The sequence below is a fragment of the Onychomys torridus genome, chromosome 19 (genome assembly GCF_903995425.1).
Source record: "Onychomys torridus chromosome 19, mOncTor1.1, whole genome shotgun sequence".
NCBI classification, from domain to species: Eukaryota; Metazoa; Chordata; class Mammalia; order Rodentia; family Cricetidae; genus Onychomys; species Onychomys torridus.
The window spans coordinates 53,736,841-53,881,019 of NC_050461.1; the positions used below are offsets into that span (position 1 = coordinate 53,736,841).

At 45.0% G+C, this 144,179-nt stretch overlaps 1 protein-coding gene across 1 annotated transcript; it reads left to right on the forward strand.

Moving 5' to 3' along the window:
• The first annotated feature begins 19,680 nt into the window (after positions 1-19,680).
• Positions 19,681-84,031, forward strand: Fndc1 (fibronectin type III domain containing 1). The gene is made up of 22 exons (XM_036168700.1): positions 19,681-19,828; positions 23,134-23,220; positions 23,881-23,949; positions 35,243-35,449; positions 39,129-39,227; positions 40,456-40,573; positions 43,390-43,577; positions 44,505-44,612; positions 47,660-47,848; positions 49,420-51,897; positions 53,759-53,859; positions 56,082-56,193; positions 57,119-57,595; positions 64,521-64,589; positions 66,868-67,011; positions 69,292-69,522; positions 72,572-72,680; positions 76,719-76,798; positions 78,662-78,691; positions 79,883-80,044; positions 80,968-81,090; positions 83,281-84,031. The coding sequence occupies exons 1-22, from the start codon at positions 19,681-19,683 to the stop codon at positions 83,394-83,396; spliced, it is 5,445 nt and encodes a 1,814-aa protein (XP_036024593.1). The 3' UTR covers positions 83,397-84,031.
• The last annotated feature ends 60,148 nt before the right edge of the window (positions 84,032-144,179 follow it).

Consider the following 144,179-nt stretch of genomic DNA (forward strand, 5'->3'; position numbering starts at 1 on the left):
AACTGGAAGGCTTGTTGGCACTTCTCTCTACTGCGTTGACGTGGGATTTGCAGTAAAATGATGACCCAGACTAGAAACGGACAAAGAAGACAAGCACATTTCAAAGTGCCTATTTACCATACTTAAGTTCAATTAGTGAAGGGAAGAAGTGGGCATAGCAGCCTGCGGATGGCTCCTGTGCTGAGGAAGACATCACGAAGCAGCATGTAATTTATTCCATGGGCTCCTTGAGGAGCCTTCCTGTCTGTCTTGCTGTTCCCAGTGGCAGCGGCTGCTTGGATTGGTGTCTGATGCGGAAGGCCATGGGCAGACTTAATTCATGCTTCCTGCAGGCCAGCGGCTGCCGTCAGCCTCAACCCTCCTCTTTTGGGTCCAGCATTTGTGTAAGGCAAATTACCCAGAGCTATGCTGACAGTAGCAGACCATTACAGTGCTACAGAAGTTTCCTTTGCAGCACACCCCAAGATCCCAAAAGAGCCCTGAGACTCAGGATTGATTAAAACAAAACAAAGTAAGGAAGCAATGCCTGACACACTCCCCCCCCACCCCCACCCCGCATTCGATTCTGCAATAGGCTACCATACTGCTCCCTAGTCTGTAGGACCTATTTTCCCCAAAACTATGTATTTATTTACAGTGGACATGCAGGGATGGCTTGGGCTGATTTTTATTTAAAGCTAAAGATCTTTTCAATAAATCCTCAAGTCATTATTCTCAAAGCTCTTTGCCTCTTTTCTGCGATCATGTTCACACGGATGGGGCAAAAGCTTCCCGAGCATACTAAATGGTGGCTAATAATAAGGCAAGGCAGGGATACTGAAAACACTAACAGTGTTGAATTTTTCAAGCCTTTGTGGAGAGAGAGAGAGAGAGAGAGAGAGAGAGAATGAATATGTGGCAGTTTAAATGATGAATATCTTTAATATCATTTTTAGTAGAAGTATTAACTCTAACCCCAAGGAGAAACACCTGTGTGACTCCATGTCAACAGTTGAGTAACTTGCTTTCTAAGTGGAATGCTGTATTTACTTAAAAAAAAAAAAAAAAAAAGCTACAGAAAAACTGTAGTTACTGACTTGGGTAGCTCTGGCACATTTTTTTTCCTTCAAAAATGAACAAAGTGAGCTTGCTGTCTCTGGTAAAGTAGTTGCAAATATTTCTTGTCAGTGATACAACTTGAGTTTTTTTTTTTAATTTTTTTTTTTTTTTTTTTTAGTTAAAACTTAATGTTTTTAACTTAATGTTGCTAAGCTGTCTCTCTGGTAGGCAGGTGCTTCTCAGTATTAGAAACCTTACTCATGACAGTGGTGGTGTGAATGAATGTGGTTTTTCACAGCAATAGGAGATGAATGTGATTTGAAAACGTCACATGAGGAACCGTGCTAAGTCCGAATGGTTACCATCCCCAGTGTTACCCAGGGCCCGATGTGGCTGCATGCATGGGTAACGCCAGGGCTCCTGTGGTGAGATGGGGGGGTGGGGATGAGAGGAGAGTCACTGGAAATCACTCACAGTTGTGAGTCAGCTGACCTGGAGTGCACAGCACAGCAAGAGAACTGAGAGAGACTCTGCCCCAGTGAGGTACAAGGTGAGAACAGACTTTCCAAAAGTCTTGTTCTGGCCTCCATGTGCAAATGTGTGCACATGCCAGAGCACATGTGAATACACCACACACACACACACACACACACACACACACACACACACACACATACACACACACACACACACACACACACACACACACACACACACACACCATCTATTGTCTATCTTGAACTTTGAATCTTTTACCCAGGTAACATTTTACTGTGTTGAGAATTGAACACAGGGCCTTGTGCTCGCCAGGTAAATGCTGTACCACTGAGCTATACCCCTGCTCTAGAGGGATGCATTTTTAGTGTACAAAAAAAAATGTAAAAATTCTTTCCATAGTTTCGGATTCTACAGCGTAACCAACCTTTAGAGAAGGTCCATGGAGAGTTTGATGTAGTTGAGATAGTTTCCAAAGTTATTCACAAAGGCTTTGGAAACACTTCTCTGCTATACATCTGGAGGAGGCCAGATTTTCCTCAGCCCCAAAACAACGCATCCCAGTGGATGGAATTAGTCAGCAAATAGAGGGCCTTCTATGAAGGTACTTTGCCAAAACACAGCCAGTGCCACTGCCCCCTTTCCATTGCCTTCTCAGTTTGGGAAACATAGTTCTTTTTCAAAACTTTACTTTGTGTCAACATGTAGGGGCCTCATATAGTTATTTAAACATCTTTAAATTAAAATGTTCTCTGTGTATGAGTGTCTGCATGTATGCATGTATGGGACTGCTTGGTGCCTGTGGAAACCAGGAAAAAAAGCATTGGGTTCCCCTAGAACTAGAGTTACAGATGGTGTGAGCCACCATGTGGGTGCTGGGAATCAGACCAGGGTCCTCTGCAAGAGAAGTAATCTCTCTTAATAGGTGAGCCATCCCTCCAGCTCCATGGTCATTTATTTTTAATGACTCGGTAAGTGCATATCTTATTATTTTTGACTGTCACTGTGGATCAAGCACACTGTGGGCCTTATACATTCTAGGCAAACACTGCCACTGAACTACACCCCTCCTATAAACTAATTTTTAAATTAGTATCATTCCTAGTACAGTAGAGAAGAATAGAGGCAATCCCAATCACGTGCAAGTTTTATGGGAATTTTGTAAGATTAAGGATAGAGAGGAATCCAGAGGCCACTGAGCTTCAGAGCTCCTGGGATACACAGCTGTGCGGAAGTTGGGAGACAGGGCACTGGGGTCAGAGCCAGCTCCATCATGACTTCTCTGCAGTCCGTCTTCATTTGCAGGTAGACCTGGCCAGTGACCTTTCACCTTTAGAAGTCTTGGAAACTTTCCTATGACCCAGGCTGCTCCAGCTCCAGCTCTCTGTTCTACACCATCTTTGCCAGCAGGGAGACCCCCTTGTGTCTCAGCTGTGCTTTCGAGGCTAGCAGATTAGCAGATGAAGGGCCCTTACCACTGAGTTTTGGGAGCACAGAATGCATTTTTGTGAAGTTAGAGAGTGTTGTGGGGATTGCAGAATGACAATTCATGTCCTTAGAAAGCCATCACTAGGGGTTGGGGATTTAGCTCAGTGGTAGAGCACTTGCCTAGCAAGCGCAAGGCCCTGGGTTCAAAAAAAAAAAGAAAAAAGAAAAAAAAAGAAAAGAAAAAAGAAAGCCATCACTTTTCCCAAGATACCAGCATGTCCTCTCTGCACGTAAGTCATGGTGGCCCATCCCTTGACTCCAGGAGAGAAGGGTTGCTGTGAGGATTGACCACCCCCCTTCTGGCTTAAAGCAGCAATAATTTGTTATCATATAGTATTGGAGGCCAGGAGGCCAGAAGGGGTCCTGTGGGCCTAAAATCCAGGCCTGTGTTCCCTTGGGAGACCTATGGCATGGTCGGTTTACTTCCCTTTCAAGCCACAGAGTGCCCACCTTCCCTGGCTCTGGGGACTTAGGGGGAGATCTTTGGGAACCACTACTCGCCCAAGGGATGTGAGTAAAGAACCTGGACACAGACAGCCCCAGAGATGCTGTCGGAGGCTGACTGGGGATCCGACCTCTGCTTTGTTCCCTATGGAATTCCAGGGCTGTCTTAATTAAACTTCTGCTATCAGGAGTTTTTGTTTTGTTTAGAAAATACGGGGTGGGTATTTAAAGCTATAAAGCGAACAGGCCTGCTGTGTACTTGTGAATGTGCGGGATTCATCTGTCCAGATACAGAGCACACGGGAAACCCGTCGGTGCTTTGGGGAGATCAGGTAGTTGGGGGAGGCGGGAAACTGGCTGTTGTTGCCCGTACTTCTTTGCCAGCGTAAATAAGTGCCCACTCAAGTACCCTGGAGCAACTGGTTAGTCACATAAACCAGAACCCTATTTGCCTTCCTGCTAGAAGCCCGTCCCCCCTTAAGACTGGGTTTCATTCCTGGACCACGAGCTCGGCCGCGCTTCCAATCGATGGCCCATAGAGGGCGCTCCCGGCCTTTCCGAAGCGGTCCCATCTTCCTTGGGCTTCTTTAAAAGGGATTTATTTATTGGTGGCTGGGCCTCAGAGAGAGAAAATGAGCACAAACGTCCAGTTACCTGCTTTGTTCCCTTAATGCACTGTTTTCTTTCTGTTTGCCACTCGTTGGAGCTTCCTGCAAATATTAAGTTGGGAAGGACGAATTACTCATTAATGGTCGACATGGCTGTGCATTAACAACTGCTAATTAAATACTGATAAAGGAATTTGAAGCCTAAGTCTAAAAATGGGGTTTACAACCTTTTAGCTGTTGGGGTACCCTTGGTACCTTTGTAGGCCTAGGCCAAAGTTGAAGCAGCTAGACCACAGGGGAGAATATGAAACATGGGTGGGGGGAGGGGGGAAGCAGAGTTCATGGTCTTGGTAACCATGTTCTAGCTCCCTCTCCCTTTCCCCCTCCCCCTCCCCAGCCTAAAGCTTCACTTTTGTACCTATGGAGAATACTGCACACTACTATAATTATAATAATCAGACTATGTCATATATCATGCTACACTAAAAAGTGTAGCAACCCGTGGTGGTTTGAAAGAAAATGGCCCCCAAAGGGGGCAGCACTTTTAGGAGGTTTGGCCTTTTTGGAGTAGTTGTGGTCTTGTTGGAGGAAGTGAGTCCCTGTGGAGGTGGGCTTTGAGGTCTCATATATGCTCAAGCCACACCCAGTGTGCAAGATGTAGAACTCTCAGCCACCTCTCTAGCACCATGTCTGCCTGCCTGCGTACTACCATGTCCCAACATGATGATGATGGATTAAACCTCTGAAACTGTAAGCCAGCCCAATTAAATGTTTTCCTTTATAAGAGTTACTATGGTCATTGTAAGCATAGTGGCCCAGATTGACAAGTATTCTAGCAATCAGGAGCCAAGGAATACCACAGGTCACAGTAAGCATAGCAGTTTACAGCCCTGCTCCAGGGAAAGGTTTCCCCAATGTTAACAGCTCTGCTCTGTCAGGGGAGGGTTTCCCCAGCGAAAGTGTTACAGCCTTGCTCAGCTCTGCTCAGGCTCTGTCTCTGCTCCAACAAAGAAGATCATCACCCAAACTTCATTCAAGAGGTTTATTAGGAGGGAAGGATCCAGGAGAGCAGCACCTCTGGCAGGGTGGGAAAAGGGCAGCAGCAAATTGAACAGGCTCAGGACTTATACAGGGCTTCTTAGAGGCGGAGGTTTTCCAGGGAGAAGATTTTTCAGGGTGGGAATTGGTCAGATTTCAGTCCTTGAGCCCAGATTGGATAGAGCTCATGATCAGGGATTGGTTGATTTTCCTGCTCAGGGATTGGTTGGTTTTCCTGCTCAGGAATTGGTTGGTTTTCCGCTTAGTTGGTCAAGGGCAAATTTGGCTCTGGTTTCAGGACCAACATGTGTTTCTTTCACTGGCCCATTTTAGCCTTTTGGCTCTAATTTCAGGGTCAGGGGATATTTCTTTTACTGGCTCTGATTCTAGGGCCAAAGTGTGTTTCTTTGGTTTCAGGATCCAGGGTGTGTTTCTTAGTGTCTGGGTTCAGAACTAAAGTGTTTCTTTCACTGGCTCTGGTTTCAGGGTCAAGGCAGGTTTCTTTGGCTGGCCCGTTTACCCTGTAGTCATGGTGTGTCTTCACAGCAACAGAAACCCTAAGACACAATCTAACTGGAGATCTGTAAATTTTGATTAAAAAGGATAGCATTGTAGTTTTCTACTGTGGCTTCAAAACACCCAATAAAACACAAGCTGCAGACATGAGTCTCCCCCTTGTGGTGTAGGTAGACTTTTTTTTATTTCCTGTTCATAACTGACTCTTCCCAGTTTGTTCTTACACTTAGTTTCCATGGTCACCATGTGAACTTGGTGAAACTCATCTTCTTCCTGTGGGAGCCAGGTTCCAAGCTGTTAACGTGAGCTGTTCTCCCAAAGGCACAATCTAGTGCATACTTGTCCTAGGATTTGGACTCAAATCTTAGAAATCCTACAATCCTCCCTGCAGGCTACCTGAGGTTGCATGTCTTGGAATTCACTGTGTTACTCTGATTTTCTCCCTAGGCTACAAGTAAGTGCTGGCGCCAGCATTTCTGACCTGCTCTCTCGGCTGGTTAGTTTTAACTGTCAACTAAATACAACACAGAATCATCACCTGGGAAGAGAGTCTGTTGTGGAATTATTTAGATTGGGTTGGCCTGTGGATGGGTCTGTGGGGATTGTCTTGGTTGATTGATGTAGGAAGACCCAGTCCATTGTGAGTGGCACTATTCCCTAGGCAGTGTGCCCTAAACAGTGTAAGAAAGGAGAATGCTACCTGGGAGCAAGCCAACAAGCCAGCACTCATACATCCATTTCTCTCCACTCTTGGCTGTGGATGTGATGTCTCCCCTAAATTCCGGCTGCCTCAACTTCCCTATGTGACAGACTGTAAACTGGAACTGTAAGCCAAAGAGATGAAACTAGAACAGGAGGACCCTTCCTGGGCCTCTTCTACTGTGACTGGCTGCTAAGTAATGATTCCATCACACTGTGGTGTGCTGAGCTCAAGGAGGGCTTCCTTGAAGAAGCAGTTGTTGTAAACCTGGTCCCTATTACAAAAGAGACCAGGGGTGTGGCTGTAAACAAGGTCCTTCCTGTAATAGGGCTTGATAAACTTGCCCCATCAGTGTCCCTGACTAGCTGTGCAGTGGGATTGGAGAGAAATGGCTACCACAGGTGACTTCTGTATCTTAGTGCCTGCCTTAGGATACTGATAGCTAGTACTGTTGGATGAATGATTGATATGGCTGATGAAAGGTATCTGTTCAACCAATGCTCATTTCCTCTCTTTAAGATTTTACACACGTGCATGCACACACACACACACACACACACACACACACACACACACTTTTGTTCATTATATGGTTTGTATTGCCCCTCTATTAATAGATCATTTGTCTATCCCCATTAATAACCACTCAGTGATTTAAAACTATTCATTAGAAATCAGGACTGTCACTGGGTCTTGGTAGCTTCTGGTCACATCTATCCCACTTGCCATTTTTTTTTTAAACTTACCTCCCCATACTTGTCTGTCTGGTTTCTCTTATTAGTGTTCTGTTTTGAGTCCCAGGATGGCCATAAACTCATCATCTCACCAAAGATGATTTTGAATTTCTGATCCTTTTGCCAACACATGCTGGGATTGCAAGCATATACCACCATGCTTGGTTTCTGTGGTGCTGGGTAAAGGACTCAAGGCTTCATGCACACCAGACAAGTACTCACCATCCAAGACCCATGCCAAGCCACTGCCTGGCACATTTTCTAAGGGAATTTTCCAGTGAGCTTTCAGGGCTATCTGAGTGGTAAGAGGAATGCCTGAGTGTTTAACATAGTTAGACAATGACTTTCACATTTTGGGGAAAGCAATGCATTTTTAGAGGGTTGTGTGTGTGTGTGTGTGTGTGTGTGTGTGTGTGTGTGTGTGTGTGTCTTGGCTGGCATGTCAAGCAGTTGGTAGTGGGCTGAGTCTGAGTTGGACCAGTGAACAAAGGCAATTCTTTAAGAAGTCATTTCTTGGTTGCAAATTGAATTTGAAGAATGTGCAAAAGATCCCATAAAAACCTGGAAAGTGCTGATGTCCTGTGAGTCCATGGCACTGTCATGGGCAGGCATGGCACTGTGCTGCCTCCACAGCTCTCAGTATTTGCTCTTTGGCATATCTTCTTATGGTGTTTACAAGGACAATATCCACCAAATCCCTCTGATTTATCTTTCTAATCCATCCCAGACAGCTAATGGTGTAGATGGGAGGGGGGTCTTATTTCCCCCAAACAGTAGCTTTTGTTTATGTTAGTTGCTAAACAGAGTGTCCGAGAGCTTTCTGATTTTAAATCCCAATGACCTCATTTTGCCAGTGGGCTTGGTTAAATCCTCCCTCATTTCTGGTTTCGTTCTTCTGGGGACAGATGTACCCAAGTCAATGAATGGCATTCTGACAAAAGGACTGACATCATCCAAGTGGTATTTCCAGAGTGAACCCCTCAGGTCGACAGCAACAAGTTAAAGTGAAAGCAGTTCTCACTTAAAGTCAGAAGTGATTTGACATCATGAATCCACAGGCAACGATGTGGCCAACCCCAAATCGTTTGTGATATCAGCGGATAAACAACGAGGGGACTGTTTATCTCTTCTGTTGTTGAGTCCTGGACTGGTTCTGGGGTTCAGTGAGGCCATCCTTACTTAAGCAGGGTCATCCCATGTTTCCACCCTACCATTGCTGACTATGTCATCATCTCCCATTTGTCACTTCCTGTTGCTAGATGGTGGTGGCTGCTGCTTGTCTGGGGATGATGTGTGAAGAAGAAGCTAAAAGAGGACCTCAGCACATTAGGGCCCCTTTAGGTTGCTTTTCCACAAGCGACAGCACATTCTCTCACCTGTGTCATGGGCCAGACTCACTTGTAAATGTATCCTAGCTGCAAGGGAAGCTGAGAGCAATGGCTTTCATGTGTTTAGCATTCTAGCTTTCTGGCAGGTGAAAGCAAGGGACAGAGAAGTGGGGAATGGCCTTGGGCTGGGCCATAGGCAGTGTTTATCATGGTGGTTTCAGATTCTGTTAAACTGTTAAAATTACTTAGGAAACTTGAATAGGATTGATCAAAATCCAACAGAAAGCATCTTGGGAGATAAGACAGGATTATTTTAAGTGTATCCTTGGGCACCTAATCAGTCTCTATTGAATTATGTATTTCATTTTAATTTTGTCATTTTCTGCTTTAAAAAATTCCTTAGTGATTTCATCATCATCATCATCATTATTATTATTATTTTAAATTTTGAAACAGGACATCCCAGGCTGGCCTTGAACTATGTAGTTCAGGATAACCTGAACTATTTTAAACCAGAGATTTATTTTATTTGGGTGTTTCTGCAAGCTGGTATGGGCAGGAGTGTGTGCAAGTGTGTATGCAGAGGCCAGAAGAAGGCACTGGCTTCCCTTGGATACAGATCAACGATAGTCTGTGCTATCGCTGTCTTTAAGAAGTTGCTCACCCCAGGCAGTGGGAGCGTGTTTGATGTGAAGACATCGTGAGCCAGCATCTTCCTCCGGGCTCTTGCTCTGGACCACTCTCAACAGTAGTATGTGGGGGCCAGTTTGAGTGCTGCACCCCTGCAGATCTCCAGACAATGTGGTGTTGGGTGCAGTTTCTACAGCCAAGTGTGAACCCCCTGAGATGGCCCAGCTTCCACAGAGATGAGTGCAGACTGGTGGTGCTCGCAGGACAAGGGATGCAGAGTGGGCTGTGGCAAACACTATGTAAAGGTTAGCAAGCGAGATTTGGATAGTGTCACCATTTGGTTTCTTGGGGCCAATGAAGAAACAAATGTGATTCACAATTGTCTTCAGAGTCTTCCCGGAGCTGTCATGAGCACTCTGGCATGCATGCAGGGGCATGAAGCCTTCTGTTCTGAATAAAGTGATGCTTTGTTATCAAAAGACTGGCTGGGGGAAGAATCACGGGGAACCCAAGGTTAGCTGAAGTGGTAGATGTGATCCTGTGGGTCCAATTGGCTCCTGTGGGCATCATGGAGTGCTGTTGGCCGCCGGGGATGCTGCAGCCACTTGCCAGGAGCAGCCCAGGTCATTCCGGGTCTCTCTAGCTGGCACTGCACAAATGCAGCCAAGCATAGTGATGCCTGGAAGCAGAATCCAGCTAGTGACCACTCTGTGGAAAATGATTGGCTTATGAGGACCATGAACCTGGATGAAATCTGAGCACCCAGGCTGTTGCCTTGGCTGTCCTTGTCCTGGTGGGGGACCCGGGATATCTGCTTGTCTTGATGCTTCTCTTTGCAAAAATACACTATGGCTTCCCTGTGGCGGGGTCAGACTCTGGGCAAAGCTCTTTCAACTCCTTGAGATGTTTTATTATTTATTGTTTTTTTGGGGGGGGGTTTCAAGGCAAGGTCTCACTTATGTTGCCTTGGCTGTCCTGGAATTCACTCTGTAGACCTGGCTGGCCTTGAACGCACAGAGATCCACCTGCCTCTGTCTCCTGAGTGCTGGGCTTAAAGGAGCACACCACCATGACAGGCTCCCTATGGTGTTTTGGAAGAGCATACTTCACAGACACAGAGTCAGAGCCCCAGAGAACCAATGTCAACTGTGGAAAACCCTCTTACGGACCCTTGAGGTTGAGAAACTTCTGAAGAGGAACCAGGCTGTTGTTTTAATGTGCAGATTGTTTCTACCTGATGGCCGCCTCTTAGGGAAGATCCAGTCGGCCATTTGAGGGCTGTAGTGGTGCCTGTTCTATGTCACATAGTCTTTAATCAGCCTGCACCTTCAGTTTCCCCCCTTTGGGGAGACATGGAGGGTCATAATTATTTGACAAATATCTTTCCATTTGGAGACTGATTTAAACGTTAGCCAGTTAACTCAGAGATTTGGCCATGCGCTACCAGTCTTCTGGATGTTCCTGGATATTCCTCTGCTGTCTGATGTTTGGGGGCGATGGCTGAGTGCTTCCGCTTTCCTCTCAAATAAATCTCAAGCTCATCTGTCACCTGATTCCTGCTAGCAAGCTGGACAATGACCTAACTGCATCTTACCCTTTTCCAGCTTATCTGCTGGGTTTTTGGTTAAATACCTGCGGTTCAAGCTGAGGAGATGACTCAGTTGGTAAAGTACTTGCCTCAAAAGCACAAGACCCCAAGCCTGACTTCTAGAACCCAGCTGAACGCCAGTTGTCACACTACATGCTTGTAATCCCAGTGCTGGGGAGACAAAGCCAGGTGCACCCCTGGGGTCTCACTGGGCAGCCAGACTAATCGGTGAGAGACCTTATTTCAGAGAGGGTGGACACTGTTCCAGAGGAAGACTCCTAAGGTTGTCCCTTCTCTCTCTCTCTCTCTCTCTCTCTCTCTCTCTCTCTCTCTCTCACACACACACACACACACACACACACACACACACACACACGCACACGCACACGCACACGCACGCACACACACACACACACACACACACACACACACACACACACACACACACGGAAAGATAGTCCAGTGGTTGCACTCAACTTGATGCTTTCTTCACTGGAGAATCTCAAAAACATTTAGATCAGTGATTCTCAACCTATGGGCTTCAACCTCCCAAACCAGGGGAAAACACAGATATTTACATCACAATCCATAACAACAAAATTACAGTTATGAAGTAGTTACAAAAATAATTTTATGGTTGAGGGTCATCACAATGTGAGGAACTGTCTCAAAGGGGCACAGGATTAGGAAGGTTGAGGGCCACTGGTTCAGATGTTTCCAAATGTGGTAAACCTGATTTTCAAAGATGAAGGGTGGAGACTTCTGTCAACGCCAGACTTCACACTGTTGGAGAAGGGTAGTATCAGTGTGTTTGGGGTTAAGTGGTTCACCTATCTCAAAAGCCTGAACATTCCTCTGGGGGCTTTCTTTGTAAGCAAGCTTGTCCTCGCCTGCACCGTAGACCCACCTGCCTCTCCTGTCTATGGTGGGCGCTCACTGGGCACTGCAGCCTCTGTCTGCTGGTGTTGGCTCTCCTTGCTTTGGGTGGTTCATCACTGGCGGCTTTTGTGACTGCATGTATGGCTGCTGGGTTAGCGTCAGAGGTTGCTTTGGATTTTCCCAGGAGATCTTTATTAACGGTGTCCTAGCCCACCCTGTTTGAATGCTAGGGGCAGAATCTCAGTTTGGACTTTTTTAAATTTCAAAATTCATTGTTTCTTGGAGCCAGATCATGGGAAGTCCAGGAATTGGCTTTAGGGACCCTTAGAACCCAGGACTCCTTATTAAGTCTGTTTTAGTTGTTACGACTAAATATCCAAGGCTAGCTGCTGTATAAAGAAAAGATGTGTGCCCAGATCATAACTTTAGGTCTCTAGTCCCTTTTGTTTGTGACAGCTAGATCAGGCTTCCCGGAATCCAGGAACTCCCTCCTTAGCTTCTTGGTGGTATCCTCAGTTAGAATAAGTGCAGAGAAGACTCCTTGGCTTTTTGGGGGGGGGGTGTCACAGGATCACAGGTCGGTTAGAGAACTGAGGGGAGCCTTACTGGGCAGGTAGAAGAAGATGCAACCACTGAGTCCACTACAGTCCTCAGGGTCACCACCGTGTAAGTCACTGGCCGACTCTGGACTCAGTTGCTCTTGCTTTAGGGTGTCATCTGAGGGAGCCCTGTCCCCACCTGAGCGTTGAATGAATCATCTCTAATGGAGGCCAGATGGAGTAAGAAGCTGGGGAGGAAAGAGGTCTAGATGTTCATTTCTCTTGGTAATAAGCTAGAAGACAATGAAGGCTTCACCTCTGCACTTTCACTGTTCCTGGGGACTTTAGTGATGGGGTGAATGTACCTGAACACTGGAGCATGTTTGTGCTGGTGTCATCTAACCAGGACATTTTCAGGACGTCACAGCTTATCCTTACACTCCGCTGAGCTCTTTTGGATGTCACACATTGGGCACAATTTGAGATCAGGATAGGACAGGCTAGAAGGGGACTTTCAGCCTAGAAGTCAACTTGGGTTTGGAGTTGGGTGGTTTTTGCTCATGTAAGAGCCTTCCAGGGCTTAGGAAACACTATCTCCATTTTTGATCCTGGGAAGACGTGTGCTGGACATCAGTGGGTATGGCAAGTGTCTCCTGAACATAGGATGAGGTCATCTTGAACCTTACCTGGAGGAGTTAATACGGCCTGACCACAGAGTAATTGTCATGCCCAGTGTGGACAAGAACAGCCCACCAGCTGGGGCTGTTTGTAAGGGCACTTCCTTTATCCTCTTCTATTTGGTTAGGGAGCGCATCACTAAAATGACTCTGGCTTCTATCCCATACTCCTGTACAGTGCTCAGAGGACTATACTGGGGGACATTTTCTACTAGGCAGGATTACTGGCTCAGAATCTCCAGGACCTGCCTCTTTATGGGAGCTTGCATTCCGCTTTCCCCTGGTGTCCATGAATAGCTCCGCAGGCCAGGCCTGGTGCCCTGATCCCCTGGGATCTGGCGGCCTCACAGCTCACCTGGGTTTGTCTGATGGTCCGGAGCTTGAGAAGATGGACAGAGAAGCAGGAAGGAGGTGGTGGCAGCACACGAAAGCCACATTCTCTGAATCAGTGTCATCAGCAGTAAACTTGATGTTTTCATTTTTGACCAATTCTTTTTTCCTCCATTTGGTGTTGAATTTAGGTGTTTAAAATAAATACATAGAGAAGTTACCTTATACACCTGTCAGACAAAATAAAGTTGATGCCTGGTTTGTTATTTATCGATGTGGAGGAAACACGTGGCTCTTTTCCCTCGCTCGCTCGCTTGCTCGCTCACAGATAGTGTTTGCTATTGAAGATTTGCAGATGGTTCTAAGAACCCATGACTGTCATAGCATGGTATGACCAGGTCTCTGGAGAACCAGTGAATCACTTAAATCTACTTTTCAGATTGTTTTTCAGCCCAATCAAACTAACTTTTAGTTACATAAATTTCTTCAGTAAGTACTTTGAGTGAGTGTCAAGGAATTAGTATTTCTTTTCAAATCACCAGTGTGGGGTTGGTTGCTTCAGCAAATACCTGCTCCTCTATCTCTCGTCAATATTTTCCTAGTGGTTTTCTCTACAGCGGTGGGTTTTAACTTTGGGATCTAGAATGATTCTGTGTGCAGTAGCTCTCTGGGGCAGACCCCGAGATGGAGCATGGCTGTGTGGTTATCGGCTTTCCTTTCTTTCTAGATGGTAAGCTGCCTGTAAGTCAAACTTCAGTATTGACCTAATTCATCTAATGCTCCTTGAGTGCCAGCTTGAGCCAGCGCTTTCTGTGATGTAACAATTTGGGTTAAAATCATTCAGCTGCAAAATTACAATGGCAAAATTCAAAGTGAGTGGACCAAACAGGAGGACCTTCCTGACTTGTTTCTTCTTGGGTTGGTATTCCCTGGAAACCTTTCTCTGGCCTTTTTTCTTCTCTTCTCCTTCCCATTCCTCCAGCTGTGTCTCCACACACACCTTCCTTTTTCTCTTTACCTGATGAAGCAACTATACTTTCAAAAAGAAAACAAAACCTGGAAGGAATCCAGTGTATTGGTGAAATTATTATTAACACTCCATGTAGTTAAAAGGGTGGTTTATTTTGTGGGGTAACTTACAATGAAGGGATAGGTTGCAGGGTCTGGGAAAGGTATGGCACAGTCCAGCGCTGTTCTCTGGAGAACTCTGCTTGGTCTACCTCCAGCGTCCAGGGTCCTGGAACCAAGAGAAGCCTCTCCTCTCGATCCTGGGTCTTCATCGTCCTCCCTCAGCCCTGCCTTGTAGGCATGACCATTAACGAAGCCTCATTGGGGGTTGGAACTTCCAGGCCAAGGCTGGAATGGCTACCCACTACACCATTGTAACTTTGAATCCGTTTTTCTGAGCATGGCTTCTCCGTAGATCCTGCCTGTATTGGGTCGTTTTACTGACCGTGATTTGGATCCGTTTTCTGTCTTCTGAGACATAGTTCTCCGCATGGTTCTCCTTAGTGAAAACCTGTATTTCCACCCAACATGCACTGGCTTGGGATGCAAGGATGGTTCTGAGCATCCAGTGCTCAAGCCAGGCTTATCTGGACCAAGACACTGAACAGTGAGACGGTGAGGTCAGTCTGCAGCTCACACAGAGCTGAGGTGTACCTGGAGCCCTTAGGTCACACATAGATATGCAAGTCATTAGTTTTGCTAGTCACTAAGCCTAGGTAGCACTCCACACCCTCTCTACCCCCCTGCCCTGGTCTCTGTTAACTCTTTATAGCCAATGTCAAGCCATCTCCAGAGTCCTTATGTTTCTTGGGAAGGGAGGGATGTCTGGAGGTAGAAGGTGGACTGGACTGATCTATCACGCATAGGTAGGGAGTTCTGCCTCCTTCTCCATTTTAATCCTCATCCCTTTAGTCTTTCCTCATGGACGCATACTCACAGAAGCATCTCTGTACTGCAAAGGACCAAAGGATGCTGGAAGGTTGTCTGGGTCAGCAACTAGATGATCTTGGTCAAGGTAGAGGTTGCTAACGGGCCATCAGTAGACTTAGTTTGGCCTATTGATTGTGTATGTGTTCCCACACTGTTTTTAAAAGTGGAATTAATTGCTAATTAGCATAAGAATTGAGATATTTAACCCCAAACTAAGATTTCTGTCTTGGAGCTGGTAAGATGGTTTAGTGGGTAAAGGTGTCTGACCACCTGAATTCAATCCAATGTGGTGGAAGGAGAGAATGGTCTCCTGTCACCTGCTCTCTGACCTTGACACATGCCCTATGGGGTATATGTGCCTCTCTTCCCCTGCAAAGTAAACAAAGTGCAGGAAGAATTGAAATGACTTCTGTCTTCTTAGGAGAAGGATCTCTGCACACCTGCAAGTCTGGAGCCTGAGGGCTGTGTTGTCAATAGGTGCCTGAAACTAGACTGTGACCCCAAATTCACAGGCATCCTTTGCTACACCTTCCTGGCCCTTGTGGGCAGTTGGTAGGAGAACCCTGGATTGATGTGGTTATCACACACTATTTCCTTCACCTATTGCCAGTGCATGGTTAGTGATGGATGCCAAGACATATTGGAGCAGGAAGGCAGAGCGGGGGCCAGCCAGCATCTGGGACCTACCCACTCTGGAATGGTCACTGTAGACATTGGGTAGGCTGGCCCTAAGGTCTTAGCTATGGCGTGGGTTTAAGGTTGTGCATTAATGCTGGAGGTCCTCTGAGGTCTGTTCTTGGAAGCTGAAGACTTCCCAAGGACAGTCATTGTAGAAGTGCTGGAATCTAGAATCTGTCTTGACTACTGACAGCTTGATCCTTTGACCTTGAACCATACCAGCTCCCAGGAGCTGCACTTTGACTTTTGAAGCAAATAGCCCTCTTGGAGTCCTCTTGGGTGAATCTTGAGGTTTAGAACTAGACTCATTCCTAAATAGCAAGTAGACATCTTGTGGCAGCTGAGATACAGAAGTGTGGCAATGGGTGGCTACCTGAAATTTCACCAGAACAGCATTTTGCTATTTAGAAACTGGCAGAATATTCTCAAGTCTAGACAAAGTCTCCTGGCATGAACTACTGGCATGATTTTGCCACAGTATGGAATGGCTGGAGCCCTAGCTGACTAGTGTTGGCTGCCGCCTCAGGAGGAAGCACCTTCCTGTCTTTGTTCAAAGCCTTCCTGGGGTGCGGGGGAGGGGCAGTTTGCAGACAGAAAATTCTTCTAATCTAACCCTAAATCTCTCCCTTCAGCCGTGGCTTAAGCACACTTCCTCACTTAGCAGGACTTCAGAGATGAAAAGCAGCTTGCCAGGGTCCTATCTGCCCTCCCCCGCCCCTCCCCCACTACACTTCATAATACTGCAGCATTGACATTTGAGTTTGTCTGGTTCCTGACAGACAGAGCTCCTGGGACAGACAGCCGACAAGCCGCACCACTGTCCTCTCTGAGAAGTGTATAGAAAACTATTTTTAAAAGGCTGTGTGCTCCAGCTGTCTATTGGGCACTTAAGAGCCTGGGCCTAGCAATTCAGGCCTGTAGCCCCAGCTACGTGGCAGGCTGAGGCAGGAGAGTGGGATCAAAGCATAGCTGAACTATAAAATGAGCTCAAAGGAATTTTAGGAAGAACCTGTCTAGAAATAACATGTTTGTGTGTGTGTGTGTGTGTGTGTGTGTGTGTGTGCGCGTGCGCGCGCGCTGCAAATATAACTCAATGGTAGAACACTTGCCTAGAAGTGCAAGGCCCTAGATTTGATCTCTGGTGCTATAAATAAATGTATATTAAAATAAATAAATAAACAAATAAGTAAGGGCCTCTGGTGGTAGTTCAGCTTCATGCTATCAGAATGCTCATTTCCCACCCAGAGCCTGGAACCCAGCCTGGAATTCCAGCAACCTCTATCCCTTTGTGGCTTTATTTCATATTTAGAGATTAGAATCGCTAGCCCTTCAAAATGATCATCAGAAGTAAGACATGTTGTCATGTTTCTAGTCCAGGTACCAGCCTACTGTGACCCGAATCTGCATAGTGGTGTGCACTTTCTGGAAAGACTGACCTCGCTCTGTACTGGGTTTGGTACCCAGGCACTGATGGAGGAGGCGGTTGTTGTGGGGCCGGTGTGGCCCAGGAGGCTGTTCTTGTTTACCATCTCGTCCTCTTGTCTTAGTTATCCATGTTTACTAGGGGATGCTGGAAATGCTGTCAGTTTGAAATATCAAAGCCGATGGAAATCTAGGAAATGAGAACATGGAATCAGGTCAAAGGCTCCATTTCACTGGCCCCGTGGGTATTTTGGGAGGAAGGGGAGGTGGTATGTTGACCTAATGAGTTTTGAAAAACCTTAATTCCAGACTGATTCTAGGGCTGCCTCTGAGACATGACTTCAGGGTGCCCCCAAAGCCTTTATGCTCAAAAGTGACTTCTTCCAGTGGTGCTCGAAGGCTAGAAAGCTATTTCTCTGATTCCATTTTTTGTCATGAGAATGCAAATATCCCCAAGAAAGCACATGAAGGTTCAGTTCCTGCTTTCTTCCAAGAAAACAGGGAGGAGGCCTTGGCCAACTTTGGTTTGGAAAAGGATTATTGTATAAAATCTAAACGACAAGGCTGCTGTGGCTTAGATGAGTCTCCAGAGGTTGTCTGTTAAAGGCTTGCTCTCTAGCTCATGGAGGTGTTGGGAGGCTGTGGAATCTGTAAGAAGTGGGACCTAATGGGAGATCTTAGGCCATTAGAGTTTTGCCCTTGAGGGGGACGGTGGGACCCATCTCTTTTGCTTCCTGGCCACTAAGAGGTTGGCTGCTTTATTATACCATACAATCCCACCTCTATGGCTGCCTTACCACAGATCCAAGGGCCACAGGAACAATCAATCATGGACAGACACTTCCCACACCATGACCAAGAGAAGGCCCCCCTGTTTTTAAGTCAACTCTCTCCGATATTTTATAAGAGTGACAAGGAGTTGGTTAGTACAGAGGTACAGCAGGGAAGTAAAGGGAATGTTTGTAGATGGCCCTTCTTCCTGGATGGCAACGATGACGTGTTTTCTGACTTGGGAAAAGCAAGTATGGCTCGTTTCTCATGCCCAGGAAACACTGGCATTCTGTCTCTATCGATTGAAGATGGTTTACCTGTGAATTCTCCTTCATGGCATTTCAGAGCTTCATATCCGGAGTTGGGAGGGGTCCTCTGTGGATTGTGGGCAATGAACATCATCTAACATCTTGTTTTTTGTCCCCAGACTGAGCATCCTGCCTCTAACGCTTCCAAAGGCATCAAATCCATCCTCTTTACACATGTTGTGAATATGAGGCAGTGGGGCAATGTTCAGAGAGGGAATGTGTGGTGAATGTCACCTGTGTTCTTCTGTTCAGCGGGTTCATTGGTATCAAAATCACATGCTAACCCATGTATGTGTGTGTCCTCAGGAAAACATCTTCCACTTCCTCTATGAGAGTCCAAGTGAATTTTTCTTAATGCTATTAAAATTAAGGGTTTCTCCCTGCCCCCACCTCCTGCCACTTTGGTTACATTTTTTGGAATTTTTTTCCTTGTCTTACTGAATAGTCAGTCATCTTATTACCCAAATGAGCTGAAAATCTGTTTAGCTGTTGCAATTGCTATGTGAATATCTGACACACGTTGCCACCATCTTGCACTACAGTTCCAGTTACGCAGTCAACTGAGAGATGCTGTTAGGTAAAACGTTAAGTGTTACCTTGGCAATTCTGAAAACGAAGAAAACTTTAAGACCTCATAATTGAAGATACAATGGTACTTTTAAAAATTATTTTATGCGTGGATCTGTTTTGTTTGCATTTCTGCAAGTGCATCATGCTCTTGCGGCACAGCATCTACAGAGGCCATTGGTGGGTGTTGGATCCTTTGGAACTGGGGCTACAGATGATCCTGTACCAGTGGGTGCTGGGGACTTGCATGTGTCCTCTATAAGAGCAGCCTGTGTTCAGAAGCACTGAGCCATCATTCCATCTTCACAATGGTCCTACTTAACGTTTTCTTTTTTTTCTTCTGGGAAAATATAGAACAATTTAAAAATAAAGTATATATACAGATAAAATCAGAGATTTACGTCCCCTTTAACCTTGTGATGGCCTTGGTTTGTTTTCTTTGTGGAAACCAGCACTTTTGTCTCCTCACTTTGAGTATGGTGGATATTCTTCCTAACCCTGGTCACACTGCCACCTTCAAGGTATTCCAAAGCTGTCCAACTTAACATACATGACATCGGGAACAGATGTGGTGAACAACTGCTTCTGGAGAATCTGTGAAATTACCCCTTTGTTTCTCTTGCCCTGGCATGCCCGCATAATCAAGGCAAGGAACACCCAGGGTTTATTTTGACTTTCTTCCTGTTTGGTTTAAATTTACCACCCACAGTTATCCAAAATACAGAACCCCATGTGGGATTGGCATGTTTGTTTCACTGTCATGCTGTGATGATGTGCAAACATGATTGCACTCAAGTCTTTAGGATCAGACAGATCAAATGTCATTTACATTCTTACTAACAATGTCAGGGGACATCAAAAACTGATTCTCCCAGTCTTCCCTCGCTGTGAAGTTGATAGTTGCACTGTTTGTATAGTTGACCACCCACTGAAGCCAAGGCATGTGAAACTGCTGTCCACTAAAATGGGCCTGAAGGTCACATGGGACCCACCCAAAGATGCTACCAGTAGACCCGTGGAGTATTACAACATTGCCTATGGGAAGGCACTGAAAAGTCTTAAGTACATCAAGGTGAATGCAGAGACAAACTCCTTCCTTATTGAGGATGTGGGTAAGTGACTTGCTCTTCTTCCTGCTCGCAGCTAACTGTGCATCAGCATTTACAGCCATGTTCTTAGGATAACTGTCTGCAAGACCAAGTGTGGCTGGCCCAGGCTGCCCAGGATTCTCTGGAAACAGGAAGCCGAGTACTGACACACAGCAGGTTATTCTTTGAGGCTTCACCGTGAGGCCGTTTGGTTTTACCTCAGGTTCCTTGCCCACACATTTAACCCAAGCATTCCTAACCTCAAAACGAAATAGAAAGTTTTAGTTTTTGAATGTGCTTTGGAAAACGTACTGCTCCTTTAATTTTTGCTCTTATAGAAACTTGACTATTGGATAGTTTAATAGCCTAATATGAACATTTTCCCATTCATCTGCCATTTAATAATTAAGTACAGCTGACCCTTGAACAACTTTGGTTTAAACTATGTGGGTCTGCTCATATGTGGAATTTTTTTTGGAGGGTGGAGACTTGTGACAATTGAAAAAAAAAAGCTTGCTGAAGAACTGCAAAGCCTTGTGATATCATGAAAAGGTTGGTTGTGTCAAAATGCAGAAAATATATAAGTAACTCTGCATTATCATCTACCATAATGTAATATACAAATCTGTTTAAAGTTAGCATTTATCAATTATACACACAAGCATTTAGAACCACACACAGCACCTGTCTCAATTAGTCTTAATGGTGAACATGGCACAGGCTAGAGGCATCTGAGAGCAGAGCCTAAGCCGAGAAGTTACCAAGATCATGTTGGCCTGTGGGCATGCCTATGCGAGACTGTCTTGAGTCTTAATTGATACAGGAGGATCCAGCCCACTGTGGGCAGCAACATCCCTAGGCAGGTGGTCCTGAGCCATGTAAAAAAGCTAAATAAGTACAAAGGTGAGCCAGAGAGCGAACCAGCAAGCAGCCTTTCCCCAGGGTTTCTGCGTTGAGCCCTTGCTTGAGTTCCTGTCCCAATTTCCCTCAGTGATGGAGTGTGACCTGGAAATGTAAGAGAGGTTGCTTTGGGTCAGAGTGTATTATCACAGCCACAGAGAAGATGTTAGAGCAGCACCCCTTGTCTTCAAGAGACGTATAAACAAAGGCTGCATATTAAATCATGACTGCAGAAAACTGACCCTAGAGCAATGTCGGCCACCTCTCTCTGTGTGCAGTCCACCTCCCCAGTAAATCACATCTCAGTAAAAAAAAAAAAAAAAGTTATATCTTGTTGCTCTAATTTACCTGTCATTCAGTGTGATACATATGAAATGGGAATAGGTATCAAGGTATCACTTGACTCCTGTGGTCCACGAGGCTTCCAATCAACAGCAAGCTCTTTGTAGCTAAGAGTTTTGGGAAGGTCAAAGTTATTATATGCAGGCTTTCACCTGCATGGGGGCTGGGGCCCCGAACTCCTGAAGTGCCCAAGGTGTAATGTATCATGTCACTATGAAGGCATGTACATGATCAGGCATGTGGACAGGATAACCTTTTCTGAAACTGGAACTTTATTTTCAGTTAATTATGAAATTGGGAACATTTTAAGCCTTGCCTCAGTGTGCCTTATCTTAAAGGTAGAGCTTTGGTGGTCTGGACTCTGGCTTTGAGATGCTGCCTTTATACCTTCTTTTTGTCTGCTGAAATTCCTACCATCATATTAGGTTACAACTCTGAGATTGGGCATGCGGATGCACAGAGCCAGCTACAGAAACCCAGGCATTCCTTGTGCCATGTCAGCATTCTGATCCGATCCTGGCATGAGTTCTAGTCGGCCCCTTGGCATCAATGCCCTGGCTGAGTCTCTGGACTTACTCCTTCTCCACCTTCTGCTGGGTACCACTGCATTCTTTGGGGGACTGAGCAGAAAGTGTATAAAACAGACATAGAGGTGTCCAGCTTCCCTTCTTCCTGCCTCCAGCTAAACACACAGTCCTCTGAAGCACTGTGGCTCCCACCCCCAGTCCAGCTGTGAGGTTAAGTGTGGATGCCACCAGGCCAAAGGCATGAGCAAGGCCATATTTGCTTACATGCTGGGCTGTTGTGTTTGCTGTCAAGAAAAACAAAACAAAACAAAACAAAACATGTGACAAAGAGTTGTATCACCCACTAAACAACATCTCCCAAGTAAAGGATGAGTTAACTGGATGGGAGGCAGAGACATGTGGACTCCATTGCTGGGGAATTCAAAAGAGTCCAGAGTGAATAAAGCCTGGCCAAGCACAATTCTGTATTCTGGTAGGACCTGGAACATTTCCCCGTTAGCTCGGCAGCTTGTGCCAGACCCTAAATGCCACCAGCTCCTGCCATTGAGAGACACAAGTCAGGCTTGAACACAGCAGGTGTCCCAGATGGTCTTGAACTTCTGGCTCAAAGATGAATGAGGTTTTGTTTTTTAAAAATGCCCTGACTTTGAGAAATGCCATTATCACTTGGGTTTTCAACAGGGCAAACACCTACCTGTCCAACCCTTCATCTCTCCCCATGCTCACAGACTTTAATCTCTTTAAGGAACGAATCCCCGCCCACCTGTCAAAAGACAGTCGTTCATTTTGAGGAAAACTGGTGTTGTTTAGTTTTAGTTTTGAAAACTCTAAGTCCGGGGTGTGTCCTCTTTGGGCTGTGGTCCTATTGGTTTCCTTTTGAATCCCAGCAGCTTCAGGGGTTCAGCCAAGGAGACCTCTGTGGCTTGCCTTGACCCTGAGACCAAAGTGAAAAAGCAAAGCCTAATTATTTCAAGATTAGCATTTTCAGAATTCCAGGAAATATTTTTCTAGCTTTTTTTTTTTTTCTTTTTTAGTTGAAGTAGTCAAAAAACCACATGCAGACATAGCCTGGGGAACTTTTTTACTGTGAAAAAGAAAAATTCTGTGGAGCTTTATGTAGAGCAATAAAGATTTTATGAGTTTCATTGATATTTATTTATTTATTTATTTTAGATCTTTCCATTTGGAGCTTCTAGGTTCAGTGTTAGTAGTTTGTGACACGGTGTTTAGATACTATGTGGTTACTGACTTCTAATTCCTCTACTGGGCTCCTATTAAAAACCTTGAGTCTGTTATCAGTGGCCTAGGAATCCAGGCTTGTTACACTTGCTTGCACTTTGTACTAACTACAGCTGGTGTTCTCAGGGTCAGCCATGTTTCTGCTACATGGGGAGAATGTTAGGGATTTTCGTAAAACCAAAGAGAAAGCTACTGTTGGACTTGCTGCTGTATTTGGGCTTTTATATTTGGTTATAACTGGTGTAAGTGAGATGGTTAATGAATGAAGTGTGTGTTTCTGGAGGCTTGAGACGGTGGTTTGATGTGAACCGTGTGTTTCAGAGCCGGGGGTGGTGTACTTTGTGCTGGTTACTGCAGAGAACCACAGCGGAGTGAGCCGCCCGGTTTACAGAGCTGAGAGCCCACCCGGTAAGTCTGACCCGGAACGGGAGGCTGTGCTGCGCTGATTAGACTGGGAGAGCACTCTTTCCTTGCTTCTTCATGCCAATAAAAACACAGAATTAATGGACTGGTGAGATGGCTCTGTGGGTAAAGGCACATGCCACCAAGACTGATGACCTGGGTTTGATCCCTGGGGCCCACACAGTGGAAGGAGAGAACTGACTTCTGTAAGTTAGCCTCTGATCCACACATGCACAGTGTGGAATACACACACCCCAAATAAAGAAATATAACTTAAAAATTAAAATTAGAATAACCAAATGATTCCCAAACAATCCACATGATAGGCTTGTAATGGCAAAGATGGAAAATTAGAAGAGAGGGTTGTTTTTTCCCATCTGTATGTGTGTGTGTGTGTGTGTGTGTGTGTGTGTGTGTGTGTGTGTGTGTGTGTTTTCCAATTTGGGGAGTAGTTTTGGTGCGGCTTATAGACATTTTGTCTGATGTTTTGCAACATGGCTCAACTAGCCATGTGTAGACCTTACACTAAAGCTTAGGTGTGGAGTTGTTCCCAGCCTGAGCCCAGTCTTCTGAAAGACCGTTTGACTAGTCACTAAGACATACGGAACTTCTGAGAATCGTGTAGACCTTGTTTCTAACTATCCAGTTGCATTTCCCCCAATTTAGGAGGTGAATGGATCGAGAGTGATGGTTTTCCCATTAAGGGTCCAGGACCATTTAATGAGACCGCCACAGGTACTTCTTGCTCACCTGGTTCATGTCTTCACCGAAGCCACATGTCCCAAGAGGGCTGTGGTTCTGTCACACACATGTGCTCACAAGCCTTCATTTTGTTCCCATCGCTAAACTAATGCACATGCTGGTGGCCCAGACTGCAGCTGGTGGTGTTTGTGGCTTCCTGTTCCTTCCCATCCCCATGTGGGCAGCATCTGTGTTTACATCTGGAGACCGTCACCTGCTAATAAGCAAATATGGTGGCCGAGATGGTAGAACTGACCCTGTTAGGAATTTCATAACCTTTTATCTGGGAACAGCGTAATGGACTCAGACCCTTAGAAACAATGGCTCCCATGGGCCACTGTGTGTCCTCAAGTCTTGCATTTTTCTTGGACTACTCTGAAATATTTTGTGATATTCGAGATCCCTGCCTTCCATCTCTGCTCCATATTTGCCTACATGTGTGTTGCTGTGTGGACATTGATGTTGTCTGGTCATAGTGTTTTACTTATTGAGAGAAGAGCAGCTATTTCTTATGAGTTGTTGCTTGAATATGTTTAATTGATGGTTAAAAAAATAATGCCCAAGAATGCAGTTATTTCAGAATGTGGTTGGGCAGCAGCCCAAATGTAACAGGGTAAAGAGTTGTGCTTTGCTTTTGCATACCATGTGTTGAAACACATTGACCTGGTGGTATTTCTCAGAGAAAGGTGAGTATATGTTGAAGCTAATGACCATGATAGGTTTTTCCAGTCAGTATTTCTGGTGCAGACAGTTGTCAGTGTTTTATACCGGAAAAGGGGGTGGAAGAACAAAACAATGAGCTAACAAAGCTGCCTGCGGGGGAGGCAATATGCTCTTCCTCAGGTATACTGGGTGTTGCAATGGAAACATTGTGTAGGTGAGTAGAGATGAGGAGCTGAAAGCTGGAAGAGGGAACAGGAGTTAGATATGGTTTGGGGAGTCGTTCTATAGAGTGAGGATTGAATTCTAGCCAGTACAGTAAGAGAAGATTGGGAGAGAGAAGAAGAGCGGGCCAAGGATCAAACTTGGCACACACTAGTAGTATAGAAAGTCCCGTTATCTGCAGGGAGCATGTTCCAAGAGCCAAGCAGGACCTGAAATCACGGATGGTACCAGATTCTATACACATCATGATTTTCCCTGTATTTAGATACCGGTGACCATTTAGAACTCATAGGTTAGGTACATAAGACTTTAGCACTAACTATAATAAATAAAAAAGTTTTAACCATGCACAATAACAGTAATGTGAATATGACTGCTCTCTCCTACCTCTCAGAATAACCTTCTGTACTGTATTTACTTTTCTTCTCAGGGTAAGACTAGGAGCTGATACAATGTACAGGTGATTAGCTAAAGTAAGACAAATTAGGCATTGTGATCTATGGGATACTATGTGTAAGAAGATGTTACTAGAACAAAAGTACCTAGATACTTGCAAGAGCCAATTGAATGACTCAAAAAGTTACTAGGTAATTAACAAGGGGGGTAGCCTATACACAATAGATGCACTGGATGAAGGTATCATTTCTATCTTGGGCAGGATGGAGTGGGATAATGGGAGAGTTCATTACATTTTACAAAACAATGCACATTTTCATTATGAATTGTTTATTTCTGGAATTTTCCACTTAACTTTTTGGAGGATTTAGTTGCTTACAGGTAATTGAACCTGAGAAACTTAAGCTTTGGATGGGGTGGGGGGGGACACTACTGCACATGTAAGATAAGAGCTGTGTAGGAAAGGATGTTTATTTCAGACCTGTTTACTCCTGAAGACATACATGTAATCAACCAGACACAAACATTTTACTGACTGGTATACATGTCTTGTACTTGAATTTCATATTTTGATCTTATACTCTTGATCTGACATTAGTTTTAGAACTAGGAATTTTCTTACTTTTTCATAGATAATCACTTTCTTCTTCCACTTTTAATGGGGGTGTCTGAGTGTGTTTGAAAGTGTTGATGCCTACATGTCTGTACATGTGTGATGTAGCCTCCCAAGTGCTACAGATTAGGGAATCAAAGAAATTCATGTTCTAACTCATTGTTGGTTTTAGGCACCGTGACATTATTTGGTTTCTTTCTGAAGGAGATTTTGGATCTGTGACTGTCAAAGCTCTTTGTTACAATACATGATCTCCATTTGCCATTCATAATGAATAAAAGATACTCGAAGAAGTCCCTAGCTGAACTTTCAGCATATGATGTAGGCCATATCTCAAAACGCTAACTAAATAGCCCATGGTATCCAGGGAGCACAGACTCAGAAAATGCTACATTTCATTGTCAATAAAAATAATAAGAATTTGCGGGAAATTATCCATGAGTGATTGTCATGTTATCTCTTTCTTTTGCTTTTGAGACTTAAAAAAAAAAAAGCCATTTCTTGTTCAGGGCAATGGTTAAGTGGCTAATTCGGCCAAACAAAAGGGACATTCAGAATGGTGCAGGTCTTCATTCACAGGAAAGCATTTGCCTTTAAAACCAGAAATAAATAACACAACCTCAGCATCAGCACTTGGCGAGAGACCTTGCAGGAGTTGTTCAGTGCTTCGGCTGACAGTGTCTGGTATTCCACCAGTGCTGTTTGAAATCAGGGGAGAATCCATTCTTTATTCTGCTGAAAACAAGGATTTCAATCCAAATTCCAGAAGGCCTCCTTTGCTGGCTTAGACCTCTCAGATCCAAATGCTCCTTACCTAAAAATAGAACTTAATAGCTGTTAACCTATCCCTTCAGTGCCTGTGGTTTTCAGGACCCAGAGGTCTGTAGCATGGGAACAAGATGGACAAGGAGGATCACTGGCATGAAATGTGCACAGTAGTGGGGAATTAAACCACAATGAATCTGACTAGTGTTGGCTGGGGCTGGCACCAGCACGGGTGGAGAGGACTTGCACAGCAAGTGTTTCCAATGGTTCTGGAGTGTGGCGGTCTAGGAGTAAAGTGTGAGCAGGTTTGAACCCTGAGAATTCTCTGTGTTTGCAGATGGTCTGCCCTTCTGTCTTCACCCAGACTTCCCTCTGTCTCACATCAGGAAGAGGCAGCAAGCATCTGTGGGTCCACACTCCTTCCTTCTGAAAGGACAGCAGCTGGGTTGGATGAGGGCATACCCTGGTAGCCTCATTTAAACTTGATTATCTCTTTAAGGACCCTGTACCCCAATATAGCCCCATCCTGAGGTTCTGGGGTTAAGACATCAGTATATGAATTTTGAGAGGACAGAATGCGATAATCACAAATTATTAAAGATGAAGTGTATAGTAGTCTTACATAAGCAGATGGGGAAGCCTGGTGATAAGATGGTATCATCAAGCTGAAATGGTGAAGTAACATGAGGAGGAGGAACATTCTAGAGAGTCCTGGAGGTTGGACTGGACATACACGCTCTGAGTATTGTTGCTCACCCAAATATGAAACGTTTGGACTCAGAAACACTAGACTAAGCAAAAACTCAGTTCTTGGGCAGTGGCCTCGGCTTCTTCCTACCCATTGAATGTCTCCTCTGATCTTCATGCAGAATCCACTTTCTGGGATGTCAGTCTGTTTCCCCCTCTTCTCATCCCAGGGAAGCGATGTCATGAGTCTGTTCATTTTCTAGAACACTGGTCTATCATTTATTCCAGAATTCTTCATTGCTGTCTTAGCTTTTCCAGCAGCTGGATCCAAAGTAACCTGGTCATATAGAGGCAGGCCCCTGGGGTCAGGACTGTGCATGTCCCAACTTTGATAGTGAGCAGCCCACGGGTGCAGCTGGGCCAATCATTCTTCATTTGCCAAAAATTTCGTCTTGGAAACCATGTTGTATCCTAGTTAATTTTAGTGCAGACTAGGCTCGTATCTATTTTAGTAATTTTTATGGCTTTTCCTTCAAGTTGTGGAGTTGAAATGGATCCAGAATTGAACCAAGGTCTGAGTTTTGCTTCATGACGTCTTTGCATTGTATTTTAGTTATGAAGGTTGTTTATGCGTTCAGTAGTTCAACAATAGCTCGATCTAAGTTGGGTGCGGTGTGCACCATTCCTTTCTGGTCATTGCCACCAGCACTGTGGTGCAGACATTCCCTTTGCTTATGGCCACTGGCCTTTTAGCTGCTCCCCCAGCCCAGGAACATGAGTGCACATATCTAGTAGTATATCTCACACACCAGGCATCCTGGGCCGTATCAATCTCCATGACAATGACCCATTTGCTACCCCTACCTCCTAGCCTCTAACTGCTAGGTCTTATCATAGATCTAGAGTTAGGCTAAAGCTGGACCTTGCTCAAGCTGCAATTCTGAACTCCTCTGTCTGTTGGCAGGATATCCTGCTTCTTCTATCCCTCAGACTTTGTCAGGCCCCAGCTCTGCAGGCCTTCCCCCTCAGCAGAGTCCCGAGGCCACCCTTGGCTTGTTTCTTCTCTGCTTCAACCCAGACATGCACTCACACGATCTCTCCTCTCTGAACTTCCTTCACTGGTTCCACTAGGACCACCCAGCTGCTTAGTGCTCCCTCTCTGGCCTCTAATTAGCTGGAGCAGGGGAGAGAAAGAGCTAAGCCACCCTGTGTTGTCTCAACCACCACAGCTGTGTTTCTCATCCTGGGCCCTCAGTGCTGCTTCGACAGATCTGTCTGTCCCTACACAGTTACCTTTTTCTCTTCCAAGATGGCGGCTGCAAAAGGTGGTCACTTTCACCAGCTTCTCTCCTGGCCTGTGTCCTCCTCCCCTCTGCCAGGAGCTCTTGCTTCCTGCTCCCCTGGGGGTAAAGGTGATTAGGTGACAAACCTTGTCTTCCTTAGGTGACTTCCATCTCCTCTTCTCCCCGCTTTGGGGAAAGGTGAGTCACCCCTTCTCTTGAAGGCTGGCTTCACTCGCAGAGTGTCTTTCAATCACAGTGAGACCGCAGGGCAAATTTGGGGTTGGGTTCCTCTTTGGGGCCTTCCCTCCAGGAGCTCCCTAATGCCTGGTTCAAAAGGTTGACACATACCGTTGTACAGATAATTTGACATTGAAAACAACTTAACCGTGAAATCCTGAAAAACCAGTTCAACCTCTTCTTGCTGTCTTGCTTAGCTGGTTGTTTCTTTTGTGGTTAAAGCAGAATGTCTGAGGCTAGACAAGTTATAAAGAAAAGAGGTCTGTTTCGGCTTGTGGTTCTTGCCATGTGAGTGGCTGCTCCTACATCAGGGCCAGCATGCCTGAAAGTGGGAGAGACTGAGCTGTGCTTGTTCATGCAGCCTTGAGCGAGTGTTCTAGAAGGACCTCCATTGTTTAATAAAAGTTAAATAGTTGTTCAGAGGTCAACATTTGTAGGGCCATGTGTGGCCTGTCTGATCCTATGTCTACCAAAGGCTCTTCTTCCAAAGTCTGAAAGTGAACAACAACAACAACAACAACAACAAAACCCCCTACAAGTTTGGGACTGTCATGCTCCAATGAGGGTAGCCTGGAATATATTATCTAGGATCCCTGAAAAATGCATTAGTCTGGAAAGATACACCTCCTTCTTATCAAGCTATTCATAAATTACAGTTGGATTTTATTACACATGGGGGACTAGCTAAAAGCAATAGGCTGAAGGAACCAAGCAACCATTCAAGACCAGGCCTCTCATTCTCAGAAAACACATGCGTTGCTCTCCATTCAAGCTCTTGATGAAGCAAATGCAGGAAACTTCCATTAAAACCACCCCAGAGAAAATCAAACCTTTGAATGGAGACATGGTTTTTCCTAGAATATTTCACACCGGTCCCTCTTAGACTCCACAGTCTAGGAGGCTGCCACTGTGCTGTCCTGAGGGGCCCAGAAACATCACCTAATAAAGTCAGAAAAGAATTACTGCTCTCTTTGCTTTTGGTGGCCTTTGTGAACTGTCAGGCTGGAAACTAACATGCTACCGGATGGGTCCATGGGTGCTGTGGGATCTGACTCACCCGTTAGGAGCATAGGGAGCCTTCACAGCTGGCTACCCTGAGAATCTGGATGATCCCTTCATATGTGTTGGGGGAATCAGGCTAGAAATGGGATCCAGTAGGCTGGACTTGGCAAGGACTAACACCGAGTTCCTTTTACAAGTGAGATGGTGATGTTGCCATCAGAATCACATCAGAATCTGACACTGGTTTCCTGGGTGTATGGATAAGTCCCTGCCACAGAAAGGGCAAAGATATCAGCCTTGTCTACTTAGTGAGAGTCCAAGGGAAGGTCTATGACCCATGAAAGCGCAGATACATCCATACAAGCAGTTGTAGAGCCTCCTGATTCTTGCTCTACTATCAAGGGCTTCTTCACTGACCTGTGCAGAATTCTCTGACGTCAACGAGTTGCAATTTATAGGTGACTTGGCCTCCTGTAGCCAAGGCTTTGGTCCCATGTAGTAAAATAGATGCTGCCATCGATAGAGCCTCTGATGGTCAACTCTGGTGGGGTCAATAGCAAAGCCACCTGCTGACTGACAGAATGCCATCCTGACTGTGATTTATGGAGTTACTCAAGCACGCCTCCAGAACCCGAATCCATAGGATCTGATCAGGAACCAGCAAAGGCATGAGAGAAACTGGCCACCTCCAGTGGGAGTGCCCTCTCAATGATCAGACATTTAAAAAATGTTATTTTTAACTGTAGAGCAAACACCAACATTTGGTGGTGTGGTTTACAACATTCAAATGCAACCTTGAGAATTTCAAGATAAAAAGAGATTGTAAATAAGCAATAGCACTCCAGGCTTTGGGGGGGGGGCAGAACTGAGATAATTTTCTTGGCTGTCCTGTGAACACCTTAAGGAAAAAACTTTAAGTGGTCCAGTGCTGCACCCTGAGTGGCCCCAGGGTAGCACAAGGTGTTTGCCTTGATTCTGGTTGGTGCTTTACTGGATTTCAAGTGCCAGTTGTAGCGTTTAGATGCTGGCATCTTGGTGGTGGCCTGGGGTCACTTCTGACTACAGCAGAGCCTCTGTCCTTGTGCTGGGCAGGCTTCTGGTGGAAGCAGGAAGTCAGGGTCTCTGACATCCTCCACAGGCCCAGTGAGCTGGAACCGAAGGGCCCTGTGGAGGGTGTTTGAAGTCAGTCTCGTGTCCTCCGTGAAGGCTCTTTGACTTTTGCCATCTATAGTGTTCTACCTGGCATTAACAAGCCTGGGGAATGTCAAGGTTCTTCACCCCTCCTTTTCTCCTTTTCATCCTGCTTTGCCTTTTAGACTGTTACCTTCCTTTAACTCCTGCAAATGCTTTCCTGATTCCAGGCACTGGCCAAGAGTCGCTATTCTGGTGTCTCTGAGGGTGCCAGGATGCCTGCGTGTGCTGTCTTTCTTTACTTCAGGTTCTGAGCGATTCCTTGGACAAGTCAGCCAATGGATCTATTGGCATGGTTGCCTAGGAACTTGGCTCTTCATCCTATGGTCCTTCCTTGGAGCACTGGGTATACCTCTAAATTCGAAAGAAACAGGGCAACAAGTAGACCCCAGTGGGACAGGATGTCACTGGCTGACTTCCTGATAAGGAAGCAGAGCAAACCTTTCAAATCTCACCAATAGTTTGTGTAAACAGGTGTGTGTGTGTGTGTGTGTGTGTGTGTGTGTGTGTGTGTACGCACACAATGGACAGGGACTCCCACTGCACCTGAAGCATTCAGGAGGCACCATGGTCTTCTCCAAGAGTGGCTGCTGTGTTTACACCAGTGTGGCTACAGGGATGCTCCCAATGAAGCCACCAGGAACTTCTGAGTAAGTGCTACCGCGCAGTGAGCTAGAACTACAGATCCAACAGCAGGGCTCTAATTCCTGCTCAGTGCCTGTTGCTATCCAGCTCCAAAATGTTCCCCCCACCTTTGCCTCTCAGTTTCTTTGTCTGTTATTGGTAGGATATATTTCTGGTGCATGATAGTCTCATAGATCCATTTCAAAAATAAGGAAATTAAGGGTCCTTCTTTGTAATTATTGGATAGTTGATCTTATTTAATTATCACCCCAAAACTCATTTAGTAAAGAATTAAAAGTATTGAGGTTGTTTATTGGAGAGGACACTGGCGTTAAGGAGACTTTCAGGGATGTATAGTCAGTGTTGCCTCTCAGTGGGCTGCGTATACAACTAAGGTCCTGGAGATCATGTCACTTAGTGGTGTCATAGTCACCTTAGTAACCATATAACATGCACAATGCATTTCTCAGGGTGTGTTTCTGCTGTTGATGACACGGGACTGTATTGTAAATACTGGGTGTGTTCAAGAGTTTTATGAATCCATTCAGAAATAGTTCACGAGTCTGTGTATCAGAATATGCCCAGAAAGAATGGCTTCATGATGGATATAGGCTGGTAAAGCAATTGCTGTAGCCAAAGCTATCCCAGGACACATTATACACCCCAGGCTGGCCTTCAGTTCACTTCAGCCTCCCAAGTGCTGGGATAGGCATAAGCTCTATACCCTACTGTTATATACAGTCTCACAGAACAAGAAACTGATGTCGTCAGGGAGTATTCTTGTAAGTAGTAGATTTGACGTAGACTCAATCTACAGGCAGATTTAAAATCTGCCACATTTAACTAGCATAGAGTTAGACCCGGGCAAAGCATCGAGTGGAATGTTTGCCTCTTGCTTCTTCTTTTTTTTTTTCATGGTGAAAAGAAAAGTTTGATTCCCCACAGCTTCAGAAATGTGCTGACTTGCAAAGCCAGTGGCACAAATCTGGAGGAAACAACCCAGTCCTGCCTGGCCTCCTGGTCTACAGCCAGGTGGCATTTGTTTCATTCTGAGCCTGTCAGGGTGACAGTGTGTAGCTGTCACAGGTCTTCTGTGACTTACCTGGTTCCGTTGCACTAAGACCGATGGGGGGAGTATGCCCTGCCAACTGTGAAATTAATATGCTCTGTCCTGGTGGGTGTGAGCCTGATTGCTGTCGGCAGTTATGACTTCCTGCTTTCAAGATAAAATATCTACAGAGTGTATTAGAAAATATTGGAGGGCTTTTGTGAGTCTATTGCACACAGCTTAGAGAAGATAACTTAAAACATTTAATTGCCAATGAATTCTAACCATATGGAATGTTTTCCGGATGCACGCATCTGCTTTAAGACAAGCTCCCTGGATGATCTGGAAAAGATAGTTGACAGATTCCAGTATACAAGGAAAAGAAAGTTTCAAAGTGCTTGAAAAATCAAACCCTTGAAAGATAAGTGGGAGGGGGGCTGGGGGGGTCCTCTCTTTGTGACTTTTACCCACACTCCTGTTGTCCTGGGAGTAATAGCCTCTGGCCAAAGTCCTTCTTTTCTCCCTAGAGCGACTGCAGTGTGATTTGTGTAGAGTCTTCTGGGCAGGGCATAGTGTGCCTACTCCTCAGGGAGCCTGTCTAGACCCAAACTTCACACTTGTGAGTAATAGAGATGGGGTGACAAGTGAGAAGGTGTGTGGAGCGAGTCATGAGTTTAAACAGATAGAACACTCAGGATCAGAATGGGTGGCTTCACATCCCTGCTTGACACTAAATGGCCCTGTGACTTTATTTGCTTTGTTCTTGGATATGAATGTCCTCCTCCTCACCCTGAGGCACTGTGTGGACAACATGGATGCAGATGGGTGAGGTTGTTGCTGACTTTCATTAAAGTTCTATCTAACATAGGTCACTGTGTTGGGTTATCAGCTGTCCTGTGGGTCCGGACACATTCTAGGGCCCCTGCAGGAAGATTGGCCACCACTGGTGGCAGAAACCACACAGTCCATAGGACAGCTGTTGTCTCTGCCATAGGGTTGTGTGGTTAAAGTTTGACAGGCACTACCATGCGTCCGAGTTCCAGGATGCACACCACAGCCAACAAACTTGTGTGGCCTTGATGAAGTCCCCTGCTCTGGGAACTTCATCCTTTCCTCTTTGTCTATCCTGTCACTACAGAATTCAAAGGTCTTATCACCACTCAGTGTTCTGCTAATGAGTGCAGGGCTTTCTGAATGAGAATCTATTCAGAGATGAGAACTGTAGCTATCCTCAAGGACAGAATAGTCCAGGGGACACCAGGTCTCCTTCAAGTTGCTTGACTAGAGAGGACTCAGGGATGAAAAACAAGCGCAGGCTGAGAGTGTTGGATCTACGCATCAACGAGTGTCTCTCCCGGACTCACAGAGGTCGCCTGTTCATTGCATTCTGCTGGACCAGTCTGTAGGATTACACAAAGTTTAAATTTTTGTATATTGGGGAAAACTTTTGCTACAACTTATATACTGTTCTCAGATGACTTTAAGGAGAGGTATCCAGTGGCTCATTATGCAACTCCAGGCACCCCACAAAAGCGTGGTTCTTTGTTTAGATGGACAACATTGGAGATGGTCATTTCAGAGTAACTATCTGAAGTGGCTGTTCATGTGTGTTTGTGAAGCTCATGCTAATCATGGCATTATTTTTCAGATCTTATCTGAGCTTGGAATTTTTAGTCTAATAGAATTAGTCAGAATTGGTGCTAAAGCTAATGTAGCTATGTAGAGCTTTGCCATGTAGATGGTAAGGAAAGGATGCTTGGAAGCAACAGTCTTATAAGATTAGAGAGATGCTCTTCTGCTTAGCAGCATCCACAAATGAGGGCTAGAAGGTGATTCACTGTTAGAAATGGGCAAACATGGTGGTCACATGATCTGTAAACCCTCAACACATCAGTTCTTACTCAATGCAGATACAAAATTATAACTAGTGTCCCCCAGGACACATTACTTTGAGAAAGTTAACAAGTCAGTTCAAGATTTTTGGAAACTGGCTAATTCATTAAGAAGAAAACCAGATACCCTGATGATAGCGGCAATGGTGGGGGCATAGCTAAGATTTGTTGTGGGACGGGACTTACAGAGGGGTGGGAATAGAGACTCCAGGTTGAAATTGATTGGTCTAGCTCATTAAAGCAAGGGAAGCTATCTTTTCAATATGACAGAGCAGAAGGCCAGTTATAAATAGCACCTGATGACTCTCTGCTGTATTTTAATATCTACTGTTAGCCCTCATCAGAGAGTATAAAGCCTGTCTGGCCTAAAGGGGGTGAAAGGAAATGGATGAAAAGTGATATTATAAAGCCTCCAAGATCTGTGGCTGACAGTCCCACCACGTGGAATATTTTCATTTTAAGTTCAGGAGACCTCTTGGCAAGAAATAGAAGACCGTGTGGAGAGAATACACCCTTGAACTTAACAGAACAGGTTACCCAAAATTAGTGTTTTAAGCCCCACAATTAATTAATGAGACTCAACGTGTGAAGAGATTTCACATACATTGATGTAAGCTCCATGTGGTGTATCATTTAATCCTTTCTATGTCATGTCCTTTTTAAGAAAAAGAAGTGCCTAACAAGCCCGTGCGTATGCGTGTCCGAGCCTCCGATGACAGGCTCTCTGTTGCATGGAAGGCACCACGCCTGTCTGGAGCCAAGAGTCCACGCAGATCTCGGGGTTTTCTTCTGGGCTATGGGGAAAGTGGCCGGAAGATGAATTATGTCCCGCTGACCAGAGATGAGAGATCACATGAAATTAAAAAGCTCGGTGAGTCTGAAATTCCAATGCTTCCAATCATTCAGTATTGAGACGCTCACTCAAGACAGAACGCTGTCTTAGTGGGGAGGTGCGTCTCCCAGCTGTGATGATTATCAAAGGCTATGCTCTGTGCTAGTTACTTTTCCCCTTGCTGTGACAAGATGCCTGACGAAGGGAATTTTAGGCAGGAAGGGGCTATTTTGGCTCACAGTTGAGGGGATGGAACCCAATACAGAGGAGAAGGTGGCAGGTCACTCTCTGGCAGCAGGAGTGTGCAGCTGGGACTTCTCACATCTCAGTAGAACAAGAAGCAGATTGAACAGGAAGTAGGGACCAGCTACAAGACTTAGAAGACTTGCCTCCGGTGACGCACTTCCTTCAGCAACCCTCACCCTGTGAAAGTTCCACCACCTTCTGAAACTATGCCATCAGCTTGGGGCCAAGTGCTGAAACTCATAAGCCCATGGGGACATTGCTCTTTGTCCCACCCTGTCTTGGCCCCCGTCATATTAACCTATATTCAGTGGCATGACCGCACTTCTTCTAAGTTGTTGCTACAGACAGTTGCCTTGAGCCAGGACACTTTGCTAGAGGTGAGGTGTGGTGAGGAGGGACAATATGGTCCTGTTCTCATCACTTTGCTCTTTGCAGCTTTTTCTTCAAATCCCAAGTCCCACTGAGATTGAACATTAGGGCAGCTGAGTGAAGCCTGCAGGGATGGCTTCTCTCCTTTCCTTTGGGCAAAGGTAGCAATGATGGAGTGCTGGTGGGCACATTTGCTGGGATCAGGAGATACTGTGGGGTCCATTTTAATAGGTCATTACCTTTATTGGCAAGCTAGAAGGGAACACAGGCAATGCTCTGAGAAGATTCTGTAGCCCCCAAGGCTGCTGCATGTGGAGGAAGTGCCAATGGTTCCATCACTCTTGCCTTTGCCCCACCCCCTTACCTACACCTGATGACCTGGTGCATATCTGGGATCCTTTATATACATATCCTCCTGGAGGAAGCCAGGCTATAGAAACTCAAGGGTGCAGGGTGGCCCTGGCAGCACATCTGTCTTGTGCTAGCACTCAAGTTGGAAAGCCTCTTGTCCCCTTGTCTCCCAATTGCTCTTTTACCAGTGATAAGTATTTTGGTCCCCCATGGTTCATGTTTCTTTTATTTCCTAAGGGGTCAAGTCCAGGCAAGGGAGAGGCTATGGCTTACTGGGACCACCGAGAAGATTCTAGTAAAACATCTGGTCTCTTCCACTCACGTGTAGTCAGGTGCCTCTCAGGCTCTTGCAAACTTGGTGGTGTAGACAGTGGAGGGTGAGGCTCACATCACTCGGGAGCATGGAGGCCGGAGGTGGAGATTGGCGTCATTGGGAACTGAGGCTGGGGTGGGAAGGAGCGAAAGAGGCACCCGCAGGCCTGTGGAGTGTAAGAGTGGAGCACAGGGAAGGAAGTGTGGTGCCTCTGTCATGAAAGGTAAGTTCTTCTCCAAGATAGGTGAGGAGCATGAAGATGATAGGATGTGGGCGTTGAGTCAGAGCATGTAGAAGAGAGACTCACAGCCAGGCCACGCATGGTGCACAGTGATTTGAGCTCAGGGAACAGCCCTGGGTGAGGGTAGCTTCCTGGAGACAGAGTTCTGGGAATAAAGCCTATGGCCTGCACTGCTGGTTTGCTCTGAGAGCTTATCTGCTAAGGGCATAAGTATAGATCCTTAGAGAGCCTAGGAAGACACTGTGATAGTCCCCAGGACCCCCAGTCCTGGCTCCCTGGACTGTGATGCAGTGTAAGTAGCTTGGATTTGAACTGGTGAAGACCTTGAGCAGATGGCTACACTCCTCTTTCTGAAGCATCCCAGAAGTCTTTGTTTTATCAGATGCTGTGTTCAGCCACTTGCTGGACACTTCAGGAGAGTGTCTATCAAGCCCCTTGATTGGGTGTTCCCAGCATGAGAGAACTGGGTGGTATGGTATTCTTTGTGTCTACATGGTCCCCACAAAGAGGCACAAGCCCTTCTGAGCCTTCTCAAAGCCCAGACTCCAGCAAAAAGACACCAGACAGCTCTCTTCTCCAATGCCACAAGAAATGCCAAGAGAGCCAAGGAAGCGAAAGGAGGCTCCAGGCTGGGTGTGCTTGCAAAGAGCAGATGTGGAAAAAGAGGCTTGGTGTGAAACCACAGAACGATCTGGCATCACTCCAGTCCTTCATTCTTGAACTGTCCCTTTGCTGCTGGATGGCTTCATTATGCATGTTGTTCAGCTCTGGTTTGATGACATGGACCAGACTCCACCCAGCTCTCCAGCCAAAGAGCTGAGACACTCTTTGCGGGTCCAATACCGTGGGAGAGTGCTGTTTACACAGAGTGTTTCACATGAACACCCATAGGAGTTTCATAGGAGTCTCACTCACCTCAAGTGCTAAAACATCATTTGGCAGCATCCTGTCCTTCATGGCTGGCCCTGCTAGTTTTTCTTCTCTTCAGCACTACACTTCTGCTCACCTGAAGATGATACAAACCTGTTCTTTTGCTGCCTAAACATGAGCAAAGTCGGACCTAAGGTACACGTGACCTCACATCGCCATCGCACAGGGTAGCCCTTCTCAGGCTTCTTCTACAGTATGTTGTCTTTTGAATTGTCATTTCATCAACAGCTTGGGCTTCTCATGGTGGGTTCCTGTGAAAAGGAGGCCTGAACAGAAGCCTGCTTCAGGACAGGGAGGGGTGAAGGTAAAGTGAATTCTCTGGGATCTGCTGTTACCTGGAAAGCCTGTCTTTGTGATTTATCCCGCACAACACTTTAACACTGTTCAGCACAGAAATGCCACAGCCAAGGGTCATGGCAGGAAGTGGACACACACTGAAGAACCTCAGAGACTAGCTTGAAGTCACATTAGCAACACATCTCGCCCCTAGACTGTCATTAAACACATTTCATCGGTGGTCTTCTGTGTCAGTGAAATCCCTGGGAAATGTACCAGTGCTGAAGTGATAATCGAGGGAGACCCCACACAGAGGGGGATGGGGTAAGCCCTGGGGTAGAGGGGCCCCAGGACTACAGAAGGGAGAGCAGATGATGAGATCCCTACGTAGGAGTGGTAAATGACAGAAGACAAGCAAATCTGAAGATCTTCAGGGAGATGCCAGATGGGAGACACTTGGGAAGTGAAATGCAATACTCTGCTCTCCTACACCAGAGGCTGAGAAATTAACCAGCCAAGAATTGCGTTGAAGAAGTGTATGTGGGATGCCCTGGGGTCACTGGGTGTTGATGCTGGTGTCAGTTTGGAGGTTGTACTTCCATCCAGTATTCAATGACCAAGGTACAAAGAGAAGTGTACATCTAGTGCTGGATACTTTCTGCTGTATCTGTGACAGCTGCTTATGGCCTGCTCCTTCCTCAGCTGAAGTCAGTAAGAGCCAGGGCCCCAAAGTTGTGTAGAGTTGTTGGAAGACCCAACCACTTTATGACTTCAGCAGTCACCTTACCCCTCTGAACCTGCCCTTACCTGTGAAACAAAGACAGTGATGGGGACCTCTTTGTAGAGTATAATGAGGACTAAATGAAGACAGACATTGAAGAGCTCATCATAGTTGGGGCAGGGGCAGGGCAGAGGAGGGGCTATGGGCTGTTAGGTAGATAGACTCCTGAGAAATGAGGACGCTGTCCTATCTCCTACTCTTTGGTCCACAGCCTCTGAGTCGGTGTATGTGGTCTCCCTGCAGTCCACCAACTCCCAGGGGCAGAGTCAGCCCGTCTACAGGGCCGCCCTCACAAAGCGCAAGAATTCAGGTATGTTGCCAAGGATGTGGTCGGTGAAACCATGGTCTGGTGTGAATGCTGTTTTCCACATGATGCTGGCTGTGATGGGGTGATGCGATTGGTGAATTTCAAGGGGAATGAAGGGATCTATCGGGCAGAGTGTCAAAGGTACAGACATGTTTATTCCTGTGTAGAGAGAGAATTCCTTTGATAAAACCCGTTTCACTGAGGATTATGGAGAGTTTTATAGTACAGTTGCTTTGCTGTGCCAGAGGGAGCGAGGCATCATTCCACGAAAGACACAGTCTAATTCATCTGTTAACTGACCCTAGTGAGACATAGAACAAAGCAGGAGAAAGCATAGGTGTGTTGGGGTGGCAGGGAGGCACACATACACACACCACTGTAGTTCACTTTGTGTAGAAGCGAGGGCAGAGAGTAGTATGAAAACACGTAATTATGGTTCACTATAGCCCAATCATTGTGCACTTATTACGTGTATTTTTTCTCACATCCATTGATGGGTATTTGTTACATCACTCATAATATTAGCAAATTACCTTTTCTGGCCATGAACCTCCATTTGAGGTGGCCTAGTTCCTTCCTGCTGCTGCGATAAATACCATGACGATAAACAGCTTAGGAGAGGAAAGGGTTAACGAACTATTACCCTTTGGGTGACGACAGTCATTCATTGAGGGAAGTCAGGGCAAACGCTGAAGCAGAAGCCATGGAGGAATGCGGACCCTGGCTCACCCCCTGCCTCATGCTCGGCTAGCTTTCTTAGATAGCCTAAGCCCACCTCCCAAGGGCTGGGTCCTGGCTGGTCCTCCCACATCTATCTCAGTTCCAAGTCTCAGTCCATTATTATTATGGTGTGACATGGTGCTAGAGAAGTAGCAGAGAGTCCTACATCTTGCAGGTAACTGGAAGTAGATTGTGTGAGTGTCACATGGAGTGAGGCTTGAGCAAAAGAGACCTCAAAGCCCGCCCCCAAAGTGACATACTTCCTCCAACAAGGCCACACCTACTTCAACAAGGCTATACTTCCTAATAGTGCCACTCTCTTTGGGGAGTGTTTCCTTTCAAATTGCCACACTCCCCCTTATACTGACAAAATATTCACTTAGCTTCCTGTTCATCTCATTTTACCTAAATTAAGCATGAGCAACTAAAAGCTAGGCAGGGCTTGACCAGAGGAAGTCAGTATGGAGCCTATGGCAAGAGGAGCCTTTCTGTGTGCCCACTGTCATTTCAGAAGACAGTGAGCTGGATGTACCTGAAGACATCAGTGTTCGGGTCATGTCATCTCAGTCTGTACTCGTAGCCTGGGTGGATCCTCTTGTGGAAAAACAGAAGAGAGTTGTTGCATCAAGGTACACATGCTTATTTCTTATCTTTATGTATGAGAGAAATGCAGCTTCTCTGGCCTTTAAATGAATTCAGTAATTTTCTTTTTTAATTAGGCAAAGATTTATTTATTTTACTGTTTGTGCATGAATGGTTTGCTTGCATGTATGTATGTGTACCATGTGCATGACTGAGCTAGAAGAAGGTGCAAGATATTCTGGAACTGGAATTATAGATGGTTGTGAGCCAACATTCGGACGCTGGGAACCAAACCTGGATCCTGTGGAAGAGACCAGTGCTCTTAATGGCTAACCCAACTTTCCAGCCTGACTTTCTTTTCTTTTTCTGTATCTGTACCAACTGACCCCTCTTTTACTGTTGAATGGTCCAGTACCCTGTGACAATCTATTTCCTGCAAATCAAATCAGGCCTGGGAGTGTAATTCACAGGACAGGAAGTCACATCTCATGGGCTCCTTTTTGTCTTATATGTGGAAGTGTCCTGCATTTGTTGTTCCTCTGACTCAGTTTCCCTCTGTGCAGTGTTCACTGTGAGAGAAGTCTTCTTGAAGAGTCAAGGCAGGATGAATTTTTATGCAGAGTGGTAGATGTTGGTCTGATGCTGCACATATGATCCCTCAGTAGACATTTGCTGACCTCTGAAGTTCGTCATGTCCTGCTTGGTTGTGTGTAACCAAGAGACGCTCTTCTCTTATCTCATGATGTTGTGCTATTCTGCTTTTTATATCCATTTGTAGTAGCAACAGCCCAAAACAATCTTACCAAATTACAATCATTTTTATGTGAGCTTTATGATTTTCCACATTGCAGAGAAACCCAGTGAATATGGGTAAAAAGAGTTTCTATGTTCCAAAACTTGATAGTTTATATAACCAAGAAGAAGCCAAATATTTGTGGCCTGGTTATTAGGTACTGACTTTTGAACCTATCTACAGCAAGAAAGTGGGTTGTACTTTGAAATAAGAGAAATATAATGCTCAGATTATAAATGTATATACACTGTGATCCATAGTAGGTCCAGGATGGCCTTGACTGTCTGCTGGTAGACTGATACCTGCTTCTATTGGGGGACCCAGAAGAGTCACTGTGTCTCTCGATCCATATACTCTCCCCCAACAGGAAGTGCTCATGTTTACTCTGGGATTTGGTTTCCAACATCTTGCTGAAAACTAGAGGAAGCTAGACTCTCCTGAGAAGGACTGCTTTACCCATTGCTGTGCTGTCTTCAGCTGATGCCTTCTCCTGCCTTCCACACATAGCCAACAACACTTGTGTGTGTGTGCACATGTACATGTGCATGCAGAAGCCAGACGTCAGCCTTGGGTGTTGTTCCTCAGGTGGCTTCTGCCTTTTTCTACTTATGGTCTTGAGAGAGGGCCAAATACTGGCCTGAAGCTTGCCAAGTAGGCTAGGCTGGCTGGCCAGCAAGCCCCAGGGTTCCCCTGTCTGGTATTATAAGCGTGTACCACCATGCCTGTGGTGATATAGTGTGTCCCCCAATGTATTGTTCACTCTAATAAACTTATCTGGGGTCAGAGGACAGAACAGCCGCTAGATAGATATAGAGGCCAGAAAATGGTGGCACTCACACCTTTAATCCTAGCATTCTGGAGGCAGAGATCCATCTGGATGTCTATGAATTCAAAGCCACACTGGAACATCCAGGCATGGTGACACACGCCTTTAATCCCAGGAAGTGATGGTAGGAGGCAGAAAGGTATATAAGGCACGAGGACCAGGAACTAGAGCTGGTTAAGTTTTCAGGCTTTAAGCAGCAGATCAGCTGAGATCCATTTGTATGAGGACTCAGAGGCTTCCAGTTTGAGGAAATAGGATTGGCTGAGAAGTTGGCAAGGTGAGGTTAGTTGTGGCCTGTTATCTCTCTCTGATCTTTCAGCATTCACCCCAATACCTGGCTCCAGGCTTGTTTTTTTATTAATAAGACCTTTTAAGTTTCATGTTACACATGTCCATCGTTTTTACATGGGTTTTGTGAATCAGACTCTGGTCCTTACACTTGCCTTACAAGCACTTTACCCTCTGAACTATCTCTCCCGACACCTGGATAGAACATTCTTCATGCCTCAAAACCTTTCTACTGGGAAGAAGCCATGAAGAAAAGCATGATTAAAAGGGGTGCAGTCTTCAGAGTTTTCTGCCCCTAGAGTGCCGAGGATGTCTGCTGTCTGGGGGTTTTTGAGTATCAGTACATTTGGTTTTTCTCCCCCTTGCAGATCATACTGGACACCTCTCTAAGCCACTCTGTCCTGCTTTGGTTCCACTTTTCACAGCAGTAAGTCTATTCAAGATCACATGTTCCCTGTTCTACTGAGTCTGTAGAACATGTCCAATTGAACATGAAATAAGGCTTTTTTGCACACTTACATGTGCTTGCATGCATGCATGAGTTCATGTGTGTGTGTGTGTGTGTGTGTGTGTACCTGGCTACCTGGAGTCAGTTCTGGTTCTTGGAATTGTCACATTCTTCAGCCCATGTGCACAAACATCACTGAGAAATTAGCTGCTCATAAATTCTGCCTATCTCCTTCTGACCCTTCTCTGTTTGGTCTTTGGAACACTGGGATATTCTTAGTCTTGGACAGGAATGCACTCTGTATCTCTTGGCCTGCCTTCCACACCTTTCCAGGAAACCTGTCTGCAGATTCTTAGAGCCAATGACATGGTCAAAAATTTAGATTTTTCTCCTCACATCTCCCTGCTTACTTTCAGAAGTTACCAGGGGAAAACAAACATCAAGGATTCTGGAATCCCACTTTAAAGACTCTGGTCCACAGGATGATTGTTGTATGGTTTTCTCATAGACAATACACCGTGCGCTACCGTGAGAAGGGAGAGTCAGCCAGGTGGGATTACAAGCAAGTCTCTAACAGGCGTGTCCTGGTGGACAACCTGATCCCAGACACAGTGTACGAGTTTGCAGTCCGGATTTCACAAGGTGAACGGGATGGCAAGTGGAGCGCATCCATCTTCCAGAGAACTCCAGAATCCGGTTTGTGATTGAAATGGCCTTGGGGTTTCTATGGAGGGTCACTCCTCAACTGGGACTTAGCACAATCCAAGAAATCAGTGGTGGCACAGGGCAGCTTTTAAAGTCTCACTAACTATAAATCTTACTTGTAGAGTTTGTATGTGTAGTTAGAATAAGAGTTGGAGTTTGGGTCTAGAACTATTGAATTAAAAGAGAGAGAGGCAGAGAGGGAGAAATGAAAGGGGTTGAGGAGCAGTTTTGTTGGGTCCATGCTTTGTACTCTGATAGCCCATTTCTGCCAAAATGTTCTTCTGGCATGTCACACCTACCAAACTCCAGTGTGCAGCACACACAGGTTGCTGTTGTGGCCACAGATGTTGCTGGGTGGGCTAGCTTTTGATGCATGATCTCTCTGAGGCTGGGGTTAATATTTGAGTTTGGGAAAAATCTTCTCTGTAGCCCAGGCTATCATTCAATAATAGCTGGAACTACATCTTTAAAAGTTGCCCTGGGATTGATATGAAGCATGGCTTTTATCCCAGCACTTGGGATGCAGAAGCAAGTGGATCTATGAGAATCCAAGGATAACCTGGTCTACATATCAAGTTGCAGGCCAGCCAGGGCAACACAGTAAGATCCTGTCAGAAAAGCAAAAGTTGTACTAAAAGGATGTTGCAGATTTTGAATGTCTAATGTTGTAATATTGAGCCAGAAGGGAACATTGGAATTCCAAAAAGCCTGTTTCTAGATGTGTCTAGACTCGCTGTGTGAGTTGGTTGAAGTGACATGAAGTCACTTCACAAAAAGCTGGTGTACAGCCATCTCTTGTGTGTCATCAACGTGAGCCCACTCTCTCTTTAGTAAATAGTGGGTGAGGGGCCTGTCTCTATCTGCATTGGGAGGTCCAGGGGAGCCTTGTGAAATGTTTGATGTCCTGTCATCGTCTAGCGCCCACCACCGCGCCCGAGAACCTGAATGTCTGGCCAGTCAGCGGCAAGCCCACGGTTGTCACTGTATCCTGGGATGCACTGCCGGAGACGGAGGGGAAAGTGAAAGGTAGGCATCTCCTCCTTACCTTTCTGAGCAATGCTGCTTCGGTTACTCTGATGAAAAACATGGTGCTCTAGACAAGCAACGTGTATAGTGAGGTGCTAACTCGGGGGTCAGGGGGTGGGCATGGAGGCTTCATTTGGATGTACATTATCTGAGAGCCAGGCAGTTACCTGCCAGTTATTCTTTTCATCTTCCTGTTGGCAGGATCTTCAGCATAGCCACCTGGAGATATTTTAAACTATACTATGTGCTACCATAACATTTACACCCTGTGCTAATTCTAGAGCTTTCCATTGTGCCCAAGAGATCCTGAAAGTAGAAGTTGGCAAGGGTCTGCTGGGACCATAAAGATCTTCAGTGAGACCATAAATACTTCCAATGGGGCTGAAAACCTTAAGTCATAACTTCCAGAAAGTGGATTTGTTCTGTAAATTTCAGCCTGTATTGATTTATTTGGGTCAAGAAAAGAACAACAAAAAAATAGAAATAAAGATTATCAGAGCTTTAAAAGAATAAAAATAGGATGGGATATGTACAGCAAATGAAGCTGAAAAGTAGTCTGTTGAGACTGTTAAGAAAGCCCAGAAATATTTTCATTTCTATGTGAAAGTCTCAGAAATCTGAAGACATTTTAAAGATTCACATTGGGTTTTGCCTGGGTTTGCTGACAAGTATGCCCTCACTATAGGAAAGATGGAATCCTTATTTAGAGACAGGAATCTTTATATTGTTACTAGCTTAGTTAGGGTTTCTGTTGCTGTGAAGAGACACCATCACCATGGCAACTCTTAGAAAGGAAAACATTTAATTGGTGCTCACTTACAGTTCTGAGGTTCAGTCCATTATCATCATGGTGGGACATGGCGACGTGTAGGCAGACATGGTTTCTACATCTTGCACAGGCAACAGGAAATGAACTGAGATACTGGATGATATCTTGAGCATAGAAGACTTCAAAGTCCACCGCACAGTGACACACTTCTTCCAACAAGGCCATACTTATTCCAAGAAAGCCATATCTCCTAATAGTGCCACTCCTTATGAGCTTATGGGGGCTCATTCAAACTACCATGTAATGTTTGGGAGAGGCAAATTTAAGTCTGATACACCCAAAAGCTCTGAGCAGTTTGTTCAGGCTCAGAGAAACACAGAAAACCATGACCAGTCTCCTTTGAGAATTTCCTGCTGGAAACTATTGAACGGTTCAACTGTAAGATGACTTGGCTCACATGTAGTGTGCCTTTTCATAGGACAACGGAGCTCCAGGAGGACTATAGTGTGATATTTTCTATACTTACTTTCTTTTCAATTTTTAGAAAGAATGGATTTTTTATTATTCTTTTAGCTTGTCCCCATCCCCCACAGGAACAAATGAAGAGAATATATATTTAGCTGGCCCCTTTAACTTGTGATTGTTATGAAAACGTAAGCACTGGCCCCCGTGTATAAGGACTGTAATGCTGGAAAGGCCTCTGAAAAGGAGTAAAGACACCTTTTTGGCAGATTAGATTTTCAGGTTTTGACAATAGCAGTTACTGCCCATCTAGTGGACTTATTTTCACAATACCAACTCATTCTTTTTCTAGTGCCTATCACAAATAATGCTGAAGGAAACCACATGTCACCAGCTAAATATTGCCAGAAGTAATGATAGCTACTGAGTTCTTAGAGATGGAAGATTTGTGTATCTTAACCCTGTTGAGTTTCCATAGGGGTATAATTGTGAGTTTAAAATTCCTAATTAATTGGGGGCATAGTAAGAGGGTACACTTTTTGACATGGTTAAGCATTTTTCTAGATGTTCTTAACCCTTTAAGGAATCATAAATATGTGTTTTTGTAGCATGAGGGCTCTCTCACTTCTCTACAGTGACTAGTTCTATGAGAAAAGGATGCTGGGTTTCCCCAGACAGATGATGCAAAGACATTTCTAGTTGGAATTTTTTTAATGTACTTTTTAAAACTTAGACCTTAGAGAAAGGGGAAGACTTCCCCATACTCGTGTAGTTGCTTGTTCTGAGGTCATTCTCATATTAACTTGGTATGTTATTTGAATCTTAAGTTCTTGAGAGAATAGGCAAGGACAGTTCTTTGTTGAACATTAAAATTACACTGTGAAATATGCCTTTGGCTTCCATTGTTTTAGATACATATTTCTAAGTATATACATACAACCTACTCATCCCATCTAATGTTAGTTGTATGAACGTGATTTCAGGGCTGACCACTTGGGAGGGTTAGGAGGGGGCAGAGGGAAAATGGTGTAATTATATTTTAATTTCAAAAAAATAAAATAAAGAACAAGTTTTAAAATATAAATAAATACAAAAAATTCACATGTAATAAAAGAAACAGTTCCTTATACTGGACTGCACATGGTTTTCAGACTCCCAGGGCATTATGTGCTTGTAGACAAGCCAATAAAAATGGAAGCATTAGGAACTGTAGAGCCCCCTATGAGTGACTTTTCCTCACAGTTTTGAATATTATGAAATATTCTCAGCAGCACAGAGTGAATAAGAACTTTTTTAATTCTTGCAAAAGTGAAGATTTATGACAAATATGGCATATTTTCTGAGTTAATGTACTAAAAGTCACTTCACTTGGTAAATGAAATGTGATGTGAGCAATTATTCAGAACCAGTTCCTGGGAGTCAGCACTTTTGGGGTCTCTTGCTTCCTTGCATTGGCATATGTAATGCCACTATAGAAAGTCTGTAAATAAATGGAACCCCCCAAATTAGTGTATATATATATATATATATACACATATATATATATTTGGTCATTTGTATAAAGATAACTGTCCCCACCCTGTGTGCTTCATATGCTAAAAACGGTGAGCAGCCTGCTTGCAGCTTCCGAGGGCTCTAATGAGTGTGAATTGGCCTTGCACCCCATTCTTCTGCTACAGCTGTTGGCCAGGTGTGCATCACCAGGGTGTGAGCTTCAGCAATGTGTGTCCTAATTCCTTCTGCTCACACCATCTGTCTGCCGGATACAGGACTGTGTTCATTTTCTTCCTTCCAACCGTCTGCCAAATCATTTCAGAATACATTCTTTCATATGCCCCGGCTCTCAAACCATTTGGAGCAAAGTCCCTCACCTTCTCTGGACACACTACTTCTGCCCTGGTGGACGGCCTGCAGCCTGGAGAACGCTATCTGTTCAAAATCCGGGCCACAAACAGGAGAGGCCAGGGGCCACACTCCAAAGCCTTCATTGTCGCTATACCAACAAGTAAGCATTGTGTGTTTGTGCTTTCCCTCTCTTTCATTCCTGCTGTTTGTTTTGTGTTACTTTGAATCATGCTTTTGGGTTTAGAAATGCTCAGTTGATGGTTTTTCAGGGCTGAGTTTGCACAGCTATTTCCGAAGTATTTTGTAGTCCCCTTTGAAATCAATCTTTCCAAAAACTAAAATGTTACTACTGATATTAATAATTCATTTGCAGCATTATCAACATATTAGTTACATGATTACTTTAGCATTAGCGTTTAGTTTGGGGTTTATATTGGGGGGGGAAGAACACATTTGAAAGCTCAATTTGGCATTTTAATAGTTAGCTGTCTGTTGCAAGCATTAAAACGCTCACTTTGTCTTCTGTTATTTCAGAGTGTGTCACATTTCTCAGAAGACTTTCAATTGTTTAGTTTGTCTGACCGGTATTAAAACCAGCAAGTTCACGAAGATCTGGAGATGGGGAGGGGGGACTGTCTGTGGACCTTGCTTCCTTTGTTACTTCCTGACATTTATTCTCGATATGCACAGCTCCCCGCTTCACTGTGCGCTGTGAAGACGCACAGTTTCATGCAGGAAGACACTGAAAAAGATGTCTGTTCCTTCTAGGTCCTCCTGCTGCTGTATAAATTCCTTTCCAACGCAGCCTCCTCCCCTCTGTCCTTCTTCAAGACAGAATGAATCACAGGATATGTTTAAGATCTTATTTTGCCAACTCGGGGCTCTATTTTAAGCCTTATTTTGGGGATACAAATGCATCCATTGTGAAAGAAACTTGAAGTCAGGGAGGAAGCAAGTGAAAGTATGCTGAGGGGAAGCAGGGATGCCTGGTGGTGCTTCAGCGTGTACGAGCTTGGTGCTCACTCCCGTCCCTTACAAGTTCCATCTGTCATTCCACCATAACTCAGAGTGCAGGTCACCTGACATTAAGAACAGCCATACTACATTGCAAACACACTGATGATTAGCTTAAGACAGTCCTGTGTAAGACCCTGCACTTACAAAACCAGTGATTCATAGTCATCCCTCAGTATTTTGGGGTTGGTTCCAACACCCCCAATGATACCAGCTCTGCAGACATTCAAGTCCTTTTTCTAAAATAGGACTGTTTGCACAGGACCCGCACACACATTTCCCCTTCAAATCATCCCTAGCTTACTTACACAATAATATAGTGGAAATGCTGTGTGAGTGCTATGTTATTTCGGGGGAAAATGAGTCTACACACGGTCAGTACAGACACATTTCTGAAGCAAGATTGGCTGAATCTGAGGCTGCAGACTCTACGGATGTGGAGGGCTGACTGTACATCTCGACATTCACTCTAGAATTTCTTCAAATGATAAACTGTGGTATCCTTTGATTCAATCCACACATACATTCTAGAACTCTGTTATCTGAAGTAAAAATAAAACAACAATAAAAACAATGTTATAATTGGGAATGTGCGTGTTTGGTGTTCTAAGGAATTAGAAGTGATCAGTTATAATGAGAAATTCAGAACACCTCCACACTGGATGGTGGTTACTCCTGAACCTCCTCTGACACCCATCCTTTAAAAATCTGTTCCAGCCAGTTCCACAGAGGCCAGCCCACGCCAGGATGGGAGGAACAAACCTCAGCTTTCTTCCCCTGCTCCCAAAGCTGCAACTTCTTCAGAACATACTCCCCCAGCCAAAAATGTCAAGGATGTTCTCCTTGACTTAAAGAACAAAATCCTGGCTAACGGTGGGCTGCCCAGGAAAACCCAGCTTCGCTCTAAACCGGGAGAGCTGGATCCCCAGGCCACAGAAGTCACTGGTGAGGAGGAACTGGATTCCCTTGAAGATCCTCGTTCATCACGGTTGGAGACCCTAGACCAGAGGCGACCCCTGAGAGTACCAAGTAGATCTGGTCCTTGGGTTCCAGCTCCTGGCAGGACTCCAGCAAGGGCTGGCCCACCAGTGCCGTCCCGCAAGGAAGGGATGGACAGGCGTGGCCCCTCACTGGTCCCCCACCCACGTCCAGGGGTTGACCCTTCAGTGACAGCCTCTTCTGCCTACCCGGGGCTCAGCTCTATAGACAATGATTCTGTGAACCCAAATGAGGATGATCAAGAAGGCTCCCCTGACCCTAAAGCTGCTTCTTCCCAGTCACCTAAGGATCCAGTCGGGTCACCTAAGAATTCGGTCGGGTCCCAGCCAACCTCGACCCCTCGCCGCCATGTGACTTCTCACATGCTCAGGGACAAAATCCGGGTGCTCCCAGGGGCAAAAGCAGAGTCCTCTGCATCAACGCGTTCCCATTCTTCCACCAGTGAGGAAGATTCCAGTGCTGCAGCCCAACCCTCGGGACTTCTCCCGTTGCACAGAGGGTCCACTCGACCACACTCCAGACCCCAGCTTTCTAGGGGTTGGAAGGACCGCCAGGATGCCCCTGCCTCCGGTTCCCACACACCTTCCCGGACTGCCGTGTCACCCCCCGGCTCTTCTCACCCCTTTGCCTTGATGGAAGGCTCCGAGGAAGAGGACACTTCTGATGGTGGAGGAGAAGGTGACAGACATACCGAGGACACCAGGAGGCAGGCTGAGGCCACTGCACAGACCCAACAGACCCGGCCTGCCTTGGCACACTTCAGTTTGACGCGGAATAAACCCTTCACTACTCACGGCAGAAATCCGAACAGATTTTCCAGATTCCGGGGACTAAGGCTGCAGCCCTCTGGGTCCCCTCAGTCTACCTCAGCTCCCAAAGTCCTCACCAGGGCTCCTTCACAGCCTGCATCCCACACCAGGCCTGGCTCTGATGTCTATGGAGATGGCGAGGATGAAAAGCCACTTTCAGCCACTGTGGTCAATGATCGTACACCTTCCTCCTCCAGGCACCCAGCCTCTGGGAGATGGGACACCCTAAGAAGAGGTTCCCAGGGAGGGGCCAGCTTGTACAGGAAGGACCTCACCCCAGAAAATCCCAAAGCTGCTGGAGCAGATGTACATCCTGAGGGCAAACCCCCTCTGTCCTCCAAGGTACAAGACTTTCAACAGAGCACCAATGAGGATGCTCACCAAATATCCCCAGGGCCTACCAGCCGCCAGTTGTCCCCTGCTCGGCTTCCAGCATCGAGATCACAACCCTTCCTCGGGTCCACTGTTCCCAGAAGAATGGCACCTGGCCGCAGCTCAGAGGTTTCCAGTTCTCAGAGCAAGGATGACGACAGGTCACTTTCCCAACCTAAGCTGTTGCTGGATCGCGCGGGGCGTGACCGCCTACGCACAGTGAACTCCCGTGGGATGCTTCCCGCGGCTCCCCAGAGTCAGGATGAGGATTCCCAGAGCAGCTATGAGGATAACAGCACTGAAGTGGAGGCCCCAGATTCCCGGGCTCCCACTCACTCGGCTCGTGCCAAGGATGCCAACCCATCCACTCTCAGGCATCGGCAGGTGGGCTCCCAGCCGGGGAATGGTGATAGCAGCCACCCTCAGCCCAGCCATGCAGGAGCCTCTGTGAGACCCAGTCGGCCTGGCAGCTCCCATCCCCGGACCCAGGTTTCCAGCAGGGCTGGGGTCCAGGCCACACCAGTGAAGAAGCTCTCACCTTCCAAGGGTCCCCTGCCACCCGAATCTCAGCAGTCAGTCTTCGCTGAGGAGGAGAAGGAGGAGGAGGAAGAGGAAAATGAAGGAGTTTTAAAAGGCAAGGAAGATTCTCTGTCTACCTCAGTTTCAAAGTGGCCTTCTTCCTCCTCCCGCAGGGGCGACAGAAACTTTGACAAGGACAGGGCTGCCATTGGGCTGGCTCCCCAGGGAGGGAGCCTTGTGCAGGAAGAGAATACCATCCCTGGAAGGCGACCACCAGGTAGCCCTTCACTAGCCTCACACCCATCTCCCCGGTACCAGCCTCGAAACCCTGCTACTGCAAGCCCCGCCACCAGCACCCACTCCTGGCCAAGGTATACCACCCGCGCCCCTCCCAGCTATGCCTCCACAACACCCATGCTCTCCTTGCGCCAGCGGATGCAGCGGAGATTCCGGACCCCAGTCTCGCGCCAGCCCCCGAAACCCGTGCTTACACAAGGTAACTAACTGGTCCTCACCTAGGGCCACCCAACCTGTTCGGTTTCCTTCTAGAAAGGGCTCAGTGGTTCAAAGCGGTTTTTTGTTTGTTCGTTTTAAAGCCTATGTTGTGTGACTAAGCATCCTCAATAACCAGGCAGGCATCATTGCCACTTCTCTGTTTAGCTGTGTGTTGGGGGCGGGGATGGGTTTGCCCTGTGGCCTCTGCTTTTAGATGGCTTTGACCCTGGGAGGCCAGACCCTGCCGGCTTCAAACATGGGCTCCTAACATGCAGCCCAGTATCCTGTACCCTCCAAACTGTCCCTTAGTCTGTGAAGGTGTGTCACAGCCAGATGTTATTTTCAGTTATTCACTTGGCAGAACATATTTAAGGAACCAACACTAATAACACATATTATGTGTGTGTGTGTGTGTGTATATATGTATATACATTTGTGTGTATGTGTATGTATATTTTTGTGTATGTGTGTGTGCATTTGTGTGTGTATGTGTGTGCATTTGTATGTATGTATATATGTATATACATTTGTGTGTATATATGTGTATGTATGTTTATGTGTATGTGTGTGTATATGTGTGTGTGTGTGTGTGTATGTGTGTGTGTGTGTGTGTGTGTGTGTGTATACTGGCTTGTCTTCTGCTTGGTTCATCCTTATCTTTTGCATATAAAACTTAACCAAATAAACCCTAGCTCAATTTCAAATGCCTTCTATAGGAACTGCTTAGGCATTTCATTCACCAAATGGTGTCCATAACCTGCAGAAAGCATGTGGTAAAGCTGTCATAGAGCTGAGTCAGGCTAACATAGGCCCTGAATTCTGTAACAGACAATGAACATAGACAACTATGAACTAGGGTCCATGTGAACCCTCAGGTCAGGGTCCGCGGCATTTGTGATACCTTTGTGTTCAGTTGAACCTTGCACTTCTTTCCTGTGCAACTGAAGTTTCTTAGAACGTTTTCAACAAGTGCATTAGAATCTGATGGTATTATTTACTGATTCATTAATTCATTTGAGACAGTGCCTCACTCAGTAGTCCAGACTGGCCTGGCACTTACTGTATAGCTTAAGTGGCCTTTTCTAAACGTAAAGCAATTCTCTTGTTTTAGCCCCTTAGAGCTGAGGGCGCATGAATCGCCACACCTGACAGCATTTGTTAATTTGCTTGGTGCATTGGCCCATGTTGGGATAGTTTTTCTACTATGACTTTTTAAAGTGACAGCTGCATTAACAGATGTAGAGCTAGATGTAGAGTTTGCCAATGCCTTGTATGTACTAGAACCCAATACATGCTTGCTCTACAAGGGAAGGCATGAACTAAGTCTGTCCAGCAGTCTTGTCAGAAGCCCTGACACTTCTCCTGAAGGCAGGCTGGGCCACAGAGTCTCCAAGTTGAGAATAAATGCCACTGTCCCCCAGAAGAGCTGGTCCAAAACAACTCAGTAAATACTTCTCAAGCTGTACTGCAAAGCCCAGCATGCTGGGACAACACCTCATGACTACAGACACCTGGAACACTGGTCAGATGGCCTTCAAAACTCCTTAGAGATCATCTTCATTGTTCCGACACCTTCCCATTCCTCAGGTGAAAATGAGGCTAGCGCTACTAAGGTCTTAAACTTCATGTACAAAGGTACTTAGGAGGCCCAGTCTCAGTCCCCCAGCACTGTCAGGCTGCCACTTGACTGTCCTTCTGTAGAAGTCACAGTGGGACCTCATTATCTCACACGTGATGTATTGGTGGAAATTCTATTTTGTGTTCGTTGGGAGTGAAGTGTTCGCACTTACAGTTTGATGAAGTCAATGGTCTAGGAAGATTGAATCTACTAGGAACATTTTTCTCTTTTCCCTGCTGTGTAGGTTATAATGGAAGACCAAATGTAGAAGAGAACATACCTCCTGGTAGTATTGGAAAACCGAATGGACAAAGAATTATCAATGGTCCTCAAGGAACAAAGTGGGTAAGGTAAACTTCTTTACATGCTCAAGGTGTTCTTATGCTGTTGGGAAGAGAAAATCATAGATGCGGTGTGCCAGTAAATCAAGTAGTCTGCCCCTTCCCCTCCCTTCCCCTCCCTTCTCCCCTTCTCTCCCACGCCTCTCTTCTCCTCCACTCCTCTCCTCTCCCCTCTGCTCCCCCTCCTTTTCTTCTCTCCCCTCCTCTCTCCTCTCCCCTTCTTCCCTTCCCTTTCTCTCTTCTTCTTTACTTCCCTCCCTCTCCTCCCTTCCCCTCTCTTATTGATAAATTTTCCACGTACTCCAGCTGGTCTCAAACTTGCGATCCTCCTGCTCTGTAGCCTCTCTGGCACTGGGATTCTAGAGGTGCCCCATCCTGTCTACCTAAGAATTTAACAGCCTAAGAAAGAGGAAAAGTCGAATGTTTCTACTTGGTAAACTGAGGATATCTCTCACGATCAGCCAATGTGATAGTCACTCCACAATTGAAACTTTCTCTTTTTTCGTCTGTAGTTTTAACTACCTTAAATATGATTGCTTTCAGTGTCTAGAAAGCCTTTGGTGATCAGTGAGGCTTGGCCTTGGAAAGCCTCACTGTGGAAATTTCCATTTGTCCTGATTGACAGGAAGATAAGAGAAATTCATGGCCCCACCACAGCAGTTACCTAGAGCCTAAGAAAGGCTTTTCCTACGTTCCTCCCTATATTTAATTTTTATTTTTAGCTTAGTGTATAATTTGATGTTGCATGTATTTTCTGTTAGTTGTCTCAAATCCTTGTAAAAAGAGATAGTTAATCCAAAGAAAAAACTCTACACCAAGTAGACAGTTTTATCAGCTAATCCCTTGAATCCGATTATTGTCTGACTGAAGTTGAAAATATGTCAGAGTGCTTTTTGTTTATACAACAAATATGCTAAACTCCTTCCTGAGGCTATGATAAATGTTTAGGGGATTTTTGTGGGTTGAGTGTAGTGAATAGAAAACAATATGCAGGGCTTGAAAATATTCTTTGAAAGAAAAAAACATCTCACGGTGGAATTGCTGGTCAAGCTTTCTACTTAAAATGGAAAGGTTTAAAAAAATATACTGAAGGTCTCTCAAAATTTTCATCACAGATGACCTAAGGTTGAGAGCCATGCCAATCAAAACAGAATTGTTTTATAAATGGTTCTGAATTGAAAAAGGTCTTGACACTACACACCTTTCTAGCAAAAGGCTGAGAGGTGGTCAGAGATGATTTTGGAAGTAGGATCTATAATAAATATCTCAGGATGATTTTTGCATCATGGGTATGTAGAGATGTGTTTCGGGTGTTTCTCAGCATGGGGTCACTGGGGCCCTGTCAGGCCATAGTGAATCTGAAGTCACTAATTAATGAGGATGCTGCTGGTCCAGGACCACCACACTTAAGGGACTATCAGGGAAAAGCATGAGATTCTTCCTCAGAGGGAAAATAAGAAATGTTCAAGTTTTATAATTTCTTAGAATAAGAAATTTCTGTATGTATCCTATATTTTTATAATAATTCTATAAATTAAAATTTTTAATTAAATAATCAAAATTTTATTTTTAACATAAGTAGCACAATGAAAACATTTCATATTTTTAAAGCAACTGGTGATATCTGTTCATTCAATCATTAAATATAAGGGATATAAGAAAAGGAAACAAACATTCTGTACTCCAAACTGCTCCTCAGAAGTGACCCCTTGGTGACAACTCAGTGGATACCCTTCCAGAACTTGTGTCTTTGACATTTTCAAGCTTATATATAAAATGCATTGATTTTTTTTTTTTTGCAAACTAATCAGTCCTGTTACCTAGGTATGCATGAAGTTAGGTCACTATATACAAGATTCACACATTCCTCTCCTGGATGCCAATGGCTCATTATTTATTTAAGCTCTTCCATCAGTTGATGGATCCTTAGGTTGGTTCCTGTTTATAATGTACTAAATGGTTGAAGCAAAATACTTGGGATGTCTTTTGCATATTTCAAAAGCAAAACAGTTCATATAGGTGAGCAGTTGTGTTGCAGTACAAGCAATACAACACAAAATACAATTGCACCTAATTTTGCAAACCTTGCAAATGATAGTGACAAGCGTGCTTCCCTCTTGCATCCTTTCTTCTTCCTGTGGATGCTCATGTGTCTGGACACATAATTGGGGATGTGAACATTTGGGGCTCCCCAGTACCTCCTTCCATCTGTGTTGTCTTGGTTAGGTTGTGGACCTGGATCGTGGGTTGGTCTTCAATGCTGAAGGGAGATACCTCCAAGACTCACATGGCAATCCTCTCCGGGTGAGACTCGGGGGAGATGGTCGCACCATCGTGGGTGAGTGAGACTGATTCCTAGGAACAAAAGCTGAGTGAGATGTGAAATCGCTTTGGTCTTCACCACACACACCCCTTGTTTCTAATGGTTACCCGGTGTCTTGTCACTCTTACCCATGTGGGAAGAAGGTCCCCAAATGGGGCCAGAACACAGCATTTTCCTAATGGCCTTAGTTACCCTATTTCTTCAGACCCCACCCTCTGGAAATATTCTCTAGTTTGTTCTTGAACTTGGCCATTTAGAGCTTAGATCAGAAAAGCAAAACACACAGACCAACCTCTGTATGGTCTGATTTGGAAGGCTGTGAGCCCAGAATAGTTCTTACATTTTAAAATGATTCTTCCCCCGTGCCCCAAAAGAAGACTGTCTTGTAACATGGTAAAATTATACGAAATTCACATTTCAGTGTCCATACGCAAAAGCTTTGTTGGACTACAGGAACATTTATTTATGTCTCCTCTAGCTCATGGCTTGTGTGTTGTTTGTGCACTGTCTCTTGGGAGTTTTGCTCTACAGGAGCTGGCTTGAATAGCTCCATCTGGCCTGAAAAGCTTAAAATACTTAACTCTCTGGACTTTTGTGGATATGTTTGTGGGCCCTGGCCCAGCCTAGTACGTTTTCTCCCCTAGAAGCAGAAACAAAGGGCAAAGAACTGCTTCCCTTAACAGACACAGTTTTCTCTGGGAATGGGGCACACTGACTTGAGAGTTTATATAGTTCTATAGTGGGAATGATGGACAGACCCCCAAGCCCACCTTTCTGAATAGCAGCAAATATCACCACTGCAGACGCACAAGCAGCTACTCCTCCGCCTTTCACTGATTAAAGCATAGGCACACATAAGCTTCGAGAAGACACTCTCTTGTGATTTCTGGCCCCTGATTGTTTCACCTTGTTGCATATCTCTTACTTGATGTTATTTCAGATCTGGGAGGAACTCCTATGGTGAGTCCCGATGGCCTCCCCCTCTTTGGGCAGGGGAGACATGGCAAACCTCTGGCCAGTGCCCAGGATAAGCCCATCTTGAGTCTCGGAGGGAAGCCCTTGGTGGGTTTGGAGGTCATCAAAACAACTACTCACCCTCCCACCACAACCATGCCACCAACCACAACGATGACCACCACGGTGCCTACCACCACAACGCTTCAAACCACCACCACCCGCCAGACCACCACCACCCGCCAGACCACCACCACCCGCCGGACCACCACCCGCCGGACCACCACCACCAGGCGTCCCACAACTACAGTCCGAGCTACCCGGAGGACAACTACCACTACCACCACTCCGGAACCTACCACCCCTTCTCCTACCTGTCCCCCTGGGACTTTGGAACAGCAGGATGAAGCTGGCAACCTTATAATGGGCTCAAATGGGATCCCAGAGTGCTACCCTGAGGAAGGTAACCAGCTCTGTTCTAATCTAGACAACTTACTTGACTAGTATTCTGCAAGCAAGTCAGAGGTGGGTCTCAGAGCCTGCCAGAAAAGGGAAATTGCTGGGCAGAGCAGAATGACAGCCAGACAGAGGCGTCTTGAATCCCAGAGACTTTGGCAACACTGTGATACAGTCAGAGTTGTCAGATTCAGTAATTAAGAAATATAGTGTGAGATGCACTACATCTCTCTCTCTCTCTCTCTCTCTCTCTCTCTCTCTCTCTCACACACACACACACACACACACACACACACACGAATGTCTGCATATATACATTTGTTGTTCATCTAAAAATTCAGGGTGTCTTTTATTTGTCTAACAATTGAAACTTAGTATTATTGGTTTGGGCTATATTTCCCTAGGTTCTTTTCTACTGTGAATTGGTGTGTTTGTGTGTGTGTGTGTGTGTGTGTGTGTGTGTGTGTCTGTATGTGTGTGCACGCACATGTGTGTATGAGAGAGGGTGGGGGAGAAATATTGGTAGCTTGGTTCTGTGACCATGTGATCTATCAGGTCTCTTGGGTTCTGACTGAGTGGCCCATTAGATAATAGTCTCCCTGTGAGATCCAGGAAAGCCATAAGTGTGCTGGGCAGTAGAGCTCCCGGTGATCAGCCTTCCCTTTGAAGAATGCCAGCCTCAAGTCATGAGGCTTTTCCTGAGAGTACAGGTTTCCATCAGAAGAACACACCTGCTTTGCCGTGGATGACTTGAGCTCTCCAGTCACTCCTGACATCTGCCTGTCTTCCCACTGAGGAACCGGAGCCTCGAAGGTCCAGGTCATGGTAGAAGAATACATCGTCATCTTACTTCTTACTCTTCTGTTCAGATTCTCCCGGACAAAGCTTTCCTCTGACACAGAGGGCACAGACATGTGCTCTTCCCTTGGGTCAGAATTACATGGAGACTGTAAAGCTTGGATCTTTTTTCGGTCTAATGCAGGGAAGACCCTTCCTCTTAGGATGGATTTACAAGCCAGGAATTCTCACAGAGCGTTGCTGCCTGTGATGAGCCCCGATGGATCTGAGCACAAACACTTTGCTCAGGGTGAGGATCCACTTTCAAGGCACCATTTGCATGGAAAGGTGCAAAATTAATGGAAAAACTGGACAGATCTTAAAAGTCCACAGCGGAGAGCAAAGAAATGTAAATCAAGGGAGAGAGCGCTGGGGAGAGAACCCCTATAATCTTCACTTGGTGAGTACAAATCTGAATTTCCTTTTTGTCTTGGTTTTTGTTTTACATTTATGTATTTATGGGGAAAGTGTTGGGTGACCATGTACCAGAGCATGTGTATGGAGGTCAGAGGACAATTTGCGAGAGTCAATTCTCTCATTCCACCCTGTGGATCCCAGGGATGGAACTCAGGTTGTCAGGCTTGGTGGCACATCCCTTCACCTGCCGAGCTGTCTCTCTGGCCCTTGGATTTACCTTTAACTTTGTAGTATTAAAGTGACTTCTTCCTCCTGCATACATTAATATGTTTGTTTCTGAAAGTAGAGCTTAATAATTGGCTGTAAACAGAAGAATGATTGCCTGAGGTTTCTTTTCCACCACTGCTGTTGGGCATTTTACTTTGTCTGCATTTTAAAGGCCCTGGAGCGTGTTATTTCATTCACATTGTTCCATGCCAGACTTTAATTTGGCATGAAACCCAGGAGGTTTCCTCAGCATTCACGTCAATGCTTTTCTCTGCCAACCACACTGCATCCAGCTCTTTCCCCTGGTAACCCCTCTTCTACCTCCTTGGCCCAGCCCAGAGACTAATGCACCTCAAAGCAGCATTTTGAAATCAAGTACAAATAAACATGAAGTCCTGTGGAAAAAAATTAAATTTGGCGAGAGTGAGTGGCACATCTCCCTGCCATTTTTAATGGAGCACACATTATTTTTAAAATCCTTCAATGAGATCTGTATTCTATTTCAGCTGTTTTTAAAACTTGAATGTTCTCTTCCTTGCTTTTATTCTGATTGTAGTTATTTAATATTTTAATTAAAAACTCTCTCACTGAGGTGTGGTTGACGTATAAAGAGCCGTGCATGTTAACACAGTCTGAGGAGTCTGGGGTTAGAAGGCTTGTGTACACAACCAGTCATCAAGACTGTAGATCTGTCCGTCACCCCTCAGAGTCCTCTCCCTTATTGCTAGATTTCTTCTCTTTGTTTTTTCCTCCATTTCATGCCCTGGAGCTGCTTTCGCTCTCTGTGTCACTAATTTGGTCCACTGACCTAGCACTCACAGATTCTTCCTTCCTGTGTTTCTCACAGTGGGCTCCAGTGACTTTCTGTGCAATCGTTTCCAGCTTAACGTGTCCTTATCAAATATGACCCTGAGCCAGATACAGTGCTTAATGGCCTCTCGGGTAGGAACTTAGTTCCAAAGATGGCTGGAGATTTGAAAATAGCAGAGACCGATTGCTCTAGAAAAGCCTGCTCGCCAACTATATCACGCACACCTCCTTTGTTGACGGAGCACCTCTGTAATGGCCTCAGCTGCGGATGCATGTCATCACTACAGTGGCATTCGGAGCAGAGGTGGTCCCTGTCAGGCCCCAGCATCGGAGGAAGGAGGCCTGTTCCTTGGCTCCCCTACAGAACCCACACAAGCACCCGGGTCTCACCCGTGCCCTAGCTTTTTTTTTTCACCTTCATAGTCCCTTCACATCACCTTCTTCGTTGCTGCGTAGAGTTCTGTCCAGAACGTGCACTCACTGTGCCTACGCCGTGGCTCCCTCTGTACACAGCTAAAATCAGCCAGACACCAGCCTGGCTGCTGCACTCCCCAGCCTGGGAACCTGAGTGTTTACTGTTGCCACGGTGATGATTTGGAGCCTGCATTGGTGGTCCTGAAGAGTATCAATGGGGGGCTTTTCCAAACTCCTCTCCTCACCCCACTTCAGCTGGACATTCCATTCCATTTGTAAAGTCCTGGTGTTTTGTTTCAGCTCTGCAGCTTTTAAAGCATCTTTTCAAACATCTAAGTCTTGGCTCCCTTGCTTAAATCATGCCTCCTCCTCTTTTCCTTTGAAAACTGCTTTCAAGAAATGTTCTAGGAATAACCCTGAGCCATTCAGTCATGCCAGCAACTCTGTTATTTATGGATACTTCCTCATTTGTTATGGATGCTGTGCTTCCCTGTAGCCATAGATGTTCGTGACATGCTTGTTTCCTGTATATTATTACATTTATCCCTCTCCTTTCACACACACACACACACACACACACACACACACACACACACACACACACACACACACACACACACACACACACACACACACACACACACACACACACAATGGTTTTTGTTTTTATTTTTTAGCTAGAATTGACTTCTCTGCTCAGTAATGAACCCCAGAGCTGAGATAATAGGCTCTGTCATGTCTCTAATTTCTCAGGGTACCATGTTATCATCTTGAGGCATCTAAATATCTTAAGATGCAAACATTCTGGGTTTTCTAGCTGGGAAGTAAAAGCCAGTAATCTTTGTTTTCCAGGCTCTTTCTACAGTAGATTGGGTGAAATTGCACATATTTGGAAGTACTTTGAGCCAACTGAACATTCAAGAATTTGTAGCGTGACCTCGTTACATGTTGGAGAGACACATCCATCATTATAGAAAACAGTTCCAGCCTGCCACGCTCACCCTCTTGACAGAAAATATGGAGAGAGTAATCAGAATGTACTTGCAGTGGACCTACCATACCATGTGGGAATGTGCCCAAGTTCCCATGACTGGTATCTATTTCCTCTCTCTAAATTTCTACAGAGAACAAACTTTAAAAAAAAACTATGTTAATGTCTTTGGAGCTGAGGTCCCTAATTCCTTGGAGACATCATGCATTTGATTTTTTGTTTTGTTTTGTTTTTTTTGTTTTTTTTTGCATGACCATGGGTGAGGTACTGAAAAGACTCAGCTGCACCAATATGCCAATGACTGGAAGCCACTTTTATATGAAGATCAAACTTTTGACAAGTGGTCTGGGTTGGATTATAGGATACCCAGTTTTACAGAGTTCCAGGTGGTCTTGTATGGTAGAGTCAAGTGGTCATCAGTTCTAACAAAATGTGGATGTACAGTCATTACACAGAGAAGACACATTTACTCAGAGAGAAGACGGTGGATAACTCAGAAATAAATTAAGTGATTTTTATTTGATTTTAGAAATGCATTAAATGATTTGGTGGGATGTTCACTTATACCAGAGGTCTCATGTTGGTTATCACATGTAAGGTAGCACATGTGACCTCCTCTGAGGCACCAGCCATCTCAGCAGTTCAAGGAATTACCATGAACACTGGATTCACAAAGAGGGCTCTGCTTCACCTGTTCCTGTTTGTCTGAGATAGTTAAAAAAAAAACCCACACATTTTTGTTCATTTTTTTAAAACCTGGAGACATAATGAAAATGGAATGGAAATGATCAATAGGAAAGCTACACTGTGCTCCTAAAAGCTAAATTCACAGAGGAAAAAAAAAATGGTGGTCAGGAACCAGCAACAGCAAGATAAACCCAAACTTCAGGCACCATGAACCTGAAAACAGATTTGACTTGGCTCAGAAGTAATTCTATCTTGGATGCAAGCATGCTGATGTTGCCCTAGCCTGTGGATAATAATATCTATTTATTAATATTATATATATTTTGCATATTTATTATATATAGTAATGACCATGCTTGGGATTTTTTTTCACAAGATGACCATCCTGCCCCTGAAGGGTGGATGGTCTGGAACTGGCCTGATTAACATTCACTGTCAGCACAGGTTGTCACGTTAAGGTGATGCTCCAGGATGCTGGAGCCAGTCTTGAGCAGCTGAGGGTAGCTGTGAGTGTGCTGCTGCTGTGTTCAGAAGAAGCCAGGCAGGCGACAGCAGAGTGCCCCTGCCCTCCACTGTAGCTCACTTTGTCACTGTAACCCTCACCATCTGATACACTGAAACATTGCTATGTAAATTAGATCTCATGGCAAAAAAAAAAAAGCCAGATTGATGCATATGGTTTCCTGGAGATGGGAGTTTATATACTGTTCCCTTTTCATTTCACGGTGAAATGTTGAGTTAAACAATACAGGTTTACAGACAGTTGGATTGGCTAGTTTAGTGTCTAGAAAATAGAGGCAGTTTGATGGAGTAGAAAGCACATGGCCTCTGAGCTACAGAGGCTGAAGTCCCAGCTCTACGTTCCAGCCCTGTGTGGCTTCAGGACACTGTCCTCTCAGAGCCTCAGTGTGGAGCCTGAGAAGAGGGTGTGACCATTATCCCAAGCATGTGCTGTGACAATTAACTCACACAGCACACATGGAGAGCACCTAGAGTCTGCAAGGCATCTGGTAGCCACCGCCCCTTCCTCTGGTCAGCCCATCATCCCTTTCAAGAGGGCATTGTGTCCAGAGAGTTCTGTACCATGGCTGTGGACTTCGGATCATAAGAGGGGAGAGGGGTTTCTTGGCGTTGTTTGGATAGAAAATTCTTTGGACCCAAGACTTTCCCACAATAGCGATCACTCTGTACAGCCAGGTGGGGATAACATCGCCGCAGAGCATCTAATCGACTTCAGACTGAACTGCCTAGACACTGAAAAAACAAAAAAACAAAAAAACAAAAAACACAAAAAAAGTCCTTCTATTTCCTTAAATCATTCACCTGTCTTGACTCCCCCACCCCAACCCCATCCCGACCCCCATGCTTGTTTGCCAGCCCAGTCATTACTTCACTACTGGCGTTCTAATACTAGTTTTCATGATTAAGTGGAAGACATTAAAGAAAACTCATCTACAATTCTATAAATCACATTGAAGTAAAATTCTGTCGTCCTAAGGAGTCTAGGGGTTAGTAATGTCTTAATGAGAAATTTAGTCATTGACATAGCATAGTCAAAGTTCACATGCAAGTTCAGGAATCCAATTAAGTGTCAGTTTCCTGAGTCAGCAAGCAGGAAAGACGGATGAGAAGAAATGCCTTAAGACAACATAGGCCTTTAGTTGGAACTGGGGCTGCAGAGAGGGGTCTCTGTAAAACCCTGAGCCCGCCATCTCTTACAAGTGGGGGTGGTTTTAGGGCACAAAGGGAGCAGGGAAGGAGGCTGAAGCATGTCCCTCTGGCTCTCAGTCAGCCGTTGCTAGCGGTAACCACTGAGCCTCAGCCAATGTCAGGTGATCGGCAAATATTTCTCCTAGCAATTACTAGGGTCCCTCAAGGCAAGAAGGGCAGGGGCTAGAGAAGCACGTCACTTAACTTCTAAGACTCAAATGACTGCAGTTGCCGGAAATGTCACATTTCAACCAAAATGGAAGAGCCTTACAGCAGGGCAGGGACCTGGGCGACACAGAGCAGCGCAGGAAACGCTGGGAGAGTAGTCTATCAAGCTAGAGGCAAGCAGAGGCAGGAAATCACCTGGTTCTAGAATATTCTAATGGCAATATAGAAGCAGGGGGAGAATAAAGGCAGATAACTTGAACTCACTGGGAAAGGGATGTTTGTCACCGTGCATGCCTCCCTCTCCTGTCTGATCTCTGAGCATAGGTGTCCAGGCTCGTAGCAGGAGCATGGCGGCCCTGTCTCCAGGTCTAGAGCAATTTCAGACAGATGGACAGAAGTGACTGGGAGGGTAGTCGAGGGCACTAGGAACACAGAGCTGGGTGTTTGCTCCTGCACTAAGGGTATTGGGTTGCTTTTATGTGATCTAAAAGAGAGGAAGCCTGGCTTTCATTTGGGGGTTCTGATGTATCTTTTGCTAAAGTGAGGAGACACTGATCTCGGTGCCTGGTTTCTGGTTTCTGGGAGCTACTCAGGGTGAGTGAGTTGCCATCCTTGGGAGCAGGATTCTGAGACAGCACTGGAAAGAGCCATGGGCCCGTGCTGATCTGTCCTCTTTCCTCTTCCTCCCTAGATGACTTCTCGGGCCTGGAGACTGACACAGCACCGCCCACAGAAGAGGACTATGTTGTGTATGATGATGGTATGGAGCAGATCCCTAAGCACACTCTTTGTTTGTTTTGATCCCAAGGTCTTATTTTGGTTATAAGTATTTGATCCTGATTGCATTTTCTTCTCTGGGACGGTGGTGGTAGCTACCCCCTCTCCTGAGTCACTCTCAAATTCATGTTGGATCTAAAGGAAAACAGCCAGCTTGCGGAGCTGGTGCCGCTTTCAAACCAGTCCCTTCAAATGCCCTTGCTGCCAACGCCAGACTTCCCCTTCAGCAGCTCTATTGGCAAAGCCACGTGGTTTAGTTCAGCATGGAGCCTCTTAGTTCTTCCTCAACTTTCCTTTTCAAATTAAATAATATAGATGCAGCTACAGATGCATTGATTTCTTATCACAGAGACTTTTCAAATGGTTAAATTCCATATCCCAAAATGCCCCTGACCCAGCTACCTTAAGAAATGGCAGCTGCTCTTGGTCATTACAGGGCCCTGGGGTTGTCTGATCTCTTCTGTAATTACCTCTACAGTTGAGAAGTTCCCCTTGGAGACTTGCCCAGCTTGTATGGACCTTTGCTGTCCACCCTTAGGATAGGCTTCCATTCATCTGTTGGTGTCAGGAATCTTGAGCCATGATCCCTTGAATGATTGAATGATGTTGCCTTTGACATTTTGTTCATTCATAATTAAGTTGGTAGACTCCATGGCTGAACCCATTGCAGTTTCCAAATAAGGATTGATCTGAAAGAAAAACATCGGGTGTTAGGAAGCCTGAAAGATTCCTTAGCACCTTGGAAAACACTGTCTTTCTTACGATTTTTGAGCAGCTGGAGGGGATCAGTTTTATTTTCTCTTTTAAATATAAAAGATTAGTTATTTTTTAGAGTTTTAATCCCAGTCTTCTCCCCCAAAAAGTTTGTACCTACATTTTAAAAAAAAGTATTCATTTTTTAAATGTTGTATGTGTGAATGTGTGTGTGTGTGTGTGTGTGTGTGTGTGTGTGTGTTATATCTAAGTGTGTGTATATACAGCACTTGAGTGCAGTGACTCTGGAGGCCAGAGGAGGGTGCTGGATCCCCTGGAGCTGGAGTTGCAGGCAGTTGTGAGCTACCTGATATCGGTGCTGGGAGCCAAACCTGAGTCCTCTGTAAGAGCAGCAAGTGCTCTTAATTGTTAAGCCATCTTTCCAATCCCAAGGTTTTTTTTAAATATAAATTTATTTTCTGATGTTACTTTTTAAAAGATTTATTTATATTATACTTATTCATTAATTATGCATATGTACATATGTGTGTTGTGTGAGTTTATATGCATCACATGTGTGCAAGTGCCTATGGAAGCCAAAGGTGTCAGGTCCCCTGGAACTGAAGGTGTAGAAGGTTGTGAGTCTCCTGCCATGGGTGCTGGGAACTGAATCCAGTTCCTTTGCTTGAGCAGTGAATGCTTTAAACCACTGAGACATCTCTCTCGTCCTGATGTGATTTTTTTGGGGTGGAGGTGGGGTGGGATTTTGGTGTTTTTGAGACAGGGTTTCTCTGTATAGTTTTGGTGCCTGCCCTGGAACTTGCTCTGTAGACCAGGCTGGACTCTAACTCACAGAGATCCACCTGGCTCTGCCTCCCAAGTGCTGGAATTAAAGGTGTGCGCCACCACTGCCTGGCCTCTGATGTGATCTTTTATAGCTTTAAAAGGAACAGAAATTCAGGTAAGGACTAGCTTTAGGCATGAACATGGCCTGGGAATTTCTGAAGGACTCCCATTTTCTGTTCCCTAAACTTCATTTTTGTGGGTATATGTATTTCTTTGTTCTTTCTCTCTCTTTGTTAATATGCAGCTGCATATAGCAGTTGGTGAGGGTGTGTGTGTGTGTGTGTGTGTGTGTGTGCGTGTGTGTGTGTGTGTGTGTGTGTGTGTGTGTTGTGTGTGGATGTCTTTGTGTATGGTATGTGTGATATATGGCATAGTTTTGTGTATGCCTGTATATACCATCTGTATATTTGCATGTGGTATGTGTATATATATGTATGTGTATATGGTATACATGGTATCTAGGTGATGTATGGTATCTGTGTATTTAGTATAGCTGTATGTGTGGTGTAGTATGTGATACATATATATGCATGTGTATATGTATGTATAAGTAAGTGTATGTGTATTGGTGTATGTTGTAGGGGTAGGTCTGGTGTGGTGTGGGGGGGTGTTTGTGTTTGTGTGCATTTGTGTGTGTCTACAGTTGAATCTTAAGTATTCTTAGATTGCAATCAGTTCCTCTTTTGGTAGCACCCAGTTACAAAGACTTCATATCTTTTTAGATTATGGACTTGAGACCACGAGGCCACTGACCACCATCATGCCCTCAACCACCGCTGCCACACCGAAGGTCATCCCAGAGCAAGGCACTGTCAGCTCCTTCCCAGAGGAAGAATTCGATCTGGCTGGAAAGAAACGATTTGTCGGTGAATGTCACTTCCTTAATCGGAGAAGTTAATTTTAACTTTTGCCTTTGAAGGCAGTGTAACTAAGCCTTGGCCTGGCTAAGATGGTGCATTTTAAGAAAACATTCCCTAGGTGAAATTTCCATTTGGAGTAATTTAGTGAGCCCACTTTACTTAGATACACATTAATTTTCAAAAGTCCACACTAACCAGAAAACTATTAGTGCTCAACAAAGGACTTCAGCAAGTGTGTACACACTAGTGTGCGAATGCCCACACGTGTGCTCACGGAGGCCAGAGGACAGCCAATGTCTTCCTCCATCACCTCTCCTTTCTTCCCCTGAGACAGCATCTCTCTCTGAATCCGAAGCTCACTATTTCAGTTAGACAGGCTGGCCAGTGAGAATGTAGATTTGTCGGTCTCCAGCCCCAAATACCTGGGTTACAGAATGCACAGCTATGCACAGCTTTTTATGTGGGTACTGGGGCTCCAAACTCAGGTCCTCATGGTTGTACAGCAAGAATTATTACCCACTGAGCCATGTTCCCAGCCCTGTGGCCAGTCTTTTGAAGACATTGGATGGTTGGACCTTAACGTGCACAGTTTCCTCAATTCTGAACAGGGCAGCTTGGTGAATGCCGTCACTAGCCGTGACAAAGTTGCAGAATCAAAGCTGTCTGTCTACAGTTATCTTCTCCAACTTCATTAGCCTCAAAGAATTGGGATCTAGAAATAGACTTCTCCCTCTTCTTTCTCAGCAATCAAAACAATTTCAACTGAAAATTCTGTGCAGCTGAACTATGCTCTGTTCCCTTCCTGAGCCATCTTTCCCATGCCCTTAATGAACTGCATTAATGAGACAGTTGGATTAATATGTTACTGAGTGGAGACAAGCAACAGCTTAAATTAACATCACACTTTTCAGTTTCCAAAACAAATGTCTTGCCATGAGCAGAGAAGAAGTCTTGCCAGCCAAGAGGCGGTGACGGGGCGTCTCACCATACGAGTTAAAGATCAAAGCCATTAGTCTGAAGCAGCAACTTCTGGGGCTCATGCCAGTGTTTGCCTGGCGTTCAGCAGCCTGGAGAGTCCACCAAACTTACCCTACTCCCCTGCTGTACCACGACTAAAAGGCAAAGAGGCATTTAGTGGTATCATTAGCCCTTCCACAGATTGCTTCTAAAGACTAAGAGGCCTTCACAAATTTCTAGTCATTTCAGTTGAGAGCACTTGAGGTCTTGGTTATATAAAGCCTTAACTTCAATTCCTTGGCATTCTTAAATTCTCTTAGGATGGGATACAGTCCAAAGAGCTGTGAGCTAGTAGCAGAGAGCCTGTTGCTTGTCCCTGGCACATTCTCATATTAGGATGCTCAGTTGTAGTGGGGTACCAGGCCATGACCTGTGTAGTCCCAGTCTCCTGTAGCCCCTGAAATCATGTGGATGGGCTTCAACTTGTCCTAAATATGAGAAGGAGAAATTAAGCAACAATGTTGCAGAGGGCCGCTTAGACCCTGGCATTATGTCCAAACTTCCAAAAGGGTTATAAGGTTCACAAAGCTCTACAGGAAGCCACCTAGGGAAAAAGCTTGAGGCTTCCATATGTTTCTCTGGTCTTATTTTGGCTGGGGGAATGAAATGTGATGAGGGGATGCTAGTTAACTGACTCACAGTTTTCCAAATTTGAGGGCATAGGAATGGAAAATGCTGGAGGCTTAAGTACATCAAATTCATCAGAGGACCTTTCTAAAGCACTTTGAGGTTCTACCATCAGCGTTGATGGGGCAATGAGACCTTTTGCAGCCATCAGATTTCAAGCTACGTGTCCATGGATCCATTAATGAGAGGCAGGGATTGCTCTTTGATTTTACTTATGTGTATATGTGTAATGTGCATGTATGTGTGTGTATTTGCATGTGTGGAGGCACACTTGGGTGTAGAGGCCAGAGATTGGTGTTGGGTATCGTCCTTGCTCACTCTTCACTATATGTACTAAGGCAGTGTTGTTTGTTGAGTCCAGAGCTTGGCAATTATTATAGTCTAGCTAGCCAGCTTACCACAGGGGCCCCTTGGGTCAGGTCAGTCTCTCGAGTGTTGGTATTACAGGTGGCTACCACGCCTGCTCCTCTGTCACATGGGTGTTAAGGATTGAAATTAGGCCCTTACTCTGGTGTGGCATGTGCTTTATTCACAGAACCATCTGCCCAGCCCAAGGATGTGTTCTTGAATTAGCATCAGGTGTCTCTGGAGTCTTGGCAGGGAGAGGCTGAATTGTGGATCTGATTCCTCTGTTCTTTCCAGCTCCTTATGTGACATACCTCAGTAAAGACCCATCGGCCCCATGCTCCCTGACTGATGCTCTGGATCACTTCCAAGTGGAAAGCCTGGATGAACTCATTCCAAACGACCTGACAAAGAATGACCTGCCTCCTCAGCATGCTCCCCGCAACATCACCGTGGTCGCCATGGAAGGCTGCCACTCATTTGTCATTGTGGACTGGAACAAAGCCATCCCTGGAGATGTGGTAACAGGTGCGTCCTAGGTGGATGATCAGCATTCTCGCTTAGATAGAGGAGAGGTGAATGGGTAGACGTACAAACGGACAAGTAAGGTGGAGAAGGCAGACATCATTTTCAGTGGCATGGGGAACACGGGTAAGTGCAGGAGCCCCGTGAGTAGTTAAAGAACACTGGATGGAAGCCAGAGTCCTAAGTTATAATTCCAGATTGGTTTGTATGACCTTAAGCTAATAATATGTCATCTTGCTGGGACTTCTTTCCTCATAGGAAAAATAAATATCATTATATCTTTAAGCTTGTATCATCCTGAAAATAGCCAGGCAAGCTATTTCAGCATTTGTCAGCTGAAATCCTTTAGGAGAGGATGGTGAACATGTTTCTACTGGACTGTTTACTGTGTGGCTCCTTCTGTGCCTGCTGGCTATTCCCATGGCAGCCTGGGTGCTTCCCAATTCCTTACATGGGCATTGGGAAAAATGGAACAACCCAAAAGGTCTTGAGCCTCTCCACTGGGCCTTGGCCTATGAGATGCTTGTGAGTTTCTGGGACTGTGCCAAGATGACAACGGAGAATGAGTTTGAGTGAGTTCTTGCAGAAAGAGAATGGAAGCGCTCTGTGAACAGTCTCTTCCTCTGCCGATGATTCTCTCCAGGCCTGTGAGCTGTATAGAGGAAGGCGTACATGCTGGCTGTGAATGTGTCTCTCAGTGGCAGGGGTAGTGTCTGTTAGAGATCAACATTATCCATCCCAAGTGTCAGGCATGTAATCCCACACTTCTGGTGCTTTTGCTGTAGGATCCCAACACTGTCTTTTAAGGAGAGAAAAGTGTTCAAGAATACTCAAAGTGCAGCTTCTCTTATGGAGCTTGTACAGTGACCCCAGAGCCAGGGTAAAGGACCAGGAAATACAGTCTCCATGCATCCTGCTAGGTATGGCTGAAGGCTTAAAAGGGCACAGGGCAAGTGTAGGTGAGAGATCTGAGTCTTTGGCATAACTGACAGCTGCTCATTTCATGGCGTGTGCTGAGTGAGACCAATCTCTGAAACGTCTAACACATTTCTAAAAGAAAGCAGAGGTCAGTCGAGGAAGGTCTGTACCCAAATCCCTGAGAATCTTCTTTTTGATTGAACGTGGTTTTATGAATGGCCTCCCCCTTCCTCTCTCTCCCTCCCTCCCTTCATCTCTCCCACCCTCTCTCTCATGTGTGTGAGGTGTTTGTGCACATGTGTGTAGGTACATGTGTCTATGCATGCAGGGAAGCCAGAGGAGGATGCTAAGGGCCTGGATCTATCACTCTCCTCCTTATTCTCTTGAGACAGGAACGGAACATGGAGTTAGGTTGGTGGCCACAATTCCCTCAGTCTTCCTGTCTGTGTCCCCTCCCCGCCCCAGCAATGGGATTGTAGGAAGGCATGTGCCCACACTCCGCTCTTTACGTGCATCTGAGGATTTGAACTCAGGTTCTCATGCTTGCGCAACAAATGCTCTCTTCTGCTGAGCCATCACCCCACCGCCGTAACTGGTAAATGGGTGAGCACACAGAACAAAGTGTATATATATATATATAAATCTCATTTTAAGCTGTTTGGCTTCAGATCCCTCATATAACTGCTATCCTTAGATAAGGTCAAGGTCAGCAACTGAAAGTCATAGGTGCGTTATGACAATGAGTGAGGGTCACAGTGGGTGTTGGTCACACCCGCATGCCTGGGAGTCACTGCCTATAGTCTTCATTTCATAGAGGACAACTGACTGTCTCTGCCAGGAAACTCGGGTTTTTGACTCTTTGAGTTCTTATTTATGTGTTCACTGTACAGTGGTGGTTTTCAGAATCACATTTTCACTCCAGTGTATCGTGTGTTTTGACCATATTCACCCCTCCCCTCCCCTTATATATATGATCTATCCATCTCGGTCTAGCTATCATCTATTTCTCTATCTATATCTCTCTATCTTTTTATCTATCTCTGTCTATCACCTATCTCTCTTTATCTTATCTATATCTTTTTCTATCTATATCTGTCTGTCATCTATCTCTATCATTTATCTCTTCATCTATCTCTATCTCTTTATCTCTACATCCATCTATCTATTTATCTATCTCTCTTTATCTCTATCTGTCTCTATCTCTTTACCACTATCTCTTTATCTCTATCCATCTCTATTCCTATCTCTATTTAGCTATCTCTATATCTATCTACCTCTCTCTCTCTCTCTCTCTCTCTCTGTCTATATCTATATCTATCTACCTATCTGTCTGTCTGTCTATATTCCACATGTAATAGGGAAAACAGAACATTTGTCTGAGTCTGGCTTAGTTACACTAAGTGCAGAGCACTGTTCTTTTACCTCCCACTTCTCTCTTCTCTGTGCAGTCATGATGAGATGGAATTGGCCCCGATGAGCTGAGCGAGGCCAGGGAATGAGGGTGGCAGAGAAGGAAAAGAATCAGGGAAACAGTGAGATGCACTTGACTTTTCTGTCCCCACCTGAATTCACCAGAAGTTACTGAAGTGTACCATCCTGTCTCACAGTGAAACTTGCTCTCCTTGAGGTTCTCCCAGAGCTGTGTGCATGTGTTACCCTCTCCCTAGCATGGCTCAGTGTGATCTGGTTCATTCTTAGTTAGCTTCAGCGGTCAACCTAACGCAGCCTGGAATTATCTGAGAGAGTCTCACCTGGGGCATTGCCTCTATCAGATTGGCCCATTGAGATAGCTGTGGGGGCATTTTCTTGATTGGTAATTGATATGAGTGATCCCAGTCCACTGTGGATGGTACAATTCCTAGGCAGGTGGTGTGGGCTGTATATGAAAGGTAGTAGAGCAAGCTAGAGGAGGAAGCAAGCCAGTAAGCAGCATTCCTCTGTGCTTCAAGTCCCTGGTTGAGTCTCCTTTCTCACTTCTCTACATGATGGAACATGACCTGGAAGTGTACGGTGAAATAAATCCTTTCCTCTCTCGAGTTACTGTTGGTCATGGAGTTGATTGAAGGAAGCATGAGGAAAAGAAACTGGGGCAGGTTCCTTTATGCTCACCAGGTTCCTCCCTCTTCGTTTCCAGGATACTTGGTCTACAGCGCCTCTTATGAGGACTTCATCAGGAACAAATGGTCAACTCAGACGTCGTCAGTGACCCATCTGCCCATTGAGAACCTGAAGCCGAACACAAGGTATGATCCAGCAGTCACTTACAAACATACAGCGGGACCTGGGAGCTTGGTCACAGTATCATTCGGTTGGGAAGAAGGTATTAATTGGTTTCACCATTTCTTTGAATTCTTGATTTAGCTCATGGGATACCAATGAAGGCTTACCATGTGTCATGTCCTTTGCTTAAGAGAAATCACTGCATGTATTGTAGCTGTTACGTAACAACTGGGTTTGTTCCTTGTTTTCCTAAACATTACCTTCCTTAAGGGAAGGGAGGTTGTTCTATAAGTTGGAATATAATTGGTTCAGTTTTTAATACAACCTTGCTGTGTGACATTTGTGGGACGGTATTTTGTCAAACATATTAATTGACATTTAAGCTTTGTGATGCAGATGTTCAGAAAATTCTAGAAAGGTGTGCTGCATGCATTAGTAAAGGTTACAAGTGTGTCTTCATCACTGAGCAGTGGCTGGCTGACAGGGGACTGTTCTGGAAACCAAGGTTTATAGCATTCAGTGAGAAATTGGCAAAATTTGTTCACAAGGGAGTGACTGGCTGTATAATCTTCAGTTGTATTGCCTGGTTTGGGAGGTATGACTAACAGAAAGAGACCTGGTGGATGAACATGAGTGAGCCACTGAGCATCCTTGGCCAGGCAGTGGCATGCTGGCAAACTGACCATCTGGGCAGCTGGGCATGGGGGAAGGGGGATTCCTGATTTATAGCCTTTTCAATATAATGGTTCAGGTACTTCTGCTATGGTCAATCACACAACATCAGTAGGCCTGTAGGATCCCCGAACAGCTCATGACTGGCTCCTGCAGGTTGTCCAGATAGCCACAGTACCACACTGATGGACAGAGCCAGAGGCTTGCTGGGAAGAGCTCAAAGTAGCTTCCACAAGCAGAGAGGCAGGAAAAAGCCGGAACAAATGATTCAATAAACACACGTGTGCTAGAGGGGACAGAATCTGTCCAGAGCCCTGCTACCAGGAGACGTCCCCAAAGCTGGGAGCACTCCCTGTGACATTTTAACGTGCCACTTAGGCTCCCTGGAACCAAGCTTCCATAAACTGTTATGAATTGCAGGATTTGGCAAATGAAACGAAGCAGTAAGTCAGGGAGAGGAGAAAGTACTCCATTCCTTTCTAATGAGATGAATGTTGACCAGAGGTGAAAGTTAACCAGAGGAAATAAAAGCAGCAGAATCAGACAAAACAGGGTCAGCCTCCAGCCTCCTTTTTCTCTACATGCAGGGATTGCTTACTTCTACAACACAGCCACCATGCATATCAAATTACTGGAAAATGCTTTCTGGTGGGCAAAAGTTGAACCTTAGTCTCCCGGCCTCTCCCTGTTCCCCCTCCCCTGTCTGTGTCCAATGTTCTTTACACAACTTTTGCTGCCATATTGGATTTCAGCCATTTTGACTGTCGGGGGATGGTGTCATAAAGTGGAGGTGTCCTTGTTCTGACCATGGCTCTGGGTCCAAACTTCATTCAAGCGATTCTTCCTGCTGTTTATTTTGGGCCAGGGTTTAGGGCACGGGGTGAGCTGGATGAAGCTCTCATCAAGTGTACAGTGTTGTCCTCACGGGGTTACTGTGTGGTGTGTGGAGGAACAGATGTTAAAAAGGAAACACAATACAAACAGAGACTTCCATAGTCAGTGTCTTGAGGAAGTTTAGGGAGAGTACATAATAGGGAAATTCTTGCTCTTAGGAGCCTAAGGCTAGTCAGGTAAGACTGAGAATGTTAGATCTAAATAAAGCATACAGAGCAGTTAAACCAGAGAACTGGTAGGCAAGGTGAGGCGAGGAAGCCCTGAAGTTTGACATGTTCCAGGAAGATGGAAAGTCTCAAAAGAGAAGAAGAATGAGGGAAGATGGACAGTACCGGGCTCCATCTGCCCATGTGCCCAGCCTCTTTTTCTGCTTCCTCTGAGCAAGCACAGGCTGTTGGCTCTTCAGGTGCAAAATGCAGTGGAATGTAGTATGGGAGTTTCTCTGATCAAACCTCCTCAGGACCCATGTGAACAGCAACTACAAACATCCAAAGTAGGGTGGGTACAATGAGCAGATACTCACTTTTTTCCCCTCTGCACATGGAGCAGCTTCCTGTGTTGCCATGGAAACTCAGGTACCCATCATGCTGAGTCAACCTCTTTGGGAGGCCACTCCCCTGCCTGGGGCCTTTGACAACCAGCCTTTGAGTCCTCAGGAGAGACAAGAAATCACTCCACTCAAAGGAGGAGCCAGAGTCTAAGCATGAGCATTGGTGGTTTATGTCATAACCTGTTTTTTACTGAACAAGGGCCCTGCCATCACTCCTTGGGTCTTCATATTTTAAAATCCTATTTTACAGTAGAAAGATTGGACCACAGTTTTAGGGCAGCTCTGTCAGGCTGTGAGGAACTATGCAGCACAAGTGTCCCACGTGGCTTCTGAACATAGATATCACTCCTAATTTTTTAAATGGCTTCCCTTTAATGAAGAAAGTGTTTGCAAAATTCAACTAGAATCATTGATGTGTGCCAATCCCCCTTTGGAACTGCCTTTGGGGGTTTTGCCATAAATTACTCCACAGCCACTGATTAAGTGTGAATAATCAAGAAACATGCACTGCTGGGTCAATTGATGTTTAGAACCATGTTCTTAATTGTGCATATCTTTAAAAAATAATTTGAAATGCAAAAATCAATATTTGATGACTTCAGATTGTACCAAGTGGTTTTTCTTTTCTTTAGTCAAACCACAGGAGAATGTCTCTGCGTGCTGTGAGGCCAGAGGTGGCCTTGGTGATGTCATTACCCATAGTCAGGAGTCAGTGGCACCCCCAAATGTAAATATTTCCTCTCTAAAACTTTGTGTTACCTCTTTTTTTTTATCAGCACATGCATCTGTGTACCTGACTTAACCAGATAAAGAATTTTGAAATAGTTAGGTGAGACATTCCTTCTGGTCAAAAGCTAGAGGAAAATACTATCTATAAGGTTCAAAGAGCTGCCATTCGTGGGTTCTACAATGGCCTTGTGCTATGTGCGACTCCAGGGAGAGGAAGTCCCAAAAGTTAGCAACGGTGGTTCCAACCAATGTGCTGATCCTCAGTTCTTCTTTGAGCATTAGTATTTGCAAAGTAAGATGCCTGGAGACTCCGTTTCCTTCTTGATGAGCTAGCTGATTCAAACTGTGCTTTCCAGAACATTCTCTGTTCCAAGACAAAGCATGGCCCTGCAGTAAAGCCTCTCCCCTCAGGTTTTCCTCACCTCCTCTTCCTGGTCATACTTCTCTTTTCTGGAGGTTCCGAAGCTCAAGGCATGGCTGTCATGTTAGTTCCACTGGAAAGGTCACCCCTAGCCACTGTTTCTTGCTAGTCACAAGTCACATTATTTGAATCCACCACGGAGTCCGAGATGTTGATTAACATTTGAGTTCTACTCTGTGTTTTGTTGTACCAGTTCCTTTCTCTTGGAGCTTATACTGGCATCCGAGTCTTAATCAGGTCTTTCAAGGATGGACTGAGAGAGTTACCCAGTGCCCACCTGTATGCTCCAGTGAAAGCACTCTGAGAGGCTGTCAGCCTGTTTTCTATTCCATTCCCATCAGCCACGTGCCTGTGCTGTGCTAACTGTACCATTTCAAGAAATCATCAAAAATGAGAAAGTTCAGGAAAAAAAATATGAGGATGACTAGGGTGTGTGTGTGTGTGTGTGTGTGTGTGTGTGTGTGTGTGTGTGTATGGGTGTGTGTGTGCATGTGCATGTGCATGGGTGTGTGGGGTGCATATGCATGGGTGTGTGTGTGCATGGGTGTGTGTGGGGTACGTGTGCATGGGTGTGTGTATGCATGTGCATGGGTGGGGGGTGCATGGGTGTGTGTGTGTGTGTGTGTGTGTGTGTGTGTGTGTGTGTGTGTATGGTGTGTGTGCATGGGTGTGTGTAAAAGCTGACAAATACAACTCCCGGGTTACTACAGAGGGAGCTTGGAAGGTTGGGAATCTGTCTCGTTTTACTCAGGTCAATCAACTTCTCTTTTAAAAGATGTTTTCTTTCGATTTCAGGTATTACTTCAAAGTTCAAGCCAAGAACCCTCATGGCTATGGGCCTGTCAGCCCTTCGGTCTCATTTGTTACGGAATCAGGTATGGGTACATTCATCTTTGTTTTGATTTTTTTGAACAGTGAAGTAAATGATCAGAATGACAACCATTGCCATAGTGAAAATTAAGGCAAGAAAATGTCTTCTTTTCTGTTGGGTGAGTTCGGGTTTCTCTCTATAAAACAAGCACCCCGCCCCCGACCCCTGCTAGGTGAGGAGAAAACTAAGGAGAAATTCTAATGAAGAGAAAAATAAATTTAGCATAAAATAGCTTCAGAACTTTCTTTATTGCTGGATTTTTATTGATGGTTTGGTTTTGGTTTTATTGAGACCAAGTAGCCCAGGCTAACCTGGAACTGTCTAACTAGCCCAGGCCGGCCTCAGGCGACTGAGTACTGGAATTATAGGCATGAGCAACCATACCTGGTCTTAGTTTTAAAGTTTAAAAACAATACTTTTGTTCCAAATAGGTGGAAAACATCCACCTTAGATGTCGTGGGAGGCAGCCATCTCTCTAGGTATCTAAGTCTCCATCTAAGATGGCCTCTATGAAGAGGAAGAGATATCTGTACTGAGTATTTAGAGTTGAACTTCTATTCTGTCTTAATATACTATCCCATATATGGCCTTGCATTTTGGAGTGCTGTGGGGCAAAGCTCTCAGGCTCTGTAATACCATGTTCCTGCATGGACCCCAGGAACATGGGGCAGATGGCTGGTCCAGCATACCAGAAGGCATGGGTTTGTGACCCAACACCATCTAAAAATGATTTTATTTTTCTGAAGCAAAATGTCTTTAAAAGCAAGTTTCATACTCTCTGAAGTGGTTTTTGCAGCTGAAGCATAGATAGCTTTAAAATACTGAACGTCACAGATTTTGAGTTATATTTAGTCCTGGCCACTGTCCAGACAGTGAGCATGACTGTCATCACCAACTGCTTCCTCCTGCTGTCCTGCACCCCTCTGCTCTCTCCACTGAGTTCACATCATCTGGGATTTGACATTAGTGCTCTAGAGTGTAGACCCCTTTGGCCGGATTCTCTCAGAATCATCCACACATTGTGTGTGTTAGTCTGTCGCTTCTTTTTTATCACTGGTCTGTATGTCATTGTACAGCTGTGCCACAATCTGCTCATTCAACCCAATCAACTGCATTTTAAGTTATTTCTACTGTTTGGTAATTACAACGGTGCTATAAGTGTCTATATGCAAATGCTTGGGTTTGAATTTTATCTTCTCTTGGGTGTGATATTATAGCATATAGTACCCTCTGAGAAATCACTGGACTTCCCCAAATATGAAGTTTAAAAACAAGAGCATTGATTGTTTATGAAGTCTTTACATGTTTTTTAATATTATTTTGAATGTGCGTGTGTGTGTGTGTGTGTGTGTGTGTGTGTGTGTGTGTGTGTGAGAGAGAGAGAGAGAGAGAGAGAGAGAGAGAAAGAGAGAGCATTCCACAGTGTGCACGTGAGAGAATATGTGTGCATGTGAGTGTGTGTGTGTGTGTGTGTGCTATAGTGAAGGTCAGAGGACAACTTTCAAGGGCTCGTTCTCTTCCTCCAGCACACAGGTCCTAGGGGTGAAACCCAGGTTGCCAGGTTGGGCTTACTCACTGAACCATCTTACCTGCCTGAAGTACTGCATTACTTTTGTAGCACACAATTTCAAAACTTTGTCTCTCTCAGAAACTTACAGCTTCTGTATCAACAACAAAGCAGTTGACCAGAGAGTATTTCTCAAAAGAAAATGCTTACAGAATGAAACCCATGGGAAACTCTGGCATCTGATAAACAAACCTTATTTTTTTCTCTATTCCAACTGGGTTTAGCTCTTTTAATTCCAGTCAGCACTTTCAGCATTTTCACAATTGCTCCACATGTTATTTATTTATTTTTTGTTCACAGACAATCCTCTGCTTGTTGTGAGGCCACCAGGTAAGTTTTCCATCTTGAGGATTCCGATGCTCTGGTTGGCATGAATGTAAGCTGTGTGGTCAGTGTGGTGGTGGCCCACATGTGGAAATGGTGGAACATTTTACACCTGCATGATCTTTTCTGACAACTTTGATTCACCCACCCTCCATTCTCTTTGCGGAAGAGAATGACTTGAAAATGCTTTAGTAGGACCATAGCTGCTGGTATCTATGAAAAACTATGATGGGGATTGCTAGTAACTACAAAATAGGTATATTGTTTACATGAGCATTTTAATGTGATAAAAAGATGACAAAATACAGCAAGTATACAAGGGTATTTTACACATACCCCCCACCAATGAACTGAACAGACCCTGTGTTTTGAGTTCAAGACAGAAATAAAGAGTTAACAAAAGAGCGGGACTGTAGCTGTAGGGATTTAGAGTACTGTGGCATGTCTCCAGGGTGAAATATGCCAGTACAGCTGCTGTTCCTTGAGGCTTACATCTTTCATTAGCTTTGAGAACCCTTTGTGGAAACACCAAGATCTTAAATGCTCTAAAGTAAAAAGCACCCTGCCCTTCAAATGTGGTAGTTAGCTTTTTTGTTGTCATGACAAAAAAAACAAAAACAAAAACAAAAACAAACAAACAAAAAAAAAACCAGGGAAAACCAGAGAGAAGGGTTTATCTTGGTGTATGGTTTTGGAGATTTCAGAGCATGGTCACTTGGCTCCCTCAATCCTAGGCCTAAGGTGAGGTATAACATTAGAGAGTAAGGACATGAGCAGCAAAGCTGTTCTTCATGGCAGGCAGGCAGGTGGGAGGGAGAAGGAGGAATCCCTTTAAAGCCTGCTCTAGGAACCTGTTTCCTTCCCCAGCCTGCTCCTTCACTCAGGTATGAGTACATCAGTGGGTTAACCCATGATGATGTTGGAACCTCTTGATCCAGTAATCTCTCCACAGCCCATGAGAAGCTGACCAAGCCTCTAACAATGAGCCTTTGGGGGACATTTTTAGATCCAACTCATAATACCTCAGTTGTACTCTAGTAATGAAAAGAAAGGGGAATACAAAATGCATGTGCATGTTCTCAGAGAAGCCCCAAGAGGAATGAAGGTCCAGTGAAAATGCACAGCTTTTTGATAGTTTGTGTAGACAATGACCCCTGTAAGCATCATACCTTAGAGCATGTGTTTTGTGTTGTCAAGGTGGTGAGCCCATCTGGATCCCATTTGCTTTCAAGCATGACCCGGGCTACACTGACTGTCACGGTCGGCAGTATGTGAAGCGGACATGGTACAAAAAGTTTGTGGGAGTCGTTCTTTGTAACTCACTGAGGTACAAGATCTACCTCAGTGACAACCTCAAAGGTAGGTCTTACACTTGGGTGGCTGCAGGAAACTTCTGTCAGGCACTGACTTGGAAAGCAGGGCCTTAGGACTTGTCTGAGAGCTGGAACTGTGGGGACTTCAGTGCAAACCAGTTTTGTAGACTCTGCTCTGAGATTACTAGATTCATATGTGTGTATCCACTGTATTTTAGGAATGAAATCTACAATCAACTGACCTGATAGGTTTTTAATTTATTTATAGTTCTTTCTAGAAAGGATAAGCTTGTCAAAACCAAGTCTTCCCTCCCATCCCCAACACTGGAGATTGATCTGTCTCATCTCATCACTAGATAATTAGCACCCCACCCCCACTACGAGTGTGTGGTGTGTGTGTGTGTGTGTGTGTGTGTGTGTGTGTGTGTGTGTGTGTGTGTGTCCACTCTCTTTCCATCTCTTCCACCTGTTTTCTCTCCCTTCAAAATCTCTGGGAGAGATTGCACAGTCATCTTCAGGATCCCAGTGTGGGAAAACAATGGTGTTCAACCTCAACGCTGTGATTCAGCACCGTGGACAGCACCTCAGCCTGAAGCTATGCGTGGAAATAGTTTCTTCTCATTATACAGTCATATCTGACTTCTAATCTCTATTGTGTTTTTCTTCGTTCTCTCTTGAAAGCTGAGGATTAAAAGGTCCATCACTTGCAGGATGGAGCTGACTGTATTGTTCAAAGCCCCCCTCCCACAACTGAACATATGTTAAGTATTTAATATACAAGGTCTTGCTGGCTTCTTACAACACTTAATGACATTTGTGCCATTACAAACACATTTCAGACATGGAAACTATGGAACACATGATTTAAATAATGTTCCCAATTCAAACAGTTTCCAACATTTGTTCTAACTTGTAAGCCAGCTGTGACACTCTCTGGTAACCACTGACCTGTGATATGTCCTTATGCAGACACATTCTACAGCATTGGAGACAGCTGGGGAAGAGGTGAAGATCATTGTCAGTTTGTGGATTCACACCTGGATGGCAGAACAGGGCCTCAGTCTTATGTAGAAGCCCTCCCCACCATTCAAGGTAAGAAGGACAGAGCTGCTATTTTATGCTGTGGGTGGGTGGGAGAGGAAAAATGTTATAATGAGAAATGCATGGTAGCTCTACCTTTGACCTAAAATTTAGAGATTAATGTTGGCAGCACTTTGGATCATAGAGAGTAAAATTAAGGAACTGATGAAGTACTACCACCATACTCTGGCCTTGAGAAGCTGGGAATACAAAAGAGTATATAAGATCCCATCCCTGTTCTCAGAAACAAGCTTTGCTATCAGGAAGACAAAACACCTGTGTGAAAGGTGAATAACAGTGGACACCATGATGTGTAAATGACAACAGATTATGCCATCTGGTTGTCCCCTTGTCAAGGAATTGTGTTTTTGGTGATCATATGAATTCAAGGTCAGGAGAGGTAGTATGAATCGAATCTTATGCTACGGATGAAGAGTGCACAGTGGGTCCTTCCAGAGGACCCAGCTTGAGTGAAGAGTAAGCATGCTCTCTGATGATGCATTAAGAGGTGGGAACACAAAAGCTGCCAGCTGTGGTATGTCACAGAGAAGCCCAGCCTTCCATGCAAACCAGCAGTGGCTGGAAGTGGTCCAGCATCTTTCCATTGTACACTCAGCTCTTGGTGATGTGGTACATTCAGGGTATGACGTGTGCTCATTTATCTAGGTGGATGTCCTGGGTTAGTTTCTATTGCTGTCCTGATCATAGACTATCACTGAGGAAAGCCAAGGCAGGAACTCAAGCAGGGCAGGAACCCAGAGGCAAAAATGGAAGCAGCAGCTTGCTTTCTTACATCCCCAGGGCCTGCCCAAGAATAGCACCTCCTGCAATGAGCTGGGCCTTCCCACATCATTGTTAATACAGAAAATGCCCCACAGGCTCCCCTACAGACCAGTCTGATGGAGTAATTTTCTCAATCGAAGTTCCTTCCTCTCAGATGACCCTAGCGTGTGTCAAGTTGAAATACTAACACAATGAGTTACCCGTTTTCTAATAATTAAAATACACAGGCAGTAAAATAAGCATATTTAGACCTTTTATCTAGAGTAAAGAACCAATGACATTCATCTACTACTTAGATTTATTTTGGAGAAGTGCTTCGGGTGACTGTAGATTTGGGTGGAGGGGACATTTCTAACCTTCAGTGGATGGAGCAAAACCTAAGACATGGGGACAATTTCATGCCATTCTTCAAGTCTTTTTTTTTTTTTTTTTTTGAGCTGAGGATCGAACCCAGGGCCTTGCACTTGGTAGGCAAGTGCTCTACCACTGAGCTAAATCCCCAACCCTCAAGTCTTTCTGAGGCCATGTAGGCACAAATCTCTCCACTTCCTCTCTGGTTTTTCTATTAGGACTTAATGGTCACTTTGGCTGAGAATTTTAGCCACAGTGTAGAGATAATCTACTTAGTCTGCTCATTTAAATTGTAGCCTCATCTAACAATGCTTCAGTGGGAACATCTAGAGTACTGTTGAGTCAAATACGTAAGCCAGCCCAGTTCATCCCAATAAATATACAACATCTATCCAATCCATATCTTTTCAGCTCTTGCCATGCTGTAGCTTCTGTTACAGTCCTGTGTTACCCATATTCCTCTGTGTCTATGTGCTAAGGTTGTGGTATTGACCATGACTGGTTAATATGCTCACTGGTAGAGTGGCAGCTAGCCAACTAACCATTATTTAACAAGAGTAAAGTAAGTAAGGCTAAATGTGGGGGCAATAGAGTCCCCCAAAACATGTTGAGGCTACTGGAGGATCCTTCTACATCAAGAGGTTAGCAATGTGTAGATTTTTTTCTGGAAAGATCTACAAGTCTGCTCTAGGTTCTCAGGCTTAAGTCTTGGAGCTGAGCAACTCTGGGAAGCTGGGAGCTCTGAACTCAGAGAACAGGATGGAAGTGGGTGTTGTGCAGTTTCCCCAGATCTCAGTACACTCCTCAGTGATTGCCTACTAGTGATTGGCTAAGATCACATTCTTTTGTGGTGAGCGAGAGGAGGACTGGATTATCCCCCTGTAAACATGCTTGGGGTAGACCTCTTGTTATTCTGAGGACACATAAAACTGGCCCAGTATATTCCAAATAACACCTAAGAAGTGTTTGCCAGAACATACTCTCTGAAAGTAGACTGTAGGATGAGATGTTTTCCTGTTAGTGACTTTGACCCATCTTCTTTCCCTCTCTTTTCCATTGCTGTTCCAGGCTACCATCGCCAGTACCGCCAGGAGCCTGTCAGCTTTGGCAACATCGGTTTTGGAACCCCCTACTACTATGTGGGCTGGTACGAGTGTGGAGTCTCCATCCCTGGAAAGTGGTGACCACAGGATCAGCTTCCTGCAAGTTCACCCTCCCAGCCTGCTTGACTAACTTGCACTAGGGACTGTGGGCAAGATAAAGACAGTGCTCCAAGCCCACCTCCCCAGGGTATCAGGAGGCCACAGGGTGGACACAGGGCATTTGGTCCTCTTCAGTTGGGATTTGGCCACATTTCTTGGTCTGGACTATGAATAGAATCCAGTTTTGCTGAAATTTCACTTCTCCCTGCTTTGTTTATTTGTAATCACACGTTCCAGAGACGTCAACCTAGCAGCAGATCCAGTGCGACCTCCAGACCCTTCCGGCACAAAATTTGGACAGTCTGGGATCTCCAGGGAACAGCACTGTCATGCTGTGTTTGCTTTACAGAATGCTTTCTGCTTTCCCCATCTTTGAATCAGCTGAATTTAAGCCTCACACCTGTTTGTATGAAGTAGAATTGAATTGCTGAAATTACCAAAGGAAATACACTCTCTTTGGGATCTATACTAAAGACTTATCCACCACTGGGCTAAGTGCATCAAATCTTATTTGTAAATTCTCAATTTTGATACATATGTGTGTGTATATATGCATATACATATCTACACTCATCAAGAATATTGATTAAACTTGATAAATTTATATTTGTTCTTTAGATGAATGTGTGTAAGACTTTGTGGACAAAGGTTCTGTTTGTTAATGTCTTTCTGAGGTGTCCAAGAGATAGGTTCTCAGCAGAATATAGGTTCTATGAAAAGGTATGCATGCTTCTAGTAGTTGCTGTTGAACTCAGGCCACGATGGAGGCATCAATGAGCGACACCATAACCTGCAAACCAAGTGCCTTTCTGCAGCTTTAATATCACGGAGCAGATGGCTTTATTACCTTTGTTGAAGCGCGCGCGTGTGTGTGTGTGTGTGTGTGTGTGTGTGTGTGTGTGTGTGTGTGTAGGCTTGTGTGCATGTGTGTGTGTAGGCTTGTGTGCATATGTGTGTGTGTGTGTAGGCTTGTGTGCATGTGTGTGTGTGTGTGTGTGTGTGTGTGTGTGTAGGCTTGTGTGCATGTGTGTGTGTGTGTGTGTGTGTGTGTGTGTGTGTAGGCTTGTGTGCATGTGTGTGTGTGTGTGTGTGTGTGTGTAGGCTTGTGTGCATGTTTGTGTGTGTGCACTTAGATGTGTGTGCAGAGGCCAGAGATCAGCTCAGACATCCCCTCCCTCAGGAGCTATCCCCCTTGTTTGTTGAGATAAGGTTTCTCACTGAGAATTGGGGTCTACAGATTGTTCTAGACTGGCTGGCCAGTGAGACCAAGGGATCTACCTGTCTCTGACACACACACCCCACCACCACCTCAAGTGCTAGGATTGCAAGAATGTGCCACCACACCCATTGTGTGTGTGTGTGTGTGTGTGTGTGTGTGTGTGTGTGTGTGTGTATTGGGTATTTTACTCAGTTTACTCAGGCTTACTCAGCAAATGCTTTCCTGACTGGGTTCTCACCGGCCTCTTTATCTAATATGTTTCCAGATAAATGAACACCTTAGGTTCAACATCATTTTAAAGTCATGTCTTTAAAAATTCCATTTTCCTTTCTTTGTGTCCTACATCTGTTCCTGAAATGGAAATATGCTCTTCCTCCCTGGACTGTAATGCAGAAGGTTCATTTGACCCTTTTGTTTCCCACTGTTGTAAACGTGTTCATCTTTCCTATGAATGAAGGGCTTGTCTTCTCACATTGTGTCATCATCAGAGGAGGAGCTAAGAAGGAGATGAGTTGGAAGAAAGTGCCACTGGGTCTGAGGGCCATTCCTGACACAGACCACGGGCAGAGCGCAGTGCAGGAGTGTGGGGGCTGGTGGTTTGCAGACCCTGCACTGTGCTGAGGTACAACTTGTGTGTCTGGCAGTTCTGATGGTAAAACATACAAGGACACAGCTGTCTTTTCACAACTTGGAGACTAGCCTGTGATGTCAGGCACCTTCCTGGCATTCTACCATGACTGCTGCACAGTGGCAACAGCAAAGAAAACAGCCTGAGAAAAATGCTAGACTTTCTCCAAATAGCCTACAGCCCCTGGGATGCATGTTGCCAAGGAGTTATGACTGGGGCCCACCCCACCCCTCAAAAATTGTACATTTAGATATAACATTGTGAAAGTTTTTGCATTTTCTGTAGGTCCAGTGTGCAGTTCTCAAGTGTGAACTCTGTGGATGACAAAATCACACTGCAGTGTCAAAGGTCATGCACATCTGCTTTAGAGGGACAAATCGTATGTTTATCCACATTCAGTTTACAAACTACATCGGATTCTTTAAGTAGTTTTAGGATGTTCTCACACATAATAGGGAGATTGTTGAAGAAGATGCCTTAGTTTCCACACTGGCCAGCATCCAAATGTGCTTCGTGGTGCCAGATTGAAGGTAACACACAAAACATTTTCAGAAAGTATATCCTCTTCAGTGCTCACCCATGGAGGCTGCGATCTGGCATCTTTCTCTGCTCTCAGTAGAAGGCTAGCAACTTGAGAACCAGAGACTGAAGCATAGGCAGCAGATCAGGAGTGATCGCCGGGTTGATCTAATCAATAAGACAAATAGACGGACAGACAGACAGACAGACAGAGATATAGCAGGAATCTTAAATGGTCTTATTAATAAAATCAAACCTGAGGCCAGTTATAGGGGTGAATGCTGGAAGGTCAGAAAGACAGAACAAGCCACAGTTTCCTCACCTCGACAGTTCCTCAGCTGATCCTGTTTCCTCAGTCTGGAGGCCTCTGAGTCCTCATCCAGAATGAATCTCAGCTGAACTGTGCTGCTCCAGAGCTTAAAAGCTTAACCAGCCAAATGCTGCTAGTTTCTGGTCTTCACACCTTATATATCTTTCTACTTTCTGCCATCACTCCCTGGGATTAAAGGCTGGATTTCTGGGATTAAAGGCATGAGTCACCAAGCTCGGCTGTATCCTTGAATCACAGGGATCCGCCTAGCTCTGCCTCCCCAGTGCTGGGATTAAAGGTGTGAGTGCCACCATTTTCTGGCCTCTGTATCTAGTTAAGCATAGAGGTTAGACAGTGGCACTCACACCTTTAATCCTAGCATTCCGGAGACAGAAATCCCTCTGGATCTCTGTGAGTTCAAGGCCACATTGGAAACAGACAAGCTTGGTGACACATGCCTTTAATCCCAGGGAGTGAGCCTTTAATCTCAGAAAGTGATGGCAGAAAGTAGAAAGATATATAAGGCGTGAAGACAGAAACTAGCAGCATTTTGGCTGGTTAAGCATTTGGCTGGTTAAGCATTCAGGCTTTGAGCAGCAGTTCAGCTGAGATTCATTCCGGATGAGGACACAGAGGTTTCCAGTCTGAGGAAATAGGATCAGCTGAGAAACTGGCAAGGTGAGGTAGCCGTGGCTTGTTCTGTCTCTCTGACCTTCCAGCATTCACCCCAATAACTGGCCTCAGGTTTGATTTTATTAATAAGAACTTTTAAAATTCCTGCTACACAGAGGTACTAGAGAGATGGTTCAGCAGTTACAAGCACTTGCTGCTCTTGCAAAGGACTCAAGTTTGGTTCCCAGCACCCACAGCTGGTGGCTCACAGCCTCTTATAATTCCAGATCCAGGGAATCTGACACCCTCTCCTGGCCTCCACAGGACCAGCACACACAGGAACACATACACACAAAGACACACACACATAAAAATTTTTAGAAGAAAGAAAGATAGGTAGATAGATAATAAATGATAGATAGATAGATAGATAGATAGATAGGAGATAGATAGATAGATAGATAGATAGATAGATAGATAGATAGATAGGAGATAGATAGATAGATAGATAGATAGATAGATAGATAGATAGATACTATCAAAGGTCTTGACTGGGGCAATTGGCTCACATGGTTATGGAAGATGACAAGTTCCAGCAGCCTGTCTGAAAGCTGGAGTTTCTGGAATGCTGGCAGTGCAGCTGTGTTTAGAGCTGAAGGACCTAGATCCAAGGACATCAAGGATGTTACTGTCAGGCCAAGATCAAAGTCCTGAGAACCTGGCTGGGCCAATGGAGTCCAGAGCTAGTGATCCTGGGGTTCTCTTTGCAGAAGAGCATGCCCGGCTCTGGGAGAATGAAAGTTTTCTGTCTTTCCTCCATCTCTGTTTTCCCAGAGGCCCCAGCTGACTGAACAGTGTCCACTCACACTGAGGGTGGGTCTTCCCCACCAGTCTGTTGACTAACATGCCAGCTTCCATGGGGAACACCTTCACAGACAATGCCTCTGGCACGTCATTGGTTCTCTAGGCATTCCATCATCCTGTCAAGTCGATACTAAAAATGAACCATCCTGAGGAGCGCTATCAGCAACACTCCATTCCAATCAAATTACAGAATATATCAAATCAGTCTCTGGTGCTCATTTTGAAGTTTTAAAAGTGCAAATTCTGGGTGTGACCTTTAGAAAGGCCATTGACAGCAAAGTGACATTGAAGACAGAGGGAGGTATGAAAACGCGAGACCTCATTGCAACAACTTCCACGAGATGCTTTGCCAGAAGCCTGTGATGAAAGAGAGAGCTTATCAACTCCAGATGTCAGTGTGCATAACCATGGGGCCACAGGGGAAAGGAACTGGCTCAGAGTGACAATGGATTTTAGAGAAGTCCAACCATGAGTGAGTGAGTGTCTCTATGAAATGGTGAGCTGCCCCTTCCACAGAGGGAACTTTAAACACAACCAAGGATGACGATCCCTGGGCTCGATGGCCACACTGTTGTATGTAGCCTGTGAAAATCCACAAGGGTCTGTACACATCTGAAGTGCTATAAATGATGCAAAAGAGGTTAAAAAAAAAAAAAAGCTTGGGACAGAGACCACAAACAGTGTGTGAGGCCTGAAAAATTTATGATCTGGCCCTTTTAGGAAAAGTCTGTAGAGCCATGACTTTGAGTTTTCAAGGTTTAAAGTCTTAATTTAAAAGTAATGTATACTAGTCTGGGAAGAGATCTTCGTAAAGTGCTTGCTGTGGTTTGCATAAAACAAAAAACAAAAACAAACAGCCAAACAACAACAGAACCACATTTTTAAAAAGCCTATCAGTCATGGCATATGCTTTTAATCCCAAACGGAGGCAAGTGGAACCTGGGACCTCACTGCCCAGCCAGCCTCGCACAACTGGTGAGTTTCAGATGAAACTGAGAGACCCTGTCTTGAAGATAGGTTCCAAGTTCAGTTGATAAAGTGCCTGCTGCCTAAGTGTGAAGACGGGTTAGAATCCTGAGCACCACTACGAAAATCTGGGCACAGTGGCATGTGCCTGTAACCCCAGCTCTGGGGTAAACCAGACTGCATGAATCAACAAGCTTTTATTTAAAGGACAGCCCATGCACACAAATGTTCACATGCACACAAACAAGAATACCATACATGAACAGTACACACACACACACACACACACACACACACACACGTACCAACATGGATGGCTCCTGAGGAACAATGCCCAAGGTTTACATCTGGCCTCCATACATGCACACATACTTATACACACACTTGCATGTATATTAACATGCACACACTAGTGTATACTAGAATATATTGTTTCATATATTTATGTTCTCTTTTCTTAAATACGTCTGTTTTTCTGACCACCATCTCCCGGTGCCCTGAGGTCTGTGTTTTGTGGCTGTGTCCTGGGTTCCCATGCTTCTGGCTTGGAAAGCGCTTTGCTTGTGTTGTGATCTTGGGAACTATTAAGCCCTTTAGGCAGCTTTGTACATATTCAACATATCCATTTACTTAAGACGTAATGTGTAGCCTTTTCCAAGTGAGTATTGACTTATTTTTTTCCCTTTTGACCTATTCAAGCCACAGATCTGGGTTAGTTGGTGGTAGGTCGGGGAATCTGAGAATGGCATTAGAGTGGGTTGGCCTCTCTCAGCATGGAAACCAGCTTTTAGTCATTGTGAATAATCACAGAACAAGTCCACTGAAAGCATCAGGCTCTGACCTGGAACTTCTTTTCATTTTTTTATTACTATAATTATTTTACTTTATGTGAATGGGTGTTTTGCTTGAATATTGGTCTGTGTCTTTGGCAGGTACTGGATGCCCTGGAGCTGGAGTTAGAGACAGTTGTGAGCAGCCATGTGGGTGTGGGAATCAAGCCTGGGTCCTCTTCAACAGCAGAAAGTGTGCTTAACCAATGAGCATCACTCCAGCTCCTAGACCTATAACTTCTTATACAGTGCCTCCAACCATCTCCTTAAGGTGTAACTATTGCTGAGTGGTGGTGACAGATGCCTTTAACCCCAATACTTGGGAGGCAGAGACAGATGAATCTCTGAGTTTGAGGCCAGCCTGATCTACAGAGCAAGTTCCTGGACAGTCAGGGCTGTCCAGAGAAACCCTGTCTTTAAAAAACCAAAGTAACTGTTTTGCAGAGGACTGAGTTCAGTTCCCAGCACCCACATCCATCAGTTCATGACTGCCTGTAACTCCAAATCTAGAGGCTCCGACTCCCTCTTCTGGTCTCTGCAGGCACCTTCACATATTTGGTGCACATAAACCCACACAGCCATACACCTGTACACATAAATAAATAAAAAGGTATCTTTGTTGGTAAGGTGTCATGCTTGGATGATTTACTCTTTAAAATAATGTAAAGTACTTTTCCAAACCCTTCATTCAGATCCTAGATCATGCCCCAGTCTCAGATTAGGCTGAGCTCAGGGATGCTGTGGAAAACAGAGTTCACTGTCACAGAGGGTGAGTACATGCCTATGTAGGAGCAAAGCCACAGTCTCGGGACAGAAGATGCTGTGTGGCATGCTGCTGGGTCTCAGAGACGGTCAATTATTAAAAGTACTAACTAGCCAGAAATAGACAATTCTTTACAAAAGTCATCCTAGCACTCCTTTTCCTGCTGGGGGAATTGTGGGTAAGTGTTGGGATAGGCCCTTCCCCAACCTGGCATCTGGATGAGCTCAAAGAACAAATCTACCTGTTGGCTGTATGTGTCCCACTGAGGCAGAAGAGTGTGGTCTGCTGTGGTCCTCTTGTTACTTAGTGGCTCTTTGGGTACCATGAAGTCACTAGCTCATCCTGGCTGGTGTCTAATGCTTTAGCTCCTCCAGAATCCACTTTTCTCCTTCAGGTAAAGCTCCCCAAAGAGAACCATCAGGATCCTCCACAGTGCATCTGATGTGGATGATGCTAACCTCTCCTCCACCTTCAGGAGTGGAGTGGACATGTGACAAGAGCCAGGCATGTGAGAGAATCTGTCCTTTCAGGGTTCGGGATGCTAATAATGGCAGGGAAGCCAATGAGCACCACTCTCTCTGCCACAATGTCTAAAGAAGTGCCATCTCTCCAGCCAGGCTAGGCTGGGAGGATATGCGTCTGATGTTCCTTCTGGTCATCTCCCAGGAAAATACCAAAACTGACACAGAATTGGAAATAGCCCATTAGATGAAGAGAAGCAGGTTCCAGGAAGCATAAGCTGAACCCCTGGTGCCAGCCTACCCTGGAACAGTACATCTTATAACATCACAATTAGCTGAGTCCATGGTAGCTGTTGGGTATAAGTCAGTTGTAATGGTGGCTTCTGAAACTTAAACCTGAAATAACCATGATAAACTCTTAGAGAAAACTTGAGTGGTGGGAGAATTTACAGCCTTCCTATCTCTTAGATGCTGCTCATGACAGCTCCGTGAGAGGTGATGTAGGTGGGAAGCCGTGAGTGACTCGGGAAGGAGGTGGGGATGGCAGGAGCCAGTGACTAGTGGATTGAGCACCAGGGTCAGGATGCTAAAGGGGTGGACTGGGAAGGCAGCGGGTTTTAGTAAATGACTCTAAGAGTGTGGGGCCCTGGGTTTAGGTCTTCTCACTGTCCCTCAAGAGAAGTCAGATGAAGATGGATATCTAATTATAGTTGGCCTTTAGGCTGTGTCCTTGAGTTAACAGTGTTCTGTTCCTGGGTCACATGAGTCTCTAGATTTATACACTTCATATTTCTGTTCGTAGAGCCTGGTTTTCACGGATGCTTGAAGTGGAATACTCTCTTCCTCCTCAGTTTTAACTACTCTGTTTATAATTTTTCTTTTGACCAAGAAGCCTTCAAACCTGGCCAACAACACTATATTCTATCCAGTATTAATATTACTAGGAAAACACTGAAATGCTCCTAGGAAGTGACTCACACGAGACTAAGATGTCCAAGTTTTGAGTATAATTTTGTTCTTAGCAAACTGCACAACAATTTTATTTTATGCAAAAACTCCCTTCAGAAAGCACGGAAGTTGTGTTTCACATGAAGTCTGTGTTGAACGAAGTGCTGTAGGCAACCCTGTGGGAGCATTTTCTTAACCTTTGTGAGGGGCCCAGCCACTGTGGGCAGTACCATCCCAGGGCTGATGGTTCTGAGTTGTGTGAAAAAGCAGGCTGAGCATGCCATGGTGAGCAATTTAGTAGAGAGCATCCTCCGTGGTCTCTGCTTCAATGCCTGTTTCCAAGCTCCTGCCTCGACTTCCCTCCGTGATGGATTGTAACCTGGGAGCTGCAAGATTAAACCAAGCCTCTCTTTCCCTCACAGGTTGCTTCTGGTTATGGTGTCCATCACAGCGACAGGAAGCAAACCAGGACTCTGGGTTTACATCTCAGCAGACGGGTCAAGTGCTGTTCTGGAGAGGCCTTCATGGTTTCAGAAGCATAGCTTCACCTTTGCAGTGTTGCTTTTGAGCTCCTTAGGATTCAGGTCAAAGTTCACACGGCAAAGAAATGCTGACTGACAGCACAGGTGTGGGGTGGGACGATAGAACAGGCACATGTTCACCCGGACAGGCCACACTGAGGCTCCAGTGTCCCTAGCCTCCCTCCCATATGCATGGTGGACCGGGACAGGGGACACCCATGTAGAATCTTGCTACAACTCCGGAGACAGAGAGGAGGAGTCCAAATGTCCAAGGCTCCCTTGTACCCCAATGGGACACAGATGTGGCATTAGAAGTTAGGTCTGTTTTCCTTCATATCGGGGGATGAGAGTGACAAGCACTGTACAAATAATTCTTTCCCGAGATCTGCGCTTGCTGTCACGCTGGAGGAGAGGAGAACAGACCCAATGCACTTAGAAGTAAATGTCCCGAAGGCCTAGTTTCTCACTGATACACAGCAGGTGACCAGGGAAAGGTCCCTTTGCCTCTGGCTGCGGACCTGGCCAAAACAAGAAGAACGGTGTCGCTCCTCAGCCTCAGTATCCCTTCCCATCAGTGGCCTCTCCTCGTCCCCTCTTCCAGAGTGTTGGGGAAGGGCTGCTTCTTCAGCCAGCCAGCCAGCCAGGCCCAGTTCTCTTCTCACACCCTGCCCACTCTGGCCTTTTCCACCTGTGCTGAGAACAGGAAGCTAGAAGCAGAGCTATGAGAAAATTCTAAAAATAGGTAGGCTAATTAAAAAAAAACCAAACTGGGACCATAAATGTGACTGGAGAGGTGGCTCAGAAGTCAAGAGCTCATACTGCTCTTATAGAGAAACTACTCTTCAGTTCCCAGCGCCCACCTTGAAAGGCTCACAACTACTGGCAAAGTCAGGTCCATGGGATCAGACACCCTCTTCTGGCTTCTGCAGGCACTGCATAGACATGCAAACACACACGAGTGCGTGCACACACACACACACACACACACACACACACACACACACAACTTAATATCTCAAGTACAATTTTAAAATATAGCATTATAAATTAATTTCACCCAGACCCCCAATCCCTTCAAATCTCTGTGGATTTTCTTTCCGTCAGTAATTCTATCCATTCTCACTTCTAATCTCCTTTTAGAAATCTTGGAACACCACTTTGCCCGCCATCTTCATCCCCATTCTTCCTGATGTCTGATCTGATAAGTCACCCGCTAGCAGTAACCCAAGAGTAAACTGCATTTAATCTGTTTAGATTTCATTTTGATCTATGCTGCATGCTTCGATATTCTACAGACAAAAAAAAAATCTGTTTTGGAAACTGTGTGTTAAATCTAAAAGTACATTTTTGGGAAATAGTCTCAGATGCAATCTGGAATAAATTTTATTTAAAATATTGATGAAAACATTTTTGGCTTCTGAGCAGGCATGCATTCTCTGCTGAGTATTTACTTGAATGTTCTTGCTTAAGTCAACATAATTACATTATTTGGTTTGCTTCAACTCAGCTATAAGCTATTATGCTATTAATAGTTGTTAGAGCCTAGATTTGTGTGTAGTAATCTGCTAGCTAGACATTTCAGGCATGATCTCTAACTTTGAAAATTAGCAGTCTGATTAGGAAAGAAAATAGAGCAATTCTAAGGTGATTTGTAAGCCAAATGGAGTACTTAGGAAAAGGCAGGGATGAGAAGAATCACACCATACTCCCCTCCCACACCATGACAGACATTACTAATCATTGCTGTATGATCTCTGTAGCCAGGGTGGTCCTGGGATCTTTTTCATCAGTCACTACCAATCTATTAGTATCAGCATGCTAACTTCGCCTCATATCCACTTCGGGGATAGATTGCATAACTACTCAGTGGTCTTCCAAGTTGAATAATTCTGTTTGGGTCTGTGCCTGCAGGCTTTGTGCTTGAGAAGTAGCTGGGTAATTATGAGATCTGTTAGTTGAGAATGAATCCATGGCCCATGAATCTTTAGTAAAAATTTCCCCCCAATCAGCTCACATCATGAATTCATGTAGTAATGTGAAGAAGCATTTGGAAGATTAGCCAGAAAGTTCTGAAATCTGAAATTTAGATAAATCTGTAAACTGAAGAGACCCAGAAGAGTAAGATTCCACTGTGTTCTGCCACTAACTAATGATGTGATCTTGGGCAATAACCAACTTCTTTAGGATTTGAACTTTATCATGAGGAGAGAGAGAGAGAGAGAGAGAGAGAGAGAGAGAGAGAGAGAGAGAGAGAGAGAGAGAGAGAACATTTTAATAACATTTTTCCCTTAGTGATCCAAACCAGTAAACTAATATCAATAATGGATGAAAACACAATGGTTATGCTTGAATCTGATGGTTAGAGTCTTACCCTGGGCCCCATATGAGTCTTGTGGAAACTCCTGGAGTACATGCAAGTAGCATTTGTGACCCAAGGGACCAAATCTGGAAACTCCCTAGATAAGGGACTCATTGACTCTCCCAGCTGAGCAAACACAAGTCAATGGATGTGAATCAGCCGTACCTGACTCAATGTGGTTGTGCTGGGCTTTGCTAAAACAAGAGACCCTGGGGCTGGGGCGCAGCTCAGTGTTGGATCTTATCATGGAGAAGGTATTGGGTTCCATGCCCAGTGCTGCTGAAAGAAAATAAAATAATAACAACACATACTGGAAATGACTTCTCTTGGAGGAATTTTGAAGCAGAGAAAGTGAGGGCGCCTTGTTATGTTTAGGGCTGCTCACTTCCCACTCTCGTGACGCCCTGTTTTGGGAACTTCTGTGCAGTCCACATGATTATTTTCACATTTTACTTCGCTCTCACTAGCATGGGACAGTGTGAGGTCACTTCTGTATATATACAACAAGGGATGAATAAACTCCTGGTGGGTTCAGAGGCCAGATTTCTAACGTCAGTCTGTTTGTAGTATTTTGACATTTTCTTCCTGACATCAGCTTGGTAACACATTACAAGCTTTCTAAGGCCTGAGTTTATTGTTGCTGCAGTGAGACTGATTTGCAGGGACCTGTGCTTTAGTGAGACATCCAGCCCACGAAGCTCCCCATTTGGCTAACACATATTTCGAGCTATTGCCTGTAATGGTGAAGTAGTTTTTGAGCATGGATGGAGAAGCACAGGGAATAAATACAGCAGGTGCCTGTCAGCTGGGCGTTGTATTTGGTCTGGAGTCACGTGTGCTGGTCCATGTTGGGGAAGCCTGGGAGTTCTTTACACGGCCCTCACCCAGACAGCTTAGGGACTCAGGCCTGCTGGAGTTGTGCAAAGACAAAGGCAAGTGAAATCACTTAACACATCCCTGCTTTGCGATGGCTCACTCCCGAGGAACTAGATAGAACTCTGGAGACTCCATTCTGTGATCGGTTTTCATAATGAGTTTCCTGAGCTCGAGGGTGTTGAAGATGCTGGATCAGCTGTGGGTGATCCAGGCTTTATCATAGTCCTGCTAAGAAGCAGAAAAACACCTGAAGGATTAATAGACCTGGCCAAGATCCAGCAACACTGGAAGCCATTATTGCCAATTCTAACCCAAGCTACAGCAGGTGAACAGACATATTAACATTTCTCTGTGGTAGCAGAATCTTTAAAATGGGAAAAGTGAGAGAGAACCAGAACCTGTAGATCCCTGGATCCAGAGGAGGAGTTCTGAAGCATTAGTGTTTTCTTGTCTGATTTCACAGTGACACATCACATCTGCCTGGCTTGTGGATTTGTGTCCTAAATGGCTGTATTCACCCACTAGGCATGAAGCTGGCCCTTCTTGAGTCTTGTAAAATGAAAAACAGTTCCAGAACCTGCATATAGGAAACATGCCTTCCTGAGCCACCCCAGACTTGCACTAGCGTGACTATAAGAGGTTCCCGGAGACCAGCATGTGTTCCTTGCTGCTCCTGATCCTGGGGTCCTCCTTGTCCCGAAGAGTCAAGTCAAATCAACCCTGCCTCCTCTGTGAGTCTTTTTCTGTCCTTGTGGTATCAGGTGCATTGCTGATTTCATGTGTTCCCATGAGTATTTATCTGCCTTGCCTTCGGAACCTAAGCTGAGAGCTGGGACAGTGACCTTCTCATTCACCATCGAATGCCAGGTCTTTGCACAGAAGTTCACCAAGACAGAATTGAGTAGTACCTGTTGAATGGTATCTGAATGGACAGGTAGGTGAGTGGGTGGATAAATGGCCAAGCGGCGATCACCATGCTTAGAAGATGATTCTGGAGGTTGAAGTCCTTTTTTGTGGCCCACAGCATAGTCCTTACTGTGTGTTCTAGTTACTTTTCTGTTGTTGTGATGAACAGCATGATCAAAAACAACTTGGGAAGGAAAGGGTTTATTTGGCTTATGGGTTACAGTCCATCATCAAGGGAACCCAGTGCAGGCCCTCAAAGCAGGAACCTGGAGGGGAGAACTGCAGCAGAGACCATGGGAGATGGCGACTTGCTGTCTTGCTCCCAGGCTCAGGTTTAGCTAACTTTCTTATAGATAACCCAAGACCACCTGCCCAGGGTTGGCATCCACCATCCACCATCCACCATCCACCATCCACCATCCACCATCCACCAGTATGCTGGACCTACATATCAATCAGTAGCTGAGAAAAATGTCACACCCACAGGGCAATCTGATGGAAGCAGTTCCTCAACTCCTCTTCCCAAGTTAGCCTCTAAGATTGGCCATCATATTATGGGATGGATACACATCATATGGTGACTAAAGAGAGTGAAGAAGGAGGCGTGGGAACAAACTTTGCCATGTGCAAAAGGTGATCAGCTACAGGGGGTCTGGTCACGGCTCATTGTCCTTAGTAGGAATCATTTTGTCAGTTCAACGGGGCCACTGATGTCATTAGGAGGTGGACATTGCCCATTTGAGATCCAAGATTGATCTTGTCTATTCCCACAGGTCTCAAAAGAGACAATGGCTACTGAGACATCTTTGGGGTGATAACAATTTTATAGCATGGCCACGACCCACTAAGTTACCACTTACGATTGCATGTTATTAAAGCCTGTCCTGAACTGAGTCCACACCACACCAAAGCAGTTGGATGCTTAAGTGAGACTGGTTATTGTGTGTAGTTTAGAGTCCCAGGCTCAGTCATCGGTCAGAACAGGTCCTTTCAGCTCACATCTTTGCTATGCTATCTATAAATAACGTAATCACAAGGCTCAGGAAATGACAGAGCCAGCATCCCTGGGACAAGGGCTAACCGGAATGAGAAGGAACAGGTGGTGGTTGAGGTGTATGATGGGAAAAGAGCCCCCGTTTCTTTTAGAACATCTGAGCAATCACGGGGCTGAGACACAGCGAGACTTGCAGCTAAAAGATGGAAGCAAGCCTCAGTAAATGAAATTAACACATGAGCTTTGAGACCATGAAGTGCTTGGGACCAACTTGTCTCCCCGGGGACATCTGACAATCATTTCAGCTGTCATTTCTGAGGAGGGACAAGCAAAGGGCATGTAGCAAGCAGAGGTCTGGAGTCCTGTTAAATACTTTGCAAGCCTAGGACAACTTCCCCAGCAAAGATATATCTAGCCCAATCTGTTAGGAGTACAGAGACTGAGAAATGGAATCCACATGAGAACACATAAGTACAATCAAGTGTTGGGAGTTACAGGATCAGACTTCCCAAGATGCAGTGGTATTCCTGTGGAACAATCAGTTCTGTGGAGGTGGAGTCCAGAGAGTACAGAGAAGGAAAGGAACCCAGGGAGGGCTCACCTTGAAGGGAAAGAAGGTGTTGCCTTGGCCTGTTAGCCAACAATGGGAATAACACTCTCCAAAGGGGCAGCCATGAGAGCCAAGGCCAGGGCACGGAATGCTGCAGCTTCTGACGCGTCGGGAGGTTGTCTAGTCTTTTTTTTTTTTTTTTTTTTTTTTTTTTTTGGAACTGAGGATCGAACCCAGGGCCTTGTGCTTGCTATGCAAGTGCTCTACCACTGAACTAAATCCCCAACCCCAGGTTACCTAGTCTTTAGTGCATGGTTCTACTCAGTTACAAAACCTGTCCTTTGACATAACCACATAAGAAGATAATTACACACCGGCTTTGCCCACAAAGAGGTCACATTGTAGAAGATCAAAACAATCTCTCTGGTCAGGGTCCTGCTTGAGCATGTAATTGAGAAGAAGTCAATTAGAGTCATTCTGGGTGTCAGCTCTAAAGTGTATTCTAGATACACCACAGCTGATTCACCTTGAAAGGTTAAGACCAAGTGTAGGAAATCAGAGCTCCAAGGTTTGACCCCAGAAGAACAGCAAGGTTAAATCCTATATATGATGTTTTCAATAGAGGCCTGGGGCAATCAAGAGCCTGTGAGACTCTGCTCAGGGGATTCAGCAGAACACCTAGCCCTTTTACACAGGCCTGTCAACTGACTCCTAACATCTCTCCCTGATCCTGTCACTTAGGGGTGAGCTCAGCCAGCCAGGGAGTCAATGTTAACAGAGGGTCAATGTTTGAGAATGTAGGATAAAATGCACTAAGAGTTGCTTAAAATTCTGGTCGATGTGGCAAACAGATTTTCCTGAAACCCTGGTGTTCTAGCATCCTTCTATGGCATGAGATAGAGTTACAAGGACATAATGTGCTTGGTCAATAATCAAACCCTTAAAAACAACATGAGAGCTTAGAGCCTCCGACGAGGCCGGGTTCTTGTCAGAGCACAGCTCGATTCGCAGAAGTGCTGATGTGCAACTTTGCAAAGTCCTATAAAATTGTGGTGAGAAAAGGGAAATTTATATTGGAAGCCTTCCACTCGTCAGCTGAGTTTCCATTGCTCTGCTTGCTGGACTCTCTGGCGATCTGCTGGATGACTATGGCAAGGCAAGAAGCAAGCCTGGAGCTCATAGCCAAGTACAGATGGCTGCCTCACCACTGGCTGTCAGGAAGGTGAACTAGGAAGGACACAGGGCTTTAAAAAAGACATCCATGTGGCATGCCAGGTCTTGACAGCCCCTGAGCACTGGATGCACCTGCAGAAGAGATGGCAGATATTGAGTGTAACTCCCGTCCGGTCTGTTGAGAAGAAAACAAATCCATCTAAGGACAGGAATGGCTGCTCAGGACCACATATAGTGCTCCCAGAGGCTTTCCTTAGAGAGGAGACACTTATCTCCTGATGTAGTGATGTTCCTGCCTCTGGAGCCTGCTCATAGCCCTGAGATGAAAGGATGCTTATGTAAAACTGGTGTCCCATGGTTAGGAAACATGGGGCTGTTACCTTTTAAACCATTGCCTCAGTATTGTTTACCAGTCAGCATCATTTTTAGTTTATTACCCATGATCTGGGAAGGGAAGGAGAGGGTGAGGGAGAGGGAGAGAGAAGAGAGAGAGAGAGAGAGAGAGAGAGAGAGAGAGAGAGAGAGAGAGAGAGAGAAGTCCATTGGGCTGCTCTGCCAGCCTGCTGATGACCCAGGAAGATGAGCCTGTAGACTGGACCTATATAATGCTTCAGAGTTCCAGTCCCAGGATTGAACTGTCAGAAAGCCTTTTTCTTGCTCACCCATGTAGATGTGACACTCTTGTAATATACATGGGGATACCTTTCTGTCATTTCCATGGGGAGACTGCACGTACTAGCATGGCCCTTGTCCGAGATCCTTCCCTGGTTGAATTCTTGAATCCTTGAGTCCCTAAAGTTGCTAGAAACACTGTCTGAAATGTTTTGAGCATTCAGGGAGAGGGCAGAGTTGCTGATTTGACAGGTGAATTAAGAGTCATCCAGAGGCTGTGCCTGGTTGCTGTCAGCCTTGTGCACACGAGTGATTGTGTGCCTCTGTGTTTGTTTGCGTGTAAGTGGTGTGGTGTCTAGGTGGAGTCTGGGCAAGGCTGATAGCCATTATGTCACAGTCAGCTGAGGATCAAATCATAGCAAATGAGCTTCGGGTAGTGTTGTCTAAGCTGTGGAAAGATTCCAGAAGCTGGGATCTTTTAAAATGCTAACTTATAGCTGCATCATCCCATTCATCCACAATACTGTAGTGCATAGGAAAAGCTAAAGGCCACATATCCAGTCCTGACTGCACATAACAGGAAATTGTGGCTTACAGAAGTCGCCTGTCACAGAGCACTGCACAGCTCATTAGTGGCAGAGCATGGGTTTAGAACTTGTGTCTCTTGACCAGCTACAGGGCTCTTCTTCATCGTCCTGTGCTCTAGGCTGCTGCTCTTCCAAACGATGTCAGATTCTCAGGAGCAAGCTTCTAGCAGTTTCCACCAGCATCAGTACTGTGCACGGTACAATAATTACCCCCTGGGTGCATTATTATTTCTCTGTAAACTCGTGTATTCAGATTCCTGTGAAAATGTTTTCATATTAAAATATGAGGTACTGAAATACAAGAGGGCAAAACAAATGTTTTAACTCTGAAAAATATTTTTAATTGGCAAACCTCATATTTATAGTAGAAATCCACATGCAGAAACATGCCAACGGTGGGGTCTATAAAAGGGATAATATTGGAAGGAAGTGAGTTTCTGCTAGAAACATAATTGATGTTTGTTCTTGGTCTGAAACCCTAGTTGTTAGCTATTAACAGTCAAAGAAACCCTGATTTCTTGCTGTTAGAGATATGATGGTTTGGATTAGGGTGATCCCAGGTCAACATCATCCACGATGCTGTGATAAAAACAAAAGCCTGAATTTTAGAGTCTTTTTCTCTTGAGCTCCAACTCAACCAAGTTGGCCAGTAATTATTAAAAAGATAACTACACCCCAGACTCAATGTCACCCCGGGCTTTACTGGTGACAGTATTGATATGATATATGATAGTCCTGTTCCTTTAAAACACTGGGTAATGAATCTTTGGCTGGAAATGAGAGCAGGGCCTGTGGAGCCACATGGGCAATGTCTACTGCACACAGTATTCCCAAAATGTGTGTAGATGCTTACAGTGGCTAATACTGTCAACCTGATGGAGTTTAGAATCACCATGGGCATAAATCTCTGGATACCATATGAGGAAATTTTTAGATTGGATTAATTGGGGTGGGAAGACTCACACTAATTGTGGGTGGCATCGTTCTTTGGGCTTGGATCTTAGTCTGTAGGAAAGGATAAAATGAGCTGAGCATAAGCATTATCTTCCTCTTCTCTACCTTCCCTTCCTCCCCCAGTAGGCTTTCTAGTTAGGACTGACAGCACACAAAAAACAACATGGAGACTTCTATTAATTATGAATGTTTGGCATTAGCTTGACATTACCTTAGGTTTGTCCCACTAGCTCTTGTAAGTTAAATTAACCTGCTTTTATTAATCTATGTTTTACCATATGGCTTTTTACCTTTCTTTTGTTCTGTATGTCAGACTCTCCTCACATCTCGTTGGTGCCTCTCATGCACCTAGATCCCTTCTCCCTTCCTCTTTTATCCTGGAAGTCCCGCCTAACCTCTTCCTGCCTAGCTATTGGCCATTCAGCTCTTTATTAAACCAATCAGAAGGTGCCTTGGCAAAGACACATCTTCACAGTGTACACAAATATTCTGTCTCTCCCTCCCACCCCTACCCCCTGCAGATACAATGTGACCAGGAACCTCAGGTTGCTGCCACCATGACTTCCCCTCCATGATGGATTGTACCCTCAAACTGTGAACTAAAATAAACTCATCCTTCCTTAAGATGTTTTTGTAAGCTATTTGCCATAGCAATAAGAAAATGAACTAACATCATGCTGTTGGAATGAGTAAAACACAGATTAATAGTGTTGCTCTTGCAATTGCCCCATTTCTGGCTCCATGGTTGTCAAGATTGTGGGCAATGTAGACACACAGGTAGTACATTTCTATAATGTATTTTGTGTTCTAAAGTTGGGAATCACAGTAAAGCTTTCATCTCACATCTTTAAACCTAGTTACCCACTCTTCTTAGTTCTCATATTGAAACATGGGCATGTCTTTCTTATAGCTCTTTCTACTACACAAAGAAAAAAAATCCCAAATTGGTCACCTTGTCAAACTGGTTTTGCAAGCACATAGATTCTTGATGTGTCTAAATTTCTTTCCAAAAGTGCCCTTTGGGTGATATATCTACCAGATCTTTTTGTTTGATGTTGATCTATACTTTCTCCTGTCAGCCACCCACATCCAGTTGCCTAATGTGTCCAGATGACTGAGCACCAAATTGGGAGCAAGGGCAAGTGAGAATTGGTATTAATCAGGAGCAATCGCAGAATGTAGTTCTACCTAAAAATCTCAGAATATAGTTCTACCTAATGGCATCCATTTGTGTTTGTTGAATTAGGTACGGTAAACGTAAGTTGTCAGTTGGTAATAAGCTGAGAGCTACTGGTGCTGCCATGAGCGTGGTCTTGAAGAGGATGTTAATAATCCATCCACTGAGCCACTTCTACATACACAGACAGTTCTCCATGCTGGAGAAGTACTGGGGACAGGCTTGGAGATTCAAAGTCTCCTGTCTCTTCCACTCCACTCTCTATGTCGTGTTTGAAGTCAAGATGTGAACTCTTAACTTCCTGCTTTTGCTACCGTGCCCACAGATTGTCCCCTGGGACTGAAAGTCCAAGTAAACCGTTCCTCTTTCAAGCTGCCTTGGTCACAGGGTTTCGTCACAGCAACAGAAAAGTAACTAATACACTAGCCCAAGCAGATTCGTTTTAACATGGTTTATGACATTTATTTATTTGTGTGGGGAGCACACATGCTACATTGTGGAGGATTCTAGTGCAACTTGGTGGGGTCAGTTCTCTCCTGCTGTACTGTGGGTCCCAGAGATCAAACTTAGGTCATCCGGCTTGGTGTAAAACATCTTTACTCATGGAGCCATCTTGCCAGCCCACAGATAATTTTTACAAAATGTTTAGTGATTATTTTAGTGTTCAAACTCACATGCTTCCTTTTTATGCTTAAAGATAAAGCAGTCTTCCAAAACACTGCTCCCTCTCTCTGGGAACGGCCACCAGGAACATCTGCTCCTGGACAAGGATGTATTTTCAGGCATGGAAGGGAGGTTGTCTTGAATACCATTAACCAGCAGGATAATAAAGTGTTTTCCTGCTGGGAGAATGCTCCTATCCTCATGCAAGGACCTCCCTGGGGCCCTGCTCACTGTTTGATCTTCTCTTTAATGTTGGCATTTTGGAGAAATGGTCCAGGTCAGCGGTATGAAAGTCACACTCAGTGGAAGGCCGAGTTGGAAGACGGCTGGGTCCTGGTGCCTTGTTCAATCAAACAAATGTTCTGAGCAGTGGAGCTACCCTTGGAGACAGTGTGTTTACATGTCTAACTCCCAACAACAAAGGAAATTGGAGCTTGTGACAGGGGAAGTCCACAGCACATGGCAGGCAACAGCTCAGAGCCATGCTTTCCTGCTTCTTGTCACCTCCCTCAGAGGGGGCCTCCTCATTTCCAATTTCCTGAACACTGAGAGTTGCTTGATTTCCTGATGGCAGTCTACCCCTCCCACCAGACATTCCCCGCAGCCTTTCCAGTGAGATGTGCTGTCTGTCACCTGATACCTCCAGGGACTGTCTCAGCGAGAAGCCATGTTTCCCTCTCCAGCTATAAAGCCAACCTCTGGGGGCACAACAGAATCACAGGACACATTTTACTTGAGCAGGGTTGAGAGAAAACCAGCAGGAAACCCAGGTTTTGCTCTTCCTGGAGCCACTGGATTCAATGTTTTATTTTTCCTATTTGGAGACTATCATTCTACAAAGGTAACATTACAGATGCAGATTTGACCCCCACCCCTCCTAGATTGGGTCTTAGTGTAAACGCCCCCCCCACACACACACACTCACACACCATACACATCCATGTGTTACAGGTTTGACCTCCAGGGCTAAGAAGGATAGAACTCTCAAGAGGTGTATCCTCGAAGGAGGTTTTGAAATCATGGGAGGCATACCTTTAAAAGGGACTATGGGACCATGGTCCCCCGCTCTCCCTGTCCCCTTTTTGTTGACCCTGGCCATGAGCAATGGTGAGCAATTTCACTTTGCCATCTTGCCCTGGTGCCCCTGAAACCATCAGCCAAGATGAACCTTCTTTCTTGATAAGTTGACTACCTCAGGCGTTCATTACAGTAACAAGAAGCTAACACACACTTGAACTGTACTTACAATCTGCCCCATAAAGGGGTGTGACAACAATTATGTATGTACTTGTTTATAATCATTCATGGTTATAAAGCAGAATAAATAAGTAAATATCCAGAATTACCTTATGTGCTTTTCTGGTTCCCTTTAGAGCTTGCTATTTGGGAAGGAGGGGCTTAGGGAACCTGGAAAAGAAACTATTTGTATTCCGATGATGTTCAGAGTGTCTCTAGACTCCAAGGAGAATAGCCATAAAAGGAGCAGAGACCATGAGGTGCTAGAAAGAGCCAATATACCTGAGCTGCCTTGTTCTATTCATTCACACTTTAGAGTTGATTTAAAAATAACAACATGTTGAGGAATGGGATGTAGCTCAGTGGTAGAGGATTTACCTAGCATATAACAGGTCTTACACTTGATCCTGAGCCGGAAGGAAGGAAGGAAGGAAGGAAGGAAGGAAGGAAGGAAGGAAGGGAGAGAGGGAGGGAGGGAGGGAGGGAGGAAGAGTGGGAGGGAGGGAAGGGGAAGGAAGGAGACAGGGAAGGAGGAAAGAAGAAATATATTCTTCCTTGTATTGGTTACTTCTCTGTTGCTGTGATAAAACTCCATGACCAAGACAACTTACAGGAGAAAGAGTCGATTTGCATTTAGGTTCCAGGGGGATAAGAGTCCGTCATGTTGGGGAAACACAACACTCAGCAGATTCCAGCAGGAAGCCGAGAGAGCTGGTCTCAACCGGAAGCAGGAAGCCTAGAGAAAACAGCAAGACTACAAACACTCAAGCCTGCCCCTAATGTTGCACTTCCTTTAGCAAAGCTCCGCATCCCAAAGGGCTCACCACTCCCTCAGGCAGTGCCGCCAACTAGGGACCAAGTGTTGAAATGCCTAAGCCTCTGAAGGACATTCTCATCCAAAGAACCATAATACTTTAAAACAGAATGCAAGCGAGGATGAATCAAACTCTCGAACTTTCCCGTATCTGCCTCTGTTCTCTCAGCTCAGTCTCTGTGCCCCACCACACTGGGGACTGCTCCCCAACACAGAAGCAGGTATTCTGAGCCCAGGTACAGACAGGCCTGGACCTTGGAAAGAAGATGGAGTAAACCGGGCCAAGACTTTTGAACAGTTCATGCCTAGACATCTTCTGGAAAAATGGAAGGGCAATTTCAGAACACAGACTGGAAGAACAGTTTCTTGGTACATAAAAGCAGCAAGTGCTGTCTTCTGGCGCTGTGGATAGCGTGGGGAAAAAACCCTCTGACATTGAAGGCAGCCAAGTGGTCCCAGGCTTGGTGCAGATTCTTTTCAACCCTTCTCTCTGGGACCCAGGGAGGAGGGACTGTCCTCTTGCCACAGGTCCCTTAGAGTAGTGTGACCACAGCCTTCTTTCCAGCTCCAGGACCCACCCATGCTCAGCTCAGCACATCAGGCCCATGTACCAACTCCAGCCATCTTGCCAAGGCCTTGCCCTGTGCAGTCACATTTCAGCTGTGGCTCAGAGCCGAGGAGGTGCCCTCATCTGATGCCAGTGTCCTGTGTGAGACTGTCTTCTCCCAAACAAGCATGCTGTGCTAGCTAGTTCTTTTGTCCACTTGATGCAAGCTAGAGTCACGAGGTTCTCTGGAGTAACAGAACTTAAAGAATGAATCTCTCCATCTACACATCTATTAGAATGACTTATAGGCTGCAGTCCACATAATCCAACAATGACTGGTTGTGAACAAAAAGTCCAAGAATCCAGTAGTTGCTCAGTCCTCAAGGCTGTATGTCTCAGCTGGTCTTCAGTAGACACTGGAATTCCAAGGAAGTAGGCTCTAATGCCAGCAAAGAAACGGACTTGCTATCAAGGCTAGGGCAAGCTGGCAAAGAGCAAAAGCTTTCTTCTTTCTTGTTCTTATATATAGGCTTCCAGTAGAAGGTATGGCCCACATTAAAAGTGTGTCTTCTCTCTTCAAGGTCGGTATTAAGGCATGTGTCTTTGCCCAGCTCGAAAGATCTGGATTAAAGGTGTGTCTTTCTACCTAAAAGATCTGGATTAGAAGCATATCTTCCTAGTTCAAATTAAGCAAAAACAAAACAAAACAAAACAAAATCCCTCACAGATGTGCCCTCCATTTTTTGTTTTAGTTCCAGATGTAGTCAAGTCAACTCCATCACACATGGAGGTTTCTTACATATTACCAAGTTTGGTTACCAGCTCAAGATGCATCGTTGTCTGCCCCCACCCCACCCCTTACCCCATCCCAAGCACTCTTTTGCATGCTAAGCCTGAGGAAATACTTCCCAGAAGATTTCATCTCATTGATGCTCATCTCTTATTAATCATAACATATTATTCCAGCTGACCATCATCAACTGTCTCAGTAAAGTAAAATGTTTCACTTCAGTGGTGCTGGTATCTTGTCAATCACAGCTCATTCTTCAGCCCCAGATGGCCAGAAATCACCCACTCTTAACTCAGATACAACATACAGATGGTCCCAACAGAGTCTTTGAGGGGCTCTCACACTCCCTAGGTAGGCCTCCAACATCTACATTTCTCTTAACACTCTTACCTCCCATGCTCCACACGGAGCAGCCCATTAAGCTTAGAGCACGCAATGAGGCCATTCCAGCCCCAAGTTTCAAATACTTTCCATAATCATCCTCAAAACAACATGGCCAGATCTGTCACGTCAATACCCCACTCCTTGTACCAATTTCTGCCCTGGTTCTCTGTTACTGATACAATACTGACCAAGGGAACTTGAGGGGAAAAGAGTTTATTTGGATTACAGATTAGAGCCAAGGAAAGCCAAGGCAGGACCTTCAGGCAGGAATGTGGAGACAGGAACTGAAGCAGAGATCATGGAGGAGCACTGTTTACTGGGGTTCTGTCTACGGCTCATTCAGTTTGCTTTTTTATATCATCCATAACCACTTCCCCAGAATAGGACCATCCACAGAGGACTAGGCCTATCCACATCAATAACTAGTCAGGAAAATGCCCAACACACTTGCCTACAGGCCAATCTTATGGAGGCATTTTCTCAACCGAGGTCCCTCTTCACACATGTCACTAGTTTGCATTAAGTTGACAATGTGAACGAGCACATTCTTACAGATACCTCTCCTTCCTGGAGATGACTCTCCCCCTTGCTGAGCTTTCCTGATTTCTTGGGTCATGGCTTTCTCTCATCCTCTTCTTCATCTCTTTCTTTCCAGCAACTGCTGAGATTTACAGCCTGCTTCTTTGTTGGTGTTTTCCCCAAAATTCTAATCATAAAACTACCTTCAACTTATTTCCAAGTCTATTTTTTTTTTTTGAGACAGTGTTTCTCTATGTAGCTTTGTGCCTTTCCTGGATCTCACTCTGTAGACTAGGGTGGCCTCAAACTCACAGAGATCCACCTGGCTCTGCCTCCCGAGTGCTGGGATTAAAGGCATGCACCACCACTGCCCAGCTCCAAGTCTATTTTTTACTTTATTAACAAGACTATGAACCACAAAAATGATCCTCAATTTTCTGTTAATACTGCTCACTGTATTCTCTCTCTCTCCACAAACTGACTCCATTCCATGATTTAGCCTGGGCTTCTGGAAGGATGGAAATGAGTGAGGCTCAAAACTCAGAGGTGGAATATTATGATTTCTGTTACATCTTGTTGACCAAAACAAATCTTCAGGCATTCTGGCTTCAGGAGAGGGGAGTGGATTCCTTTGTCTAGGAAGAATCACAGGGACACGCTCAACGGATCCCTACTACAGACAAGCTGCCACACTGATTTTGTTCCTTTGATTCTAGTTGCTATTTCTGCATGTCTTTCTCCACACACTCCCACTCCACATACATGTATTCCTTTCCAAGCCTACATCATGGTGTATGTGTCCATGTCTCCTTGGGCAGGACATAGCACACAAATTGACCCACTTAATGTGTGCTGATTGAATTTGTGAGTAAGGAAATGGGTGTATTTTGATTTTGGCCATACACTATGGTATCAACAACAAATAGTTCACTTAAAAGGAAAGCCATTCCCTCAAAGTCACATTTTGGATTTTGGAAAAGTCAGATTTTATCTCATTTTGTTAAAGTCTAAATTCATACACTTCTCTCTCCAGCTATTATGCTGTTAGTCTTTAGGCATTACACTGAAAAAGAATGATTTTGACAAGATTTTACAAGAAACATGTACTTCCCGAAGGCTGAGGTGATGGATACAGTAATCAAGATTCTGGGATCGCCACGCCTCAAAAGCAGCCAAGGTGGATGACATGGATGTATGAAAACCTGACGTTTCAAAATGTACAGATTTCGGAAAAGCACAGTTTACCAACAGAAGCAACTCCAGAACTCTTCAGGAATCGATGCTTTAATCTGCGGCAGTGTTCATGCTCCAAACCTTGGTAGCACTATCTCCTTCTCTTTGTTGAATGCACACAGCAGACCTCCAGTAACAGAGGAGCTTTATTTTCGTCTGTGTGTCCTAACACATGATGTGGCACAACCTCACCTTCCCTGGAAACTGTATCCATAGTCTAGAACCAGGAAAGGCAGCAAGGATGCAGGACTCAGGAGAGCAACCTCAGGTGCTTCCATGATGTTTCCACACAGCTGGCCTCTCCCTGTAGACAAACACACACAAGAGGCCCTGCTTAGCTTTGGTGTCAATAGATTCTCACAGTTGTGTCCTCAGCTAGGAATGGGCTAACAAACTTTCTGTCTAACACTGCAACAAATCCCTGGGTTGTCGATGCATTCCAAGCAAGCTCAGCCTGGTAGGAAGGGCTGAAGCCAGGACCGTTTGTCAGGCATATTGGGTTTCCAACAGGAAATCTTAATAGTCACTATTGAAACCTTTCAGCCCTCAAGAGAGAACAAGGCTCTGCTAGCAGCTGAGCATCTGGACTTGCCTTTAACAGGTGTCCTTCTGGTCTGAGGTGTCCATCCTGGGAGTGGCACTGGAGGCACTGTGGGAACAAGTGGGTCATGTTGGTTCATCTCTCCTTAGAGGATAAAAAGGAAAAGAAACCATGGCAGCTGTCTTACTTAGGTTTCTGTTGCTGTGACGAGACACCATGATCATGGCAACTCTTATACAGGAAAACATTTAATTGAGGGGGCTCACTTGCATTTTGGAGGTTCAGTCCATTATCATCATGGTGGGAGCATGGTGGCCTGCAGGAAGATGTGGTGCTGGAACTGAGAGTCCTACATCTTGACTCAGAGACAACAGGAAGTCAACTGACTATCTGGGCAGTGTCCTGAGCATAGGAAACCTCAAAGCCTGCCCCCACAGTGACACACTTCCTCCAACAAGGCCTTACCCACTCCAACAAAGGCATACCTCCTAAAGTGCCACTCCCTATGAGATTATGAGGGCCAATGACATTCAAACTACCACAGCAGGATTGGAAGGGATTGCCTTTTGGACGCTTGTAGGTGATGAGGCATGACTGAACAAAGTGGGCTCTCTTTTGGAAAGTGCAAAACCAATGAGTGCAACCAGAAGGTAAGAAGAAAGGGCAGAGAGACTTACTGCTTATGGCAAAAGGACACTAGAGTTATTTGCTTGAACACAGAAAGCTTGGGGATCATAGAGGGCAGTTCTCACACGTTCACATAGGAAAGCAGATGTAGGTGTGGGGGACATGACTGAGCATGCTCAATTTAAGGTGTGCTTTTCTTCCTCCATCGGTTCAAGGGCTACAAAGGAGAAAGAGCAGACACCCTTCTGGCAGAGAATTTAATGTTAAATTGAGGAAAGTTTTGTCTACCTTGCCTAAAAGAACAAGGCAAAGTAATGACATGGCTCCCCTTAAATTTCTCCAGCAAATTTCAGGTGAAAGAAAAGATAAAACAAGCCAGGAATGGCAGCCGTTGAGCTCAGGATGTGCCCTGATCAGAGTTCTTATCTGAAACAGTAAGTCTTAGACTATACCTTTTGTGGTAGTTTGGATGAGATGTCTCCCACAGTCTTGGGCATTTGAACACTGGGTCCCTAATTTGGTGGTACTGCTTGGGGAGACTTAGAAGGTAGTGTGTCACCTTCCAAGGGGGTGGACTTTGGAACTACATATTCAAGCTGCTCCCAGTACACTCTTTCTGTTTTGTGCTTGTGGTCCAAGATGTGAGCCTTCAGTTTCCTGCTCCTTCCACAATAGCTAACACTTGTTTTCACATCTCTAATCTACAGTCATGATGGACTTTTATCACTCTGGACTCATAAGTCCTAATAAACTCTTTCTTCTATAAGTTGCCTTGGTGGGGTATTTTTGTCACAGCAGCAGAAGAATAACTAGTGCAGAAGTCAGTACCAGGGAGTGGGCTCTTGCTGGGACAGACCTGACCATCAGAATGTGCAACGCTTTGGAACTTTGGACAAGAAAAAGGTTGAGTGCTGTAAGCAGAGGGCCTCACTGGTAGGAGTTCAGAAGACAAGAGTATGGAGAGCAGCAGGACTGTGGCGGTCCAGCTCAAGAGGTCCAGAGGGAAGAATATCAGCAATGGGACTAGATACCGTGAGTGTGATATTTTGGCAAAGAATGTGGACTCTTTCTGCCCCTTGTCCTATGAACTTGCCTAAGACTAAATTTAAAAGTAATGAACTAATGTCTTTGGTGGGGAAGACTTCAAGACAGTCTTCAAGACTGACTCAACTACATGTTTATTTGTAATCATTCTTATGTGGCTCTACAATGAAAAGGAACAAATGGAGCAAAAAGGGATACAGAATGTACAGTTCAGAGAGGGAAAGAACATTGCAAGCTTTTCATTACAGCCAGGAAGAAAGGCTGTAAGAATGTCAGGAAAAGGCCTGATCTCCAATGCTCATGATAAGAGTCTATGATGGACACCTGAGATCAACATAAGAGTCTAGGGAAGCCAGGTGTGGCCTGGCCCTACAGATGGCACAGAGATGACCATGCTATGAACCACATTTATTTCCATCTTTCTGGTTAGAAAACAGGTGTATATCTCTTTCTTTAAAGAGACAACCCTGCATGCTTAACATTCCTGATTTCCCTAGGGCTTAGCTGTGAGCACAAGGACCTGGTGCCCTCTGCAGGTGATGTGAGCCCCAAGGAAATGCCTCTGCTGTTGTTGGGAAATAATAGTAATGTAGCTCTATCAACCCATACGCTCATGTTTCCTTGGTGGTCAGATGGCAGTTAGGCTGAGATTCGGAGAACAAAACCTGATGTTCAGCCAACCCTGTATAGCCTGGGTGTGGATTCTTCTTCCAAGACCTTGTTTCCAAGAAGAAGGAAAATCTAAATTTCCCTTTCCTCTGACTTAGAGTAGAAATCTTAAGTGCCCACAGCCTGTTCACCAGTCAGGTGTCAGGAGAGAAAAGGTGATGTTCTGAAGTTCTGTCCACAGGGGTGATTTCATCTCTGCAAGGGTGAAAGAAGTTCATTCAAGCCCTTGCTTCCAAAATAGCAGTCCCTTTCTCATCCACTTATTGGCAAGAGATGCTCAAGAGCCTTCAGCTTTATCCAAAAAGGCTCTGGGACTTGGGAAAATATGTTGAGAAACAGACGATGTCATGCAAATTCCAAATTCAGCTTAATTCCAAGCTTAATTATTTCCATTCTCTCTCACTGTTTAATGTTGTGGAAGCTGAAAGCTTCACATGGAAAACAACGATGAATTTCTAATAACACAGGATATATTTAGAAGCTAGCTAGCTGTGTCTTAAGAAATAGTCTTGCTAAGCTCCTCACTCACGTTCTGTTTCCAAATACAAATTCTTCAACTTTTTTCAAGTTTTGATTTCCAAAGACCATAAGTCAATCACTGTTTATAATTACAGCTGAGTGTGTATATGTGTGTGTGTGTGTGTGTGTGTGTGAGAGTGAGAGAGAGAGAGAGAGAGAGAGAGAGAGAGAGAGAGAGATTATTGTATTGATTGGTATGAGACATTCAATCTGGATTATGTAGTACTGTTCTCCTCCAATTAGATTATAATTCTCTTTGTCATAAACTGAAATGGTTCCTTCCATATATTTAAAATTGTGGGATTAATTGTATATAACATTATGCTTTTGAATACACAGTTCTGGTGAGAACATTCTGAAATTTGAAAGTCTTTCTTGGAGCTGGAAGAGTATTAGCCAACTGGAATGGTGAGAAATATCCAGAAAACAATCATAATATTCACTGACCCAATGGTTCTCTCGAGGATTGACAGACTCCTCAAGGTGGTGAGGATGCACACACTAGCTCACAAATGAACAGCAGACCAAGCCAATAGAGAATACTGTCTTTCTTTGGCAGCCTGATAAGTACAGGAAGCAAGAGCAGCCAACCTCTGGACTGGGACAAGGGTGTTGAAGGACATTGTCTGAGATGTGGGTATGCAATTTGCAACCAATAGCACAAACACAGACACACCATACAGGACCTCGGGTCTCATCCTGAGTCCAAGACATTGGTAGAGCAGTTTGAGCTAGCAGCATGCTGCAGACAACAGCAAACCCCCAAACCCAGCTCAGTCTCTGACTAGCTTGACTCACATGTAGTGCCCTTAAAAGGGAAGAAGGTGTTTCCAGCCTTAAGTATTCACTCTATTCTTTACTGGTATGCATGCAATGTCCAGTACTTAATAATTAGGAGAAAGCAATCAGTGTGGCCTGGCTCGAAGAGGCCAACTTTAAAATAACTGTGATGATGATGATGATGATGATGATGATGATGATAAAAGTTCTACTAGATGGGGTGGATAGCACTCATGGACAAATATGATATTCTTGAACTTGGCACTGTGTCTCCCATATGGTACGTCACGAGGACATGAGGGGATCAGGGTGAGAACCCAAAGTTTAGCACCGGAGAGGCCAGGAGAGGCCATTAGTGAAGGTGCAGCTTCAGTTACAGTGGAGGCTTCTCCATTTGAGGGGTGTGGAGTAGATTCTGGGACTGTGGGATATCTATCAAAGACAGTGGTGTGTGGGGGATGGAGCTGTCCTGAGCCCACAAGACAAGCTGGTATGCAGCCAAGGGCAAAGCCACAGAAATGGAACCGTTCAATCCTTTTGGAACCAGAGGTCATGAGCAAGTCCTGGATGTGAGCTTTGTACACTGTTGGGTTTGGGTTTGGGTTTTATCTGATTGTAACTGTGCTCTGATTTTTCCCTCTGAGAACAGAGAATATCAAACTTTATTTTTTACAGGTGCCTACGGCTAAGAGACTTTAGATTTTAAAAGAGACATTTGACTTTTAAAGCGTTAATCTTTTTTAAGCTAGCATGATTTTTCAAGTTGTACTGTATTTCACATTATCTGGCAACTGTTGAATGAATAAGTAAAGTGCAGTGTATATATATACATAATGGACTCTCTTCAGACATAAAGAATAAAATAATGCAATTTGCAGACAAATATGTGGAACTGGAGATCGTCATTTTAAGTGAAATAATCCAGACTCAGACTCAGAAAGATAAATTGTGCATGTTTTCTCTGACATGCAAATAGAAGGTGCCCTGTGAGGAGAGGGAAGGAAGGGGGTGGAGGAAAGAGAGAAGGTGTTGAAGGGGAAAAAAGACAGAATTATAAAAGGTACACAGATGTACAGGCGACAAGAGAAGGGAAGGGTGATTACTACTTGGTGGTACTGTGAGAACCAGGAATCCAGGGTAGAAAGGAGGGGAGAGGACAAATGTGACTCCTCAAGAAACTCAGGAGGCCAGAAATGGGCCTCAGGGTTGTCAGTGGCTCTCAAGGGGAGAAAGGGAAGGAGGGAGAGAGGGAACGAGAGAGGCAAAGGAAGGAAGGAGGAGAGTATGGACTCGGGTCTCTGGCCTACACAGAGGTCCACTTAGAACACAGGGACTCCCTCTAGCCACAAAGGATCAATACACATTGACAGGGTTTCTAGCCATCACTGAAGGGACCCTCATAGCTAGCCAGCTCATTCTGATGACAAGGACAGGCAGTGTGAGCCACACCTAAACACTATAGCCGGAAGCAGATTGAAACCAGGACAGAAGCATCTTCATCACCCTCATGCTGAGCTCATGCTGGCTTCTCTATGGGAGGAAGGGACAAGGGCCAGTTACTTTAAGACTGAGTTTTAAAGCTCTGAACTGTAAAGAAGCAGTGCATTTTTCTGTATTCTCTGTATGTGACCAGAGAATTAAGTAAGTTATTTAAGTTAGATTTCTGTTGCTGTAATAAACACCATAACCAAAAGCAACTTTCAGGGAGAGAAAAGGGTTTATTTCAGCTTAAACTTCCAGGTAACAATCCATCACAGGGTGAAGACAGGGCAGGAACTCAAGGAAGGAACATGGAGCAGAAACTATAGCAGAGAGTTGTTGACTAGCTTACTCTTTGACTCACGCTTAACTAGCTTTCTTATATAGTCCAAGATCACCTGCCTAGGGATGACGCTGCCCATGGTTGACTTGACCCCCCTATATCAACAAGCTATTGGGACAATCCCCCACAGGACAGTGTGATCTAAGCAATTCCTAAGGTTCCCTCTTCCCAGATGATTCTAGGCTCTGACAAGTTGACAATAAAAGCTGCCCAACACACAAGTCAAGTTTGCACACATTCAGTTTCTAAAACTGAATGGAATCCAAGATGAAACTGAAGTGATGATAACCAAAGCTCTACCCGCCCAGCTTGTGACTAAAAACTTCTTCTTATTTTATGGAGTGGAATGGGTTAATTCTGCAGACAATACAACATTGAATTATTCATGTGTCCATCACAAGGAAGCCACTGGGCAGCCCATGCAGTTCTGCTGGTGTGCTTGTAAGTGTGAGCTTTGTCTGTGGCAATACCACCCGGAATGCGCCCCATCTTGTCTAAAAGTGTGAGCTTTGGAAGAAGAGTCACATAGCCTTGACTCAGACCCCAGATGGCCCAAGACTGATCAAATACCTCATTGGCAACTGCTTTCTTCCCAGTGAAATTTTTGCTAATGATAGTTGACTTTTGTTTGCTGTGAGAATTAAGTTGTTTGGAAATATAGAAAGTGCTAGAATGGAAGCCAAGCTAAATGTTGGTACCTGCCAGGCCATGCTTCCTTTCTGAGGAAAACCACTTTGGGTAGCAAGTTTGAGCTTCCAGTGATCCTTGCCACACACGTACAGAAAAAGCCTGGCTCCTTAGCTGGGAGTTAATGTGCCTGAGCTGAAGACAAATGGGATCCAAGCAGGACACAAGGTATCGGTGAATAAGATCTCTGAAAAGGAAATCAGGCTGGGCATCAGCCCGTTCCCATCTCTTCCTTGGTGTAGGTGATGCCAGAGTGCTTCACAGGGTATTTGTCTTGCCATCCAGAGCTGCCTCAGTTTCTCCATGAACCTTCTACACTTTCCAAAAGCTATGGGACATGGAGTGACATACAGTTCAGAACAAGCTGGCACCTTGGAATTCTTATAGAAAACTTTTACCTGTATTTTTGACTCTCAAAGAGAATATGAATGTGCATCTGTCCAGGTCAAACCAATAAAACATAAGACAACTAATAAAATGCAACAAATAAACCAACAAATAAATATGAAACAACTCTTGGGAAATTATTATTAAAGACACATACTATGCTGGCCGGTTATGGGAAACTTTGTACCTGTGCACAAGATGCTGCTTAAATGCTTAAGGGTTGTTCAAGCCACACCCAGTCATAGCATGGATCAGGCATTCTGGTCAGATGCCAGACAATCTGCATCTTACATTGCCCAAGAAAGACAGCCACTGAAGTCAGCATCAGTCTGTACGATGGTCTGCATGGGATGACCCCCATAGGCTCATGCATCTGAGCACTTGGTTCTCAGTTGGTAGAACTGTTTGGGGCAGTGTTAGGAGGTGTGGCGTGATTTGAGGGGGCAAGTTACCGGAGACTTTAAACTTGAGTGTTTAGACCCTTGCCATCTCCAGTCGCTGTCTCTGCTTCCTACTTGCAGTTCAATATGTGAGCTCTCAGCCTCCTGCTCCAGCCCCACGCCTGTCTGTCTGCTGCTTGCTGTTATGCTGTCTCTGGATATCTGTCATTCTCATTACTATGTCCCGATGCATTGATTTTATAGAGCATGATCTGTCACAACAGCCCTGGCAAGGCATTCAGAACTGATGGAAATCACATCTCAAGTCCATTCTACAGCTCACTGACTATTAAAGGCATTTTCCATTTTCCTAAAAGTTCTGGTTGGGACTACTCTGGGGTCCACTTTATTGTTGATTTTTCACTTTGTTTCCCCCTAAGGAAATAAGGGCTAAGTTTATAACTGATTCTCTAATTGAAAACGCTGCCTTCCCTAAGTGAGTTTCTATAATGATGTAGCAGCTTGGCAAATATGGGGCCCTCGAGGCATGATCATGGGGTTTTACAGAGTTGAAGTTTGTGGTAAGCCTCAAATGACTGTAAACACTTGTCTATTTATTTGTGTGTATATGTTACCTTCACACACACACACACACACACACACACACACCCTAAAAAACGATCCAGTATATCTTCCTAGGTCCTCATGAAAATGAAAGGGTAAATGATAGTGAATTTCACTAGATGATAATATAGTAAGGGTGCTGCTGGATGTGACACACATGTGATTTCTGTGTGTCTACATGCCCAGACTATGCCTTTCCAGGATAGATCTGCACAGCTTTTGTGACTTGCCCTGACCCACTGACTCTGGTCCATGTTGCTGTCTGGGTTGTGTCAATAGGTTTCCACTTCACCTCTGATGAGCTGTGTGCAGATTACAGCTTAGTTCACAGAAATCTTCCTCTTCCTCCTCCTCCTCCTCCTCCTCCTCCTCCTCCTCCTCCTCCTCTTCCTCCTCATCCTCTTACTCCTTCTCCTCTTCCTTCTCCTCCTCTTCCTCCTCCTCTTCCTCCTCCTTCTCCCCTTCTTCTTCCTCTTCCTCCTCCTTCTTTCTGGTGATTGTGATGCCAACCTCCAAGGCCTGCTGAGCTCCCTGCCTGGTAGACTTGAACTCCTGGCCTTCTAAACATACTTTTAGTTACCAAAAAAGTCCCAGTATCTTCCTAGCCCTTCCTACTCCATCTACAGAATGGGCAGTTTAATCCTGTTTTAAGAAATCTTCTCACTCAGGATGATTAAACCCAGACTCAGAAGGATGAACATGGTATGTACTCACTCATAGGAGGATACTAGATGTAAAACAAAGATGACTAGACTGCTACACAACTCCAGGGAGGCTACCTAGAAAACAGGACCCTAGGAAAGACCCAGGGATCGCCCAATGACAGAGAAATGGATGAGATCTACATGAACAACCTGGACGACAGTGGGAGTAATGAAGAACAAGTTTCGAGGGAAGGAGAGCTTAGGGGAGCAGGAGATCCCAGCTAGATCAAGAACAGAAAGGGAGAACAAGGAATAACAGACCATGATAAATGATGACCACATGAGAACAGGAATAGGCAGAGTGCTGGAGAGGTCCCCTGAAATCCACAATGATACATCCTCTGTAGTCTGCTGGCAATGGTCAAGAGAAAGCCTGATCTGACCTAGTCTGGTGATCAGATGGCCAAACACCATAACAGTCGTGCTGGAACTCTCATCCAATAACTGATGGAAGTGGATTCAGAGATCCTCAGCCAGGCCCCAGGTAGAGCTCCAGGTGTCCAATAGTTGAGAAAGAGGAGGGACTGTAAGAGCGTGAATTGTTGAGATCAAGATTGGAAAAGCACAGGGACAAATAGCCAAATGAATGGAAGCACATGAATTATGAACCAAAGGCTGTGGATCCCCCAGCTGGATCAGGCCCTCTGGATAAGTGAGACAATTGAATAGCTTGATCTGTTTGGGAGGCATTAAGGCTGTGGGACTGGGACCTGTCCTTAGTGCATGAGCTGGCTGTTTGGAACCTGGGGCTTACACAGAGACACTTTGTTCAGCCTGGAAAGAGGGGACTGGACCTGCCTGTACTGAATCCACCAGGTTTAAATGAATCCCCAGGGGAGTCTTGGCCCTGGAGGAGATGGGAATGGAGGGGAGGGGATGGGGGGAAGGTGGGGGCAGGGGCGGGAGGGGGAGGACAGGGGAACCCATGGCTGATGTATAAAATTAAAACACAAATATAATTTTTAAAAAATTTAAAAAGAAAAAAAAAAAGAAAGATATGAAAAATGGGGAAAAAAGGAAGCTTCTCACCCTGATTACTAAACCACAGGTCAGTTTCTGTACCTCCAGATCCCAACGGTTCAACCTGTGATCCAGCTTGCCTGGGTCCCTTATCCTCAGAGCAGTAGGCAGTGTGACCCTGCCATAGTCAAGGTCTGTGCTGCTGGGGCTCCCTGCTCTATGTCCAGAGATTCTTGGAGATACCTCAGCATCCTTCCTGTGTCCAGTGTCAACAAGCATGTGGTCATAGGGAAGCACCAGGCTATCCGTAGTTCCCATCTGCTCTTCTTTCTCTGGATTCTGACATTGAGAATGTCTCCCGTGCCCTTGATCCTACAGGCTTAAGGCCCTATGGTTCTTCACTGGGCCTGTTGGCTTCTTTAAGGACTATCCACACTTTTTGCCAATAACCAAATGTTGAGCTTTCCTAAATGACCCTGTAGGACATGCCATCTTTCACTGCTGGGTTCTCAAAGTTCTTCCTCCTTTTACTTACTGCTCAGTGGGTTGTATGAACCTCCAGAAGGAATGTGAGAGACAAATGCTGGATACAGGTGTGGGAAGATGACTTCTTTCTGAGTGTCTGGTGGAATTACTTCAAGCCTATCACTGTAAGAATACTACCTTCGATTGTTTCCAGAACTTTCTGAGGAAAAAAAAAAAAAAAAAGCAATTGCAGCAATTCATTCAGGAATCAATCTCTCTCTGACTCCCTCCCTCCCTCTCTCCGTCCTTCCTCTCTCTCCCTCCCTCTCTGTCTCTCTGTCTCTCTCTCTGTCTCTGTCTCTCTCTCTCTCTCTCTCTCTCTCTCTCTCTCTCTCTCTCTCTCTCTCTCTCTCTCTCTCTCTCTCTCTCTCTCTCTCTCTCTCTCTCTCTCTCTCTCTCTCTCTCTCTCTCTCATACTCTCTTGCACACACCTGCACATCACCTCACACTCTTCCCATTCTTCCCTGCCTTGGGCCCCCTTTCCAAGGGATGCTCTGGGTGCTTGTCACTGAATTAATGCTCTCCCTCCTCAGCACATTCAGAGGAATGAATGGCTAAGCATCTGAACTCTGGCCTATGGAGCACAGCCTCTGCCCCCCCCCAGAGTCCCTCTGCCCCTCAGGCACACTGCCCCCCAGAGTCCCTCTGTCCCTCAGGCACACTGCCCCCCAGAGTCCCTCTGTCCCTCCACACACTGAACCCACCAGAGTCCCTCTGTCCCTCAGGCACACTGCCCCACCTCCCTGGTTTACTAGCCCCCATTACTCCTCTGAATACCCCTCTTTGAGGTTCCAGACGAGAGTGCAGAATATAATGGAAGTTACAGAAGGCTGCAACAGAACATTTTAATTGAACACACCCTAGGGAATTTCTTTGGAAATATTTCTGGATTGGGGTGAGTTTCTGACCCTGACTTTCCCTGGACACATAAGATTCACATCAAAGGAATTCATTAAAAGGAATTGTCATGGTTCCAGGACTTTGTGGTTGGAATGGTTGTAAAAGGTCTCAACTGATTGACAAGTAAGGAGCCATCAATTACCAGCTAAAATAAAAACGAAAGAGTGTGCGGAGAAGAGGAGGAAGAGAGACCCAGTAACTCAGTGGTGTGGGGGGGAAAATCCCTCTGAGGAGACTGACAGGCACTCAAGAAATGTGCTGTTGTGGTAAATTCCACCTGCCCCATGCGGAAGAACTAGCAGGGTTGGTCAGCCTTTGTCTTCACTCCGTGTAAGTCCATGCAAGTCCTGGGAGCAGAAAGCTCTTTTCCCCTTTGCTAGTGATCAACTTACACTACAAGGGCTTATGATGGAGAGTGGATAAGTCCGTCGTCACTTTGGATGGAAGGTTTAGGGGTAAATTCTTTCTTCACGGTCAATTGCATCTTTTCTAGAAAATCTGTTTCTGCAGAAGATAATGCCTTAATTTTTTCCACTAAAAAAAAAAATGGTGCTTAGAAGTAACTTAAAACAGAATACAATTGTACCACCAAATCCATAATTACTTACTAAACATGAGGTTGGTTGGCCCAGTCAGGGACAGCCCTATCGCAATGCAGAGTTCAGGCTAGATGTTGGGCCTGTGGGCAAAGAATGGGCTTCATCTTCACCTGTGGTCCCAGAAGACAACTTGTTGCCTATAGAGGATGCCACCCTTCATTGAGAGGTGAACCTGGAGGCTTTCAGGCTTGTTTCTTTTTCCCAAAGGCAGATACAGATGTCTTGAGACACTGTCTTTCTGTTGCTGCTGTGTGGTGACTGTGTATGGTAGACACAGAGCCTTTTCCAGCTATGGCCCTATCAATAACATCCCTGATCTGTCCATTACTCTGGTACTGATTCCCTCATAATGCAAGGAAAAACTAAAATGGGTTTCCTGGATAAACCCAAAACTTTCCCACTACCTCATCAACCTCAACTCCATATTGTCCACATTCAAGACTATTTCTTATCTTGACGGTTCTATACCACAGCTCCAACATCAACTGATGACTTCTTTCCTTGCTGAAAACTCTCAACTCCACTTCATATTCTCCTAAGCTGAGTCTGCCTTCAAAATCCTTCACCACCTCTGCACAGTCCTAGCAACTCACAGACTCCCATGGGCTCCATCTCCCCTCCCATCTCTTTGGCCCTGTCCTTTCTGGTTAGGAAGACTAACTGTGGTGTAGTTCCTTTGATGTAGATTTATTTCTCCTTTCTGTCAAATCATTTTTCATCCTTCCTGTTCTGTTTGGTTCTGATGTGCATTCTTGGCTTCATGGCCCATAACTCCATCTTTATTCCACACAGGACCTGCTCCAAGATCCAGGCTAAGGTCAGCTCTTTGGAGACCCACTGCCAAGAAAAGGAAACTGGACAAGAAGGGGCAGTTCAGTCCATCTATATTTTTGTGCTCAAATAATCCCAGCCACATTTCATCCCTCACTCTGTAGAACCTCCAAGGCTTACCTTTCCAACACTGTGCTTCCTCAAGAACATACTCTTTGGAGCAAGAATTCTCAGGTATAAGGATCCTAACCTGGAGGGCAAATGATCCTGGTACAAGTACCAGTTTCTACAACTAAAGCGACTTCTCAGCTTGAAACATTTCAAGGCAGGCCATTCTCTCACAACACTGATTGGGCATTCTCTCCCAGGACCAAAGAATGGATAGAAGTTATTCTAACATCTATCTTGTGAAGCAAAAAAAAAAAAAAAAAATCTTTTTGAGACCTCAAAGTGTCTGACTTTGCAGCTTCCACATACTGAAAGTCCAGTTATCACCACATACCCCCACATGCAGAAGCTTCAAATGTGTGGGGGGAAGGAGGGGAGGCTGGGTGTTGAGCACCATAAGTTTGTAGAGATAAAGCAGTATTGTCAACATACTTAGCTTATCCTTATATCTTCCAAACATTAGGTGGCTCTTTCTTCCACAGCCTCAGGAACGTAACAATAGTTGTGCACATGGACTCTGGGTAGCCAGTCAATGGACCATTATCATTACCGTCATACCATGAAGGCAGAATCCATGGTAGGAGCATGATGCATGTGTCTCCCTGTGGGTCTTCTTCCATGAAATGCCAAACATCTCCAGCCCCACATGGAGCCACCCACAAATGAGGAGGGACTGTCACATGGCAGACTCGGGGTTTAGGGCTGCTTGGCCCAAGTCTGCTCCTATTTTCCATCATCCAGAACTGCACAACTCTGTGATGTGTGTCGGCTTGCTTAGGGACAGCCTAGAAAGTAGAGGAAGCAGAAAGGTTCTTCCCCATGATTTACATGGCAGAAAAGCCTGTGTTTCCCTTTTTGGGGTTCTCAATGAGACTCTTACTGATGATGAGTAGAAAATAATTTTTTTAGTTTCCACTTGGTCTGTGAAAAGTGAAAGGCTGCCAGTTGAAGACACTGCCCAGGGCAAATTTATACACTTCAAAGAAGTCTTATTTTCAGCCAGTGGAGACATGAAATCCCAGAGTCTCAACTCTCTTTCAGTTCCAAATTGTCAAGTTGCTGATGGTGCAGCCTCTCCTAGAGTTTGTTTGGAGAAAGTAGCAAATGCATGAAAATGGAAAACTGTATTTTACTTATATAAGCTCCCTGAATTCACGGAGTGTGTGATTAAGCGGCCATGTTGGGACCAGAGTCACTTTACATTCCTGAAGGGTGACACTCTGGAACTTGGTCTCAGGCCTGGCAACAGCCCGGACCAAAGACAGGGAAGAAGAATTCAAAAGGAATAGAAACCCGGTGGAGGGTGGGAAAGCAGGCAAACCAGTGCTGCGGGGACACTTGGCTGGCTTTGCTTAGCCACATGACTCCAGGAGGATAAGAATGAGGCTGTTCCATGCAGCAGCCCTTCCCCAGGACCTGCCACCAGCCAAGTATCCCATGCAAGGAACATCAGGAAATGCCACAGGTGCCAGTTACCCATCCTTGAACTTCCTCTGTTCACGTTAAACCGGGGCTTTCTGTCACATGGACATATGACTCTCCTTCCTTCTGCAAGAATGAAACAAGTACCTTACAGCTCTCAACTGGGAAGATCTTAAGGGAACCATGGGGGAAATGGATGTGCACAATCCACCTTAGAGGGAAGGATCCATTGATGTCACCAGCTGCTAGGGAGCGGGCAGGAGGGCATCACAGCAGAACTAATTAACACCTATGTGGGACTCTGGAGGTTGACTCAGGTTTGCTAGTGGGCAAGGACAGAACAGATTTCAAGCAGAACGGGTATCCCCAAGTTGCAACACTGGGCCTGTCCTTGGGTACTTCCAGTCTAGTGAGGACTATCCTTGAAAGTACTCCACACATGTGTGAGTGGGTGGCTTGAGTAAGATACTGGGCCAGTGGGAACCCCAGAGCTTCCTTAGGAGCAAGAGGCCAGGCTGAAATGTCACCTAAAGACAAGGAGGGTACAAGTCAAGAAAGCCACTTACAGATGCAGGAGATACAAATACTAGATAAAAGGTGTGAGATAATGTGGGAGATGGGAGTGTGGTGCAGGCAGGAAGGAGATGGGAGTGAGGCAGAGGAAGTTATCGCTTGGGGTGTCAGGAAGCAGAGAGATGACTCAGACAGAAACTAGGTTCAGCTATCATCCATAAGGTCGCCCTCAGAAACTCATTTCCCCCACTGAGGCCCCACCTCCTAAGGATGCTACAACTTTCCCAAACAAGGACACCAGCTAGAGATCAAGTGCTCAGAAACATGAACCTATGGAGGCCATGCCACATTCCAACTGTAGCAAGAACCATTAAGGATTTTAATCTGAGGATCACGAATGTTGATTTTCAAAACTAATATGTCTGGCTGGAGAGATGTCTCAGTGCTTAAGAGCAATGGTTGCTCTTTCCAAGGATCTGGGCTCCATTCTTAGCACCCACACAGCAACACACAACCATCATTAACTCCAGTTGAAGGGGATGTGATGCCCTTTCCTGGCCTCCAAAAGTGCCAGGTACACATGTAGGGCAAACACATACATGCAGGCAAAACACTTGCACATATTAAATAAAGATAAATAAATCTTTGGGGTTGGGGATTTAGTTCAGTGGTAGAGTGCTTGCCTAGCAAGTGCAAGGCCCTGGGTTCGGTCCTCAGCTCCGAATAAACAAAACAAACAAACAAATAAATAAATAAATCTTTAAGAATAGAAGTGATGTGCTTTATTCTTCAAGCACATAAATACACCCGTACATTAAGTAAAACTCAGAGAATGTGAAAAGCATAGTTATAAAGATCAAATAACATTTAAGAAAAATCAGTTTTGTTTGCTACCTTGAAGGAACGCTAAACACATTGTGAGCATGTGACATCTTTTCCTATGATAGACTCTCTGCAGTTGATGAAGGATGAAGAGAGAGGAAGCAGGGTGAGGTCACTCTGAGCATCCAGGTGAGACAGGAAGTCCCACCTGGAAAGGAAGAGAGCCGGATCCAAGTGGAACTCAAGCAGAAGCTTCTCCGCAAGGCTGCCCAATGGTCACAGTCTGACTGAAGGCCCACTATGAAGAGAATGCCTTTACTATGCAGTGTTATCTGAGAAATTTAAAAACTATCGTGAAAACAGTCTTCACAGCCAGAAGCCACTACTCACCTTTTCATCAACTTCCTCCCACAATGCCTGATGTGCGCTCCTCCGGTGGGTGGAGCCGAGAAGCCAGAGTGAAAAACCTGTGAGTGCCGTGAATATGTGTACAGCCTTGATGTGTGAGGTTACTGTCTTGCTCTAGGAGACCAGGAAATTCTAGTCTCGAAGCCTTGACCTCATCTCTGTGGTGTTGGTGACTTCAATCATACAGCACACTGTGACTTCTAGAAATGTCGTGAAGAAACTAAAAACCTATCTGGTAAGAGGAGAGCAAGGGTCACAGCTGGCTGGAAGAAAAGGCTTCAGACCTGATCTCTTACAGCTCCACCAATGCATCCCTCAGTGGGGGCCTCATCCTTGTGTGATTTAACTACCGGAGAAATTAGGCAAGGCTGGCACACAAGCAGCTCAGCACACTATGCTCGGCCTGGAAAAGCCCAGTGTACAGAAACAGTTACGGGTAATATTTGTAAAATTTAATTTGGTGAAACAAGTCACTCAGAAGCAATCATTTTCATTTCAGGGAAGGGAGTAAGAGAGAGAGAGAGAGCCACTGCCAGAGATAACTCTTCCTTTCCTTTTTCACCTACTTCTTATCTGAGGAATTCAAAACTTATACCACCCTGGGGAGACTAGCTTCTCCAACCCCACTCATTGCACTTCCACAACGGTCAACATTGTGCCAACCCTGGCATCAGAGAGCTTGAAAACGGAAGTCTAATCTGCTAAGATTGCATTTACACTCTGCTCTTCAGGAACAAATGGACCATGTGTAGAAAAATGGGTTTCAAATCATCTCCCAGCCTGAGTACATGGGGCAAGTATCATTCTCAGCCAGCTTGTCACCAATTTCTCTGTCTCGGCACTTTCTGAGCATGTGCTCCAGGCCAGAGGTGGAGCAGAACACCTGGTTCTACCTCGCTTTCACTTTGCATTGTCAGGAGCACGGTGTGATTGTGGAGAGCAATTGCCCTGCACCCAGGATCCAGGAGATCTAACCTTGGCTGCATTGTTAAGTCAGCCCCTGTGATAATGGCTGACTTGAGAGGCGGGTTCTCTGCAGCGACCCTGCTGTCCTCGGCAGAATGTTGAGTGAATGCCTGAGGGACACTGTGCTGACACACTAATTACAAATCATTCGACTCTCGCCTGTTCCAGTGTTCCCCAAGTGCCGCCACAGCCTACGGTCCCTTTGTTGGTGAGGTATAGCATTGCTTAGTCTGTTCCATTTGTGTATCTCTTCCATAACCAGATGTAGGGTTCCAGGACCCAGGAACTGTGTCCTTTATGACTTTAATATCTGTGGAAGGTAGTTCACAGCCTCATCAGCATGCTGCTCGCTGGACCAGATGAGACTGCTTATAAAAGCATCAAGTGCACTAAAACACAAGATGTTTTTATGGCATTGTCTAGGCTGGCTTTTCTGAGCCCTGGGCTATCCAGATGTTTGCCTCAAACATGGACCTGACAGAGGTGCTCAGCTGCCAACTCCCCCTTCTTTCCAGATGGCAAGTTCTTAGGACTTTCAGCCAAACTGTTGGGGCTGTTATATCCCACCAGAGACCTGGATTGCCACATGTCCACGGACTGTGATTTCTGTGTACCAAGAAAGCAACTTTGTCATTTAAAGCTGATAATGTATCTGCCACTTCATGGGGAAGCCCATGTGTGTGGAGGAGCAGCTGGGGCGGAAGACATTTCTCCCACATAGCTGAACCCATCTACTTCCCTTAACACATAGTCTTACAGTGTGATTCTGTTCATCTCCAAAAAGCAGCAGAGGGGAGACGGGGGGGGGGGGGGGGCAGTGTCTATGCTCCTTGCCTGACAGACAGGGAAGACCTTTCTAACTGTCCTGGCCAATAGAAAACCCTGGAAGAGACGGAGCACAGCTGCCGAGGCTGGGTCGTGAGAGATGGACCACTGCATGGTTCTCTTATGGGATAGCCACTATATTTGATAACACCCAGGGCACACAGAGTTTCCACATGAGTGCTCTGACTCAGCTCCCACTGCCGCTCCAGCTGGCAGGCACATATGACAGGAAACAATGGGAAGATGGTAAAACCCTGCCTTCCTGTCTTGCTTCTGAGGCCCCTGAACTCATAAGCAGACATAAGCTATCCCTGCCATGGCCTGAATGACAGGCTCACAAGCATCTAAGAAGTAACAAAGGATGACTGCTGTTGAGGCCACTGCATTTTGACTCGTGACAGCAGAGAACCAGTGACAGACTTCTTGGCCATTGTTTTCATCAAGATGAGAAGCATGAGAGTGGGATTTCCACCTGATGACATGATTCAGGTCTGTGCTGAAGGTATGTTGACACACCAAGTGTCTTTGATTGGGGCTGCTGGAGATGGATGAATGGACAGCGGCTATCATTACATCACTACACCTGTGCATGCATTTCTGAAATCTCTATTGACCCTGCAAATATACTTAGTGGGCCTTCCATAACTTGTCTCAAAGCTCTGTAGCTTGTCCATAAGTTAAATAAGCTGCTATGTTAAGAACATGACATGACCTTGCACCTACAACATTATCAGAGGTCCAGTGCATATGGGGTGTGAGATGAGGCAGGGCAGATCCACTTATACTCGCCGGGGACTCCCATATTGTATAAATGCTGGAAATTATCCCAGCTCCTTTTCTAGAAGCTAAAGTCTGGCTAGAAACAAAGCAAGTAATAATGTTTTTGGAGCCCAAAATGATCACAATTGCCAATATTTTGTGTTGATGTTAGACATCTGGAATAAGACAAAAGGGTCATGCATGACATCACAATGGCAGTCAAGAGTCCCAGAGAAGAAATGGCTTTAAAAAAAAGTGTTCAGTGGGCCTCGGTGGAGTCCAGGAGCTGTGGGGGTCCAGGGTACAATGCTGAGCCAGCTGTGCACCTTAACAATGATTTAAACAAGTGACCTGCCATGGACTGGCAAGGTGCCTACCGTGGGCTTTGACGCTTTCTTCTCTGGAGACTTTCTGGGAAAGCAGCAAGGCTTTAAGAAGTGGGTTAGAAGCAAACAGAGGGAGAGAGAGGAAAAAATAAAGGGCTTGGATTTTATTTACTCCTCGGGGGATAATGCTTGTGCTTGTCCTGTGATTCCCACAGTCTCCCTGTCTTCCCCAGAGCCCAGGAGGTGTGTGATCTCTGGTTCACAATTAAATGAGCTGAGATAAACAAGTCTGGGGCTGAGGGTCTCTCAGGGATCTACTGCTGTAAGGATAGAAAGTGGATGTGGAATGTGGGGTTACACCCTTCCTCGGGAACATTTGCTATGATCCCTGAACAAAAGCCTGTGGGCTCTTTTCAAAGTTTTAAAGTGAACAGAAAAAAGGGGTGGGGTGAGTTTAAGGCTGGGGTGAGTCTTTGCCTTTTATACTTAAATGACCAAAGTGACCGTGCATAGCAGACTTTTGTTCTCTGTGATGAAGTTGTGAGCTCTATATGAAAGGAAGAAAGAGGAGAGAGGGAAGGAGAGGGAGGGATGGAGGGAGGGAGGGATGGAGGGGAGGACAGAGGAAGGAAGACAAAGGAAGGGAGGAAAGGAGGAACTGAGGAAGGAAGGAAAAAAGGAAGAAAGGGAGGGAGGGAGAGAGGGAGGTAAGGAGGGAGGGAGGGAGGGAGGGAGGAAAGAAGGTCACTACACTTTGCTCCATTTTGGGAGAAGTAGGGGAAGAGTCTAGCCTTCATTATAAGAATCCTGTGCTTTACCTAAAAGACAGAACGGATCTTTATGTGACGTGAGTGTCACATCTCATGTAACTTTATTCTGATCACTAACTTAGAACTGGACACTTTCTCCCATTGTAACTTCATCAAACCTGTCATGGATGAGAGCATGACCCATTCATGGAAGCACATAGAAAAGTCCAACTGGAAAACCAGAAACACATGGCTAAGTGTTCTTTTTGCTTTTCCCAGATGATGCTTCATAGCTAGGCATTTCTGATGAGTGGAGATACAGATTTGAGTCCAGTAAACATGTTTTTGAGCACTTCTTCTTCTATGCAATCTTCCTTCACACACACACACACACACACACACACACACACACACACACACTGCAATTAGGGTTATGATATTAAGGAAGTACCACTTAAATCCCAAAGAGAAGAGAACCTTCTTTCTCCATCTCAAAGTTCTAATACAGTGGTTCTCAACCTTCCTAACACCGTGCCTGTTATTTCAAAAACAATTTATGTAATCCTTACTTCAGCTCTAAACGGGACATCTATATCACAGCCCTCCTCTCAAGGCCTAGGGATCATTGCAGAAGAAGGGGTGGAAAAATTGTAAGAACAAGAAGCGGTCTGTGACTACAACAAAATAGTGTCTTCCAGACACAGCAGGGCTGCTATGCATATGAACTCACAGTGGTTAGGACAACATGCTAAGGACCCATGCAAGCTAAAATCAGACAAAATCCCAGCAAGGAGCAGGGAGGGGCAGGCATGAAGCCCCACCCTACCTGAGGAGCTATTGGCAACTGAAGGCCAGGGAAGAGGGAAGGTCAGTTTCCCATAGGGGTGTGGCCACAGGTAGCTCAACCATGCTCTATGGCAGGTCCTGTGCCCAAGGGTATTTAGGCAGCACAAATTGGACTCTATTGGTTTAAAAAAATTAAAAAGGACAAGAAGTTGGGTGGGTAAGGAGATGAAGGGATGTAGGAGGAGTTGGGTGAATATGATCAAAATACATTGGAAAAAATTCTCAAAAGATTAATAAAAATATTACATGAAAAACATCTTGATTCAGCTTCATTAAGCATTTGAATAGTTTAGGAAGACATTGTTATTTCCATTACAATGTTCACTTTTGAATGAACTTACTAGCCACTGACAGTTTGTCCCAGCTTGTTATTTAGAGCATCAGGCTATAAGCCAACCACATATAGAGGGTATCGCCATATCAAAGCACTTTGAGAGGCTGTACTCAGAATGGATTCATCAAAGACCAGGTGAACTGGAGATGCCCTGTCAGTGGGACTGCTGGAGCTTGAACAGGGCAGCGCTGGAATGACACATTGTTAGAAACTTCTGGGATATGATGGCAGAGTAGAAGCTGCCTCTGACACTTGCTCAACTGTGTTCATTGCTGCTCTATTCATACAGCAAGAAACTGGAAACAACCTAGATGTCCCTCAACAGAAGAATGGATAAAGAAAATGTGGTACATTTATACAATGAAGTGTTACTCAGCCATTAGAAAAATGACATCATGAAAATTACAGGCAAATGATTGGAACTAGAAAAAAAATCATCCTGAATGAGGTAACCCAGACCCAGAAAGACAAATACAATATGTATCCACTAATATGTGAATATTAGCTATTAGGTCGATGATAACCAAGCTGTAATCCATAGAACCACAGAGGGTAGGTATAGAGTAAGGGGCTAGAGGGAATAGATAGATCTCATTAGGAAAGAGAAATAGAGTAGATATTTACAGGTGTATAGTGGGGCTAGAAAGGGAAGATCAAGTGGAGATGGGGAGGAGAGAAGGGATATTGGAGATGATACAGGGAAAGACAGGTAAAATTAAAGGGGCATTTAAGGAGTAGTATGGAAACCTAAAATATATACATACATGAAGGTGATCTAAATGAAATCACCAAATATTGGGAGACAGAGACCCAAGTGGCCACCTCTTGTCACCAAATGAAGCTTCCAGTACTGGGAATGGGTTACACCTAATTAAGTGGTTGACCAAAAGAGTCCCATGGGAACTCACAAATAACTCAGGCTACTACCAAGATAATAGATCACTCTACACAACTTGACAACAAGGCCCCATACTAAAGGCAACACTTATACAACTCATTGAACACAAAGCTGTTGAGCTGGTGCCTACATAAAGACATCACCCCTATGTTCCAGCTATCAAAGGAGAAACATAAACACCAAGCCAGCCACAAACCCTTTATCTACAATGGTATACTACCCATAAAATATACTAGGGCATTGGTGGCACAAAACTTGTGGGAGTAACCAACCAATAACTAATCTGACTTAAGGCCTACTTCACAAGATGGAACCCAAACCCAACACTGCTTGGATGTCAAAGAACCTGAGACTAGATAGTCCAGGGACCTAGGGCAAAACCCAGTAATACTGATCTTAAAAAAAAGGAGAAAAGAAAAAAGAAAAGAAAAAACATAGTGATAAAATGACTCCTAGTGATATTCTGCTATTATTGTAAGTCAGTACCTTGTTCAACCATCATTAGAGAAGTTTCCTCCTGCAGTAGATTGGAACAAAGATAGAGATCTACAGCCAGACATTACACAGGAAGTGAGAGACTTTGGAACACTCAGCCCTAAATTGGTGTCTCTATCAAATCCCTCCCCTCGGAGCTCAGGAAACTGTACAAAAGAGATGGAAGGAGTCAGAGGAGATGAAGGACACCAAGAAAACAAGGCCCTCTAAATCAACATGAGCAAAATTCATATGAACTCACAGAGACTGAAGCAGCATGCACAGGGCCTGCACGGGTCTGCACCAGGTCCTCTGCACTTACATTATGGCTTCCAGTTTAGTGTTTTTATGGGATTCTTGAGCATGTGAATGACTGGATCTCTGATTCTTGTTTACTCTCTTGGGCTCTTTTCTTTCTGCTGCTCTATCTTGTCTGACTGCAATCTGATAGTTTTTTTATCATATTTTATTTTATTTTGTTATATTAAAATGAATGAATGACTATAACCTAGCCACCAAGGGCAGTGGTTCTCAACCTTCAGCCAAGAGCACAGGCATAGTTCAAGTGCAATCCCAGTTGCAAGATGAGACCACTTTCTCATGAGCCCTGACTCTAGTGTGGGTACTTGAAGTGATAGTTTGAAATTAAGATACTCTTAAGACCTTCAAATAAGTAACAACTACAAATGAGGGAATCCAAGGGGATTCTGCCACAGGGGCTGGGCAGAGACACTGACACGAGGCAGTTGTTAATAAGGGGAGAGAGTCAGACCTGGACAGACTGGAAGTTCACTCTCCAGGACTCTCAAATTGTAAAGGGCATTGGGACCACTCTCCCCACCCTCACCATGTGTAACGTTGTGTTTTAAGTCCTAAGAGTTGATAACTGCCAAAAATTATTGTTTCTAATAAAGATATCTCTTAAAAATTTATGAAAAATAGAGATATCCAAGATAAGCACATATTAAAACATTGTTGCCTATTAAGGCAAAATTGTAGAAGACACTTAAAGGAATGTTATACACAAAGGAGGGAAAAATGGCAGCCACGGATGTGAGGAATTTAAAAGGAATAGATTTAATTAAAAAATAAATGAACAAATGAGAATTAGAAAATACACAAACATATCCAACTCAGTAAACCAACAGACCCCTATTATGAATGTGAGAAATAAAACTTAAATGATAAACATATTCAAACCCACCAGGTAAGCATTGCAAGAATCAACAAATATCTCTCAATAATAACCTAGATGTATAGACTCAACTTTTCAGTTAAAAGAAACTAGACTAGATTAAAATATAAGATCCAACTGTTTGCTGCCTACAAGAAACACACTTATTTGCAAAGTTGCCCATACTGAAAGTTGAAGGATGGAAAATGATATCCAAAGGAAGCTGGAACAGGAAATAAGAAAAAAACATTGTATACATGTATAAAATATAGTTTATATAAGAGTTTCAGTTTTTCCTCTATGACTTCTTTAATAACTTACTCATATTCAAATATGTATTATTTAATTTTGTTGAATTGGTATAGCTTCTATAGCTTTGATTTCTAATTTTATTCTGTTATGGAATATAACATAGTTACATTCATACCTTATAAGACTAAAATGGAAACCAAAAATAGAAGCATTAAAGAAGGTCATTTCATATTTAAACAGAGAATAACTGATCAAGAAACTATAATTATAAGTATATATTCACTGAACATTGGTGTACTCAGTTTCATAGAACAAATTCTACTTGTGTGTTAGTTTGCTTATTTGTTGCTATGATAAAACACTGACCAAAAACAAGTTTTGGTTTTGGGGAGAAAAGTGCTTATTTGACTTACAAGTTATAGCCCATCATCCAAGGAAGCCATGGCAGGAACCTAGAAACAGAAACTGAAGCAGAAACCACAGAGGGATACCACTTACTGGTTTGTTCTCCAGCTCAGGTTCAGCTATTATCACCCACAGTGGACTGGGCCCTCCTATATCAATTATCAATCAAGAAAAGGCCCACAGACATGGCCATGGGACAATCTGATAGAGGCAGTTCCTCAACTGAGGATCCCTTTTCCTAGGTGTAGTAAGTCAATAACCAAATTAGCCATCTCAACTGGACATAAGAGAACACACAGGTTCAAATACAGTAACTGTGGGTAACTTCAATACTGTACCTTCATCAATAGATAGATTACTCAGACAAAACATCAACAAAGAAATTTCAGAGGTTAACTGCACCATCGATCAGATGGATTCATAGCCATCCATTAAATATTTCACCCAGTAGCTGTGGAGTATGCATTTGGCAACCCATGAATCATTCACCAATATAGGTCACATTTTAGGCCATAAAGCAAGTCTGAACAAATACCAAAAAGTAGAAGATTTTGTGTCTTGCCAGATCATAATGGAATAAAATTAGAAATTAATGGCTATAAAAATTATACCAATTCACTGAGACTAACTAACACAGTAAGTTATTAAAGAAATTAATGAGGAAAGTTTGAAACATCTAGAATGAAATGAAAATGAATACAGAAGTTAGTAGATCATCCTATGTAGTCAAATTTGGGCATTCAGGATGTCTGTGTTTTACAGAGCTGTTGCTGTAGCCTTAAATGCCGGCATTAGTGTTGCTAAGAAAGCATTGGCTTTAGCCAGAGGATAAATAAGAAATAACATAAAATGTTTATGTCTGGGCACATAAGTGTGCCTTTCTGGAGAGCAGTCTGTCTTAGCTCAATCAATGTGATCTCAGAGAAAACTGTATGCTGAAAGTGGTTGGCTTGCCACCAATGTGGAGGATTCATAACATCATGAAGATTTAAAGTAACTGGATTTTCAAACAAGTCTTTGGAACAGTAGACAAACAAAAGCACCCAGTGTCATTTTGTGAGTGGGATTTGGGTTCAAACTCAGGACTGTATAAGGGTAAAGCTGTCTCACACAGTAGCCCCAGGTGACTCTCAAGTGTCACTTCAGAGATGTCTCGTTCCCAACCCTATGATCCCTCCTGTCCCTGAAGCAGAGCATGGATCCCCTGACTTAAACAAACAAAAACACTTTTTCCTCTGAAGTTCACTTGTTCTTTTTCTTAATACTGGGATCTCCCATAGCACAGAATCTAGCAGAAAATGGGCTGATATTGTTTAGGCTTTACTGTATTTTCAATCTTGTTTTTTTCCAACAAACTTACTCCAAAGCATAAGAGGAAATTGAAAGTTGGTGGGTTCCCACCTAAGTCACTGAAGCAGTGTCCTCTCTGGCAGCAGGGACAGTAGTTCTGTGGTTGCAGTTCATGGATCTGCAGAGTTCCAAGCAGGGGGATCCTGGGGTTCTGAGGACACTGCTGGGTCCCCATGAAAGTGGCAAGTAGTTGGCCCCAGTTGATCGCTGCTTGCTGTAAACATCCCCTCTGCTTAGCACAGGAGACAGAGGGACAGGGGAGCCCTGGAGTCAGTTTTCACTGGGAAAGGTCCTGCTTTGAAATACTCACCAGAGAGCAGGATCTGCAGATAGCAAACCTGGGGAAATGACTCTGGAGTGGCTTCATGCTGGAGCCATCTATAGAAACTTGGCATTCTGTGGGACATCAGTAAAACTGGGACCATTATCCCTTTCCCTCTGGCAAAAGCACACGTGTTGGCAGAAAAGCCTGCGAGATTTGGAGTAAACTAATTTTCCCCCTTGTGGTAGAAGAAATTTAACATAGAGTGTATTTTATTGAAGAGACACATTATTTCTGCACACCAGAATGTATAAGTATTAACACATTAAATCTCTTAATACACTGTGGAGTAGGTATTAGTATTTACCCCATTTTACAGAAGAAAGGACCAAGGCACAGAGGGACTAAGTAGCTTGCCCAAGGTCCCACAGCTAGAGATGGCTAAGGCAAGAATCCCAAACAGTCTTCTAGCTACTTTGCTAAGACTTCAGGGAGGGCTTATGCCAGAACTTCATCTTTCATGTATAAAGTTAAGATGTATAAAATAACGAAGATGTATTTTGAGGCTCAATGTTCTGTACTATCCCTGCAGAGGGTAAAAACATACGACAGGCACTGGACAGTCGTGGTTATTGCTCTTATACAGACAACATTTAACAGGGTGCCAAGCTCAATTCAAACTGCCAGTGACAAGTGGAAGAAGAAATCTTATCATCTCTGCCACAGAAGTGGACAGCCATGAGTGCCACCTTCCTCTCACATAGGATAAAAGGGTTAAAGTGATGCACTCGGCTGTGCTGAAGCAGTGGGTCCAGAGACCACCAGGCACTATGCCCAGTCCTTCCCCAGGCTTATCACTTGTGTTTGTATCTCTGAGGACAGGCCTGTGGTTGAAGTAGCTAGAACAGAACTGCACTGTAGAACCCTGGCTTCTCATAGAAAGCATTGTTACTGAATGTTACTGGATCTTTCAACACTCTGATAGAACAGATTTGTATAACCAGGCATAATAAGATCTTGAGTATGGGAATACGGACCTTTCGTTGATATTTATGAAAGTTTTGGCTCCTTACTCAGTCTGGGGTTTGCATTGGCCCCTATCTCACCCATGCCAAGTTTTTAGAATCCTGTTAGGATGTCATGTGGCTATTATTTAAACTAATATGTATTTATCAGTAATCTTATGATAATCCTCTTTATACCCTTTGCTCTGTTTTCTACAGAAATTATTCTAGATGATAAAATGAGATGACTGAAATACATATGCTTTTCTAGCTCAAGTTTCATTATCATAGAGTCATCTTTTAAAAAAACTTTGCTCTGTGTGTGTGTCCATATGAGTGTGAGTGTGCATGTGTTATGGTGCACGTGTGGGGGTCAGAGGACAACTTTCTTAGCCAGCTCCTACATTCTACCTTATTTGGGGCAGGGTCTCTCTCATTTCTGCCCTTATGCTGCATATTCTAGGGTAGCTGGCCTGTGACCTTCCAGACAATTCTGTCTCTACTTCCCATTTCTTAGTAGGAGTGCTAGAAAGGACTGGAGAAAGGCCAACAGTAAACTCGTAGATATTTAAACAAATCCTTCCTCAGGAGGACCTGGCCACCCTTTCATTCAAGGGGATCTGGGTCTGTAAATTGGCTCAAGTCAGAAAACTGTTCACAGGCCAAGATTCTCTTTTGCAGTGATCCAATGTAGCCTTTCTTTTATGTGAGAATTTTTCTGCTTACACAGGTCAAACAAAAAACATAGTAGGCTTCTTATCTATTCCATGCCTGGAAAGACCATGATTAATTTGCCAGTTGTACAAGTCATGTTACCATACAAACTTCTTTACCTGTGCTGCCCATGACAGGGCCAGAGCAAATGGACAAGGCTTTGCCTATACTGCCCATTATGATAACTACACTAACCTCGTCTTTGGTGGTCCAGTGCTGCCAGATGGCCCCTGCTGCTTCAGGCAAGCTCTCTACCCACTGAGCTATCTTCCCAGCTCCCTCATGGGCACTTTCTTGTGTGCTATTGAGTCTGTGTGGAAGTCATAATTTCATGTTCTTTTGTCCTTCATTTTTGTGTTGATTGTGAGCAGGTCTGGATAATGATCCTCTCACCAAACCTTCTCCTTCTTGGTGCGGTGTACTTGTTCCTCTTCCCATTCCTGACCAACCTGAAAACTTTGGTATCACTTCTCAGGGAAAGCAGACTTAGGAATGCGTAGGGTAAGGTTGGTTGGAGCAGTTCTGATTATCTGCATCCCTGATCACACCCAGCTGTCAGACTCCACTAATTGCTTGCTGATTGTTCAATTGCTTTCAACAACACCCTGGGGCATAGATCACTCCACAGTCAGATCCAATTAGCTTTGGACTCCTTCATGAGGGTAGTTCTGAAGTCAGAGTTTGAGGTTTGTCATGATCCTAAGAGGACTCCCATTAACTGTCTCTTTCTCTGATTCTCCCTTATGAAATGACTGGTCTTTTGGTAGAATTGGTTTCCTTCTGAAGCCTTCTCCTATGTGCTTGTCACTGAGGCTTCCATCACTTCGGAGGGCACCGTGGAGTGTGATATTCCCCACATTTGGCTTCAAACAAGATCTCAGGAAGGCCTGATTTTTTCCCTGCAAGTAAGACCACTGAGCCTCAGCTCCACCATCTGCAATGGGGACCACATAAGTCTCTTTAAGTGTGCTCTTTGCTTTGGAAGCCATGCCCTGAATGGAATGGACGCTGCTGGTTTTCTAAGCTTTTCCCTCCAAATACAAGTCTCCTATCCCACAGATAAATTGAGATGGGGTCTAATAGAGTCTGGTATCTTGGTATCCATGGGTGACAGAGGCACTCTTGCCTGGAGCTGATCCTTTTCAGCACATGACTGAGGGTGCTGAGAGAGCTGGCAGCTGCCCCCACCCTCGGGAAGGTGCCACAACTCTCCACAGAGACCCAAGGGCAGCAGAGCCCTGTTGCTTGGCCACAGTCATCAGAACTGGAGTTTTCTGTCGCATTTGCTCAAGGACTAGGGAAAGTCAGCATAGCAGAAGCAGCACCAAGTCTAGACTCTCCAAGGAAAGTATAGGATAATGAAGGCTGGAAGGAAGGAAGGGAGGGAGGGAGGGAGGGAGGGAGGGAGGGAGGGAGGGAGAGAGAGAGAGAGAGAGAGAGAAAGAAAGAAAGAAAGAAGAGAGAAAGGCACTTCCTCCAACAAGGCCACACCCACTCTAACAAAGCCACACCTCCTAATAGTGCCACTATTTTTAATAGGGGCCATTTTTTTTTTCAAACCACCACAATCCAGTCTTTATCACAGCAATAGAAAGAAAGCTAGGACTCCATTTGACCCAGTCCTGGGGAACATGTCTCTATAGATGGATTTCCCCTGCCCCTTTTAGGCTCCACTGTACTTTGTATGCTGGTGTGGTTTGGTAGTGGCATGTAGACCTGCCCCTTCTCATCATTTATTGACTATAAACAATTTAACTCCTCTGGTTGCAATCAACCACTTAAAAGACTTGTATGAATTCTTGCCTTTGTAGGGCTAGCCTGAGATTTAATAAGATAATCTACATAGAGAGCCTGGGGTAGTGTTTGGTACATAGAAATTACCCAATAAATTCAGATTTAAAGTAGGAATGCTACATGCAAATTACAGTCCATAACTTCCATTTTGCAAACACTAACATTATTGTGGGTCCAATTATTAAGTTCAGTTTGCAAAGCATTTTGAGTCATCAGCACGATTTGCAGCACTTGTTAAGTCTCTGCTTAGTTGGCTTAGGTGGCCTAGGACAGCTGAGCTCGGGGGTTGTGCTGACCTGGGAAGGAGGAGGAGTAACCCATGGGTGGAGTGGGTATCAAGAGTCTCTTGGAGGTGGAGGACTGAAAAGCAAAGCAAGCGTGTCCTTTGTCTTCTCAATAGAAACAAAAGAAATCCCAGAAGTCACTTCTCCCCCTAAATTTTGCCACAACAATCCAGAAGCCAGGAAGTAATAAGTATCCCTATCAGAGAGCTCTGAGACATTTGTTAGCTCTTCAGGAGGCCTGAAGCTCAGAGGGAAAGGAGACAGCAAGGCTCTACATCTAAGAGACAAGGCTGCCCCCACAGGTACAAGAAGAGCCTCACTGTAGCTCTGAACCTGGCCCCTCTCTTCTGACCGCTGGCAAAATCCAGTTTCCCTGGAATCCCTGAGTGGCTCTCCTTCTGCCAGAAGAGCCTGTCCTGGCTTCCATCTGCCTAGGAATTCCGAGGGCTTCTGTCCAACACTGTGTAAATGGGTCTGAGTGAGCAAAGGGTGGCAGATCTTCACAGCTTCATCATCTACCTGCAGCAGAATTTTAGAGCATCAGTCATTCATGTCTAAATAATCCTTACTGTGTCCTTTGGGTATTCTAGAAACTGGAACTTTTATCAAAATCTGACCATAGGCAAACGCATTTATCTCACCTCCGGAAAGTGGTATAAAACTTTATCCTATCAGATGCAGGCTTGGGCTCTTTTGGGAAAGACCATTGGTTTCCCATTTAATTTAAAAGTCTTCTCCAAGGTGGGCCCCCTGAGTGTGTCTTAGTTACTTTTCCGTTGTTGTGGTCAAGCAGCATGACCTAGGTGAGTGATAGAGGAGTTTGTCTGGGCTTATAGTTCCGGAGGGTTAGCATCCAAGATGGTGGAGCACAGGCAGGGAGGAGAGTAGGAACTGAGGGCTCATGTCTCGAACTGCAAGCACAAAGCAGAGAACACGCTGGGAATGTTGTGTGGCTTTGAAACTTAAGAGCCTTCCCTTCAGTGACATAATGCCTCCCGCAAGACCACACCTCCTAAACCTACCCAAAAGCCAGCGGGGGACCCAGTGTTAAAACATCTGAGCCAGCGATTCTCATTCACACCACTACACGGTGCCCAGCAGGAAGCACAGCCCCCTCCCTCAGTGGCAAAAGGACACTGCTGCGGCTGCCTCTCTTTGCTGATCTGCACCTCTCAAGTGACCCTAACATTCCAAATCTATCACGGAGCCAACCCCCTCCCTCTGTCTCTTCCTCCTTGCCTGAATGATTAATGAAAATTTTTATCTTCATAGTTCTAACTAATGACTCCTCGTTCATTTCTGTAATGTTATCCAAAAGATACCGCTATATTCATTAGGGCCTCTCAGATAGGCATAATCAGCCATTTTCCTCCTGTTTGAACCGTCCTCATTCCTGTAATATTTGTGGGTGCGGCGGCTGTTGGACGCCTCTGAGATTTGCAGAGCTTTGCAGCTGTGGAAAAAACCTCCACTAAAGCTTCTCTGGCTTCGTTTAACTCAGATGTCTGGACCTGGTGTGGTTAGCAGAAAATTTCAATAGAGCAGTAATTACTTTTTTTATTATTGTAATATACGGGAAGAAAATCCTGGCTTCCAAGTTGGGAAGTCCTGCTGTGAATCAATAAAGCTCCCACCTCTGACCTCTCAGAGCAGGGACAGGAGTCTTGTGGCTCCCAGGCCACAGCTGGGGAACACTGAGGTCCCCAGACCAGGTTGGGGGAGACGGGTGCGGGGTTGAGGTCACTGCTGGCCTCTGTGTCCTGGCTCCTGCCTGGCGGCTGGGTCTGGCAGGCCTGTGGCTGGGAAGGAGGCCCAGCTTTGTCCTTTGTTTCTCTGGCCCCAACAATCATATCTTCTGAGATGTTTGAGAATGCTCCCTCTCTTTGGAGATCTGTGGCATCCTGGGGAGATCCGGGGCTTGTTTGTGATCTCAGGGTGTGGACCACCTGGCCTTGATTAGGGACTGCAGACTGCGTCTCAGCTGACTGAGAGTCACCTGCGCCCAAACTGTTCTTCAGAGGCTTACACTCCCTCAGCACCCTTGTCCTAGTCTGCTTTTTCCAGTCCCTTTCAGCCCCATGGGAGAGGACTGGTCCTTGTCAGCCGACTGTCAATCAAGTATTGACGCTCCAGGAGTTGACCCCAGGCACAGCAAAGCTTAGCCGGAACCCCGGGTGAGTGGGGCAGAGTATGAAAGGGAATTTTGAAATTTCCTTTTTTCTGGTTTCTGAAATCGTCTACCAAGAGCACAATATTGTATGATGGGCATTCCAAGGCATTTTCGGATGAATGTGAAATGGTGGTGATGAGGTGAGCCCAAGCAGGATGACTGGGGTGCAGTCCATGTCCAGGCCTCTCAGTCACACTTGGTGATTGTCCAGTGAAAGGAAACTTGACGAGGTCCACAAGACATCATGACAAGGTGTGTCCCCTGACTGCAGGGAGCAAGGGGACAAGAGAGGGACAACCTGAAGAAGCCACAAGGTACCCGGGGATGAAGTGACAGAGAACACTTGGCGCTCAGCCAGCTGTCACTGTCATTTTACCAAAAAAAAAAAAAAAAAAAACTACAGTGGCTTTTTCACAGGAACATTTAACTTGAGATTCTAAATTTCTAGAAACCTCTAGGAAAAGGGGACCTTCAGGCCAGGATAGCCAATGTGTTGTCATGCTCAGCCCCTTCTCAGCTTCTCCTATCTCATACTTGGAGAGCACTGAATGAATCCCTGGGTGCCCAGAACTATGTGTTGTGAGGCAGGCCCCTTAAGAACCAGATGTGTTGCCGGGTGGTGGTGGCGCACACCTTTAATCCCAGCACTCAAGAGGCAGAGGCTGGTGGATCTCTGTGAGTTTGAGGCCAGCCTGGACTACAGAGCGAGTTCCAGGAAAAGGCTCCAAAGTGACACAGAGAAACCCTGTCTCAAAAAAAAAAAAAACAAAAAACACCTCAGATGTGCTACTCTCTCCACACCCCGCTGGGATTTCTGGAAGGGGGCTGTGGCTATTTAAATGAGAATGTCCCTCATAGGCTTAGGCATTTGAACACTTCAGTTCAGCTGAGTGCACATCTGTTTTTTTTGGGTTTTGTTTTTTGTTTTCTTCCTTGTGTTAGTTTGGTGTGGGAAACCTGCTCCCACTTTTTTCCCCAGGGTACTCTTGAGGAGAGAGAAGTGAGAAATATTTAAATAGAAATATAGAGAGGAGAGGCAGATAGAAACATAGGATAGCCTCAGGAGGGCCTGGGTCAAAACCCACCAGCCCCTTCTGTCTCTTCTAAAAGGCTATTTATAGAAATGCCAAGGAGCAAAAGACCTCCCCTAGCACAGCCAAGTGCAGACCATCCTGGAAACCACGCCATCCCCTAATGCAGCCCTGCTGGGTAAAGCAAGCTCAGCTCTCATGAGGAAACCTCTGTGGACTCCAATAGTTTGGATGAGAAGTTCCCTATAAGCTCAGATGTTTGAATACTTGGTCCTCAGTTGGTGGCCCTGTTTGGGTAGATTTAGAAGGTGTGGTTTTGCTGGAGGAAATACTTGCTTGGGGAAGCACGTCACTGGGGTGGACTTTGAGGTCTCAAAGCCATGTGCCATTCCCAGTTCTCTACACACCCTGCTTCATGCTTGTAGTTCAAGATGTGAGCCCTCAGCTTTCTGATCCTGCCACCCTGTCTGCTGCTTGTCGTACATCCCCATCAAGGCGTACTCTTGTCCCTCTGGAACCGTAAGCCCAAATAAACTCTTAGGTAAGCTGCCTGGGTCACAGTGTTTTATCACAGTAATGGAAAATGACTAAAACAGACCTCATGGAAGCATCCTTCTTCCTAGGGCTCCTCTTGGAAACTGCCACAGTCCTCTATCCTGACAAAGGCTTGACCAACTCAAATTCTGTGACAACTCAAGTACCTCTGCCATGACCTTGATAGATCCTAAGGAGTCACCGGATCATTGTAAGCTGTCCAAGTGCGACAGGAACAAAATCTCTTTGGAGGGCACGTGTAGGGTGGTGTAGGACCTGGAGATCATTCCTTCACTCCTCATCTGTGACCGATTGCTAGATAAACACCATAGAAATCACAACACATCCATATTGTGTTGTTCCAAGCCCACTGTCTTCAAGGGAGGCCCCAGACCACACACTGTCATGATTACGAGAGCCTCACATGAATTCTGAGATGCCAATGAACATATGGCCAATATTTGTGAAGAGAAACCTGCTCTCCAAGAAACCATGTTGATTTGTCCAGATTCAGCATTGCTGTAACCCTAATCTGATCCTAAAGTCTGAGCTCAAGTCACAACTTCACACCATCCTTGATGACCTTTGGCAGTTTAACACTCTCCTACCTCAACTTTGGCCTTGAGCCAACCCTTATAAGTCTCCATAGCTTCAGGTAGGGCTCTGTTTTCCCCTATTACTAAATGCCTCTCTGGAGCTGATGCTCTGTATCCTGCCTGGACCAGAAGTCTTAGCATTTTAATAGGAAAGAAAATAATTTCAATTGGATGCTGAATGAATTCCCTGTAAATGGCTTAACCATAGAGTGCTGACATTTCCTTTTACTTACACTGATGATGTCAAGTTTCTTAAATGTACTCAGCAGCATAAACGCTTCTTTCATATGGGATTATTTTTATGAGCCCTTTAAACATGAACTCTTTTAAAAGTCCATTGTGCTTATTAGGTTTCACCTTGAAATGCGATTGGACCATTGGTTTGTCCTTGGAGGGCCCAGGTTTGACCAAGGAAGCAAAAAGAATATTTAAGTAGGAGCTTTCTAAAGGCTTATGGGTGAGTTACAGGGATAGGAGGGTAGTTGTATGATATTCTGAGATGTAAAGCACACTCTAGTCTCCTACAGCTCAAGAACCTAAAATGAGAACCTGAAATAATAGTTCTGTCCTTCATGTCTCACTTTCTTCTGCATCTGAGTGAAATATTAATGGCAACTTCTTGCTATGTCTGTGCCTTCAGTGCTTATACCATTGAGATCACCTCTCTTAAAGCCATTAACATTCTATTCCAAGCTTCTCCGGTCTGGCCAACCTATGACCTAGTGTCAGGATTAAAGGGAACACCTCATCCTTGGAAACATCTGAAGGGGAAACATGACCCTTCTGCTAATGCTAAAATCTCCATGAGCTTTAGCCACACAAGCTGTTCCCTGTCCCTTCTACCCAAGGGCAAAACCCATAATAGTCTCATCTTACAGGTCAGTTTTCAAGGCATCAAATTTACATATTATCTACAAAAGCACATAATGTTTTCCATTCAGATTTGGTTTAAATTAGTGGGGTAATCTTAAGATTATTACTTCTTGATGTTTCCCTTTATAACTACATTTCAAGCATACACATAGAGAGCCTTACACTTCGGGATGGATGAAAGAATATGATGCCAGAATGATCTCTCCATCATAAACAGTTATAGGACCAGAAAAATGTTTGCGGACAGAAGCTAATTTCAGTGCCACATGAGTCCTTAGGCCTAAGAGGAAGGGAGTGCATGGGGTGAGCCCTGTGGTCGCTTTGTCTTATTGCTTAGGGACAAATTCTTGGCATTAGTTTCAGGAGGCAGAACTGAGGGAAAAAAAAGTGGGGCAATGCTAATGATCCAAGGAAGCAGACTTTGGTGATCAGGGCTGAGGATACCAGACAGGAAGAGAAGGGAGGCCAAGAGGAGAGGAGAGCAAAAGAGCACGCACCTATATGGTGCTTTTTTATAGCTTGTTGGCCAAGGACTGGCTGGCTGTGTATTGATCCAAAAGGTGATGAAAACAGAGCTCCTGCCCTTTTTAGGCTTAGGAGTATCAGACATGCTAGAGTTGTATAGTTCTGAAAGGCAGAGGAATTCCGGCCACTCAGGATGGAAAGGCTTTGTTAGCTGCTCCAGGTATTCAGGGACAGTGAAATGGCTGGGTCAATAAAGGGTTTGTCAAGCCTGGGGACCAGACTTGATTCCTGGAAGCCACATAAAAATGGCAGGTGTGGTGGTGTGCACTTGTAATCCCAGAGCTGTGCAAGTGGAGACAGAAGGATCCCTGAGGTTCATTAGCCAACCAATCTTGCCTAATTGGTGAGCCCCAGGACAATGAAAGAACGCTGTGTCAAAAGAAGTGGACAGCATTCCTGAGGATGACACTTGAGGTTGCCTTCTGGCTTCCAAATACATGTACATACACTCATGCCTCACACATAAAGAAGAAAAAGAGAAAAAAATGTCCCATGTATTTATCTGAGTCATCAGAGAGGACCCTCATGAAGGGTAATAACTATTCATGTAGTTAAGGACTCCTCAAACAGCATTACCCACAATATCAGCATATTAACAAAAACTTTTAGGTGGATGATAAAGGATGAAGTTTTGACTCATGGTCAAGAAAAATAATAGTAAATAGAAACAGACTATGAGATGAGCCGAACATTACAACTAGCATTCGTGGGCTTTAAAATAGCTGTTAAAATA

Coding starts and splice junctions, on each gene's coding strand:
- Fndc1 (XM_036168700.1), top strand. CDS start 19,681: ATGGGCCTGAAGGTCACATGGGACCCACCCAAAGATGCTACCAGTAGA. Junction 35,450..39,128: donor ACATGAAATTAAAAAGCTCG/GTGAGTCTGAAA, acceptor TTTGGTCCACAG/CCTCTGAGTCGGTGTATGTG. Junction 43,578..44,504: donor CCAGAGAACTCCAGAATCCG/GTTTGTGATTGA, acceptor GTCATCGTCTAG/CGCCCACCACCGCGCCCGAG.